The sequence below is a fragment of the Nyctereutes procyonoides genome, unplaced genomic scaffold, assembly GCF_905146905.1.
Source record: "Nyctereutes procyonoides isolate TBG_1078 unplaced genomic scaffold, NYPRO_anot_genome, whole genome shotgun sequence".
NCBI classification, from domain to species: Eukaryota; Metazoa; Chordata; class Mammalia; order Carnivora; family Canidae; genus Nyctereutes; species Nyctereutes procyonoides.
Window position 1 is genome coordinate 5,775,591 of NW_026575151.1, and position 144,179 is coordinate 5,919,769.

A 144,179-nucleotide genomic window follows, 5' to 3' on the forward strand; every position below is an offset into this window, starting at 1 on the left:
ATAGTAGAAGAAACAGGCCTTGCCCTACCTAACACTTGCCCTTCACTCACACTTCCATCCGTTCTCCTGCTCTCCGCTCTAATTCCAAATCAGTGTCCCTACTCAGACCCAAATCTTGTCACTGAAATATCACCATGGCTGTTAAAACTTTTTTTTTTCAGGCCTGTTGATTAAAAAAAAATCCGAGTTGGAATGAATATATTGTCACCAGTAAATTAGCTACTTACTATTCCCTGACCTATTTTTCCTATGACAGCCTCATCTGATTATTCCAAGCAGACAAGTCTATTTTCCTCTTTTGGCAAGCAGACGAGGAGAGTGGGATGGAAGTTATATTAAGAAAAAAGTAAGTGCACCGTAGTGCATACTTGAAAGCCTTTTTGCGATAAAAGGACGGAACTTAGCCCGGGAAAGTCACAGTGTCAAGCTTAAATGCTTTCTCTGCCGGTGTGCTTTGGGGGTGGGGGGCGGGTGGGGGGAGAAACACATAACCTGGAAAGCTGCTTTGGACAATTATATTACCTACAGGGAGTTTTATGACACAATATCAGAGGGGAAGTGCAATGAGGCTATGTCAAACCCTAGACTGCACAAAAAGAAAAAAACAGTGGGACCGTAGAAACAGGGGCAGATAAAGTTGGCAATGAAGGGGGCATTCAGTTTAATCGCTTAACCTTTCCTCTCGACTGCATCTGTAAGTGGAGCAAAATGTCCCCTCCAGTCTCCAGAAGGCACCTGGAGGCAACAGCGGGCAGGAGAGGAAGCTGAGGGCCCCCGGAGACGCAGGACTAGTCAGTAACGGGTGAGGTAAAGTGTATGACCCCTCAAATGATGTAGTTCAGCCTTCCGCCGAGTCCCAAATGGCAGGTGGCAAAGCTTTGACCCCAAAAGAAAACAATTTGCACTGCTTGCAACGGTGGGAGAATTCACCGAAGAACCCTTACTTTTGCTTCCCGCTCCGTAGGCACCGTTGGAGACCGCTGGGAGGAGATGTACGGGAGGGAGGGGAGGGGAAGCTGTGTTTGCTGCAGGCTGTGAATTCTAATTCTGCCTCTGCTGCTGATTTCCCATGGGACCTTGGAAGGAGGCACTTAGTATCTTAAAGCTTCAATTTCCTTCCCAGAGAGGTGGGCCTCAACCTTATCAATAAATGATTATGAAGGGAGCATTTCATTCATGCCCCCAGAACAGCCTAGCACATAGGTTATTCCCAAGAGTAGCAAATTAAAATGTTTCTAAGCACAAGTTGCCTAGAGAAACCAAAATACTAACATGATGGCAAATATACGTCTTACTTAAATCTAATCTTAAAAGAGTGGCATATCCCCCCAAATCATCAAGCATTAACTGAAATACAATATCCAAGCTCTTTGAAGACACATTAAGTGCTATTCGAATACAGAGCCATGTCATTATTATTACTGACCAAAAAAAAATTGCGTTGAATCCTGGAGGGGTATGCTATTCCCATCCTCTACTAACATTACTGTTTATTCCATATTTATATTTTTATTTACTTATATATTTATTCCATACTCCATATTTATTTTCAAGTGACTTTCTTGTGCCTGGCATTAACTAGGCACTAGGAATGTAAGAGTGAACTGTAGCCAGACACAAAAGGACAAGTTTCATATGTTTCCACTTATAAAAGGCATCTAGAATAGGCACTCATAGGCCGAAAGGAGATTACCAAGGGCTGAAGAGAGAGAAAATGGGGAGTTACTCCTCAGCAGTTATAGCTTCTATTTCAGGTGACAAAAAGTTTTGGAAATGGATATTGGTGATGGCTACACATGTTGCAAACATACTTAATACCACTAAATTGTACACTTAAAAATGGCTAACATGGTGGTAACTCAGTGGGTTAAGCGTCCTATTCTTGATTTCTGTTCAGGTCATGATCTCAGGGTAGTGAGATTGAGCCCCTCTTCAGGCTCTGTGCTGGATATGGAGCCTGCTTAAGATTCTCTCTCTCTCTCTCTTTCTCTCCCTCTGCCTCTCCCTCCCCAAACTAAGCCCAACCACCCTCCTCCTCAAGCACACTATCTCTCGAAGAAGAAGAAGAAGAAGAAAAAGGAGGAGGAGGAGGAGGAGGAGGAGAAGGCAGCTAATATGGTAAACTTCACATTATACATATTTTATCACATTTTTTTAAAGAGTTGAAACAAAGAAAAGAAGTGAAATGCATGTTCTTTCTTCCTCTGACAAACACAGGACCCTTCCTTCCTAGTCAGAAAATTCCGCTGTTGTGAATCCTGTTGCTTTCTGCTCCCCAGGAAGTTTTTCAAGGTTCTTTATCATCTTGTGTCCTGACATTAAGAACCTACTCGATTTGGGTTATTTCCAGAATATTGAGTATTATCAGACTTTCATTATCTTGGATGTTCACTGAAGCTCTCTTCTCACAGCTGAGTAAATATTCTTCCAACAGGAAGCCTGACAGATGAATTGTCTTGGCCCCAAAATGTATTTTCACATCAGAACTCAGGCAACTGTGACACTTTCTCCCTCTAAGCTCCTCTTTTGAATAGTTTAGCATGATTCAAGGCTTTTCCACCTTCCCTCACCTTCAGGATATTCTCTTTCAAGAAAATTTGTCATTAATAAAGACCATTCCCTCACAAGAAAGGGAGCAGCGTTGTGGCCTAGGAAAAGAAGGTGGATGGTCTAACTTGGAAAATCAAGCAACACACTCTGGAAAGCTGAATTCTGGTTCTGGTTCTGTTCCTAATTTAACCATAAGACCACAGCCTAACCTTCCAATTCAATTCCTCTCTCTGGAAAAGGAGAGATTAAAACACCTCCTAATATCTTCACTGCAATTTAATGAAATCAAATCCTAAGGGAATACATCATGAAAAAGATTTAAACAGAGTCAAATTATTTTGGTAGTTCATGAATTAAATCACTTTCGCCGGGATCCAAGACTAACCCAATTTACACTGTATCCTACTTACAGTTATTAGTGTTAGAGTCAAGTTATTGAATTTAGAGTTTACTTGGCATAGTATTGGCTGATGCGTGTATTGTCTTTCTTTAAGAATATAATTTAGACTTATTCTTACATGTCAGTTCTGTAATTCACCTTGAATCTCAACTTCACTGGCTCACCAATTTCACTAATTTGTCAATTCTTTAAATACATGCCTTACCCTGGAACAGAGTCATTCAACCTTATTTCTGGAGACATTTTGAACTAGATCATTGAAATCGTTCTTTGTTGTGATGGGCTGTCCTGTGCATCGTGGGATGTTTAAATGCATACCTAGTCTTTACCCACTAGATGTTAGTAGCACCCCTCTCCTAAAGTTGTGACAACCAAAACCATCTCCAGACATTACCAAATGTTCCCCAGGGGACGAATTTGCCACCAAGACTACGACTACTCTTTCCCCTTGAGAACCTCGTCCTAACTAGACCTTGTTTCTAGCCATAGAACTAACACTGAATAACCACTTATGACAACGCCACCATTCATTCCCTTCATAACCTCTAAATGGCCACTGTCTATCTCACCTTCTATCTTTTGGAACACTTTCCCTGCTCTGAGAAATAGGGCAGTGCTTGTCTAAAAGCCTCACCTATGCGTATAGCCCACACATGAGATATTCTGAACAGTATCTAAAAGAGATTCAGCCCCTTCAATCATTCCTGAAAATATTAAGCTAGGAATATTAAAGTTGATTTGGACATAGGATTTATAGATGAGGAATAGATAAAAACCGACTCAAACCTTCACCACAACTCAAAAATGAATCTTAGCAAAATCCTTTTAGGAAACAAAACAAAAAGTTGTGTGACCTTTTCAGAAGTCATCACTCACTTCATATTGTCTTAATCCAATTTCAGTGAGAATTAAATATTGCTTATGTGTCAGACCCTGTATCATAAACGTCTTTAACTTATTTAACAAAAGCATATTCTTTTTGAAATACCATTCCTAACTCTGCGTGGCAAACTTGTCTAATTACAGTCTGACTGGAAACATTTTCCACATGCTTACTTTCTTTCTGACCCCAAGTCCAGCTTCAAAAATATCTGATGTTACTTGAGAGACTACAATGTAATTTAAAATATTGGAAAATTTGAGATTTCAGGAAACTGATGTAAACCATTTAATATTTACTTCTCACTTTCAAATTTCCCAGATCATCTAATGAGCTTTTCAGGGTGTTTCTTCCAATTGATTGCAAAGGTAAATATGGCTTCTATTTGAGGGAGGGCACGAGGAGAAAGGTTTTTCTATAATTCAGAGTGCTTTCCAACTCTGCCACCTGATTAGGCCTCAGAATGGGGAAACACCTATTTTTGGAAAAGTAGATAAATCTCTGAGGTTTAAACACCATAACTACCTGACCTGAGGAAATACAATTGTTTATTATGAAAAAAATTAATTCCATAAATTCTTTTCATCCAGTTCCTAAGTATCTGTTGTGTTTTCCACGGGGAGATGCAAATAGACAAAAGTCCAGGAGTTAAATTTCAATTCTTTGGTCTCGACTACCTATCACAAGGCATTAGCAAGCAGGAGCTGAAACAGTGTGCTTAAGCCCAGACATGTATTGTTAAATGTGACATGCTCAATTTATCATTAGTTATGAAGTGAAAACGGATGAATACACATTCAATTTAGTTCAGCTGCTTTCTTCATTTATCACACTCTTTCATCATCCATCATCTTCCCCCACCCTTTTGATTTGAACAAATAACACATTTTCATAAGTTTAATCTAATTAATCATAATTGTAAGGTAATGTTCCCTTAATGAACCATACATCTGATTTTACTAAGTTTGTTGCAATTTTAATAAAATGCGCTCCAGATAGAATCTACAAATGTTCTCTTTGAAGCCCAACCACCTAATCATTCCTCTGCCAAACCCATGTTTCTCTAACTCTGCATGGATGCACGCGCACGCAGGCACACACATACACACACAAGCACACTCTTCTTTCCAGGGTTGATGAAGATGTAACAATACTGAGAGTCACTGGAGTGTGTTGGTCTTCTACAGAACAACTGTCTCAGTAAATTGGAAAGTGTTCATCGTTTTATGAGGTGAGATAGGAAGTTAGGAAAATTAATTGCAGAGTGGAAAAAATGTAATGAGAGATGGAAAGGATTCCTCTTCCGTTATTGTTATGAACCTGAAGTCAGACGGCAATGGTAACCACAAAAACTAAGACAGAAACATAAAGAAGAAATTGTTATCTGTGGGTGGTAAATGATGCTGCAAATCCCCAAATCCTCTCTTTCTAACATAATTCCAAAGAAAAGCTCACAGGAGAGATGATAGTCTAAAAACTCTTGCAATCACATATCCTCCCACACATTTGAGCAGAGGGCCTAAGAGGAGCCTCCACATATGCACAAGCTTTGGTTTAGGTGACAAAGCATCAGAGAACCCTTAAAGCCAGAAGAAGCACTAAAGCTGTTTTCCTCAAATCCCGTGCTTTAGACACGAGGAGACTGGGGCCACAGAGGTTAAGGGACTTGCTCAAGCTGGTAGAATTAGATGGCAATAGAATCGAGACTGCAACACCAGCTCGCTGCTGGGCATTCCAGCTCCATTTCCCATCTGATCTTGCATTCACCTCCATGTCACAGAAAACTCTCCCTATCTGAGACTGTTTGATCTGAAAAATAACGTGTGTTAGAAAGAAAAGTAGAATCTCTTCAGAGCCTAGACCATGGTAGTAATAGGAAGACATGATCTCATAGCATTTTACAAGCCAAGTGCCGCAATGATACTCTCAGAAAGAGGCCAAAACCTTTCCACTGCGTCTCTCTTGTCCCCTCACAGAAGACAACACTCCAAGTTTCAAGTGAGAGTGTTGCCTCCCCCTACCCCCAGAACATTGGATTTCCTGCCCAGGGGGTGGGGGGGCGGAGGTTGCTTTTCTTTACTGACTATTGGCTCTGTACCGTCCTTCTCCTGGGTATGAGCTCTGCTTCTCTTTCACAATCTCATTAGTGACACTGGCACCATTTGCCCTGGCTTTCTCCCTGTGTTCCTGACATTCTAGCCCAGGATATTTCTTAACTTCTCCATGTGACAGCAAGATGATGACCAAACTAAAGAATCAATTAACATAAATATAAAGAATAGGACCTATTAGTCATTCCCCCGCTTTATGGTTTAAGGGCTGAAACTATCCAATAGCCCTGACATCCACCTTGGCAAAATGCTTCTCTGCCCTAATGCTAATTACAAATTTCATTCGTTATCTGCTTTGGAGCCAATCTCAGCGATCAATGCACAAGAAATGATCACACATTCACAAACAAAAACACACAGACAAGGTTAATTCCTTTTTAAATGAAAAAAAAAAAGTGCTGATACCAGTCCTTTCATACACTGCTACTAAGAGTATAAACTGGCAGTTGGCAGGCAGAGTGAGAAGGGAACACTGTCATACTCATCAAAAGCTTTAGATTTGGGGACGCCTGGGTGGCTCAGTGGGTGAGCGCCTGCCTTTGGCTCAGAGCATGATCCTGGGGTCCTGGGATCCAGTCCCACATCGGGCTTCCCACATGGAGTCTGCTTCTCCCTCTGCCTGTGTCTCCGTGCGTCTCTGTGTCGCTCATGAATAAATAAATAAAATCTTTTTTTTAAAAAAAAGGTTTAAATTTTGGCTGATGCTTTGATAGAAAAAGTTCAGTTCCAGTAATTTCTTCTAAGTAAATAACGTTTCACAGCTTGAAAGTTTGAAACACTATTTTTAAAAAATTAGGGGTGGGGTGCCTGGGTGGCTCTTGGATTAAGCATCTGCCTTTGGTTCTCAGGTGATGATCTCAGGGTCCTGGGATCAAGCCCCAAGTGGGGCTCCTTGCTCAGAAGAAAGCCTGCTTCTCCCTCTCCCTCTACGCCGTCTCGAGATTCCTCTGCCTCTCTCTCGCTCTCACTCTTATTCTCAAATAAATAAATAAAATCTTTTTTTAAAAAATTAGGGGTTGGGGATCCCTGGGTGGCGCAGAGGTTTGGCGCCTGCCTTTGGCCCAGGGCGTGATCCTGGAGACCCAGGATCAAATCCCACGTCGGGCTCCCGGTGCATGGAGCCTGCTTCTCCCTCTGCCTATGTCTCTGCCTCTCTCTCTCTCTCTCTCTCTCTCTCTCTATGACTATCATAAATAAATAAAAATTAAAAAAAAATTAGGGGTTGGGATGCCTGGGTGACTCAGTGTTTAAGTATCTGCCTTTGGCTCTGGGCATGATCCCAGGGTCCCGGGATTGAGTCTCACATCGGGCTCTCCACAGGGAGCCTACTTCTCTCTCTATCTATGTCTCTGCCTCTCTGTGTGTGTGTCTCTCATGAATAAATAAATAAAATATATTTTTTTAAATACAGCAAGTGTTTAAAAAAGGCATTAGGGGATATTTGAAATAACATTGTAAAATAATGTTCAATCCTTAAATATTCACAGAATATATTAGGTTAAAAAAAGGTAAGTTAGAAAACAGTATCCTAGTATTATCTCATTTTTAATTTTATGAATACATTGATTTTATAAATAGATTTGATAAATATACACTAAAATGTAAGCATTAACAATTTCATGTGTAAGAATTATAAAAATTATAATTCATTAATTAACTGTGTAAGTTACAATGCTCTGTTTAATTCTCTCTCTTGTGAATTTCTGAAAGCAGCAGTTGGCCTATCTTGTTTACTGTTATATTCCCACTGCTTTGCATGTAACTAGACAGTCATAATTCTAACAGCTTTCCTGAGAAACAGTGACAACTAATGTCCTAAGAAACTAGAGAAAACTATTCATTCAGAAACTCAATGGAAATTAGATAAGAAACACATACTTGCACATATTTGCAAAGCAGAGATCAGCACCGATAAGCATGCTTTAAGGCTTCTTTCTTTTAATCAATAGTGAATTGAACAGCTACTGGGTATCAAGCATTCTAAAGTTCCTTGAGATGGAGGAAAGAGATGAATACAGTGAAGAATAGAGGGGAAAAGAACTTTCTCTCCTTCAAAAAAATTACAAATTTTATTGGAAAAACAGAGCCTATAAACATGTAATTCCATATAAGACAGAATGAAATGTGATACAACAGAGCTATAAATTAAATGCCATGAGAGAAGAAAAAGGAGGTATTAAATGCAATTTGGTGGTGGGAGGTCAGAGGAGGCTTCAAAGAGGGACTGACACCCTTAAAAGATCCATAGTTGAGTTTTGATAGATGGAGAAGAGAGAGGTCTTTTCTACATTTAACCTTGAATTAGAATAAAACTAATTCCCAATAGCCTGGCATTTAATCACTGCAGAATCAAAAGGCCAAGCAGACTTGCTAAACATTCAGGGACAGATTTTTTTCTAACCCAGAGGGCAGGCGGCAGCAACAACAAATTACAAACTTTGCCCTATAGTTGGATGCCTGTCCAGCCCTCACCTGCCCAGCCTGCAGAGGAGCAGAGACAGATTCTGAGCATTCAATTTATTTTCTTCCAAAGCATTTCTCACCACCTGATTAGCATATCTTTATGTGCTTATTGTCCGTCTCTCAACACTAGAATGAAAGTTCCAAAAAGGCAGGGACTTTGTGTTTTGCTCACCACTGCAACCCCCGACACCTAGAACAAAGCCTAGAATATGGTAGGAATGCATTAAATACTTGTTAAATCAGTTAACACCCTGTGATGTGGTATGGCACATGCAAGGTATGCCACACTCTGGAAGAATACCATTGCCACCACTGAGACAAGGAAACTAAAGAAAACCCATGAAAAACTACTTTTTTTTTTTTTTTGCTCCATTTCCTGTTTCTATACTTGCTAAGACCTACATCCCTGCCTTAACCAAGCCTTATAGAACAGATAATGTATGTCCTCCTTGTAAAGGTCAAGGAGTTTATGATTTTTTTGGAGTCTTCTAGCACAACAGATTAACATCTAAGGAGTGACCTGACAGCATTGTCATGAACATTTTCCAAGACTACTGACTCACCAACATCCCTGGCTCCAGGAAGTAAGTGACTTATGGAGGACAACTGAGCTTTCACCTGTTTTGAGTAGTTCCTGAATGCATAAGAGGACATACCCCAGACCACCATCTTCAATAAAAACCCCAGACCTCAAGCAAAGATGAGGTCTTTATTCATTTACGAGTCTCCTGGAAGTTCTCTCTGTGTCTGTACTCTCTCCATGTCTTCAATAAACGCTGCTCTCACTTCCTCTCACTTGCTTTCTATCCTGCACAAAGCCTAGGACCCTCTTGGCTGGACTTGTAGAACTTGCCTCTGGGTCCTCAGACCCAGACAGCCTGCATCACTACCATACCCAGTTGGTGGGCCCACTAAGACTCTGAATCCAAGATGTATGTCCTCCGTAGTATGTGGATTTGGACTGGTAGATTCAGAACACTTCAAGGAATGGACTACTTTCAGAGGTTCCCAAGTTCATTACCCTAGAAAAGACCTTAGATGGCCTAATTCAAATCCCTCAGAAATCCCATCAAATTCATTCATTTCCTCACTCATTCCTCCATGCTTTCATTTATCAAGCATTTACTAATTCTTGACATGTAAGAAGTATTATTATAATAAATAATTAGTCTTGGTCCCAGGTTTCTAGGAGAGAGCTCTTTAAACCCTCAGAATTTCCTGAATGATATAAGCGTCTTCGTCATTCATGTTGGGTCCTTGGACCACTCCTGCATTTGTACTAAGGAAATGATTCAGGATATGGGCTGGTCATGCCAGAAAAACCAAGCATGTGACTAGAGGGTTAGGTCTTTGAGCTAAGTGAAAATCAGCCCAACTTCCACAGAGGAAAGTAGGGCTGGAGATTGAGTTCAATCACAGGGCCAATAATTCAATCAATGACACTCCAATAAAAATGTCTGATCACTAAAGCTTAGGTGAACTTCCTGGTTAGTGAACACATTAGTGTGCTAAAAGAGTGATGTGTCCTGATTCTACATGTCAAGGATATGAAAGTTCTGTCTTTGGAAACCTCACAGACCCAACACTATCTGTATCCTTTATAATAAAACCATAATCATAAGTATAGCACTTTCCTGAGTTTTGTGAGTCATTATAGTGAATTATCAAAGCTGAAGGGGTCATGGAAACCTCCAAATTATAGCCAGTTGGTCAGAAGTGCATGTGGTCTGGAGACCCCCAAACTTGTGGCTGCCACCTGAAGTATTGTTGGTACAGTATTGTTGGGTACTGTGCCCTTAACCTCCAGAATCTGCACTAACTCTGATGGTTAGCATTAGAACTGCATTGCAGTATTGCAAGTATTATTTTAGCTATCACCAAAATCCATGACCCCAAGGGAAATTTCTAAAGAGCACTCAAAGGTACACTTTGAGAAATAGACTTAAAGAACTTAACATACTCTCCATTTATCACCAGTAAAAACTCAGGATAGAAATAGTCCTTGGTTATCAATTAGTTATATTACAAAGTAGTAGGAAGGCTCCCTCTGGTAGAAGAATGCCTCTGCCCACTGGCACCATCACTAGTAGGGGACAGGGGCACTGGGAAGACACTCCAAGTTTATCCAACATCCCATGATTTGGCTAAAGGCTGCAATTCCAGCATTCTTCTGTGTGTGTGTGTGTGTGTGTGTGTGTGTGTGTGTGTGTGTAGATGGCTCAGTGGGTGGATGTATCCTGCAGAAGAACTGGTGTATTAGAATTCTAGGGGAAATTCTAGAACTGAGGTTTTTACTTTCAAGTACCCTCTTCTAAGTAGAAAAGACAAAAATGATCTCAGAATATTTTACCTCATGAGATATTAAAGGCCAGCATATAGCCTATTAACTGACTCCTGAAGAACCATGTTGGGCATGGTAGGGGCTGCTCCAAGCACAGCAACATGAAGTCCTGTAGGCCTATAGCATGCCTTGGGTTCCAGCTTAGGATCAACTATGAACAGCTGCTCAACTGCATTCTCCAGTGACAAGGATGTCAGCACAATACATTGAGATTCTTAACCTAAACAAAGATATATGTGGTGTTATGGATTATGAGATAAGAAAACAATTCTGAAGTTATTTTCCCATATGAAACATTAGGCAGTTTCCCAAAGTTTAAAAGTCCCACTTTTCTTATCTGTAAAATGAGGATGACAACCCATGCCCAACATGCCTTGAAAGATTGTCGTAAAAGAAATTGAACCTATTTTAAAAGTATGCTCATGGTCAGATGTGGATTGTTATTATAACACATCCTACGGAACTACTGAACTTGAATTTGTTATAGAAAATAGTTATTGCGTATCTTATCTGTTCATGAAGGCTTTCCTATTCCTTGACCAAAATCTATAACCTGTATGAAAGGTCAAAAATAAGACTGAAATTTTACTTTTTGGAGACCTTAGCAAAAAGGAATTTAGTAGATTTTAAAATAGAAACAATTTAGTGAGTCCTTGAATGCTTATCTCCTTTGCTAGGAAGTTTGGATAAAATTTTCAAGAAAACTGGAAACAGGATTAATTACAATGATATACTGTATAATGAATGATTTAGAATTAATCTTATATACTTATATAATGAATGCATCACTATCCAATTTCACACTGATTATCTCTTTCAGTCTTCCAACAATGATATGAGTCTCGTTAGATATGATGCTATAGATCCAGAAAGACTAATAATTTGCCCAAGATCACAGAGCTAGCAAGTACCACCTGAAAATAGCTACTTACACATAAAAATAGCTCATATTTACTGAGTGTTTACCGTGTATCAGACACAACTCTAGGCATTTTCACGCACTTAATTTGTCTAGTCTTCCCCTAAACCCTGTAAGATAGGTCATACTGTTGTCTAAGCAAGGAACTAAGAAAAAGAAACTTCCTCACAGTCACAAAGCTAATAAATGAGAGAACTGGGATTCAAACTCAGAAACCATACACTTACCACTAAGCCCATCAGTAAAATGGTAAGATGAAACCTACGTGGCTGGGTTGCCATAAGGATTTTTTTAAAGTAGTAAATGTAGAAGGGCTGAACTCCCTGCCTGGCATGTGATATTATGATACGTTACTGGGATCTGCTCTTGTGGAACCACATCCTCTGATTCTTGACCAGACTCTTTCCCTGACACTGTGCTACATCTCATCTTGGGGGTAGGTGGGGTTCTAAGGTTCCAAGAAATAGTTATCAACATGGCTGGACAAATTACTAAATTAGAATGTAATGACCTTAAATGAAATCTTAGGCCAAACTTGGCCAAAACTATAAGGCATAAATTTCCATGTGGTCTAGTGCATCTTCACAAACATAACAAGTCAGAGTCAACCTCTGGGGGCAATGTGATGTCTTGTTCCTGGCAATCTGAGATATCTTGTCACCTCAATGTTAAGAGGTGGTCAGCGTTATAAGCTTTATAATTTCTCTTCTCAATAAAATACTCCAAAGTAAAAGCATGTAGGCTTCCTATAGATCTTAGAATGAGAGAAAATAATTTAAATAGTCTAAAATTTATTTGCAAGTGTATCACCTAGAGCAATGTCTAGTATAAGTTGAGTTGAATGAATGAGTGCATGAATGAATGAATCAGACAAAACTACCATTCTTTATAACCCCCTACTGGTATTGCTTCTTGAATGGAAGATGATCAAGATTTTTAAAGGGCAAGACAACTGGGTAGCTCAGTGGTTGAGCATCTACCTTCAGCTCAGGCTGTGATCCCAGGACCCTGGAATCTGTCCTGCTTTAGCTCCCACTGCCCACAGGGAGCCTGCTTCTCCCTCTGCCTGTGTCTCTGCCTCTCTCTCTCTCTCATGAATAAATAAATAAAATCTTTAATATATATGTTTCTTTAAAGGGCAAATTGATTTTTTTAACTCTTTAATATTAAGAAACAGCTTCTAAACGAGCTCAAACAAATGGTTGTCAGTGCAGAATTACTATAAACATATAAACACTTCCAACATTTAAGAAAAATATATTATCCTTATTTTTGGTTCATTCACTGATTTTTTTTTGAAATACTGAAATCTTTATTTCAAATAGTACTCCAAAAATGCTATCATTAATCAGGCGTTTTTCATGTCCAGTAAATGCATAACCAGTGATTCTCTAAACATTCATTGAAATTAACTAATGGAGCAACTTAAAGGAAAATATGGTAGATGAATTTTTGATTCATAGTTTCTTTTTTTTATATATAATAAATTTATTTTTTATTGGTGTTCAATTTGCCAACATACAGAACAACACCCAGTGCTCATCCGGTCAAGTGCCCCCCTCAGTGCCCGTCACCCATTCACCCCCACCCCCCGCCCTCCTCCCCTTCCACCACCCCTAGTTCGTTTCCCAGAGTTAGGAGTCTTTATGTTCTGTCTCCCTTTCTGATATTTCCCACACATTTCTTCTCCCTTCCTTTATATTCCCTTTCACTATTATTTATATTCCCCAAATGAATGAGAACATATAATGTTTGTCCTTCTCCGATTGACTTACTTCACTCAGCATAATACCCTCCAGTTCCATCCACGTTGAAGCAAATGGTGGGTATTTGTCGATTCTAATGGCTGAGGAATATTCCATTGTATACATAGACCACATCTTCCTTATCCATTCATCTTTCGATGGACACCGAGGCTCCTTCCACAGTTTGGCTATTGTGGACATTGCTGCTAGAAACATCGGGGTGCAGGTGTCCCGGCGTTTCATTGCATCTGTATCTTTGGGGTAAATCCCCAACAGTGCAATTGCTGGGTCGTAGGGCAGGTCTATTTTTAACTCTTTGAGGAAGCTCCACACAGTTTTCCAGAGTGGCTGCACCAGTTCACATTCCCACCAACAGTGCAAGAGGGTTCCCTTTTCTCCGCATCCTCTCCAACATTTGTGGTTTCCTGCCTTGTTAATTTTCCCCATTCTCACTGGTGTGAGGTGGTATCTCATTGTGGTTTTGATTTGTATTTCCCTGATGGCAAGTGATGCGGAGCATTTTCTCATGTGCATGTTGGCCATGTCTATGTCTTCCTCTGTGAGATTTCTCTTCATGTCTTTTGCCCATTTCATGATTGGATTGTTTGTTTCTTTGGTGTTGAGTTTAAGAAGTTCTTTATAGATCTTGGAAACTAGCCCTTTATCTGATACGTCATTTGCAAATATCTTCTCCCATTCTGTAGGTTGTCTTTGAGTTTTGTTGACTGTATCCTTTGCTGTACAAAAGCTTCTTATCTTGAAGAAGTCCCAATAGTTCATTTTTGCTTTTGTTTCTTTTGCCTTCGTGGATGTATCTTGCAAGAAGTTACTGTGGCTGTGTGGAATCAGAAAAGACCCCGAACAGCCAGGGGAATTTTAAAAAAGAAAACCATAGCTGGGGGCATCACAATGCCAGATTTCAGGTTGTACTACAAAGCTGTGGTCATCAAGACAGTGTGGTCCTGGCACAAAAACAGACACATAGATCAATGGAACAGAATAGAGAACCCAGACGTGCACCCTGAACTTTATGGTCAACTAATATTCGATAAAGGAGGAAAGACGATCCACTGGAAGAAAGACAGTCTCTTCAATAAATGGTGCTGGGAAAATTGGACATCTACATGCAGAAGAATGAAACTAGACCACTCTCTTGCACCATACACAAAGAAAAACTCAAAATGAATGAAAGATCTAAATGTGAGACAAGATTCCATCAAAATCCTAGAGGAGAACACAGGCATTCACTGATTTTTTAATCAACATTTCATATTACAGAAATATGAGAGTTTTATACAGTATTATGCCTAAATATTATAAGTATTTTTGAGTCTGTAGTAAAACTATAATTTTATTTACTCCTACCTAATCTTGGCATTGTTATTACATAAGTCAATAATTCTTTCTTCCTGAAATCTAGAAATGTAGACATCACCAATTTTAACAATAATTATTTCTGGGTGATGAAATTCATATTATCTATTGCTTTTGTTTTGCATATTTCCTTTTTTTCTGGAATTCATTGATAAACTTTTTTACAAAAACAATAAATCCATTATGTTTAATATCTTCCTAACAAGGCTATCATGTATTCAATCATTCAAAAAAATCACTTCTGAGCACCTACTATGTGCAAGGACCTTTGTTAGACATTCCATATTTAACAAAGATGAATAAGATAAAACCACTGAGCCAGCCAAAGGATAGTAGTAGGAGATAGACTTAGAAGACAATAAGATCAATAATGTGTCCAATTGATGCCCAAGAGAAAAATGTACCAGGCTTTAATGGGGACAAGGATGCAGAAAAAGGAGGTCAACCTATCTGGGAGAAGAGGGTGGGAGAAGCTTCATAGAAGCTATGAACTTTCATAACAGAACAAAACCTACATCTGTCCACCATCTGCATTCTCCCAGTTTTTATAAATTTACCTATTCTGTGAACAGGCTATATTTCATCTGAAGGGTCTATAGAATAACTTGGACCTAAGAATCAGTTAAGATTCCAAATCAGGGGATCCCTGGGTGGCACAGCGGTTTAGTGCCTGCCTTTGGCCCAGGGCGCAATCCTGGAGACCCGGGATCGAATCCCACGTCGGGCTCCCGGTGCATGGAGCCTGCTTCTCCCTCTGCCTCTCTCTCTCTGTGACTATCATAAATAAATAAAAATTAAAAAAAAAAGATTCCAAATCAGTATGACTCCAAGTTGAAGAAAGGACTCAGGAGTGACCAATGGCTTATAATTATATTCTGGGTTCTTCACCATAATCCAAAGTAGCTAGTGAAAGGTATACATGATGAGGCATAGTTACCAAGAAATTGCTATGGGAAAATAAAGGAGTTTTTTTTTTCATTCTCCTAAAATAATTAGCTACCATAGTCAAAAACTGAAGAAGATTAAAATATTTGTCTGCCAGGTGATACAAAGGTGTGCAATGAACAAACAAGCCATGAAGAAGAAAAATAGAGAAACCCACATAGCCAAAAGAGCATGGCTGAAGTGTCATCCTCATCATATAGTTACTCTGTTTATAATTCTTATTCTTAGGAGATACACAAAACTTTCCAGTGCTAGGTAACAAATAGGAGACAAGCTCTGGCTCATCCCAGCCTGAGTCCTCCTCCTCACATCATGGTGGGCCTAACTACAGATTGGTATGGCCAGAGGAAGAAGAGAGAAAGGAAAAATCTAAATCAAGACGCCTCCCTAGCTCTGCCCAGCTCTGGAGTCATAGGCTGCATACCCAGTCCCTATTCCTTTCCCATATCACTTCCCAGAACCAACACCATGTCCCAAGTGGAGGGACAAAGTGCTTAGGAGACTCACTGCATCCGGATTTTTTGCTGAGGTATAAATAAATCTTCAGTTGTTTTATGTTATCTGAAAATTCATCATCAGCTCCTATGTTTGCTGCCTTTTCTTACTGGAAATGAGCAATGAAAGGACTGATAAGTGTCAGAGTCATGGATAAGAGGTTGGTGCTCTCCGTCAATATCCATTCCACCCTCCTCCTGGTATGTCTTCCTGTACTACATAGCCTGAAAAGCTACAAAAGCACAGTTGACAACTGGAGTTCTAGATGCAATTTTGGTTTAACCCATTCAATGAATTCGTGTTCATCTGGAGAGTGGAAGTGATGGAGGCCATGCTACTGCTCTCTCCTAATATTTCCATTCTTTCTGCAGATATGCACATCAAGGAGGTTCAACAAAATGCCCTATACTGTGAAAAATAGATCCAAAATTTTTAATCATAGAAAATTCAGGCTGCTATTATTATGAGATTAACGTAATGACTGGATCAAGCCCACACAGCTAACCGGCAAGGAAGTTCTGAGGTTCCAGTCACACAACTAAAATTGACTCTGTCCAAGCTCAGGCTTGATCTCAACAGTAGCAATTTTTTCTCTATCTTTAATATCAATGATAATTCCAAGACAGTGACAGCAATTCCGGAAATTTCCCAATTAGTTTGTATTCATCTTTGTTAGCTCCATCCAGAGAGATTGGGTTGGGAAGAACACTAAAGATTCAGGGATCCTCCCACCAGCTCAAAATAGAACTGCTTGGATTTTTCTACCTGGCCATACCCTCTTCTCATTCCCACCTGCCCAAGAGAGAATTGAGGACTTTAGCCCACTCTCATTCTCAAATAGGGCTGGGTGGAGGATGGCAGCCAATCATGTTGCATGTATTTACATTATCGTGGGCTGGTGTCATTGGATTTGACTTTTCCATAGCTGTATTAGCAGAGGTCTAGTCACTAGCTTTGTGGGACTTAAGAGGAAAGGCAACCATTTTGCCATGTGAATCATAGCAGACACAACATTGTTCTGGTATATGAGATAATAGTAAGGATGACCCAATTACTGTGCTTCATCACTAGCTGAACATGCAGGAGATCCCATCCTCCCTCACTGAACCAATTTCCTTGCCTCTTCCCTATGCCCTTTAGTGTTCCCACAATTTCACCAACTTTGTTAGGATTCTTACCTGAGGCAAGTAGCAAGCATACTGCTATTTCAACTACCCCTCAAAAAAATTCATGGGAATATTCATGAATGTTTCATTTCTAGGCCTTCAACAGAAGGAGATAGGTTCCTAGACATATTTTCCCCACATAATCAATACAACTCATGGTAAGCAGTTACTCCTGGTTTTATATCTTAGTGAGATACATTACTTTATGTGTATATTACGTTAAACCACAAGAAATTCCTGTTTTTGTAGGGTAAAAATGGTGAAATAATGGTGATTTCAGATGGTTCAACCTAATACCTTAATAGATTCTTGTAGTCTAGGCTGTGGACCATATATAATGTTATCTACATAGTTCCAAATAACTGGAACTTACAGAAGAATTTCTGACAAATATTTCTATATTAGTAAGATGATTCAAAGCAGGTATAGTGTTTTATTTATCCTTGTATCTCTTACAATATTTATCATAATATCTTACATATTGAACCTCTCAATAAATGTCTGGTCAATGTAAGAAGATGGTGGTTATTTATTTATATTTACACCCTGTTCTTCAAAGGACTTAAGGTCTCAATTTAGAGAGTAGAACTTATTCTAATAAGGGCTAATACCCAAAAACTGTACACAATAATTTCAAAAGAAATTTTTGAAGAGGAGAGTTTGACATGGGGCTAAACCATTTAGAAAGATTTTAATCATAATCAGTTCAAAATTCTAAGCTACCCTATCTACACAGAATGGCCTGTCAAACATCTCTACTTAACTTGAGCAGCCCAAACTTTAGAGTAATCAAATTAGGCTGAAATTATTGTCTGTTCCTTTAGGGTTGGGGCCTATCTGGACCAACTCCCAAGCCTGAGAAGTGGAAGATAAAAGTGGAAGGAATCATGCCTGGGATCACCAAATCACCAAGACCTATGTATAAGCAACTATGTGTGTGTATGTGTGCAGATGTAGTACAATAATTTCACCAGAGAGATGAGGATTTTATCCACCCTTGGGTAATTTCAAGAAGCTAGATATATAGTATTAGCATCTGAGCAAAATGTTGCTATTATTCAGAAATTCTTTTAAAAGATTTTATTTATTCATGAGACACACACACAGAGAGAGAGAGAGAGAGAGAGAAGAGAGAGAGGCAGAGACAAAGGCAGAGGGAGAAGCAGGCTCCATGCAGGGAGCCCGATGTGGGACTCCCATCTTGAGACTCCAGGATCATACTCTGGGCCAAAGGCAGGAGCTAAACAGCTGAGCCACCCAGGGATCTCCTTATCCAGAAATTTTGAACATAAAGTCAACTTTTAAAATCTGTTAAAATCTGGCTATTATAATAACATAATGATTCTTCCAAAATTAGAGAAATATTTGGGAATATTGTTAAATTATGTAAAAATGGATATTAGTGGGGAAAAAGTGATTATAACTGCCTGAGGAAGACCTTCCCTAAGTGAGCAGTTCCTTAATGGAAACTTCAGTGAATATTTTTATTATTTCCCTAATTTTATTCTCCTTTGTCATCCTCTCTCCTTCCCCAGATATACCAAACTCCGTAGTGGAGCTTTCTGTTTTAGTCTGGTTCTAGGGATATAGGGCATTTGGCCATAAAACTCCTTGTCTAATCTTGAACAAAGATCTCCAAACTTTGAACAAATACAAAACAGTAAAAAGAAGGAAGAAAGAAAAGAAAAAGAAACCTATTTCTTCATAATATCCAGCTCTTGGAAATACTGAAACTCTAAAATTTTGGTAGTAATGGGATAATAGAATTCCCTGTGGAAGAAATTCTGACTAACTGGGCTAGGTGAGATTTAACTACATTCAAATACAAATACCTACTGGCTGGACAGGTAATGAAAGTGAAGAAGTAAGCTGGGGTTAAGAAAAATGTGATGAGTAGCTAGGTACAAAGTACAAATCATTTTCCTCCTACTTCTATTCTCTATAAGAAACAAATTAGGCAATCTGGAAGAAATGGATGCATTCCTAGAGACTTATCAACTACCAAGACTGAAATGGGAAGAATTAGGAAACCTAAACAGACCTATAACCAGCAAGGGAAATTGAAGCAGTCATCAAAAATCTCCCAACAGGGATCCCTGGGTGGCTCAGCGGTTTAGCGCCTGCCTTTAACCCAGGGCGCGATCCTGGAGACCAGGGATCGAATCCCACGTCGGGCTCCCGGTGCATGGAGCCTGCTTCTCCCTCTGCCTGTGTCTCTGCCTCTCTCTCTCTCTTTGTCTCTCTCATAAATAAATAAATAAAAATCTTTAAAAAAAAAAGAGGAACAGGAAGATATGATGCATGTCTCTTGTTCTCTACATGTATGTATATACACCATTTTCTCCAATCTGCACCAAACTTTCTTCAAAAATTATTATTATTGTTGTTGTGGTGGTGGTGGTTGTTATTGTAATATCCATTTGCCCAGCTTAAGTACCTATATGAAAACATCCCTGCCTTAGAAAAGTCCATTTCCACTGAGCACATTCTCCTGCTAAAAAACAGGCTGAACCCTGATGATTACTAACTAAGAACATAATTAATTATTTCTTCAACTGAATAGTCCTGAATTCTACCACAAATCAATCAGTTCTTCTAGCCTAAGAAGCTCTGACTCTATTTTAGCTCAATGAAAACAAAATCAATGAAGGCCAATTATAGCCCATCTCGTTAGAGTATGCAAATAGTGTGCCATACAAATGCTCAGTCATTGCCTTTAGAGACTCAGAAAAGACTGGGGAGCCAACTGTGGGCTGCTGCTGGCCCCTAGCTGCTTAGGCTACACAATATGGGCCATATTTAGAGTCTGCATATGGGAGGCCAAGCATAAGCTTCCTTCATTCATTCTTTTAACAAATATCTATTTAAAGACTCCTATGCAGAAGGCATCATGTTGGGTCATCACTGGGGGTAAGTCTAAGGGCAGGTACTTGAGGTTCAGGAGTATCTATTTCTAGTCTAAGGATATTCTGCATCTGAAAACTGGATCCTTTATCATTCATAAGTCTGCAGCCTAATGATGTAGTCCCTAGAGATTTCTGAGCAAGGATAACACAAATTGCCAAGCAAGCCTCGGGGGCAGACACAGGGTTGATAAGCATAAAACAATGAGGAGATATAGAATAAAGCTCATCTTCAGGATTCCCTGACATCTACCACAACCCACTCACAAGGCTGAAATTTCCACCACTGCTATCATTCTTTGAGACTAAGTCTTTTCACCTCTAGAAATGTAAAAATACATCTTATCAAATACAAAGGCATCAGAGGGAAAGAATACATCACCAAACTACTGTTTCCCAAACTTCAGGTATTTGCACATCATATCTCCACTTTCTCCATATCAGAGTAATACTTAAAGCATAACAGCTTATTTACCATATTTCATTAAATTTAAAACGTTCTGAGGTTGATCTTCCTTCATTTGACCACAGTAAAAGGTCAAACTGAAGGTTTATACCACTAGGCCATGGACTTCATAAATGGCACCAATTGCATGATGACCCATGAATTTAGAGTCATTAAAATATTGGGAGAAAATGTGAATATTTAGAATCTATGAAATAGAATAATATGTTTTTTCTTGAAGTCAATTCATTTTTTCACTTAAAAAAATTTTTTAAAGCTTTTTTTCCCCACTGTGTTTGAAAACCAGTATAATGGGTATAAACGAAAGAGAACTGCATAAATAAATGCAATGGGAATATTTTTAAAAATAATTCTAGCTAATATGATTAATCAAAGAGTACATTTTTATTTATGCTTCTTTTTGTATGTATACTATACTTCTATACAAAAAGTCTAGGAAATAATTCTAGCTCCCAAGGCTTTGAGCCTACACTTACTTTGTTAAAAAAGGATAGTGACAGCTGTTAAAGGATTAAAAACACACTCGCACCAAAATGAAACTTTCTCCTCCACTGAGTCAGATTTGAAAAGGGAATCATTTCCAGTTACATGATTACATGATTCAAGTCATGTAATGCCACATTCATATACCACCTAAAATGTTCTCCCTCATACTGTTAGTGTGGTGCCGCTCACCAAGAGACAATGAAGAACCATCATTAACTCCTTTAGAAAGAATTTATCAGGGATGCCTGGATGGCTCAGTGGTTGAGCATCTGCCTTCAGCTCAGGGTGTGATCCTAGGGTCCTGGGATCAAGTTCCACATCAGGTTCCCCGCAGGGAGCCTGCCTATGTCTCTGCCTCTCTCTCTCTCTCTCTCTCTCTCTCTGTCTCATGAATAGGTAAATAAAATCTTTAAAAAAAAGAGTTTATCAGAATTAATAAACTGTAAATTAGGAAAGCCAAGAAAAAGATCCTAGGTAATGGGACAGATGAAAGGTACATTTTGACAGTTATGGCAGGGAGGACATCCCAAGACATGAAGAGCCATTACAGAGAAAGCCATTCAAGGGAAAATATCAAAGTGGGCACTGAACTGCCAGTGAGAAGCAACATAAATGCCTGGGCTTCTGGGGAAGAGATATTCTGGGATGTGTCCATGGAAAAAGGAGACAAAGTGTTATTAGGAGGAATAAGAAATTAATCTTGCCAATTTAATAATTTTGGCATCAGTACCAGAATTCCCATTGAAATGGGTCGCTGTTTATCATTTACTGTTGTCAGAACATCACTCCTTCGCTGAATTAAGGCACAGAAGGTTCTATGGCAACACAGGAAAGCAGTATATACCTAAAGACTCTGGATTACTGTGCTGATTTGTGGGAAAACAAGCCCTCCTTTTTGGTATTTAATCACTGTTATTTTAGTTCTATGTTAGTCTAACTCTCTCAATAGCGATATATACCAACTCCCTCATGACCTCCTCTGGAAAATATGAAGAACAATTAGCCGGAAAGGATTATTCAAATAATCCTTCTTCTACACTAACTAGCTGCCTCTTTTCTAAACAAACAACCCACTTCCTTCAACGGAGATACAGCTACTGAGAGACAGATGACTTAAGATGCAAACCCTGGGTTTTCCAAGTCAGTGTGATCTGGAAGTCCACAATCTTACCCAAGATGTGTAGGAGTAGAGAATTTAGCCCTCTACTCCCACCATTGGTCTTTCCCACCTTTCTTATCATTTTGTGCTTCTTTCTTTGAACCAACTCCTTTCTCTTAATGTACAGCATCCAAAATTGATAATTATATTTTAAATAATGATTGGTCAATGCCAAATGTATCCTTGCCCTTTTCATGTCATACTCTTATTAATACATCTCTCAATCATGTTCCCCTTTTAAATAATAGCATTACAAGCTTCTGACTCATATTCATTTATAGTCCACAACACTTCAGCCAATTGTTTTATACCCTTGGATGCAAATCACCTGCGCCTACACATTGAGATACAGATCTCACTTACTTAAATTATCTTCCTCCAAGTCTTCTTTTACAAACCTTTTCATTCTCCTAATGTATGCATTACCTATTTCCAGAGCCCCATTCACTTGATCATGCAGAAATGTTTTTTTTAAAAAAGATATCAAATGTCCTGTGGCCTTCTGATGTCATCATTGAGTCTCTTTCTTTCCTATCTAATTAAAGGACAACACTCTGCTTTACTTTTCTTGCTCCTGGTGGGGTAAAAATGAATGTTCTATTTATTCTTTGGAAGTTGCATCTCATTTCCTGCTTTAGTAATTCTGACCTTACTTTTATGAACCTTTCTACAGGTATTTGTCCTTAAAGGTTCAGCATTCTCTAAAATCTTTTCTATTTCAGAAGCTTATGTAATTCTTCAGTAAGTCAATTAGACTTTTTTCTATCTTTCCAACTTTCTTAGACATGTATGTGAACTTATCCTTCCTCTTGGCCTTGACAAAGTTCTGATCATGTACTTTAAGAAATCTAATCTCATGTTTAAGTAATTAGATGAAAAGAAGGAGCCCAGATAAGGAGAAAGTGTCTTAGCAAAACATATCATATTATGGCTAGAATTTTATTCAACCCTGAAGAATGTATGGTCACTTTTACTCAAAATATCTTCTCTCTTTATAGCCTTCATACTTACCTTTTCTACAATATCTTTGAGAAAGATATTCCATATTATATCCATCCAACACATCCACTCTTTCCTGCTCTTAAAGTCTCCACTTGCACCTGAGCCCATTTCTTCCTATAATGTCCTCAGCACAGTAAGAATGAAAACCTGGTTGCTATCATTCTTACTAAAAGCCCAAATTTTATTTAAGAAAGTTTTGTGACCACTTCTCAACACTTTCACTCCCAGTGCATTAGTCCAAACTACTTAGATAACTCAAAAGTCTGGATTGTTAGCCTACTATCACCTTTACCCCTCTACAGACTATTCTCCATACAGCAGAAGAATGATCTTTTCAAAATATAAATTGTATCATGTTGATCTTTTGCTCTTCATGTTCCATTGGCTTCCCTTCGCACAAAAAATAAAACCCAAACTCCTTATCATGGCCTACAAGACCTTCCATCATCTGGCCATCCTCTTTCCTACTCATCTTCTTTCCTTCCATCATCTGGCCATCCTCTTTCCTGCTCAATAAGGGCTTTTGCACTTATTGTTCCCTGCTGGAACATTCTCCCCCTTCACATCTCTATCTGTTCAAATGTCAGCCCTGATTACATTCACTTTAATCTGTTTTATTGTTCTTCATTCCCATCACCACCACCTGACATCATATTTATGATACAGATGTACATTTGTTTAGTATGTCTCCTTACTAGTATGTAAGTTCTGTGAAGGCAGGGATTTTGTTTGTTTTGTTCTCTGCAATATTTCCAGCAACCAAAACAGTGTGTGGCATAAAGTGAGGACTCAAAAAGAATTTCAGAATGGTTAAACGATAATCTCTGATATTGTCTATGATACATATGGACTGTTTTCATAAGTATTCTTGTAAAGAAAAGGGTAGGGGGGCTAATAATGAAATCAAAAATACTCTTTCCAAATCAGAAAATTCTTATTATGTTTCCAAGTGCTTCAGCACCATTAAAAATTAAGATGTGATCTATCTAGCAATTATTCATTCATGCATTCTATTATTCAGTTAAGACATGGTCAATAAATATTTGTTGTACATTTAATGTGTCCGTAGTATTAGGGAAATAGCATTAATGGCAGTGGGAGGAGAATGACGAGAAGGTTGAAAAACATGGTCCTTGACCTCTCAGAGACCACCAAGATTACAGATTACATTATATTCGTCAATTAGGCTCTAAGCACTACTGCTCGCTTCAGGGTGCTCTTGTTAAAAAAGAGAGTTCATTATGATCCAAGCATCAGGAATGACCAAAGGGTCTGAAGAGAAATGATCTGAACACTTATTTGACCATGGCCATGGAGAAGCAATGGTTTTCCAAGTCTACTAAAAAATAAACAGCTCCCTTAAATTGATCGTTATTAAATATACTTGTCTGTGTGTGAGATTTTAAGATGTTATTTATTTCTTAATGAGATTTTAATGGGTGTGGGCCTTTTAAACAGTTTTCAAGAACAGGGACTGCTATTTCCAGTGATATTTAAATTGCCTTTTCTCTCTAAGTGTTATGTGGTATTAGCAAAGTGCTGGCTTCCAAATAATTCAGATTCTGTGTTAGAGTTCAATGAAATTAGTCAAAAGATCAAGATAAGGTGAATGCCTTCCTGAACTGCAGAAGCCGGAAAGATAATTTCATTTCCCTGACTCGTTTGAACAAGCTTTTGGGGCAAGACCCGGATTCAAACCTGAGCTAAAAGAGGGAGGAAGATAATGGTTCTGCTGGTACACATTTAACAGAAGACCCTGGCTCTGGAGACAACAATAATGGAGTCAGCCTCCTGCCCCCTACAGGCTGGGCCAGCTGTGTGTTTCTGAACCAACAGTACAGGCAATGGTTTCCAGACCCAGGCTCACAGCTGAGGTCATGGGACCCAGGCCTCCTGATTCCCCAGCTTCCTGACTGTGCTGAGGTCATTCTTCCCTAGCCAGGCCAGTTTGGGCAACGGTTCCTGAAGAGCCAACCTGCGCCTGTTCCTGCAGTCCTTGCAACAAACAATTCTGTAAGCACACTTACTGCCTATGTTACATCTCTTCCTGCTTCAAATAGCTGAAGTAGTTTCTTCTATATCCACCCGAGCCCTGACTGACAGATCTCCTGACTATAACTGTTCCCAGATATTACCTCAGGCAAGCCTGGACAGCCTGTTTTTTCCATCTGTCTATAGAAAACATTCTCTGAGTCTTATCTAAACACTACTTTGTGTGGTATTTTAAGGTCTTTTTTCCTTTTATACTACTTTCATGACTCCTAAAAAAGAACATAAAATCCCTTTTATGTCTCCTGGTCCTCCCGCCTCCAATTTTAGTCAGCAGCCATTTCCTGGTCATGGTAAGCTCCTCGAAGTGGATCTGTTAATGTAAGGGTAATAAATACAAGACGTGCCTTGAAAACATTGGAAGGGGGCTGGGACAGGTTGGAAACAAGAAACTCTATTTTTACTTCAGTACAAGTTATTTTGTTTAAAAACTCTTCACCTGAGAGGGGCACTTGTATGGCTCAGTCGGTTAAGTGTCTGATTCTTGATTTCGGCTCAGGTCATGATCTCAGGTTCATGAGATCGAGCCCCGCATCAAAGATTCTCTCTCTCCCTCTGCTGCTTTATCCTCCTCCCTCTCTTAAAACAAAACAATAAAACTCTTTACCTGAGAAACATCAAAATCTAGGATTCCATACTTACGTTGATTGTTTTGTTTTGGTTTTTTTGAAGTATAGTTGACACACAATGTTACATTAGTTTCAGGTGTACAACATAGGAATTGGTCAAATCTATATATTATGTTAAGTAGAGCTACCAGCTGGGATGCCCGGGTGGCTCAGCGGTTGAGCATCTGCCTTCAGCCCAGGGCGAAGTCCTAGAGTCCTGGGATCGAGTCCCACATCAGTCTCCCTGCATGGAGCCTGCTTCTCCCTCTGCCTATGTCTCTGCCTCTCTCTGTGTCGCTCATGAATAAATAAATAAAATCTTAAAAAATAAAAAAGTATAGCTACCACCTATCTCTATACAATACTGTTGCAGTACCATTGACTATATTCCCCATGTTGTAACTTTTATAGGATTCTGTACATAATTTTTAGACAAAACACAGAAATAATGCATTCTAGCCTTCCAAAGCTAAGAAAATGAGGCAATTAGTTATTTTTCATAATGTTTAAATCAAATACCACCTTCCAGCATGAAGCAGAAGCAGAAGAGAAGAAGAAGAAGAAGAAGAAGAAGAACTCCCACTTATATGTTACATCAATGATTATTTCCAGACCTCCCATCACCCCTGAGACATTTTCTTACTAGACATGAAAAAACTAAGGCACAGAGAAAGTAAATAAATTGCCTAAGGTTTTAACTCAGTTTAACTCTAAAAACAATATTCCTTCCAGTACATTCATTCAATCCATCACTGAATAAATCTTTTTTTTGAACACCTCAAAGAGGTTGTGCTTCCCAGGGTGCCACACCTTCCATGAGCTAACATAGGAAATGGAGCTTTCAATAGACTGGATGCAGTTCTACAACATACTTGCTTCTTGAAACAAGATAGCCAGTGTCATTGCTCAAGAAATCTCATGTGAACAACTTTCAAGGCATGAGGAACCATCCCTTTTAAGGATTTGGTTCTTTTTCATTTTCGCTTTTCATGCCTGAGTTTGCAACACAGCACTGCTATTTATGTGCTATGTATCCTTGGGCATGTTATTTAAACTCTTTGAAGGATACCTGGGGAGCTCTGTTGGTAAAGCATCCAAGTCTTGATTTCAGCTCAGGTCATGATCTCAGGGTAGTGGAGTCATGCCCTGTGTCAGGCTCTTCACACAGCATGGAGTCTCCTTGAGATCCTCTTTCCCTCTCCCTCTGCACTTCTCATCCCCTAGCTCTAAATAAATAAAATCTTTAAAAAAGAAAAAAAAAATAAACTCTCTGAGCTTCAGTTTTTTCATCCTTAAAGTGATCATAATAAAACTGCCTATATCACAGGGCTCATTCTAAAAATTAAACATAAGATTGTAAATAGGGCACTCAGAAGAGGGCTGGCAGGTGTTAACACTCAATATAATATATTATATTATATATAATATAACCATATATATATATATGGTTGTTGCTATCATTCCTGCTGTTAGCACCACACGACCTTAAAAGTACACAGAGTATTCACAGTTTACTGAACTATGAGAAAATCTTAGGGTATCTTCTCAGAGTAAGAAGGCCACAGAAACAGATTGGAATTCATTCACTTTAAACTTCTTTTAAAGTTTAGCTTAAAGACATAAGTCAGCTCCTGATTTCCAAATTCAAGAGTTACTATAATTTGTTTTGATAGTCCTCACCAATTTCTATCTCCCAGCATCAGAAGTATTTCAGTGCATTCCATTGGTCTCTCAAAAGTTAAGTCCCTTTATAATAGACTGTGTTATATTACCCAAATTCAAAACTGAAGGATTTATTCTTCCAACTGCTGGCCCTGCTCCCTCCAAACACTCCTCAGGTCCCAGCTCTTGGAAATTGCCCTCTTCTGGCTGAATGCAACTGCCACAACCAAAGTCTTGCCCTCTTCCCAGGGTCAATGTGGGGACATAAAAATCCATGCTGAGAGCCCAAACTGGAGACAAATTCAAAGGGCAATTACAGAGGCAGGGCTTTCCATGGGGTCAGCCACATCACGGGCCAGCTCCTCCCCAGCAGGTGTCAATCCCAAGAGCCTGCCCAATAAACTCCTTGCATGCTACTTACTATCTGATTTAGACTCCAGTTCCCAGAAATCCAACCTACAATATCCATTCTGTAAACTCCAAGTCTGCTACATGTCAAAACTGCTGTCTTTACAGATGCCATTCTCAGCCCAAAACCGAGGGTACCTCTGCAGCTTCTGTATGTCCCCATCAACAGTATATGCCTCAGGAGTTCTGTCCCTCTTAAGGGTGCTCTGTTAAAGGATTTTCAAAGCAGTCTACTTATAAACTGATATCAGGATTTCAGTACCATGACTCTTTCAGCTTCTTCCTTAACAGTTTTTCCCTACCTTTCTTCAGACTAAGGTAGACATGTTCAAATGATGTTCCTCCCAAAGCCTTACTCTGGGCTCATTTAGGGATTGGGCTCCTGAAGCCTGGCTCCTACCTCACTTGGGGTGAGTCCTCTTTATACATATAGATTTCTGTCAGGCTGGCTGGACCCAAGCTACCAACACAGCTAATGCTCATGGGCCTTGTCTGGTCCATAGGATTCACCATTAACTGCAACATGTTGTTTTCTGGTGGTTGGAGAGCATAAATATTCACCTTCTAAGCAGAGAATAGTCCAATTCAGCCCACTCTGTAGCTAAAATTTTAAAAAGACTGAACAATTCCTAGTTCCTTTGAAACCAAAAGAATTGTCTTAGCAGCAAAATTTACCCCTGGGAGGATGCATTCAGCACATTTACTATCTGGTATGTATACAGTTTCCAGCTGTCCAGTAAGGAAGATCAGCCATAAATTTGCTTTGGTGCCCAGGGCAAGTACTTCAAGCATGTCTCTCTTCTTGAGCACAAACCTGGCCTTTAGTTGTGTCTGCTTCCTGCTCTCAGCTCTGTCAGAGCACTGGAGGAGGATTAATCCTCAACTCCAGGATGACTTTCCCTAGTGTAGAAAGTCAGTGGAAGTGCCACATGGAGAGGAAAGCAAAACAAACCGGACGATGTGGGTTTGTGTATATAGGATTGGCTGACCCTTTCGGCTGTGCCCACTGTCGATCACACTTTCATTCTGTGCTGACAGCTGTCCGTGGTGTCTCTTCCCCAGTGGAGTGAGCCGGCCATGCTTTTCAGCTAAGGAGAGCAGATAGCACTTGGAGGGAAGAAGAAACTATATCCCAGAGGAACCCCGGGAAGAAAGTTTTTAGTTCCAAAGATCTTGGATCAATCATTTTTTGACATAGGTCAGATTTTAATCCTAAGGAATTTATCAAATGGATACTTTACATTTTAAATCTGTGTAGCAGCTAGAAAACGGTTTGCATAACTACAGTACACATCAATAAAAGGATGGTTTTAGTTCAGGAGGAAAAAATGATGATTGCATAAACTGAGCAGAGAGAGAACTACCAAGTGTTATTCATCATAGTGAATGAATGAAATGTTTCTCCTATTATTAATAATGATAATATGCACAGCTACTATTTACTAGGTACCAGCTACGTACCAGGAATTGTTAATTGCTTGCATTAGCTCATTTAACCCTGATAACCAAATTACAGTGAAGAAATTGTGGCCCTGTTTACACTTTAGGAAATGGATGTTTGCAGAGGTCACATAGATTGCCCTAGGTTACACAGCTAGAAAACAGTGGGAAAAGTCTAGGTGTAGAGACATAATCAGCTACAAGATAAATTTTAAAAGCAAACAGGATTTAGCCCTGAAGATATTTATTTTCTATTTCTTTTAAAGAACTTCATGATTACATCATAACTACTGAAGATACAATTGGAAGGGTAAAATGATGGCAGAAAGAAGCCAGACCCTCAACATGTACTGTCATCTCTTGGAATACCAATGCAATATGAGCTAAACTGTACCTGTGTAATTTTAGCAGCATACTATGCACATGTTTAAAAAAAATCAATTTTTCTTAAGAGCCAAAGGGTTAAGGAGAGGTCGCAGGCACAATTGGAGAGCCTAAAAGCCAGATATTATTTTTGAGAGACTATAATAGCCTGGTGATCAGTTCAAGAAAATCACAGTCATTCAAGATGATGTCTTACATGTACTGGCTTCTCTGTAAAATGAATTTACCTTTTCATTATTATTTACTGAGTGAGCCAGTATTTCATTTGTATGGATTTTATCCAGCAACTAGGGGGGAAAAAAACACAGAAAATCTAATAAAAAGATGAAGCTTCTGTACAATATTTTGAGTCTGTATCCTGTCTTTTGAGGTCACATTTCTGTCCTTTTTATGATGTTCATTTTTAGAAAATGAAAAAAGTATACATATGGGCATATGCATTTTATGTATTCCAATTGACAGTAAATTCAGCCAGACAAGAATGGAGACATACTTATCAGGAATGACAGCAATACAATAGTGGTAAAAGTAAAATCACAACCTCACAAGCAGGTTCGTCTCATTGGTTTATCATTTGAGTAATAATGCAGCATCCTGTCTGCCTGGGACAGGCATTACATTTCTACCATTTCGGGATGGGTGGCGGGGATATAATATAGTTAAATTTGGTGTGTGGTACCATTCCCTGTGCAGAAAGTTGAACCCTTGAAAATATGTTCATTAGCAAGTCTCCTGTCCTTGAAAGGGACCTTCACTAAACCCCCAATCTTTCCATTTCTCATCATCCATTGGGGGGTAGGAAGCTTCACAGTTAAACATCTTGTTTATAATATCATTGCATTGTGCTGCCATCCAGGTCAGAGTTCACTAAAAAGCCTTTTAAAATTAAAATCTCTTATGCAATATTTCCCAACCTGTGTACCCCCAAGGGGCTACAGAGTTACTGCAGAGCGTCCATGACTCTATTTTGGATTTTCTCAATCAATACATACTAAAAATACAGCTAGCTACTGGAAGCAACCCAAGTGTCCATCAACAAATGAATGGATAAGGAAAATGTGGTATATATATATACAATGGAATATTATTAAGTTTGCTAAAAAAAAATTCTGGGATGCCTGGGTGGCTCAGTGGTTGAGCATCTGCCTTCAGCTCAGGATGTGATTCTGGGTCTAGGGTTCGAGTCATACATCAGGCTCCCCGTGGGGAACCTGCTTCTCCCTCTGCCTATGTCTTTGCCTTCTCTCTGTGTCTCTCATGAATAAATAAAATCCTAAAAAAAAAAACAAAAACAATTCTGACATATGCTGCAACATGCATGGACCTTGAAGACATGCTAAGTGAAATAAACTAGTCACAAAAACACAAACACCATACGATTTCAAAGAGTAGTCAAATTCATAGAGACAAGAAAGAGAGTGGTGATTGATTATCAAGGTCTTGGGGGACATAGGAATGGGAGTTATTGCTTAATGGGTATACAGTTTCTGTTTTACAAGATGAGAAGAGTTCTGGAGATGAACGGTGGTGATGCTTACACAATATTATGAATGTATGAATGTATTTGATACCACTGCACTGTATACTTAAAAATGCTTAAGATGGCAAATTGTATGTAATGTGTATTTTACTGCAAATAAAATATTGAAGAAAAATACATGTATACATGTAGCTACTGTCATATGTGGGTTTTAATCCTTTTAACACAAAAACAGTGTCCTCATACTCAAAAAGGTTGGAAACCACCAGTCTAGTGGGGAAAGTATGAGTTGGAAACAAAAGCTGTATTTTTATCCTATCTCAAGCACTAACTAGCTTTTGGAGCCTGAGCAACTTATGTGTCTTCTCTGTGCCTTCATCTCTTCAGAAAACTGAGGATGGTGAAGAGAAGTTCATTAGAAAGTATAAAAATACCCTTCAAGGCAAATAGTTATGACTTAACCAACTGCCTGCTCCATTGCTAAAAACCATTACCCCAGATACCAAATTAGCAATACTCATTTCTCAAGTACCATAAACACCTGAAATAAAAATTATGAAAACCAATTTCACTGATTAGGGTTATTCATTCCAAGTCTATCCCTAAATGTCAATACTTGACCACATTGTCGTTCTCAACTCTTCAGTTGCTGTGGGAGCACTAGAAAGCTTACCTGTCAGATGACATTGAGTACAGCATCTAAACACATGAGGTGGTATTCCCTTTGAATCAGCAAGCCATTGAGGTGTCTGTATCACCCAGATCTAGAGCCATGGAGGCAGCCCTGAACCTTATGGGTCCATCAAGAAAGAGCCAAAAGTCATTCAGTACCTTCAGCCTGCTAGTGTAAAAGGAAAAGCTGGGCCACATGGGTGGGGGGAGGTGGCGGGAATGGGAGGGGGACAGGTGTTGGCTTGTTTTCTCAACTAGCTATCACGAAATCTCTAGGCTCGTATATGTATTGTTGATTTCCCCTAATTTGAGAACTCAGGTTGAATCCTAAATCTTAGCTCCAGCTAAAAATCAAAATTAAACTAAACTTAACAATAAAATCTGCAGTAATTCTGAACAATGGTGGTCTTTGAAGCAGCATAGTTGTCCACTTTAATTTGAAGATAAGCTTCAGAAATTCAATACTAAAAACCTATTTGAAACCACAGCTCTGTGGCTCATCTTGATAGATATAAAATAACATTACTGCTTGTATGAAATAACATTAAGGAGGAAAAATGGAATATAAAATGGTATTTTTTAGACAAAGTAATAGATTGATTGATTATAACTATGCAGAATGCTTATATGGACATTAGTAAAGACAGATTATTTTGAATAACAAAAATTGTTTAATATTTGTTATTTTTGGTAAAAACGTGTTTATGGGGACGCCTGGGTGGCTCAGCGGTTTAGCGCCGCCTTTGGCTCAGGGTGTGATCCTGGAGACCCGGGATCGAGTCCCACATCAGGCTCCCTGCATGGAGCCTGCTTCTCCCTCTGCCTGTGTCTCTGCCTCTCTCTCTCTGTGTGTGTCTCTCATGAATAAATAAATTTTTAAAAATCTTTAAAAAAAACAAACGTGTTTATGTCTAGAGGAAATTAGAATGGAAAAAGGTATGTGCAGAAAGATTCACTACAACTTCAGTGGAACCAGTTTGAAACAAGTGACCCTGTGATCCTAGCCCATAAAAAGCTCCCTCAGAAACCTGTAACCTTCTCAGGGTCCAGTGTCCATAACTCAGTGGCCATTTCATCGTCTAAATCCAGTGGGTGCCATCCTAATCATACATTCCACCATTGCCTATATTTTTGTCGTTGTTTGCTCTGCCCAGGTCAGAAACTGCACGTTGTTAGAGAACCAAAAGTACAGCTTCACTGGACATGCGTAAAACCCCCCACGTTTGGTCAGATGCTATCATCTATCAGAGCTGGAGGGACACAAAGCCAATCACGAGAGAAGTCTCTGCTGTATGTTAATGCTGACCTTCTCTAGAGCAATGTGCTCTCTTTAGCTTCTACACATGTCTAATCACTAGGGAGTTGTCTAGCTACACGAATTTTTCACATTTGTCAGCTAAATCAGCGCTCCAAATGCACAATGCAGCACTTAGAAACATTATGTGAATTTATTAAATTCTCTGGAGGACTTTGGGTCCATAAAGCAGTAAATTGATTACAGGGAACTGAGGCCATAATATTTTCATCGGCAACAAAAGCAGCCGTGCTCCCATATTGTCCGTGGCATGGGAAGTGGAACTCTTCCACACTTCACTTAAGCCAGTGGGCTGAGCATCAGACAGCAAATGAAGAGAAGGCTCGGGGATGCGCGGACGTAATATGTCATTTAAGCAGTTTCCTTCAGGATGCCAGCTTTCTGGTCCACCAGTTACAAGAAAACATATGAGAAATATAAATGGCCTCTTTCTACTCTGGATTTGCCTATGAATGCCTTCAGAATTAGCTCTTGAGATGATCTGCTCATTGACTTTACTGTGAAATTGCCTATTGACTTTGCTATCAAAATAAGGAGCATTAGTAGCCAGCCAGGAGGAGATGATGGGTCGATGTTGATGACATAATTTTGATACAAAACATCCTTATATGTGGTTTAGTGGCCATGCGACTGACTACCAATACCCTCTCCAAAGAGGGAAGGGACAGTCTTAACATTTTCTAGGATGTCTAATATGCCAAGTTTAGGTGCTATAGTATAGGTACTAGAGTAATAGGTGCTTTTCCCATATGTTATCCTATTTCAAGCATTGCAAAACCTGATGAGCTAGGAATTATAATTCCTGTTTTTGAGTGAGAAAACCAAGCCTTAGAGAGTAATTGAATAAATTGCCCCAAATCACAGAGCTGATAGATGGTTACGTTGGGATCCGAAACCAAGACCGTGTGTTTCCAAAGGCGTCCTTTTTCTCTGACCCCACTTCAAAATATTTGTTACTCATTTCTTCTAAAACTTCCACTCTTGCCGAAGGTTAACTGAGCAGCTCAACAGTTTGTCAAGTTATACATAATAACAGGGTATTAAGAATCACCTTGCAAATTGTTTTTAAATAGACACTGCATGGGGCAACTTTCACCAACTTGAATCTTTCTGGATAATGAAAACAAGGTAAATCTGGGGGCAATCTTGCTTGTGCCTTGGCCCAAAAAGTATCATTTCAGAGCCTTCTCCTGAATATGACATTGACCATTTTACTGTGTCTTTGGACTTTCTGCAAGCATCCTGGAAAAAGAATATGATTATAAAATTCAGGTATGACAAGTGATTTTTTTTTTAACCTCTCACTGGATTTTAAAAAACATCTAAAATGACAATAGTGCTTTCTTCTGCTTGAAGGGTGTTAGCACAAGAGGCATAATCAGAGGGCCAGCATTTCTTATTCCTCCGTAGCCTCCAGAATAGGAGACAAGGTCTCTATAAGAGGTGAGCAGGCACCTGGGATTTAAGGAATCCTAAAGGGAAGAAAAGACGACATTTAGGGAGTATTGACTTCCTTCCTTGCACCACAGCCCTTGGACCAAGAACATGAGCTATGATAGAGAAGAAGCAGGGTCTCCTTAAGGCCTGAAAACAGCTGGGCTCGAGGCTAACATAGAAGGACGGGCTCTGTTTTATTAATTTGTGGATTCCCAGAGCTTGGCAGACTGCCTGGTACATAGTAGACCCCCAATAAGTGTTTATTAAATTCAATTGAAATATTAAGACAGCTCAGCAGTTTGTCAAGTAATATGTATCAAAGTATTAAGAATTACTTTGTGAGTTGTTTTTAAATGTAGTAATTTGCAAGCACAAATATATTTCATACATGGCTATTCCCTAAGCCAAGTTCAGTACTTCCCAGTTCATCTTAAAGCCATATATTCAAGCAACCCTTGACCCTGGAACAAAAACAAGCCACTCTACTCGGATTTTTCCAAGCATATATGCCCATCCAGAACGGTTTTTTCAAAATTGAAATTATTCCGTCCATGCCAGGGCATTTAATCAATTTGGAATTAGCCTTGGTTTTCTGTATTTCTTCTTCCCCGTACAATTGGCTGCCATTATATGAATTGCAAAGACTGTATTTCCTTCTGATTCTTTTGCTTATGATAGGGGGTGGCTGGTTTTTTCCCCTTATTGCTTGTTTGTTGTTAAAAATCCTTTCAACCTTTCAGAAACTAATCTAATTCATTTTGAGATTTACGCTGTGATCTCCATCAGTCTCAAGCCCAAAAGCCTCAATTGCTACATGAAACAGCACCACCTACTGGCATTATTGTTGAATTACATGCTCTTTTTTTTTTTTTTTTTTTTTTTTTTTTTGGCTCAAATCTAAAACGCTGGATTTTCTCCCTTTGGGAAACTTTGACAAGTAACTTCACATAACTTCACAAACAGAACCAATTAGAAAGGCTTCAAGTATAATGAATTTCTTACTCTAACTTATCTTCATGGAAACTACTCCTTGATCACAATATAGTTTTTTTTTAAAAAAGGAAAATATCTCGGGGGCTTGGGTGGCTCAGTCAGTTAAGTTTTTCAGCTCAGGTCATGGCCCCCGGTCCTGGGATCAAGCCCGCATTGGGCTCCCAGCTAGTTGAGGAGCCCGCTTCTCCCTCTCCCTCTCTCTCTCTCTCTCTGCCTGCCGCTCCCCCTGCTTGTGTGCTCTCTCTCTCTCTCTCTCTCTCAAATAAAAAAAAATATTTTTAAAATAAATTAAATAAATAAAAAAGGAAAATATCTCATCTCTACCTTTTTTCTTGGACCATAAGTTGTAAAAGACAAAAGTTTCCTTCAGGTTTGACACCAGTATCAGATGGATTCAAGCCAAGCATTTCATTTTAAATTAGTTCAGCAGTACTATTCCACATGTTGTAAATTTATTCCTTACAAAACAGCAAAACTAGCTTTAGTAATAATCATAGTTGGCTTTTCCACTGTGAACATTTATTTATTCCTAAACAAAACATTCATCCAAAAAATATTTATTGATCACCCAGGCTTGAGGATACCACAGCGAACAACACTGATCTTGCCCCTGCTCACATAGCCTAGAAGAAAAAAGAACCTGTACAATGTCAGAAGTTTTATAGTGGAGGAAATAAGGGGTTGTGGGACCATAGAGTAAGGGCACCTAACACAATCAAGGGAGATTCAAGGACAACTTTACAGCCAATACTGCTGGTACTTCACCCAAATCCCCTCAACCCACACTGAAAGTCCCTGGTAACTTCAGTAGACAGTTCTAGTCACACCAATGGTTTCCTACACAAGCACTTCCTTGCCCCTCAGTAGAGACGCCTGAAATGCATTCCAGTCAGGTGCCTACAAAGTCCCTAGCAGAATATATACAATTAGTATGTCAATTAGTATGTCAACAGGACTGTTAGGACTTCAATAAGTAACATCCATCTTCCTCCACAAATGTTATGAGACGATTAAAAAAAAAATAAGACCAAAGAGTAAGCCAGATGAAAATTGGATATTACATTAATATTGGCAAAAGTGGCCCATATCTTTAGACAAGTGAGTTCCACTATATTCCACCTACGAATCACACTTACCTTCTGAGTCACAAGCACCACTGAAAGAGGGCAAGCCTCAGAGATACAGGGCCTGTCCCTGGTATATTTATGGCAAAGAGAGTCAGAGTAGAATGTAAGTTTCCTGCCGACAGGCTCACTCCCAAAAGAAAAAGAGGAGAGTCTGGGCCATACAGTCATGTTTACTCCTTCTGCATTCACCAAGAAAGATAAGGGACTCCCCCTCCAGAAAGAACCAAAGAAGGGGGGGGACCCAAAGTACTACACTAGGAGAGCTTCCTTCACATAGAATAAAACATCAACGATGGGAAGAAGTGTCCCCAATACCAACAACACTCTATCTAGTCAGCAACACCTTAACATAATTTTGCTAGTCCAGTGATTCCCCGACAACACCATTCAATAGAGTAAATAAAAACAAAATCATTTCATTTCTATATTCTCAATACCCTTTCCAAGTGCTATTGGCCCCAATTAATCAATTCTATGAATAGATGATCATTAAATCAACAGTCTCTATGGCAATAATAAATGAATTTTAACCATGTAGTGCCTGCCTATAGAAGGCATTTAAGAAAAGCTTTGCTTTTTTCTAATTTTTCTTTTAACAGTTTTGTACCTTGATGTGCTAATACCATCAGATATTTATTTAATCCTCACAATAACCTTAGGAACTTAGTCCTGGTATTATTTCCACTAAAGTATCTCCCTTTACCCATAGGAAATACATTCCAAGACTCCTAGAGGATGCCTGAAACTACAGATAGTACTGAACCTTAAATATATCATGGTTTTTTCTATTAATACATACCTATGATAAAGTTTCATTTATAAATTAGGCACAGTAAGAGATTAATGACAATAATTAACAGTAGAGCAATTATAACGATATACTGAAATAAAAGTTATGAATGTGTTCTCTCTCTCAAAATACCTTCTCAGACCCACCCTTCTTCTTGTGCTGATGTGAGATGATAACACACCTATGTGATGAGATGAAGTGAGAGGAATGATGTAGCATCCTGACGCAGAGTTAGCCTAGTCTCCGCCTTCTGATGATTAGTCAGAATCATCTGCTCATCCTCTTAGTGGTGTGTAACCCAAACTGCAGAAGGCAAAACTACAGATGGGGCAAGTGACAGGCACTGTACCCAGATCAGGAAACTGAGATACAGACAGGTTAGAAAATTTGTGGAAGGTCACACAACTAATAGAGAAGTAGAGCCAGGATTCAAACTTTGTTCAATCTTACACGGAAACCTGTGCTTTCAAGCACTACCCTATCGTTCCCCTGTAATCATTAAGCTAAATATATGTCTTAAAATAAGTCAATTTACTTTAAATTAGAAATGCTAACAGGACAATGAGCTCTTCCGAAACTAATTACTAAATAATGTAAATTGATTCCAATATCATTTCATGATTAATTATCCCTCAAGTGCACAAACCAAACTCTGTTCGGAACAAAGACTAAGAAAACTAAAACGGGGAAGAAAATGCATCCATTGTTTTAGGCAAACCATTGCCAAGTGTCTTACAATCTGAAATAATCTTAGTAATATCTCTAACTCTTTGAGGTTCTATTTATCCCCATCCTCTATGTCAATGAGATTCTTTTATTTTGGTAGTTTCAATTTTCCATAAGCACCACTTGTAAAATATATACGATTCTGGAAAATGTTGCAAATAGAACATATATACACAATGCATATTCCAGTTGTAGCCCTTTGTTACTTAGTATTATAATTATTTCTCATTTCTCATGCCTTTAAATTCAGAGAAATCAGGGACGTATTCCTAGCCCCCAAAATGATACCTGACAAATATTAGGAATCAAATCAGCATTTATTTGAATGAATAAATAAATGGATGTCTCTGAAGTGTTTGACTTACAAAAATAAGGTTTTCATGGAATTTTTCTCCTTTGGAAATTTTTAAAGGTATATTAAGTGAACCCAAAGCAGATCAATTCAAGTGAATTGACTTCATGGTCAAGTTGTTGTGTGTGTTTTTTTTTTCTTTTTTTTTTTTTTCAGTGGAAATAGATAGTTGGACCAAGAGACCTAAGACCTAAGAGGAATACAGGTTATCCAGAAATCCTAAACTTGGCGTTCAATTCATCAACTCAATGTATCTTTTGAGTTTTCTCCTCCTGAGGAAGAGGTGAGTTTCTGTTGTTGTATTGTTCTCAGGAAATAAAGTATTTTGGCACTTTTAAAATTGCATGCATGGGGGAAGGGAACGGATATGCGCTGGTGTCCAAGTAGTGGAATGTAGTAGTGGGTTGTGTTACTCTTCCAGTTTAGCTTGTTCAGTTTCCCAGGAAGCATTCCTACATATTCTGTCTCTAAGGTAACATGCTCATGTCATTAAAATCCCTCCTCCTTTGTCCCCCGTGCCCCCCCCCACCACCACAGGGGATGATCGCCAGACTCAAGCTGGCTGTTCATGGTGCCTCATTCCCATCACTGCATGATTGGCATGTGACCCAAATCAGGCCAGAGTCTTTCATTGAGATCCTTCTATTTGTTCCTGAGTCATAATGCAGAAACCGTTTGAAATCTGCACATCTGGCAACAATCTTCTTTGAAGAAAATGGAACCAAACAGAAATAAGAAACAGAGGGGTCAGGTCCTGATGACCTTGGATCCTGATCTAGCCTCCAAGACCTTGGTTCCTACAGCAACTCCTGATGTTCTGTGAGCTCAGAACAGCTCAGTTCTGTGAGCTAACCCCTTTTCTTCCCTAAGCTAGTTTGAAATAAATTTCTATCCCCTGAGGCTGAAAGAGATCTGATTAATATACCAAGGTTTTGCCATAGCCTGGTAATGGAAACTTCCTTTATGACATTGGTTTCCATAGGGAAATTTCTAAGTCCAAAACACCCAAAAGCTTTCACAAACTTTTTTTTTCTATTTTGGAAGCCTTTTAAATTTTTTGTTTATTCCCCCCCCCCCCCCCCGCCACCCATAAACTTTTTAAATACAATCTTTCTGGCAAATTGAGGAGTTGAATTCAATATATTTATAATGCTGACCACAAGATGGCACCTAAAGCATTCTTTCAAAAGCTTAACCAGACACAGGATGATGGCCAAATTGTCATGTCTTATTTATGCCCCACATAGATCCTATTAGGTTGCAATATTGTTCCATTCTAGAGGATTCCATATGCATTCTGGTAGTTAATATGCCTCACAGGCATCTTGCACTTAATGGTCTTCAGCAGACAGTCAAATCACCAAAATGGAGAACAAATGTAAAAAGGTAAGTTTTGGTCATTTCTCTCAGGATAATAGGTCTACCTGTGATGTGTTCAGAAAATTTAGTCATATGACCATGCTGTAGTATGATAGCCGAAATCACCAAACCCTTACTACACACCCGTGACATTAGCCTGATTATCTGTCCCTTTTTGTGGCCACACATGGATTATTTTTAAACTGTTTCCTGTTGAAAACTCAGTCACCAGCATATGTCCCTGTTTATAAACCAGATTTAGTGTCTACGAACTGGTCCAAAACGTCTTCTTAGAATTTGCCTTCACAACCTACACACATAGGGTCAACACAAAAATATACTATAGCTTACAGATTGTATCTTTGGATGATGTTTTAATGTGGGTTCGTTAAAATGGAAGGGCAAAGCCTCTCGGATAAAACACAACAAAGATCCCCACCACCAGAATAAGTGTGTGTGAACTCTCTTTATGGGGAAAAGCCCTTCTCTGCTGCCCCTTCTTTGATAGTAAAACACTGTCCGGATCATAACCTATGATTTTTCTTTTTAGCATTTGGCCCAATTTGTAATTATACACTTCAATTTAACTGTTTGCTTAATATTTTCCTCCCTTTCTCTATGGTTACTATCTCCATGAGTGGAGGAACTGTTTTGTACTACTCTGTACTCAGCACCTATAACAATGACTGGCACTTAATAAATCTTTATTGAATGAATAAACAAATGAGAGCATCACAATTCTAAGCCAACTTCTGAATACAGAGAGTTACTATAAAACAGATGCAATTATTTGTCAGGATAAGATCTGCCTTTCTCCCAGTACACACACACACACACACACACACACACACACACAGATCCATCTCTAAGAACTATATTTTCCTGCTTAGAATGGTAGTGAAAAGAGCTTCAATCTAGAAATCTGAGTCTCTTCTTTTTGATCTTTAACAGCCTAACTCAATTAATATTTATATGTAAAGGGGCTTAGTAAGTTGCTACATGCATAGAGAACATTTTTGCTTATTTTTGTAAGTCAAACACTTCAGAGACATCCATTTATTCATTCATTCAAATAAATGCTGGTTTGATTCCTAATATTTGTCAGGTATCATTTTGGGGGCTAGGAATATGTCCCTGATTTTTCTGAATTTAAAGGCATGAGAAATAATAAATAAACAATAGTTATTGTTTTATTGCTAAGTATTACTTCTGAACTGTCCCCCTGCCCCTGTCATGGCCTTCTCCCCTCTTTCCGCTCCTGCTTCCTCGAATCCAGCAGCCTGATGACTACCAGGTTGGGGCAGGGAGTTGATCATGGAACAAAGAGCCTGGTAACCCAAATCCCAGGAGGAAGCTATGAACTGAAAAGAATTTAATATGTTATACTTTGCTCAGGTGTTGGAAGACTAGCCTCCCAATGAGTTTCCTTGCCATTGCTGAACCATTAAGGAAGTCTTGTAAACAGCACCCCTCTCCTCTGCCTGACCCGAGCCAGGAGTGAGATAAATGGGTCAGCATGCAGAGAAGCAACCTACCAACTCTGATCATAAAGGCTGGGTTGGAGAACAATGCCTGTCCTGAGAGTCTGACAGACTTTCTCAGCCTCACCTTGATCTCCAAAGCTTACCTGAGGGAAAGTGAGCAGACTCACGCATGTAGGTCATTGCCTGGGCAAAGGACCAAGCCTTGTTTTCAGGACTCTTAGAGGGCTACCTGCCACCAATCCAGAAGCATGTCTGTCACACACTTGGCATCTCTATTTACTAACCTCTAACTAGATTTAGTATTTCCTTTGGTTAAAGATATGAACAACAAACCATGTAGTATTAGCAGTATCCATGACTTAACCAATCAATATCACAACTATTTGCACACTTTACAGTTGTTGCAGATATCATGAATTATTACTTGTTACTTGAATTATTACATTGTTACTTTCAAGTTACAGTAGTCATTAGACCTCTTACAGACCTACTGAAGATGTACATATGTTATGAATTTTAAGCCATTGTAATAACTATATTTCAATATGATTGGTTTCCTTTGTTTTTTTTAAAGGTTTTATTTTTATTTATTTATTCATAGACACAGAGAGAGAAAGGCAGAGACACAGGCAGAGGGAGAAGCAGGCTCCATTCAGGGAGCCCGATGTGGGACTCGATCCCGAGTCCCCAGGATCACACCCCAGGCTGCAGGTGGTGCCAAACCGTTGCGCCACCGGGGCTGCCGATTGGTTTCCTTTGTTATCCTACTTATTTTTCTTAAGCATTGAAAAGTATTTTCCTGAGCTTTATCAGACTAACATATGATTCCATGGCATAATAAAAGTTAATCATCCCTCTTCTAAGGGGAGCCAATATAAGACTTTAAGCCAAATGACATGATCAGATTTCTTTCATAAAGAAAACTCTGGGAAACCTTACAGAGTGATCTAGGGTTAAGAGGAATTAACCTGTCACACACAAAGTCCTGTACAATGTGGCATTAAATATCCCTGCCCTGCCCATTGTCCTGCCTTTCTCCCACAGATATATGTGGACACCTGGTCTTCTCGCTATCTCCCAGACATTTCATGATCACTACTTCTCTAAGACTCTGCACATGTTGTTCTCTCTCCTCTGAATGCCTGACATTCTCTCTTCCACATCATGAGCACCTACACATTCTTCACAGCCCAGTTCACATCACCCTGTCTTTGGAGCTCTCCTATCATGTTCCCATAGCTACGGCACCTTGGACATACAGTTGTTGCAGATATCATGAATTATTACTTGTTACTTGAATATGCACATAACAGGTGGCATTCATAGTAATCATGTCTGCCTGTCTCCCAGACGAAACAGTAGCATCTATTGTCCTAGTATCTGCAGTTGGCCGGCCCTTTTGATCCGTCTTGCCACCCTCTGGTTTTGTTGCTTATACAATTCGTTCTCTCTTTGCTTCAAAGACCTTGGTCCCCTCTGCATACAGAAGTGTCTCTCCCCTTCCTTCTGGCTACTGTGCCCATGAAAGTCATCCTAGGTCCTTCTCATCTTCACACCAAGGCCTCTGTAAGTTCCTCGTTGGCTCCCAATGAATTTTATCCTCCCACGGGTACCTGTTCTGTACGATCTCATGTGTGCATGTGGGTAAACAGGGAGAGATTCTTTCCACACATCCCATACCACTGATTCTGCTCTTCTTAAGCTGGGCCATGTTAGCAGGAGGGTTGGGACAGAAGGACAGAAGGACTTCTCTTCAAGGCCTGCTGCTTCCAGACCCCCCCTGGGAAATGAGAGGTAGGTGCTCGATACCCTGATATATTCCAAACTTATTGAAAGTGTCTCACCTTCTGATCCCCCACCTCCTTCACATGGCTCAGTGTAGGAGCATTAACCAGCCTCAAAGCCTCAGTCATATTCCCTCTGAAAATTGGCTTCCCATCAGTGACTTAGGCTTTAATGCCTGTTGGATGGAGAATATCCATCCATTCCAACAGGCATTAAATCTAGATCCATCTCTAGACTACAGTTCGAAAATGAAGTCAGTGCTTAAGGATTCCTTTGCTTTCTCAAAAATCTTACTCTTCAAAGGGAATCCTGGCTCCCAATATAATAGTGAATGCTGCAGTGTTTTTTAATCAATTCAGAAGCTCATTTTTTACATTTTTCAGGGCCAAAGCAATGAATGCTGCCAATAGGCAGAAGGCCAAGGGGACAACAAGAAATTTGCAGGTAGAAAAGCATTTGCAATTTTGTCTTGCCACACTAGTCTGTGTGTTATGTGAGGACTTGGAAATGAACAATAAAGGTAAAGACATGATTTTCTGAGTTAAACTAAGCCAACAGAAATCTTGAGAACTAAATCTAGCATCATTGAAAGTTAGAGTCAGAAAGACTTGGAGAAGTCATTTTTGTCTACCCCCTCTCACTTCAAAGATGAGGCACTGGAGCTTTCTGGAGGACAAACAGGTGGAATGCCATGACTCACCCAAAGACATTTTTTATTTTTAGCTACCATCTAGTGGGTGCATGCTCTGTGCCAAGCAGCTGCCGTCACCATCACTGTCTCATTTACTCCTCCCAGCAGCCCCCAGCATTGCTGTGATTAGGCTCATTTTACAAAAGAGTAACTGGGGCTTAAAGAGGTTAATTAACTTGCCAAATGTCGTAATGCTACTAAACAAAGGGCCAGTTTTCAATCCCAAGATGTCCAATGCTAGAGTTCAGGCTCCTAACCTAGGCCTACTGTGTGTCACACACCGTGCTGAGGGCTGAGAACACACAAGAAAATAAGATACAACACCAGGCCCCGAGGTACTGCATCTGATCATGATGATACATGCTACCATTTCTCTGCTGCTCGAGCCTGCAGTAATATTTCTGTCGGGTTAGAAACTAGGATCTCTCCATTGAAATCTACTCAATAGCAGCTACCCACTCACAGGCAATATGCCAAGATCAAGGACTTAGGGTCTGAAAACTTTGGCTCTAGTCTCAACTCTGCTGCCCATGTGTCAAGTGTAAGTCACGTGCTGGCCTCTGTTTTCTGTCTGTACAAGTATAAGATGTCCATCCTGGCCAGCTCACAGGACTACTGTAAATATCAAACATCATAGACCTGAAAGTCCTCAGCAAAAGGTTAAGAATGATTGTAAACACCCAGCTGAAGTCACATTGTATATTCTCCCACAAAGGTTTCTGAGCATTTTTATAAGCAATTGTAATCTGTTCATGAAAAGTCTAAAAAAGTAAGGCACAACATTGGTTCAGTGATGTAGGGGAAGGATGGGAAAAGAAAGGAACCACAGGTCAATACCATAGCACTAGTCATGTTCTGACTCTGAAGTCAATCAGTGGTTCCACAGGTATTCCATTTATGACGTGCTTCTTAACATATACATGTGGTACAGACATTCATTTTTATATACCAAATACTGAATAATAAATGTTTAGATTTTTTTATTTAAAGATTTTATTTATTTATTCATGAGAGACACACAGAGAGAGCAGAGACACAGACAGAGGGAGAAGCAGGCTCTCCTCAGAGACCAGGATGCGGGACTCGATCCTGGAACTCTAGAATCACGGCCTGAGTCAAAGGCAGACGCTCAACCACTGTGCCACCCAGGCATCCCAATGTTTAGATTTTTTTTTTTACTTTTTTTTTTTTTTTAATGATAGTCACACAGAGAGAGAGAGAGGCAGAGACCCAGGCAGAGGGAGAAGCAGGCTCCATGCACCGGGAGCCTGATGTGGGACTCGATCCCGGGTCTCCAGGATCGCGCCCTGGGCCAAAGGCAGGTGCTAAACCGCTGCGCCACCCAGGGATCCCCCGATGTTTAGATTTTTAACCAAAGAAAGTAAGGTGTTACTGGAAAAAAAAAAAAGACTGAAAAGAGGTTAGAACTATGTGGATTCTCTTCAGAGGAACTTCTGTGTTTGGGGTTCTTTAGTGTGTTTAGTGAGTGGGGAACCTGAGGCCACACAGATTCTATAGGGGGAGGGGAGCAAAAACGACATATCTGACCTACTGACTTCTTTAAACTCAGATCCCACCATATTTCAGCCTGAGAACAGTTCGGTGCTCACCCTTCCCTTTTGAATGGTAGGAGGTTATTTCATCTTCCAAGAAAGAACTCTCATCGAGTCTAGAAAGATAACACATTTGTCATAACTATAAATTTATTTGAAAGAACAACTGGGCTTTACACAGGCCATCTGGAGAAGACAAATGTTTCGTGTAAGCATGTGGGAAATTTCACTGACAACATATGTAGCTAAATGAGCTGTCTTCACCGTTGCCAAAAGATGAAAATTCCATTACACACAAGGAAGGTATTTCAACCATCACCTCAAAATAAATACACATTAATATTTTAATTTAACTAAAACATACGTAAGGTATAGCTATGTTTCTTTTCAAGGTACTGACACCCAAATATGCAACCTCTGCAGAGGGGATTGCATTGGATTCAACCCCACAGGGACAGCCTTGAAATCACTGCACTTACTCTGCTCATGTTTAAAGAAATATGTCTTCCTGCAACCTCCCCGGATTTGCACACCTTCCAAACCTCTGAACACTTGATGTGATGTTACAGAAGAGTTTTAGGCAGAAGATTGAAAGTTCTAGTCCTTACCCTCCACCCCATCACTAATTCACAGAGTGACCTCAAACAGGTCCTGTTGCCACATTTTCATTTTATCCCCTCTAAAATAAATAAGGAACTAATTCCCTCCTTATTTACATATTAGGGCTTTTGTAAAGATACTATGAACACCTTGTGTTAACATAATATTTTACAGTTTAGGGGCCAGGGTGGCTCAGTTAAGCATCTGCCTTTGGCTCAGGTCATGATCCTGGGGTCCTGGGATCGAGTCCCACAGCAGGTGGGACTCGATGAGAGTTCTTTCTAGGAAGATGAAATCTGCTCAGGGGGGAGTCTGCTTCTCCCTCTACATCTCTCCCCTGCTCCTGCTCTCTCTCTCTCAAACACACACACACATTCTCTCTCTCTCTCTCAAATAAATAAATAAAATCTTTAAAAAATATATTTTACAATTTAGTAAGTGTTTCAAATAGATTATTTCATTCAGTCACAACTGTATCTCCATTTTACAGATAAGAACATTGAAACTGTACTTGGGGGAAAGTAGTGCTACAATAAATAAATTGGGAAAAGTCAGGGCTTAACACAGTAAGGTTTATTTTGCATTCACATAACAAGGTGATGCAGGTATTCCTGGCCACTGAGTAACTTTCTTGCCTGAGGTGATTGAAGAGCCCAGGCTCCTTCTGACTGTGGCTTCACCAAGCCCTAGGGCCTCACAGTTATTTGCCTCCAGCTGGCAGGCAAAGAAAGAGTGGAGAAAGCACATCCACTTCTAACAACCTCAGCCTGGCAGTGATCAATGACTTCCATTTGCATTGTATTGGTGCGAACCAGTTTTTGGTTCTACCTATATGCAAGGGGGCCTGAGAAATGTTGTCCCTGCTGACCAGCCACTTCTCAGTGACAGTGTTATTCTGTGGAAGAGAAAGTATAACTTAACAATGAACAGTTAATCGTCTCTGCCATGACTGAGTGGTTACATAATCATCTCAAGGCTGCACAACTAGTAGATAAGTATATTAGCTATTTCTGCATGACACACTACCATAAACTCAGTAGTTTAAAGCAACACAGTTTGTTTTCTGACAGTTACTATGAGTCAAGAGTCTGGACGTGGGTTAGCTGGCCTCACAAGCTACTACAGTCTTACCAGGCTGTGCAGTCAAGGTATGAGCCTAGGCTGAGGTCTCATCGGGAGGCTTAACTAGAGAAGGATCCGCTTTCCCACTCACACGGTTCTTGGCAGCATGTGGTCCCTTATAGCTATAGGATTCATGACAACTTCCTACTTCAAGGTCAGCAATAAAGAGAGAAAGACTCCAGTGAGTAAGCCAGCAAGACCAAGTGATATATAATGTAATGGGATGTAACATCTCATCATCTTTGTTACATTCTACTCATTAGAAGGAAGTCACAAGTCCACGTACACCCAAAAGGAGGAAATTACAAAAGTAGGAACACCAGGAAAAGAATTATGGGTCCACCCTAAAGTCTGTCCATCACAAAAAGAAACTTAAACCCAGATTTTCTGATTACATATCCAATGTTCTTTCCATTTAATCATTTGTTCAACTTTTGATTCCATAGTTTTATCTGTAAAATGGGGATAATATTTGCCTATAACATACACAATTGTTATGATGAACAAACAAAATAGTGGATATGAATGCACTTTATAAGCTGTAAAGTACAATGTGAATTTAATAGGCATTTATGTTATGTTTCTCTTGCCTGTGATGTTTCTTGCCTGTCTAAATCCTATTCTTCCCTCAAGGACCACCTCAATATAACCTCCTCCATGAAGTATGTGTATCAGTTGGGATTAGTTTCAGTTTCATGTACTTAGAGAACAAAATAATGACTCAAATAACATTGGAGGTAGAGCTGATGAGATAGATCCACAAAGTCACTGGGACCTAGACTCCTTTCAGATGCCTGATCTGCCTGCCTGGAGTCTGGTCGTTGTCCTCAAGGTCCAAAATGGCTACCAGAGCTTCACTCATTGCACCCCAAACCAACCAGCTAGAAAGAAAAAATATTTTGTACAGATACCTCCCAGATGTACTTGGATTCATGTTCTTCCGACAAGAAACTAGTCCCATAGCTATGCATGGTTGCAACAGAGCCTACAGAACACAGTTTTCCACTGGATATGCTGATATCTTAAATAAAAGTGGGGTTCATGACTAAGAATGAGGAAGAGAATGAATTTGAAGATAATAAATAGTCTCTGCCACTGGGTGTTTTGGAAACATCAAGTATGCACACATGCCTAGAGGAAAGGGAATAAATAAGAGTTTTAGCAACTTGGAATTATATTGTGGAGAGCCTAGAATTTCAGGCTTAAGATTTGGACTTCATTTGGTATCTAATAAGGAACTATGGCATGATGAAAGGGAGCTTGGAGGAAGCTCAATGTGAGGGTGGCTTCAGACTTGGAGAAGTTTACTTCTAAAACTTCTGTAATCTAGCAAGAGATTGAAAAGGTCTGAATGCTGCTTGAATGATGATGACAAAGAAGAATTAAGAGAGATATTTTAAAGGAACAATTCAATTATGTGTAAAAATCCCAACACTGGGGAATATCCAGAGAACCACAATCCCCCTCACCCTTATTTGAAATCAGAATTCTTAAAACACCAACCACTGGGCAGCTACAGATCTGCCCACAAAGCAGGGACCACATGCAGTCCCTTTATGAGGGATACCTGTAGCAATCTCAGGAGTCAGGGTTCAAAAGCCCGACTCACTGTCAGGACTCTTCCCACCTGTCATGGCCCTTTCCACCTCAAGAGCCTGGAGACACGGAGCCAGAGACCCAAGAGATCTGCAGACAACCTTAGCTCTTGCCCCAGGGCCACAGAAACAGACAGCCAGCCAGGTGAGGCACCCAACATGGAAAGATAACATTCTTGCCCAGTCAGAGGGATGTCAGGAAAGATTCTACTTCAGTGACCATGGAATGAATGGAAGAATGAATGAATGAATGAATGAATGAACGTCCCTAAAGTTTTTGCTCAGAAAGTTGAGCTACTGTACAAATGATTCATTTTCAAAGGATTTTGAACTGTTGCCAGAAGAACCACTTTCTTAATTTCATCCATAAATATGACATGACAATAGCAGAACAAAATCCCCTGAATTGGAATTTATTGGGAAAATTAGAGAAAAGGAAGAAATTTAAAACCTATGGCCATGTAGCAATTTCCCATTATGAAAAAAAAGAAAAAAAGACTGCTGATATGACATTATTTACTTTCTTAATAGAAGATGAAGTTAAATTTCTGGCCTCAGACTTTGGCTTATGTCTATGAATTTTCTTCTAATGATGTAAGCAATTATTTGATGAGACCACTTTAGAAGGAAATGAGGTCAGTACTAGGAAATATATGCTTTTTTCTCCAAAGCAAATCTCATACAAATTCATATATCCACTTGGAAATGCTTTAAAAAAAATTGAACACATAAAAAAAAACTGATTTGGTCATCACTTCAGTGATTACTATGCCTTTGTTAGCTGAATGATTTGTGCTGCCAAGATACATGATTTTGATCCAAAACTACCTCAACAGCATATTAAAAATAGCAAACCAAAAATGAACCGAGCATAGGCAACCAAAGCCAGACAAGTGCTAAAGGAGTCACACTATAAATAGAAGAAAAGAGAAGATAGAAAACAGGTCAAAGAAACAACCAAAATGCTAAGGTTCCCAGTCATGATGAGAAGATGGGTTACTTCTTATATTGTTTGTTTGTTTGTTTGTTTGTTTGTTTTTTCAAATGCTGCCATGGTTTATACATTCGGAGATTGTGAGAGTTGTTTTTCTGTAAAGCAGTTTTCTCTCCTATAGTAGGTGTGTGTCTTCAGAAAAACACATGGTGACCTGCCTTCTCATGCTCCCCCTAAAAGTAGAAGAAAGCATTGTAGGACCTCAAATTCCCAATATTGATAAATCCCTTGGAGAGTCTGTTAAATTATCCCTTTTATGTTCAGCTGTTGGAGTGATGTGTTCGCTGATGAAATTTACCGCCCTACAACTCTGACACAAATAAGTGTCTAGTTTTGAATGTGGGGACTTCTCTCTGACTACAGAGAGTAGAATCAGGTATAGATTAACAATGAGAAATATTCAGGACTTCAAATGCTTTTTCCCCCATCTCACACTAAAACGGTGGACGGAGACTTCTGGAAACTATTCCTCCAGTTCCTAGGAGTTTGCGGTAACTGGGCCTTGCTTCAGACTGCCTGGCTATTTGCCCTAGCACTGAGCAGAGATTCTGTGCTCTACAGCTGCTGGAAGAATCCATACCTCTGCAAGCTCCATTGTCTGCAGAAACAGCCCACACCGGCTTCTCTGCCTCAGATGGGAGTTCTGCACTGAGCAGGAAGCTTCCAGAAGCCCCTAGGCACAATGACCTGTCTCAGTTAGACTCAAGTTTAATTACGTTAAGATTTAATTTAGTTTAGTAATTGATGCTGTCTGAAAAACTACTCTGAGGGAGACATTTAGATGCTGTAAATGCATCTAAACAAGGTCTGTTGTACAGATTTTGTTTTTAAATCATTAAAATTAGGTCCACAATTGAGGGAAGAAAATTCCTTAAAATTGCATGTTCGTCGCATTACAGCTGTGCTTTAATTTTTGTCCGGGGAGCCTTCGGGTTTCATAGGGTGGAAAGCATTGATGAAGGCAAAGGGCAACCAAGTGAATGAGGCTCTGGTCTTTGGAAACCCATCCTTGATTCAATATTATGTTTTATGGACTGTATTGTAGAATTCAAAGGGCGGGGGGGGGGGATTCCTTAGCTAAAAATGGAAAAGTGTGTGTGTATGTGTGATGCGCGCGTGTGTATACACGTGTGTGTATACAGATATGTATTACATGTGTCTATTTATAAAACCATTTGTTTTAGAGTTGTTTCATTTGCAACACACTATCGCTATAAACTTAAGTGACTAAATGCGAACCTACTCTAGCTTAAACGGGGGAGGAGATCTTATCAACTTTTGTATCTGGAAAATCAGTTTTCTAGCTTCAGGCATTGTTAGATGAAAGGTATCAAACTATATCATCTGAATGGATCTCTCTTTTTCTGTCTGCCTTCCTCTGTGTCGACTTCATTCTCGGGAGATACTTTCCATGTGACAGCAAAGATGACCCTCAGGATCTCTAGATCTGGGTAGTTCTTTCCACCTACAATCTCAGAAGAAAAGAACCTGTCTCTCTTTCAAAAAGTGTCTGCTTGACACTCTTGTGTCATACGTCCACCCTCAGACCAGAAGAAATCCTCTAACTCACCAGCCTGGGGGGCACATGCCAACTTCCGTGGCAGGGAAAGTGGCAGGGAAGACTATGGGAAAGAGAAGGATAACCGTTACCCACTGCATCCAAGTAATACCAGACTTCAATTGGGTTCATAGTAATGTTAGGAGTTAGTTGGACAATCGGGTAATCATGACCAGGGTCCCCAACAAGAAAATACGGAGTCAAGACAGATAAAATAAAACCACACTAATATACTGCTTTGCAGCTTAGATAAGACTGCACTAGCATTTTGCTTCTCAGCCTTTGCAGAAATGACTTCTGTAAAATGTCCCAAAACAAGGCAAATAACCACAAAGCATTTGTCACTATCACAGGCAAGGGACAGTTAAGACATAAGTCCCCAGATGTCAGGAAAAAGACCATCAGCATGTTGACATTAACCTAATAGGTAGACAGATACGTGACTGAAGTCCTGACTAGTGTGACTCAGCCCACCCTAGTTGGAGAAGATCGTTCCACAAAGGAGCTCACAAAAACCACTAAACTTAAGAATTCTGAGGGCAACCTTCTTGGGGCCCCTCCCTCTCTGGCTGCTTTATACTATCACTCAATAAACTTTGCTTTGCTGCCCACCACTCTTTGGCCTACCCCTTCATTCTTCAAAGTGTTATGACAAGAACCATGGCCTTTGGAGGCAGAGAAATCCTACAACAGTAATATCACACCTCAGCTTTCAAAATGAAACTTGAAAGCATAAGCCTAAAGCATTTTCATATTCTTTGTTTATTAAAGCCAAATTAAAATCCATCCAGGAAAGTGACCTCGTTACTAGAAGAGTCAATGTCTTAAAACTGTCTTAAATACTTGTCTATGTGTAAAGAAATATGTAAGACTGAAAACAAGGGTTGGAAAAAGATACACTCTGCAACCATGAATCAAAACAAACAAGTAAACATGCTTCTCCTTTCTCTTTTTCTCCTGAACAATTCAGGCCTAAAGCTAGAAGCAGGGCAGAGTCAGGTGGGCCTCAGCAAGGTAGTCGGAAAGCCAGGGTGGACCAGAGCAGGTGTCAGAGTCCATGCAGGGTGATGCAGAGCAGTGAGTGAATGACCTGATAGGATGCCACGAAAAGGCTACAGCATATCACTTCTTGTTACTCCTGCCAAAGATGCATAACATGGATCTAGTCATGAAAAACCCACCCGCATTAGAGGATATACTAAAAATAACCAGCCTGTCGTTTTCCAAGTCGCCAAGGTCATGAAAGTCAGGGAGAGATTGAGAAATGATCACTGATTTACCCACTCTTTTAGCAAACATTAGGCTTACTGTGTAGTGGAGAATGCATAAAATGAATACATAATGTTTGGAAATAAGTGCTAATGGAAAGAGAAAAAAGAAAGAAAGAAAAGCAGGGTCAGAGGATCGGGAGTGGTAAGGACTGCTACACACCCAGTAGGATGGCAATGCCGGGAGGGGATATTTGAGCAGATAAATGAAATAGAAAGGAGCTTTGCAGACTTCTGGGAGAAGAACATCCTAAGCTTAAATAAGAAGTGTCCAGACCCTGAGGCATGAATATTCTTGTTGGCTTCAAAAAAGAACAAAAAGGCCAGAGTGTGGTAAGAAGTTGAACAAAGGAAAGAATCTCAGAAATCGGTCTGAGGGGGTGACCAGTGACCAGATCTTCCATAGCAAGGCCTTGGAGGTCAGAAGAGGATTCTAGATTTTATTCTCAGTGTGATGGGAAACCATCAGAGAGTTTTGAATGTGGGAGTGACATGATTCAGTTACAACTTAAAATGTTCACACTAGTGGCTTTTGACCAAAGAGACAATTTTGGAGCCAAGAACAGAGGCAGGGAGATCAGTTGCAAGATTCTTACTGTGGCCCAGGTGAGGGACAATGTTGGCTTGGGTTCGGGTAGTAGAGGTAGAAAAATGGCTCTGCAAAAACAAAAGGGGGACATTTCAGAGGTAAACAGTTCTGTGATTATAAGCATCTCTCTCCTATTCAGGTTTTTGTTTTGTTTGGGCCAGGGCGGGGGAGGTGTGGTCTATGTACAGAACAAGGAATCCATTCACCTGCGTTTTCCCTAATTTCCCCAGAAAGCACTTATTCATCCTCCACAGCTTGCTCAATGTCTTCCCTCCCACACATCTCCATCCCCAGCATCAATCACTTCTCCAGACTCCCACAGCACATTCCTCCTGGGACAGACAAAAAGACAAAACAAAACAAACCCCATAGGCCTTGTGCTTCCTCTTTTGCTTAGTGGTCCTGTCTCTACTTCGGGGTTCTAAGCTTCTGTAATGCAGATTCCTGTCTTGGACAGTGTAGAGCCTCAGGACTAACAGAATCCGCCATTATCTGCATTTCATCAAATATGTGTCAAATATCTATGCAAAATCACTATTAGAAGCATTTTCCAAAAAGAGGTATTAAACCAAGGAATATATCAGCTGAAGCTATGGTATCTCATTTGTCACTCCTTTGGTGAACTAAATTACTGTAGAACCTACTGGATAAAACAGGGTTTCGAAGCCATTCCCCTGCCTCATCCTGAGCAAAATTCTAGCTCTTCAGGAACAGTTTGAGAACCCGCCTCACAAACAACTAGCAATGAAAATTCCTTCCAGTTAGGTAACTTGGTACTCTTTCACTTGTGCCTGATTTAGCAACAGCTAGACGTCAGGCCTGCTGCATCAAAAGATGGCTGTGATAAACAAGCCTTAACCAAGGTCAAATGCTCAGTCGATTCAGCCATAAGCATTGTAGGTATGTGCTCCACAGAGCTTAGGTTCACTACCTTCTTCCAATCACAGAGCATGATTCCATCGACACTGTGTAACTGTAGTATACTTGCCGTAAACTCTAAGGAATGTTTAGGCGTTTACTATCCCAGGCTTATCTGAAAAAAAGTAAAGGCCACTATGAATTCATTGTGATGGTTTTGTCCATCATTTGTTTCTTGATTTTTTAGAATTTTCCATCTGCTTCAGTAGATTTCTATGAACCCAGCGATTTGTCTTTCTCTGTCATTGCTGTGTCCCCTGGCCCAGAACAGTGATGGACTCTGCAGGCACCAAATATCTGCATTTTACTTTATAAAGCCAGAGAAACGGTAATTGAGAGCTTTCCCAACTCTAACCTATGATTCCCAATTGATTTTTGTAACTGGCAAGGATGTATCTTAACCAAGTCAAGGACAGGATTTTCAAAGCTTTTCCAAAAAAATTAAATTCACTTATTTTCAAAAGAAATACATATCATATTCAACCTTGAGAGGAGACTGACTCTTTGGTCCCACTCTTCCTGACACCTCTCACTCTTTAATCATAGTGTGGGGGTCTCAAAGGGATCTAAAATATTTTAGTTCACCAAGATAGGATACATGCTCTACTTTCAAAGCTATCCTGGGCATCTTTTCCAGATATAGAGCCAAGAGGCCAACAAGTAGCCAAAATTGCTCTATGCTTCCTATTAACAGCAAAGGAGCGCCCATCACAGGGATGTTTGACCCCCATGATGTGCCATAAAAGGCCTTGACAGGACCTCCACCCAGGGTATAACCTGGGCATCAAGAGAATTTGCCACTTATCACAAAGCAGAGAATGCCCCTGAGCCTGCAGCTGCTTTCAGCTGCTTGCATGCCATTAGGTTACTTACTCTCTCCAGACACCAAAGATTGAACAGCTTTTCCAGTGTTGGTCAGTATCTTCCTGTGTACCTTCATCATAGTATTTAATTTACAAATTAAAAGTTATAATTCTGAAGAAAAAAGTTTAGCTCTTTATATTAAAATAATGGCTCAGGGGTGCCTGGGTGGCTCAGTCGATTGTCTGCCTTTGGCTCAGGTTATGATCCCAGGGTCCTGGGATCAAGCCCCACAAAGGGCTCTCTGCTCAGCAGCGAGTCTGCTTCTCCCTCTGCCCCTCCCCCTATTCGTGCTCTGTCTCACTCTCTCTCAAATAAATAAAATCTTTAAAAAAATAAAATAATGGCTCAGAGAAACTTTTTTTTTAGAGTTGTTGCTTTCTTAAGTTTTTATGTCTATGAGCATATAACCCACCCTCTTTTTATCTGATAAAAGAAAATTATTTTGAATGCTTTCTGAAACTAGCAAGAAGGTTATGACTACTCAGGCCAAAGACAGAGACAGATGAGTTAACCAGAGACAGCAGCAGAGCACAGAGGCCCCTGCTGGCTTCCACATTGTGGGCATTGGCTAAAACAAACAAACTGGAGCAGTGGTTTCCATAGCATCAGGGGCCTAAGGAATGAGAGACAAAATTGAAGGCCTGCCCAAGGTGAGACCACTAACCTCCAACCAGAGACCCTTCCCTTGAAGCTTGATCTCAAAGGGGTGCATCCTTTAAGGAAGAAGAAAGTAGAAATCACCCATCCCCCACTCCCAGATGCCAGCCAGGGAGACTGTCTTTGTCAATCCTTAGTGCTAAGTGAAAGGGAAAAATAATTTTCCCTAAAGGATTTTAAACGACTTGGCAATTAACAGGAACGAACTGCTTATAAACACAACAATATGGATGAGTTTCAAAAACATTATACAGAGAATTCAAAAACCACAAAATGGTTCTCATTTGGGTTTACAGGCTAAATTCTGACTGTTTACATGGTTCAATAAACCTCAAGTCAATAATTTAGTTTAAAGTGGTCCCAGATTGATAATACCCTAGAGCAGGGGTAGGCAAACTATTTTGGGTGAAGGACCAGAGAGCAAATATTTTAAGCTTTGTGGGCCATTCAATCACTATTGCAACTACTTGACCCTGCTGTTATAATGCAGAAACAAACACAGACAATGTATAAATAAATAGGTGTGGCTGGCTTACAATAAAATCTTATTTACAAAAACAGGCAGAGGGCAGGATTTAGCCTATAGGCTACAATTGGCTGATTCCTGTTCTAGAGGCCTAATGGAAGATAAAAAAAATCCATAGAAAATGACAAATCATCGTGAAATATCTCTAAACACACAAAGAAATAAAGCTCCATTAATGAGAAACAACGGGCGGGGGGGGGGGACTTATACCCTCAAAAGATGTAAGATTTTGGAATTATTGGAAAAAATATAAAATCAATAAGCATCAGATGCTTTAAAAGTTATTCAAGAGTAAGTACATTTGAAAAAGCCAAATATAACTCATAGAAATGAGAAATTTAAAAATTAAAATAAAAATATCAAGCACTTGGGTGGTTCAGTTGGTTATGTGGAGGCCGAGAAAATTAAGACCATTCCACTTTAGGTTCAGCATTAGCACAAGTACAGCCATCCCAGGCCCCTGTGAATAAGACCTGAAATTTACCTTGCTTCATACAGGAAAAAAAAACAGTTTACAGCTTAACGCCCTAGAAAGCCCCATATTAGAATGAGAACAGAGCTCAAGCAAGTGGCAGAAAGTCCCATATCAGAAAGAGAACAGAACTTGAGAAATTCCTCCACCCCTTCTGGAGGTCCCCTAGACCAGCCCATAAAACTAAGCTGGAACTCATCTCAGGGTCCAAATCCCTGATCCGCTATGTCGGGTATACTTGGACCCAAGCTCAAGCTTGTAAATAAACCCTCCTGTGTTTGCCTTGGTGGTTTCTCGGATACGTAATTTTGGGCACAACAGTTAAGTTTCTGCCTTCCACTCAGGTCATGATCTTAGGGTCCTGGGATGGAGTCCTGCAGCATCAGGATCCCTGCTCAGCAGGGAATCTGCTTCTCCCTCTGCCTCTCCCCCCAGCTCATGCTCTGTCTCTCACTCATTTTACTTTCTCTGTCTCAAATAAATAAATAAAATCTTTTTTTAAAAAAATTTAAAAGTCAGGACGCCTGGGTGGCTCAGCGGTTGAGCATCTGCCTTAGGCCCAGGGCGTGATCCTGGAGTCCCAGGATTGAGTCCCAAATCGGGCTCCCTGCATGGAGCCTGCTTCTCCCTCTGCCTGTGTCTCTGCCTCTCTCTCTCTCTCTCTCTGTGCTCTTGTGTCTGTGTGTCTCTCATGAATAAATAAATTAAAAAAAAAAAGAAGAAGAATTAGATAACTGAGAATCAGAAAATTGTCAAAGGCTGTAAAGCCTGTGAGTGCTAGAGTCACAATTAGAAAACATCTTTGTGACTCTCTATCTCATCAATCTAACCAGTATTCCAAAAAATAACATCAAATACTACTAGCATTAATCCATTAGAAACTAGTATTAAATAAAGCAAGCCCACAGCTTTTTTCAAGATTTTTAGCAGGCCCTAGTTTTCCGAACCAACCCAAAATGCCAGCTTCAACCCACCTCCCATCACATCCTCCTCAGGCCTGGCAGAAAGCCACATCTCAGAGACAACGGCTGAGAGCAACTCTGGCCAAAAGGCAGTCCTCGTGCCCACAGAACATTATCTGTAGTCATGACAAATGAAGAGCTCTTAAGTTAGCAACAGAATGCCCAAAGTGCAACATAAGCATGGAAGGGATGATGGCAAACCACCAACGCAAAGATACATATGCCTTGGAAAGTCTGCTAATCCAGGAAAACTTCCCTCAAGACTGTTTTTTGCACCGGACTATGATCCAGGACTACTTCCCATGCTTTGAGTATATTTACTGCTTCTTACCACAGTTGCTCATCCAATCCTAAGATGTGCCAGGACATTTCAGAAAATCTTGGCATTCCTAGAACCCTGTGTCTGTAAATATGGCCAGGAAGAGTTGGAATTTAGAAAGGCAACCTTGAGGCTCAATGAATGAATCTGTGCAAGGGCTAGATGAAAGGTCTTATCTAATGGGATTTTTCTCCCCAAATTCTGCCAATCCTTGGTATCCCATTATAATTACAGAAGACTCAGAAGTTTAGAAGACTAAACTCTGGACAGAGATTTCTAAAGTCATTGTAAAACAATATTAGGGGGACACCTGGGTGGTTCAGTGTGTGGGACCCAGGAAATCTAACAAAAATCCCCTACCCCTGGACAAGCAGAGCAGGACTAACTCCATTTTGTGCTACACCCGCCATCCCATGTAAAACCCCCCACACGACCTGCCTATTGCTTAAGGCACTCCCTCACCCTAGTTTAGCTATTAAGCACACCCTTATCAGAAACCAGCACACATAGGAATGCGGGACCTCTGACCTTTAACTGCCAAGGAATGAAAACGCCTCTTTTGCCCGCCAAACCTGCGCACCAATTCTAACCAGAATAATGGGCTAGTTCAAATGGTCACTATAAGGTGAATCGTAATTCAGTTGGCCACCTGCGTGTGGACCGACATGACTGTGCAACTTTCTGCGTATGTTACAATCTCATTGGCCACTGGCCCCTATAACACTGCTACGCCTCTTAGTCTTGGAGTCCCTGCTCCACTGTGTCAGGTACACTTGGACCCAAGCTCGAGCTTGTAAATAAACCCTCGTGTGTTTGCGTCCGTGTGGCTCCTCGGTGGTTTCTCGGATTCCCGATCTTGGGCACAATACAGTGGTTAAGGGTATGCTTTTGACTCAGGTCCTGACCCCAGGGTCCTGGGATCAAGTCCCACATTGGGCTCTCTGCAGATAGCCTGCTTCTCACTCTGCCTATGTCTGCCTCTCTTTTTCTGTGTCTCTCATGAATAAATAAATCAAATCTTTAAAAAATAATAATAAAAGAATTAAAACAATATTAGGGAAGGCAAATGCAAAAACAGGAATTCTAGGGAACATATGCTAAATCTGAGCAATATTTGCTTTCTAAAAACAAGTTTGCAGCAGCATGGCAATTCCCCAAACAACTTAAAAGCTAGTTGTATAAATCAAAGACCTACAAAAGTTCTTATTGAGATAGAATTAGATTTTCTAATGAATACGTGATAGCATTATTGTTTTAACAGTGCTCTTAGAAAGATACATCTTATTGGTGTCCAAACAAAACAGCTGTTAATTGTTCTATCAGGTTTTTTGAGAACTGGGCTAATTAATAGAATGGCTTCATTAATTTAAATTATATTGGACATGGAAAGTAAAAGGGAAAAAGGACTGCTCTGAGAAAAAAAAAAACAAGACAAAGAGTCACCCCAACATACATATATGGATTAGGTGATTTTCAGTCAAGATCAAAGGGAAAAACCAGGGCCCCCGGGCTGCCTGTCAGTAGAGCATGTGATTCTTGATCTCAGGGTGGTAGGTTCACCCGCCTTGAGTGTAGAAATTACTTAAAAATAAAAAATAAAAAAAATCAAAGTAAAGAATCAAAGGGTAAGAACAAAGGGGAAAAGGATGGGGGGAGGGTAAGAACAGAAGAGTAGCTGACTAGTAGGGTAACCTGTTTGCAAATGTTCCTTTGGAACCAAACCCATCCAGTTCGATAAGAATATAACTGATAGCGCTATGCTGGACATACCATAGTCAATTAAAAGATAGTTGCTTGAGTTCACCTACAAATTAAGTGAAGTCTATGACTTGCTCAGGGTAGAGTCCCAGGGTCAGAGTCCAGATAGATAATTAGGCTGAAAAAAAGAGAAAGAAAAAAAAAAAAAACAAAAAACAAAACTAGCCGTTCATGTTCTCATTTCCCAGACATTCCAGTCCAATAAAATCTAACTATGCCATTGATATGAAAAACAAACAATCCTTGTTTATAAAAAGAACGAATTTAACTTACCCCAAACTAGAACAGGGGAGAGGAGAGGGAAAATAATGTAACACATATTTAGAAATATAGAATTTATTTATATTCACGGTAAGACAGTTTCACATTTTGTACATGGTTACCAGAAGAGATATAACACTCTCAGAGTTTAATATGGCGTTATATTGCTATCAAACATTGCTTATGCTGTGTGAGTTGGGAAACACTTATTTCTCCCTTTAAAAAATTTAAGGCTCAGTTTCCAAAAGGTAATTTTACCACTTATTTTTCTGTTTAAGAAACTGGGGACATTCTGAAATAAACCTCAAAGGGGTGGAGGGTGAGGGGCAGCACACACACCTGGCTCATTCATACTCCCGCTGAAGACACTGTGATTTTTTTTGTTGTTGTTAAAGGCTCTCCTGTTTGAAAATACGTTTCAGTACAAAATCAAATCAGTAGATAGGAGAGGCACTGGATATAAATCTTTAGTGTACAAACAAGGAAAACTTAAAACTTTATCACCAATTGCCAGCTAGAGTGTTCATTCAAAATTCGCCTACATAAAAGTGCACACACACAGAAACCTGCACTCACTTTTCTTTGGTAAAGTTTACCAAATAGTAGTTCTCTTCTAACACACTAGTAAAAAAAAATATTTATACTTGCTTTCAACTTTCAGATCAAGTGGCCACAAATTCCTTCTTTTCTCCTAAATACCATCCTTCATGTCCCCCGCCCCGACCTTGCGGTAGAGCATAAGTGCAGTGGTAACCTTGAACAGATGCTTAATCCTGCTGTTTAAGTGATTGAAGGGGGAGAGGGAGCAGTGAGAAAGTTAATCATGAAAAGAGCCTGGGGTTTTTTGAGAATTACCATATCAACAAAGTCCTAAACACAGTGAGTTCCAAATGTGTTGTAGAAGAACTTTCCACCCCCTCATAAGTATTTCATTCAATCAACAATGACATCATCATTTTACAAAAGGCAGAATCTGTTTAAACTCAGTAAACTACCTTACAATTCAGGAAGCTAATGCTATAACAACAAAAGCCAAAAAAGGGCCCGTGATGGGTTCTGCCTCTGGCATAAAGAAGTAGAGACGATCCATCCTGTAGAAAAGATCAACAACAAAACAGTTTACAAAACAATAGTCCACTCCCCCACCAAAAAACCCCAACACATTCCATTTTTAGGGCCTAGTTCCTGGAAGCCAGATTTTATCACCAGGGTAGCTTTCAGTCCAATTCAAAGAGATCCATTGCCTACAATCATCTTGCTGTAATTCTTCTGCTGCTCTTCTTTAAAGGTATCCTTCACCTTTGCTCTCTTCAGCCCTCCATCCCTGGGAATAAGAAGGCAAATAAATAAAAGATTTTCCCAACAAGGATTTAAAAGCATTCGCTGTTAACACACCCTGCAGGGGTGCCACAACACTCAACTTGGTCAGCAACTGGGCAAAGAACATTGCATTTAAAAGCAGAAAGACCAAGATTTCTGTCTCTGGTCTACCACTCACCAAATGTGTATTACTTTGGGGAAGGAAGAATCTCTCTGACCCTGATTAAAATATGGAATGAAAAAATCAGGGGCATCTGGATGGCTCAGCTGGTTAAGCAAATGACTCTTTATTTTGGCTCAGGTCATGATGGAACCTGGCTTCAGGCTCTGCACTGGGCATGGAGTCTGCTTGAGATTATCTCTCTCACTCTGCCCCTACCCCCACCCCTCGGCTCATGCTCTCTTTCTCTCAAAAAAAAAAAAAATAAGTTAAATTAATTAATTAGTTAATAAAATAAAATATAGCATAATATCTCCTTCCACTCAGTTTCTTTTTAGAAGTTAGGATTACTATATTCAATGTTCAATATTCAATGGACTTTATATTAAAACTAGAATTGTTTGCCTATCCTTTTCCCCAGGAAAAGCAAAGTATTATTTTCTTTCATCTAATCAACCTATGTCTTACTAGAAAACAATCCAGAACATTTAAAATACATACACACAAGTAATGCTGAGGGTACTGTATATGTATGGGTAAATTACTTAAGGATAGATAGGGTAATCATTATTCAAATTTAATCCTATGTCCACTAAGTTGTATTTTCATTCAAAGCACTATATATTTCAAGTAATTATAATCTTCCATATCCCAAAACAGACTCAGAATTAAAACAAACAACAAAATCGTAAATTGCAATTAACCAGTAGTTAGTGCCTATGTCAGCAGCATTCCTTCATTCAGAGCCTGGGAATCTTTGAACTCTCTCCAGGGTGGTGAAAACACAGAGCTGCCTGGGCTATAAAGACTCTTCATGCCTTTCCTTCTTTGGACAACATGAAGAAATAACAAACTGGAAGCTCTGGGAGGAGACTAGATTCTAAGGAGCCACAATTTCTTTCCTACTCTATCGTTTTTTATTTTAACTCCTAGGAGAGCATGAACAGTGAACTTGCTTACTTTATACTGTGCCTGTTTAATTTTAACCCAGTGAAGCACACATGTTTACCAAGTGCTCTCTGATGATGATGAATGGATCATAGGTTAGCCCGTGAACTCAATGCCATGAAGGCAGACAGAACTTGACCTACAAACAGACGCCTGTCTGAACCACTGCAAAGTTCTGGCCTCTGGAGGCAAGTCCAAGACAGAGCCCATCAGTAAGCTCTCAACTTAAAATAGCCTGTGGTCCACACGTCTTCCAGAGGCTCAGCTGTAGGAAATTTCCTTGAAACAAGGCTATAAATTGTTGTTAGCTCCCCAGCAGTGTCCCCCAAAGCCTCCTTTATCCAAATGAGCTGCCACTAACTCTTCACAGCATTTGTGTGAATTCTGATTAATAAGAACTAAGTGAGAGAGAGGCAGAAGAAAGGCCATTCTTTCCTAAGGTGCAGGGCAAAACTGACAAAAAAAGTTAGCGACACTTGCCCTTGAGCATCCTGATATTATTTTGATGCAGCTCTCCTAAGCACTCAGAAAACGTGGACTGCTCTGAGCACCCCAACTGTGATTTGTCCCCTCCAGAGACTTTAAAGTTTTAACCAATTCCCCTTTGCAATGGCAGAGATCTGAGTTCCTAAGGAGGCCAGCAGCCATATATTAAAGCCTGTTTATGATACAATTGATTTCCCATTTAATCTAGGAAAAAAACAGTGTAGAAACGTTCATTCATACCCAGTGTGTGAATGATAGCTAGACCTGGAAAGAAGACAGTGAGTCCTTTTTTTTTTTTTTAGAAGAGGCTGGGTAATTAAAACTAATCGTTTATTTAAAAAATTGCTTATGGCCCTATAAAAGGGAATTGAAAAATTCTGAGGATCATTTCTTTTTTTAAAGGACTTTATTTATTGATTTATTTATTATTTATTTGAGAGAGAGAAAAGAGCACAAGCAGGCAGAGGCAGGGGGTGAGGGGAGAGCTAAGGGGAAGCAGAGTTCCTGCAGAGCAGGGAGCCCAGTGCCAGGACTCTGGGATCATGATCTGAGCTAATGGGAGGCACTCAACTGCTCAACCGACTGAGCCACCCAGCTGCCCCGTAAGGATCATTTCTGAGATTCTGTTTAAGCCAATAATGATTGGGATCTGTCCTGTGGCTGACTTCTCTGTTAATCTTTCAAGGATTTCTTCCTTTCTTTGGTGTCTGAGGCTACTGATCCAAAGCTCCAAGATTTTCATATGGCTTTGGCTCAGGAGCAGAGCTGAGATATCAGGTGAGAGAAAGCAAGGTAAAGAAATTAAAACAATGAGCAAGAAAGCAGGAGCCAGATCCAGAATGAACTTGGATCACTAGGGCATTTATAAACTGGGACTCGTGTATACCTGTCATATCACGATGCTATGATGTCTATAATTTAGCTTCACATATTTCAAGTTAGGAAGTGTGATACAAATGTTAGTTTTAACCTATCCTGACCTTACTACTGCCCTAAGAGCCAGTCAAGTGGCACTAAGTCAAGAACTCATACTCCAGGGATGGTCAGCCAGGCATTTAATTAGAAGGCCACCATCTAAAGGTGACACTCCAAGGCTTCAGCTGTGTCTGCCTTCCATCAACTTCCCAAACTTTGCTAACTCATATAATTAATTTTAGAAATGGGTTTTCACTAGAGAAATTAGTGGCTTCCTAATTAGCATAACAGATGCCAGAAAACTTTCTTGGGTGAAATTGGTTGTACTCAAGATATATGAATGGATAGGGGCGCCTGGGTGGCTCAGTCAGTTAAGTGTCTGCCTTTGGCTCAGGTCATGCTCCCGGGGTCCTGGAATCGAGTCCTGCATTGGGCTCCCTGCTCTGTGGGGAGTCTGCTTCTCCCTTTGCTCCTCAACCTGCTTGTGTTCTTGCTGTGTCTCTCTCTCTCTCTCTCAAATAAATAAATAAAATTTTTTTTAAAAAAAAGATATATAGATGGATAAAATATTCTAGAGGCATTCTCCATTCTCCACCCTTGCATAAAGGAGTATAAAAAGACAACCAGTCCTTATTCCAGAGGCTTCATTGCTGAGAGGTCCAAGATCCCACTGCAGGTTCAAAAGTTCTTGGTTTAACAGGCTGACAGCCTGACTCAGCCAAATCCTAATCCTAGAACACTGTTATAATTGCCTCCAGTGAACTTTTTATGCAAAGCATTTTCAAACACCAAAAAAAGATAAAAGATAAACAGAGGGACTTTATTAACTTAAAGGATTTGAAGTATGAACTGTTTTATGTAAACTTGCTAGCATAATGTCTGTGTGTGTGAAAACTTAATCTCCCATGATAATGTAGGTACAGTTAACCCTCACTGATAAAGGCTAAATGTTTGTGCATCTCCTCCTCAAATTCATATATTAAAGCCCTAACCCCCAATATGATGGTACCTGGTGATGGGACCTTAGGAAGTAATTAGGTTTCGATGAGGTCATAAGGGTGGTCACTAATCCTCAAGGTAGAATTAGTGCCCCTAAAAGAAGAGACACCTGTGAGCCTGCTCTCTTCTCTCCCTCTCTCTCCATGCTCACACAAAGGCAAGAAGGTGGCCATTTGCCAGCCAAAAGGGATAGAGAGCTCTGACCAGAAACTGACCTTGCTGGTACCCTGATCTCAGACTTCCAGCCTTCAGAACCATGAGCGGATTTCTGTTGTATAAGCCACCCAATCTGTGGTAGTTTGTTATGGTAGCCCAAGCAGACTAAGACACTCCCCTACATTCCACCACCCTCAAACAAACAAAATTTAAATCCAAAGTTTCCATCACTAAAATATCTCACTTATTTCCTTTCACATTTTTAAGTTTTCTTTAATATATTTACAGCTAGGGGCACCTGGGTGGCTCAGTGGTTGAGCATCTGCCTTCCAGCTCAGATGATGATCCCAGGATTCTGGGATAGAGTCCTGCATCGGACCCCCTGCAGGGAGCCTGCTTCTCCCTGTGCCTATGTCTCTGCCTCTCTCTATGTGTCTCTCATAAATAAATTAAATAAAATCTTTAATATATATATATATATATGCTAGCTGTAACTATATGTATATATAGTTACAGCTAGCATAAAATATGAACAAGCCTATAAGTTGCCCCTTGCTCCTAGGCTCCATTCCCCACCAAATATCTTTTCTCATTTTCTTCTTTAGTATCTGAGTTTTAGCTAGATATATGGCTATCCAGAGCAAAGACAGCATTCGCCAGCCTTCTGTGCAGCTGTTATCGCATAACTTGAGGTCTAGCCGGTGGGTAGACATAGAAGTGGCATGTCCAACTTCTACCTTGTGCTCACAAAGAGACAGGTGTGTCCTTGTTTTAATTCTTTCCTGCTGGCCATTTTCTATAGGTGTGGAGCAGCACTGAAGCCACCATCCTGAACCCTCGAGGGGAAGCACACTGAGGACGGAAGCATATGGAATGACCTATTATACCAGCCTTCACCACCCACGTTTAAGGAAGAGGGCTAAACTTCGACCGGATTTAAGCTGTTGTTATTCTATGTAAACCACTGTCGTTTTCAGCTACACCTCTGGTTGACTACCACAATCAATGACATTATTAAAATAGATTTTTGTCACTAAAAAAAAAAAAAAAAAAAAAAAAGATAGTACTTCTGTAAACTGCCTTACCAGGGAAGCTCAGTCAATCCTCCTTGCACAGCAATAGCAGACTTAACCCTGTTGGCAAACTGGACGGCATCTTCTCCTTCCTGGGGAAAAAGGAAATTACAAGTACTTCCTGAGAACAGAGCTTTCAAATAACTCTTAAAAGCTCTCAGAGTCATTTAGATTTGCTTTAGAATGTAAGATTCAGGGGCACCTGGGTGACTCAGTTGGTTAAGCATCCAACTCTTGATTTCAGCTCAGGTCAAGATCTCAGGGCCTTGAGACTGAGCCATACATGGGGCTCTGCACTGGGCATGAAGCCTGCTTACGATTCTCTCTCCCTCTCCCTCTGCTCCCCACAACATGCGCATGCTTTCTTGCTCTTTCTGTCTCTCTCTTAAAAAAAAAAAAGTAAGATTCATATTTTAGCTCAGTTCTATTCTCAATCATAGCAAATATCATTTGTTCTATCAAGAAAATGAAGTGCTGTATTGTTTGATTTTGTATCTTGTGTATATATTTATTATGATCTTTATTAGTCTTATCCAACACATCACATTCCGTAATATCTGTAGATTCACTAAACCAATAGCAATTATAAAAACTATTATGGAAAAGAGTCCCTGAATATAAAATAGCCTGATTTAGGAAAGTTAAATACTTTTTTTTAATGACTCATTTGCTAAAAAAGCAAGTCCAGCTCTAGCTAATGTGAAAAAGGAAGGCACCCAGGATTTCAGGTAAAAGTTTTCTTGCCTTGATCTGACTGGATAAAGCACCAAAGACTAGTTGTTATCTATGGATACCTCTCTGGTCATGGGGGGCATGTACCACACGTCACAGACGATTGCCCAGCTGGTCATCATTCGAAGCAGGTAGCTCACCATGTTGTATTTACTACTGTTCCAAAATGCATCCCCAAACTGAGGATTATACTGAGAAAAAGAAAAGAAAATACATCCCAGTTATGAACTAAGTGGTGGCTTCTTTTATCCATGTCAGTGTTTCCAAGGTGACAAGCTAAACATCTTTATCAGACCCCAAGAGAAAGAGAAACGACTTTGCTTGATAGAAATGAGTTAAAAAAAAAAAAAAAAGTAAACCAGGCCCACTAACTTCTCTGACCTGAGTCCCAGAGTGCTATAGTAAGAGAGTTATCCACATGAGTCTTAAATATCTGTCTCCCTTGAAGGTGAGTGAAAGTAGTCACAGTAACTATTTTGACTATTACTGTGTCCTTGGCACTTAATACAATGCCTGGCAGACAGTCCCCTGGTTCCTATTTGTAAACATATCCAGAGAGAGAGAATGATCAAGCAAATAGGGCAAAATGTAAACAGTCGGTGAATCTGAGTAAAGAGTACACAAATGCCTTGAGGAAGATCCTATTACACAATAGGTCTCTTGAATATGTTGGTTGGCTAAATAACTTTAATATAATGACATCACAATTTTTCCACCAACTAACTGTGTGACTGTAAGGCAAATTACATAACATCTCCAAGATTCAGTTTACAAACTGAGCAAGTTTAACTAAAGTTGTGGTTTCTAAACATTCTGGTTTAGCAACAAATTACAAATCATTTTCTTTAAGTTACATCTAATGCAGAATCCCAGTATGTAAAACAGATTTTAAAAAGGAAAAAAACATATGCCCTGATGCACTATTGGTACGGATATATATCAATACAGTTACTAGAGAAAATAGTATGAGAGAGTCTCCAAAAAAATAAAAAACGGAACTACCCTATGATCCAGCAATCCTGCTTTCAGGAATATACCCAATGGAAATGAAAACAAGATCTTAAATAGATAACTGTACCCTCAAGTTCATTGCAGCATATTATTCACAAGAGCCAAGATTTGGAAACAACCTAAGTGTCTGTCAACAGATGAACAGGCAAAAAGAGATGTGGTATATATTGAGAGTGGAATATTATTTAGCCGTGAGAAAGAAGGAATCCTAACACCTGTGACAACATAGATGGACCTTGAAAGCATTTTGCTAAGTAGCGTAAGTCAGACAGACAAAGATCAGTACTAGATAGTATTACTTATACACAGAATCTAAAAAAAGCTGAACTGATAGAAACAGAGACTAGGATTATGGTTTCCAGGGGCTGAGGAGGAGAGAGGGCACAGTGGAGGAATTGGGGAGATGCTGGTCAAAGACTACAAACTTTCAGTTCTGAGATAAGTAAGTTCTGAGGACCTAATGCACAACATGGTGACTATAGATAGTAATACTGTATTATATACTTGAAAGCTGCTAAAAGAATAGATCTGAAATGTTCTCATCATAAAAAAGAAATAGGAATTGTGTGATGTGATGGAGGTGTTTGCTAAAACTACAGTAGTAATCATTTTGCAATATGTAAGTATATCAAGTCAACATACGGTATATGTTAAATTTACCTGATATATGTCAATTATATTTCAATAAAGCTGGAGCAAGGGGAAGGGTACACAGTGCTGGTTGTATTCTTAAGAGATTTTAAGGTTGAAGTTATACCAAAACAAAGTTACCAAGTCATTGCCCTTTTGGGGGGCCAGGAGATCATTTGTTTTACCTTAATTGCAACTGGATGTATGGTCCCTCCAATTTCAAAGCTTCCCTTTTTAAACATCATGACTGAAGTGTTGTTGATGCAAGTCCCTGAAACAGGGTGGAAAAGAGGTGGTGAATATTTATGAAGGCAGTCTTTTTTTTAAACAGATTTTTAAAAGGAATTATTTTGATATAAAATATTCAAATCATAGCAAAATTATAGTTGAATATCATTTTGTGAAACAGTTCCATCCCTGCTTAAGTAAGTAATTCAAGAGCTCTAAGCAAGTTTGATAACAAACTTTAACTTTGTTACTAAATACTCTAGAAAATATAACTTGAGCACAACAGGTGACAATTTCAATATTTTAAAATAACGACCTTTAAAAATTTATGAGCAATACTTGTCCAAGTTCATTACCCAGAAATGACATTTAAGATCAAAAGTCACCATGACTTCCAAAAAAAAAAAAAAAGGAAGAAAAAGGCACCACGACTTCCATCAAATGTCAAAAGAAAGCAAGGGATTACTGGCTCAAAGAAGAACATCTCTTTCCTACAGGACAGCAGAGATCTGGACTACGAATGCCAATTCTAGAACAATCTAATGCCTCATACACTTGTTATCCACGAAGGCTTGGTAGGCAGTCACCCTTCTTACCTTCAGGAAAGATTAGTATGGGTAGTTTTTTCTTATCAGCAATGTGTTCTTTTAGTCTGTAAAGTAAAATAAAGGGTCAAAATGCTACCTTTATAAAGGTAGAGGTGGGAATCCTCCTTGGTCTTCCTGACACTCTACTAGCACAAATATAATGGTACAGCAATAAGGAGGGGAAAATAAGTAAAGGAAATAAACTCAGGTTGGGCCTTTTCTAAAAAGCATACAGTTATCTGTACTAGTTCAATTTCTCTCATTTCAAAGCAAGCGATTTCAGCCTACTCTGAAGAAAGAATGCTAGGGGCGGCTGGGTGGCTCAGTCGGTTAGGCGTCTGCCTCCGGCTCAAGTCATGATGCCAGGTCCTGGGATGGAGCCCCGCACTGGGCTCTCTCCTCAGCAGGGAGTCGCTTCTCCCTTTGCCCCTGATGCCGCCTGTGCGCTCTCTCTCTCTCTCTCTCTCTCTCTCTCTCTCTCTCTCTCTCTCAAATAAATACATTTTCTAAAAAAGAAAGAAAGAATGCTACGTAGTCATGAGACAAGGTTCTGATGCCCTCACCTCAGGTCTGTGCCCTTCTCCATGGCCCTATATTTTGTCATCTGAAAAATGGGAATACTGACTACTGAACCCGTCTGCCTCACGGCTGTTAAGTATAAAAAAACTCCTTAAATGAGTAGGGTTCAGCTGTCCTGTGACACAGACACCATAAAGCTGAGAATGACAGAAGTTCTTCTGGGCTTAGGTTCCGCCTTCCCTGCAGCCAGCCCTGTATTTCCAACTGCTTACCAGAAGCTGGTAAGGCTCAGATAGAGACCTCACAGCAGCCAGTGTCCCAATGCTAAAAAATCTCAAACTGGGGCACAGTTTTACTAACTTTAAACAGATTTCAACAAGCACTTTTCATTTTACTACTAAAAGCATGGCCTGCCTTCATGTTTCTGAAAACAATAACCAACAGAGGGCCTTCAGTTAACGGACTCAGGCAAAAAGCTGTTTCCCAACAAAGGCTTCTGGTAGCTCATCTCTAACCCAAGCCCCGAGGGTTCCTTCTGTTCCATGAAGAACATTAGCTCTATCTGTCTCTAGATGGATTTAAGTGATAATGGACATCCAGCAAACAATCAGCTATCTATTGACTCAGCAAATAGTTACCAATTATTTAACTTTCTTTTTTTTAAAAAAAGATTGATTTATTTATTTATTCATGACAGACATAGAGAGAGACACAGAGTCAGAGACACAGGCAGAGGGAGAAGCAGGCTCCATGCAGGGAGCCCGACGTGGGACTCGATCCCGGGACTCCAGGATTGCGTCCTGGGCCAAAGGCAGGGGCCAAAATGCTGAGCCACCCAGGGATCCCCTTATTTAACTTTCAAGGTAGTAATTTTTAATTCTGAAAACTCAGTGACTGGATTATCCCTAGGCCACAACAATACAAACACATGGGCCTTCTAAATTCATCATATATCCCACTATGACTACAGAATTAAATTTTTTAAAAAGATGTACCTAAGACAGGTGATTCAGCAGAAAAGGCTAACCACAAATAAAGCTCCATATATGTTAGGTTTAATCCTGAGTACTGCACTGCCCTCTTTGGCAGGAGGGCCAAGATTTATGCTACTAGTAGATTTTATGCTACTCCAAAGGACACTGGGTAATGTCACTGCTTACCTCTTAGTGACCAAGTGTCGATCCTTCATTTCTGAGCGTTCAAACCAGACATGTGGACAAGCCTTGACCATAGCTCTCTGAATAACTCCCATCAACCCACCATGAACCTGGCCAACCTAAAGTATCATGAGAAAAAAAGGAAAAATGTAAAGGCACAGCTAGGCAAAGAGAGCTTTTATTTTATTTATTTATTTATTTATTTATTTATTTATTTATTTATTTATTTATTTATTTTAAGGAACCAGTAAGTTCCTTTTCCCCAACAAGAGAATAGATCGGCCTTCTACTGATTTAAGTTCTTAGTCTAAAGGACATGAAAGGCCAAATATAAGAAAAAGTGTTCTTTAGTAGCATCTTTGGATTTTAAGCTGAAAATATTGCTACACTAGTTATACTCTAGCTTTAAAAAGCAGAAGTATGTCAATTTAGTCAAGATAAGAGAAATGCAAATTAAAACTACACTGAAATTTCTCACTCATCAGACTGAAAAGACTCAAAAGCTTAACAATGCACTCTGAGCCAAGGCTGAAGAAAACAGCACTCAGGAGTTCCTCGGTACCTCTATAGGTTAAGCGTCTGACTCTTGATTTAGGCTCAGGTCACGATCTCAGGGTCATGGGATGGAGCTGGATGGGGAGCCTGCTTAAGATTCTCTCTCTACCCCCCTCTCTGCCCAGCTCCCCCACCCTGCTGACACTCTATCTCTCTCCAAAAAAAAAAAAGGTCGGAAGAAAGAAAATGGCACTCAGACATTGTTTGGGAAGGGGGAGATTATAACACCTGTAGAAGGAAATTTGGCAACATCTATCAAAACTACATAGACATTTATCCTTCAACTCAATAATTCCACTTCTAGGAATTTATCCTGAAAACATACCTCCAACAAAACAAAAATACATATGCACAAGGTTTTAATTATATATTACTTGTAATCTTGAGATATTGGAAACTACCTAAATGCAAACACAAGAAATCAAATGAATAAACTATGCTACATACACACAGTAGAGTGCCAGGCAGCTGGAAAAGGAGTAAAGTTGATCTACTCTGTAAGGAATAACTTCCCAAAGATCCTGGGGTGGGGTTTTTTCCTGGTTTGGGGCTTTAAAAAAAATTTTTTTTTTTTTTAGTATAGTTGACACAACGTTACCCTAGTTTCAGGTGTATAACATTGCAATTGAACATCCCTATACATCAAGCTGTGCTCACAACTCAGGCAATCATAAGTAACAAGGCAAATTGCAAAAGAACAAATATAGTATGCTACCCTTTGTGTAAAACAGAAGGAGTAATATATACATCTATCTATTTCTACAAAAATAAAAAAATCCAAAGCAGTGAAATTGGAAAACTAAAATGTAGGAAGGAATGGAGCAGAATGGAGAGAGGAAGTGACATTATTAAGAATTTACCTTTATTGTTTAGTTTTGATATTTAGAAGCTTCCAATAATAAATCAACAAGGGTGGAACTAGCAAACCGAAAGCAAACGGAAACAAATAAACCCAACTGCATTTCAAGCGAATAAAAGAACAACACTGAAGAAAGGACGGGAAACCCTAAGAAATGTACAAAGATGGTATTTGACCACACACCCTCTATCTCTCTTTGAAGAGAACTGCAAAATACCTGGATTTTTTTTTTATAACAGTCATTTGTGTAGCAAAACAGTGAGGCAATTCTGAAACAATTTTAGATGTATCATAGGATTGAGAAAATAGGTAGATACATTGGGAGCCAGGGTATTCACTATGAAAAAGGGGAGATGCAAATATGGATTGGGGGAAAGCAAGAAAGAACCTTATGTTTCTCCAATAATTAAAACAGAACTACCCTATGACCCAGCAATTCCATCTTTGAGTTATTTATCCAAGGAAAAAAGAAAACACTAACTGAAAAGATGTATGTATCCCCATGCCCACTGCAGCATTATTTACAATAGCCAAGTATGGAAATGACCTAAGTGTCTGTTGATGAGTGAGTGGATAAAGAAAACATGATATACGTGTGTACACACTTTATCAGCCATTAAAAAAGAATGGAATCTTGCCATCACAAACAACATGGTTAGGCCTTGAGACGTTATGCTAATAGGCCAGATAGAGGGAAAACAAATACTATATGATCTCACATGTGGAATCTAAAACAAACAAAAACCACCACCAAAAAACAACAAAAAACCCATACATTGAAGGCAGTTGTGAGGTTGGGAGAGGAGATGCCAAGAAGCGGGCAAAATGGATGAAACGGGTCAAAAGGTACAACTTCTAGTTATATCATGGGAATGCGGTATGCAGTATATGGACTATGGTTAATAATATTGTATTGCACATTTGAAAGTTGCTAGAGAGTAGATCTTAAAAGTTCTCATCACAAGAAAAAAATTTTATGTGTGGTGATGGATGTTAACTAGACTTACTGTGATTTTACAATGTATACAAATACTGAATTTTTGTACACTTAAAACTAATTTCAATTATACCTTAATTTTTAAAAATTTAAAAACAAATGACTTCAGTATTTTCTAAAAACAGTAAACTATGAGGCATCAAATTAATAAAAATACCTAAATACAAATGAAAAAAAGAAAAACCCTATGAACTGCATGAATTGGTATAGACCCAAATTTTGAATATTATATTAATATTAGAAATAAATACTAAATATCAACATATTAACATATAAATAATTTACACACATTTTTATGTAGATAGAAAGACAGCACACAAGAATGCAAATGATAAAACAAATGGAGCAAAACGCTACTAACAGGTAAATATGAATAAAGGGTATATGGATATTTATTATTGCAATCTCTCTATGACCTCGAAAATATTTCTAAAATTTTTTAAAAAGTTCAAGTCTTTGTTTAGGAGGGGAAAAAGACTTTGAAAAGCCACTAAGACGGATTCTTGAATATTCTTCACATATATAGTTTATGTTTAGCCAGAAGAGGTCACATGTGACCTTTGGAGGTCAGCAATAAAGTTTCCTCCCATTTCTGCCCTCTACTGCCTCTGACTTAAATCCAATTGGCTTCCAGTGTCTATCCCACTGGAAACTTAGCAGTAGCTCTGCTTTTCTAAAATGTGGCTAATATTATAATTGCAGTCACACATAATCAAAAAGCATAAAAAATTCCAACAAAATTCTGATGACTCAGTCACCAATGAGTTGTATTTAACTTTTTGTTGACCAGGACACAGAATGAATATGGTCCCAGAGACACAAAATCGTGATTAGCCAAGTTGGTTAAAATGCCCAAATCTTCGCTTTCTCTTCTATAATAAACTATCAGCCTGAATCTCATTGTATTACTGTGAGTTCGCATACAACGGATGTGAAAGTGCTTGTCCACATAATGCAAAGAATTATTACTATGACCAGAATGGTGCTGGGGCCTACCCAAGATTGTTAACAGAAGGGTCCTTGAGTAGGCTTTTAAACAAAATCATGACATGCTTGCATGATGCATATGTATGTCATTGTTTTTCTTTTTTTCTTTCTTTTTTTTTTAAGATTTCATTTATTTATTTATTTATTTATTTATTTATTTATTTATTTATTTATTTATTTATTTGAGACACAGAGAGAGAGGCAGAGGGAGAAGCAGGGTCAATGTGGCACTTGATCCCAGGACCCTGGGATCACAACCTGAGCCAAAGGTAGATGGCTCAACCACTGAGGCACCCAAGTGCCCTGTCCTGTTTTTCTTAAGGCTGCATAACTATTAACTGATGCCTAACCTAAACAAGGTGAAGAACTAGCAATTCCCATAAGTCTTCTCCTAGAAATAGTTAAAGCTTCCTTGGATTCCAAATGGGCTCCATGACTTAGACAAAATAAAGTAGTAAAATGTGGTTGCCCAAGAGTTATATATATCTGAACTCATATTTTAGACAGATTAAATATCTTGCAATAAATTAGGAGTTTTTACAAAGGCCTTCAACCCCCTCAATGATTTTTTTTAATAATAAATTTATATTTTATTGGTGTTCAATTTGCCAACATACAGAATAACACCCAGTGCTCATCCCATCAAGTGTCCCCCTCAGTGCCCGCTATCCAGTCACCCCCACCCCCTGCCCTCCTCCCCATCTACCACTCCTAGTTCGTTTCCCAGAGTTAGGAGTCTTCCATGTCCTGTCTCCCTTTCTGATATTTCCTACCCATTTCTTCTCCCTTCCCCTCTATTCCAATGTGGCATATATGTTTGTCTTTCTTGCTTGATCTTCATTAAAAAGTCTGATTTTTTTTTTTAATTGTATATGGCTCCCTGAAGGAAGACACAACTAATTGGCTGGTAAGGGATTTGCGCAGTTCTAAGGAGGAAGACTTTAACATCTCAAAGTGTTATTGAACACTGCAGGGATTTTAGAAGCAAGACAGAATCAACCTTGTAAAGTCCTATCAAGCTCAAGTATGTCTACATTTCAGTGAGTTAACATTTTTACTACCTTTTTTAAGAAAAGATTGATCCATTAATTTATTTTTACTTTTTTGAAGATTTTTTTTTTAAGTCACCTCTCCCCCCAACATGGGGCTCAAACTCACAATGCCAAGATCAAGAGTTACATGTTCCACTGACTCAGCCAGCTAGGAGCTTACAATTTTTTACAACCTTAAATATAATAGCTATTTTCTTTCTTTTTCTTGCACTATGTAGTGTTCATTTATATAGCTACAGTAGTATAACCCCATAATTTTCTAATATAAAACTCTCTAATTTGTGCCAAAATAAATTAAAAGTTTATTGAATAATCCACAAAACATGCATTTACTTGAACTGTCACTGAGCTGCTCTTACCATAGCATAGCATCCATCCGTTGTCAAGATCAAAACATCTATTGGGGAAGTATGATTGGCAACACAGATGCCTCCCTTCTGGGGTCTGTACTGCCTGCAATCACAATGGTAAATAGTAAACCTGGAAAATTGTTACTAATTTGCAGAACAGCATGTATTCACCCTATTTTGCTTTAAAAAGTACATTTAAAAATCGAGTTTCAAAGTATCTGGTCCCATTTTAAAAAGGTAGGCAGTATGATAGAAGTAGGGTAAGAGTATAGGGGAAGGGGCCAATAACTTGCCCTTTATATCTATTTACATTGTTTTTTGGTAATGGTCATATTTTCCTTTTATAATGAAAAAGGAAATTTAAAAATCTTAGACTGAGTTACAAAGATTCCATAACTTTAATATTATAATATTCAAGTTTCATTTAACTATTTTCCTATTATTTCAATCTTCATAAGCATCCCTTTTTAGTAGTTTCACAGTGACCACAGAGTAAATTTACTATAGTTTCCTCCCTTTTATCCCCTTAAAGCAGAGGTTGGCAAACTTTTCCTATTGAGGGCCAGAAAATAAATATTTTAGATTTTGCAAGCCAGTCAATTCCTATCAAAACTACTGGACTCTGCTATTTTGTCACAAAGGCAGTCACAGACAATATATAAATGCATGAGCATGGCTGTGTTCTAATAAAACTGTATTTACAAAAAAAAGATGGCAGGCTGTATTTGGCCTCTAGACCCATAATTTAGTTTGCCAACCTTTTCCTAGAGTTCAACCAGTATTTGAAACTAATGAAACAAAGTAGTTTTCATTGGCCCAATACAGAGAAGAACCAAATGCATAACAACTTTAGCATCCATTCCTTAAAATCAGAAGCAATTCTATATATACTAGGTTGTGAATTCTTTATGTAATTAAAGCACCTTTTCTGTAGATAGTATTTCTTCTGATTACAGTTCTACCAAAGCATTTCTTCTACTCCTCATCCCAAAACTCACAGTTCAAAGACAAAATCTTGTAATTTTAGAAACTTTTCTTTAAGATTTTATTTATTTATTTATTTATTTATTTATTTACTTACTTATTTATTTATTTATGAGAGACACAGAGAGAGAGAGAGAGAGGCAGAGACACAGGCAGAGGAAGTGGCAAACTCTATGCAGAGAGCCTGACGTGGGACTCGATCCCAAGACCCCGGGGTCATGCCCTGGGCCAAAGGCACGCGCCAAACCGCTGAGCCACCCAGGCGTCCCAAGATTTTATTTATTTATTTATGAGAGACACAAAGAGAGAGGCAGAGATACAGGCAGAGGGAGAAGCAGAGAGCCAGATGCAGGACTCGATCCTAGAACCCCAGGATCACACCCCAAGCTGAAGGCAGACGCTCAACTAGGGAGCCACCCAGGTGTCCCTAATTTTAGAAACTTAAGGGGCATTTTATGTTGGTAACACATGGTAGAGCCACAGGAGATAATGTCTCCCTTCTACAAATGAGACAGAAAGATCCAGTCAACAAAAAAGAGAGGCTTTCTAGAACTTTTAAACCAATGAAGTTAAATGTTAAAAAAATAATAATAAAATTGAGTTAAAAGAAAAGTAATTCAAAAGTTCAAAATTACTTTTATCAGCTAATAACTTCAGTTAGCTACCATTATCCTCTATGGTTGCAGGGAGGGAAGCAAAGTGTGTTCTGTCTGAAGGGTCAGTTACGAAACTTCGAAGCGGCAGGACTGAGATTAGAAACCAGACCTCAGGGCGCCTGGGTGGCTCAGTGATTGAGCATCTGCCTTTGGCTCAGGTCATGATCCCAGGGTCCCGGGGTCCCGGGATCAAGTCCCACATCAGGCTCTGCCACAAACTATCTACGGGACCCTAGACAAATCCCAGAGATTCCCCTCTTCACCTGTAAAACAGGACAACGACACTTCTCTCGTAGGATGACCTATAAGAAGCATATATGACGTGGCCTGCACACCATAAATGCTCAATTACTAAGTGTCATTACACTATTTTTACACTCTTTCTGCAAGTGGATGGCTTTTTGCAAGTTTTTCATACAAAACCATTCTAAGCTTCAGGGATGAACATACTGGCAGTACTCTGACTTCACCTGCTTTCTCCACCCAGTACTGTCAGTTAGAGCCTGGATTTATGCACAGAAAGCCAGGTGGAAGCCAGTGGACACTCACTTGTTATGATAATGAATGGTGCCAGAGAGGGCTCGCACACAGATCCGACAGCATGTCAGGTGGACCAGTTCACTTAGCCAGTTTTTGAGGCTGCAAGAAAGAGAAAAGATTTCATGGTGCGGTTCTGGGCACTCCTAAGAAACAATACAGTAAGAGCTTCCATGTGCTCCTTCACAGCAGCATACTGTGTTCTGAAACACAAGCACAGTTTCAACTCTTAAAGTCTCATTGAGGCATTTAGGACAAAACTTTCATGAAAAATAGATCTCACCCTACAAGACTGTCATGATAAATCCCTGACCAAGATAAGCTGGAGCTTGTTTGGTCTCAGCCTGGTAAGCTTGACCATATAGTAAGACTGTTGCTTTCCATGAGTCCCTCAGTCCATTTCCTTTCTCCTCTTCATTTCCTCTTTGAAAAACGATTTCTCACCATTTATATCAAAGTGTGATGGCAAATCAAATAAAGACTATGAATACAAAGTAAGCAAAATGTTAACAAGTATGTGGAGGCCATAAATTTGAATCAAATATTCTTCTTGTAGACACAGCTAAGGAAAGGGACAATCCTAGTTTTGGCTGAGTAGAAGGAAACATTTCCCACCTGCCATCCGGCAGCTGTCCGACCAGTGTAGTTCCTATAACCAACAAACTGATCCCAATGAAAGCCAAAGTAACCCTGAAAAAGAAAAGAAAACGTAATGCAAAAGTTAATTGCATAGTAAAAGGCAAGATATATCATCTAAAAGTTCAGAAATAATCAAACTATAAGTAAGTCATGGAATGTCTAAATATGGAATATGGTGCTGCCATTAAAAGAATTGGGTAAATCTATAGATTCTGACACAGAAGAATGATCTTTGGTATTCTGTGAGAAAAAAAGCAAAATAAGTTTCAAAATAATATGTAGAGTATGATACCATTTTCAAAATAACAGTAAGTATATATTAGTTGAACATCAAGCATATAACTAGTTTATAGATGCTTAAAGAAGGTCTGGGAATTTATTCACGAAACTACCAAATTCAATCTATGTAATCATCAAAGGATTAAGCGAGCTAGTGAAAAGAATAAATCAAAAGTCTTGCCCTTTTGCTCTTCTGAATTATTTTTAATGAGTATATATTAAATATACTCATATTAGCTTCTTGTATAATATAAGAAACTCCTTTATGTTCTATAAAGGAGTCATGTCAGGTTGAAAACATCTTATTTTCTTCGGTATACATTGGTGGGCATTGTATGATTGTAAATATCTTCTAAAAATTACTTGTTTTTCTGAGTTTTTTAATGATGGGAGAGAGGTACAATTCAAACTTTTCTCGAATGGATTTAAAATTTATAGCAAATAGCAAGAAAGGCTCTTGCATAATAAGAACACCAAGTTATACCACCATATAGAAATCCTTTCTACATGCAAATCTGTTGTCCCCTTAGTATATTCACAGTAACTCACAAGTTAGTAACAAGGTGACTGACAATACCTCTAATCTCCACATAGACACTTTCTCATTTTTGAAAGGTGCTTATAACATTCTTTCTAATCACTTCAAAAAGAATATAGTCATTTTCAGAAATGTAAGTAGAATCACACAGTAAGATAAAATTGAGATTTAAAGTCTTTCAGAATAAATGGGGCTTCCTTCTAAATGCATTGTTAAGGTGTTAAACCTCATTAAAGTCCTTTAAAAAAACTTGTTGAAGTCTTGGTTTAAGACCTTTTGACAGAACAATTTGAAGGCTAGATTTAGTTTTCTTTTGGTGCCATATTTTCATACCAACCACTGATGCAATAGATAAATCATCAATTATGCAAAAGTTTTAAAATAACATTTTGCTACCTTGCCCTACTGGGAATCATTTGTTCCTACACATGAAACCAGAAGGGGTTACATTTGAACATGTTTAACAACTAGGTTCAAAACTCTTGAAAGGTTTTATTTACAAGATTAATAGGCAAAAAATTCTGGTTTCCAGTTTAGTGAGACAACATGAGAATTTTCATAGATGTCACAAGTTCTCAGGCACAATCTGTGTTTTTTAAGAGTTTTACTGAGATACAATTTACCTATCATACAATTTACCCATTTATAAAGTAGTCAATGGTTTTCGGCATATTCACAGAGTTGTGCTACCATCAATACCATTAATTTTAGCACGATCTGCCTTTTGAGTGTTCACTTTGGAGCAACAGCTCATCTTCTAAAGCATTTACACAGTAATTCTTTCACAGTGAAGAGGATGTACTAAGCATAGGAGTCTCAATTCTGACATTTCCTTATTCTTCCTGGGTGCTTACGCTATTGAATTATCCTACATCTGTGGTTTCTTTGTAAGAATCTTCTGTTACTTCTTGAGTCTGTGAGCGTTAGTTTAATCTAAGTAGATAATGGAATCCTAACACCATTTACTGGCCCCCACAGCGGATGAAAGCTAACCAACAAATGAGGGCATCTCAAATACTTGGACCTGCAAAATACTCTAGGTTGAGGTGGCTTTGAATACAGTGCCTGACTCGTGGACAAGTGCACATGTATAATCTCTATAGTCAATCTTATTGAAGGTTCATTTCTTTTTAAGAATAAAAATAGAATAAATGGAAGCCCTAATTACAAATAGACTAGACAAAAAAAAATAAATAGACTAGACATGTTTAATAAATAAAAGCTCAAATATTTCCTTCGTGCATACTAGTGGATACTTTTGCACATGCTCAGAGTACATGAACCCCCAGTTGAGAACACTGGTTTAGGGTTCAAGCAAAAGTATATGCGAAACACTGAATTTCACTTTGATATCACAGTTGAAATGATTCCCAAAAGACATCCCATGCCCCAACTGGCCAATCAGCAATATGGGTCAAAACACACACACACACACACACACACACACACACACACACACAGTTTAGAAATGTGCCTTTGCCTCTACTTAAGCAATCTCTTCACTTGTAATAAACCTAAATGAGGCAAGTATAGGCCACCCTAGGGATGGTTGAACGGTTTCAAGTCATGTGCCAATTTAAGGTGGCTGATAGCAACTGCCCAGAAAGCTCTACTGAGAGGATGCCAAGGTTCTGCCAAGGGAAATAAACAAGATAATCAACGGCAATATTATGACTGATACACATGCCTACTACCTGCCATTACCATGCTAGACATACCTTGCTCCCTCATGCTTCATCCCATTGCCCAGCGTCACCTCTGCTACTCTTATGTTCCCCACTATGTTTCTAATAAACTGTACTTGAAAGTACCTCCTCATTAGGCAGAATCGGAAGAGGACACAGATAGCAAACTTTAAATAAGAAAAGTTAATCATAATGGAACTAGATGGAACAAATTCAGTCCCGTGAATGGCTCCCTGCCATGTTGTAACCATTCTCAGGAATTTTTTCTCTCCTGTGCAACTATGAACTGCTACAGACCAACAAAGAACGGCAGTTACAGCTTGGCTGACACTTTGGTGAATGCAAAACTATAAATCCTCTCTTCTTTTTCCTAACTTACCTTTTCTACCTATCCTCAAATTATCTTTTTTAAAGATGTTATTTATTTATTTGATACAGAGCAAGCGAGCATGGGCAGGGGGAGGGGCAGAGGGAGAGGGAGAAGCACCGACTAGGCAGGGAATCCAATGCAGAGCTCGATCCCAGGACCTGAGTGGAAGGCAGGCACCCAAATGACTAAGCCACCCAGGTGCCTCTATCCCTAAATTATTTATGACTAAAAGAACAACATGGATCCAGATTGATATATATTAGACTCTCAATACACTTCTTCATTTGGGGAAAATATGAAAGAAGAATAGATACTTCATATGTTCCTGTGGAGGTCACATTTGGTGGTATTTTGCAGGTGGTTGGAAAGAGTGAGATTAGTGCCATAATACTCTCATGAGAACATTACATACATGACTTAAAAAGAAACCTGAACCAATTATACCATCAATTACTAGGCAGGAGACATACCTCAGGGGCAGAAGGACACAGTAGCGTACTATGACGCCCAGTACCCACACCATGGTGAGCCGCAGACTGATGTACTGGAAATTTATATTGGTTCTTGTGAGGAGATTCCATGACACTAGCTCCTCTGAGGAGAACCTCTGGGTCACTTCATCTTCTACAATGGCTTCCAAGCCCTTCTTGGAGAAATAAAACACATCAGACAGCTCAAAGTCCCTTCCTCGCAGACCAGAGAGCCCTTTCTCCATGGGTGACTCATCTCTTTGGATAATACCTTAAAAGAAAGCATCAGGACATGAGAAAATGCCATAGGACACAAGAACTGACCAATGGGGCAATTTTGTGCAGAAGACAAGTCAACAAATTTAATGGGTTATATGAAGCCGACTTCAAAAATAAAAGACAAACAATTGCAGTGGGAAAAGAGGTGAAATCACTCAGTCTGCATAAAATGGCTTCTATCCAATGACTTTAATTCATTAGAAAGAAATGCGGTCCTGACCCTTTTCTTGTTGCATTTCCTCTCTACACACCATTAGTGAAAGAGAAGTTACAGAACAAACTCTCTGCAAGTATAGATCTAGACTGTGTGAAAATAAAACCTTCTGTTTTTCCCTGACAAAAACCATAAAGCCAAAAGCAAGCAAAATGGCAAAAGGTATTTACTGCAAATGGCAAAAGGCTGATATTTTTAATATGTAAAAATGATTTAATGAGAAAATCAGTCTCAAGGTCATGAACTGAATTCATAGAAACACTAATAGTTAATATACCAAAACCTTTCACTAGTAATCAAAGAAATGTGAATTTGACAAAGATTGGCCAGTTTACATAATCAAATCAGCAACATTTTTAATGATAAAGTTCAATGACAGAAATAAGTTATTTTCATACTCAATTTGTATGAGTGTGGAACTAAAACTAGTAGTCAAAGTTTGTCAAAATCCCTTTGGCATGAAGAGGCTAAGAACTGGTTTGCTGATGATTCAATAATTCCAATTTTAGGAATCTATCATAAGAAAATAATCAGAAATGTAGGCAAGAGTGTTCACTGTAGCATTTCCCATTATAATGAATCCAGATAACAAGATACAATGCATCTAATAGATACTGTAATTAATAAATACCTTAATGTTAAGTGAAAAAAGGCAGGATTTAAAACTATAGTTTTAACTTTATGAAATATATATACATAGAAAAAATGTCAAGAAGGCCACATTAAGTGGTTATCTCTGGGCAATACAATTAGATGTTCCTCTTTATGCTGTTACTGTCTTTCCCATAAAGAAAACAATTCAAAGATTTTTAACATAGCATAAATTTTATAAATTGAAAAAAATGACCACTGCCACCCAGTTCTGACTACTAAATAAGGATCACAGATGAGAAGATCTTCAAATAAAGAGTAGCTGCATACACAATGGCATAACTATCCAATTGTCCCTCTGGGGTGTGTCGCAAAGGAATTTACTTCCTAAATTAGAAAAGTCTTTTCTTTTGGGAGATTAAGATATTAAATTCCCTGAAAGAAGATCCCCTCTGATTTTTCACTTGCCAGTTTACTTGGAAATCAATGAGAATGGAGAGGGCTATGTTACCCATCCTCTGGAGAACATACATGTACGTGCATCCGTAGAAGTTTTTAAAAGGAATGGCAGCATAATGCACTGGAGTAGAAAATAAAGAGGACCTGGAATTCAAAGTCAAGTTCTGCTTAGGAAAACCACCAGCTGTGGGGCACCAGGGTGGCTCAGTCGGTTAAGTGTCTGCCTTCCGAGCCCCACACTGGGCTCTATGCTCTATGCAATTCTGCTTCTCCCTCTCCCCTCACTTATGCTCCCTTTCTCTCAAATAAATAAATAAAATCTTAAAAAAAAAAAAAGGATAAACGCCAGCTCTATCACTTACCACTAGATAAGCCACCTAACTTGGTGTCCTCCTTTATGAAATAGGAGGTGAAAAAAGTTTTAGTTTATCAGGCTAAAGTTTCATGATTTTACTTTTGGGTTTTGTGGGTAGTTTTTGTTTGTTTGTTTTTACCAACATGCAAATCCAATACCTTATCACCTTAAGAATTAGAGCAATAAAATAAGCTCCTGGGTGATTAGATTATCTTTTCCCATCAGCAAGTCTAAGTGGTTTAACCTTTTCTCACCCTCTCTGAAAAGTATTTGATTCCTATGAGAGGATGAACCAAGACAGTGTCACTACTGAATTACCCTCTTGCTCTGTGGATGCTGCAATATCTCAGAGCAGGTTACTCAATCCAAGTACTTGCCAATACTCAGCAGTGCAAGAGTTTCATTATTTAGCAATGTGTAGGGTTTTGTGGGTTTTTTTAAGTCTAGAAGGGGAGGGAAGAACAAGTTATTCAGCCAATCTCAGAATGAAACACATTGGAGACAGAGGATAGCCCTTCTAAAAGTAACCTTTTGCGGAGGGGTAAGAGATAAGAATGCAAGTTCAAGTTGCCTCATTATTTAACTGAGCCAAAGAGAAGAGATGTGTAAACAGGGGCCAGCCCTCAGCCCCTACCCACTTGATGTGCAATATTCTCTATGCTCCCTGACCTACTTAATTCTGTGTAACTCACCTAAAAAAAATTCGATTTTATATTTTTGTTAAGCCTCTTTCAAAGATATGTGGGTGACTGCAATACACCTAATTGACAAAGGATTAATTTCCAGAATATATTAAGACATACAAAAAAGACAAGAAGAAAAGGTAAATATATATACATATATATGGCAAACAATTCATAAAAAGAGTAAGCTTTAATGATTACACATTTTAAAAGATGTTCAACTTCACCATAAGCAGAAAAACACAAAGAAAAACAATGAAATACTGTCTTATAAAGACTGATACAAATTTTAAATCGAGTAGAATCAAGTGTTGGTGAAAATTTGGACAATTGGAATGTAATTAGTATAACCATACTGGGAAACAATTCGGTACCATCTAGTAAATTTAAAGATATTCATAGCCAGAGACCCAGCAATTCTACTTCCAGGTATACCTCAGGAAGACTTTCATTTAATAATTTCAAATATGCAGAAAAGTCGCAATGATAGTTCACTTTACCCAGATTCATGAATTGCCAACACTTTGTCACATTTGCTTTATTGTTCTATCCCTACATGTATGAAATGTACTTTTTTCTGAACCACTTGAGAATAAATTGCAGACATCATGCCCTTTACCTCTAAATATTTCAGCATTGATTTTCTCAAGACACGATGTTTTATTTATTAAATAATAATAAAATTGTCAAAATCATGGAAGTGAACCTTACTGCAAAACTAGTATCGAATGTACAGACCTTATTCAAATTTTCACAATCATTCTTCATATCATTTTTTCCTTCACATCCTTTTTTTCTGGCCCAGGATCCAACCAAGGATCATTATATTTATACGTCATCTCTATAATCCCCTTATTATATGAAAAAGTTTCTCAGCCTTTCTTTGTTTTTTAAGACATTGGCATTTTTTTTTAATTTTTATTTATTTATGATAGTCACACAGAGAGAGAGAGAGAGAGAGGCAGAGACATAGGCAGAGGGAGAAGCAGGCTCCATGCACCGGGAGCCCGACGTGGGATTCGATCCCAGGTCTCCAGGATCCTGCCCTGGGCCAAAGGCAGGCGCCAAACCGCTGCGCCACCCAGGGATCCAGACATTGGCATTTTTTAAGAGTACAAGCCATCTATTTTATAGGATGGCTCTTAATTTGGATTAATCTGATGTCTCCTCATGATTAGATGCAGGTTGTACACTTTGGGCAGGAATACTACATAAATGATGTATCCTTTTCAGTGCATCACATTGGGAACATGTGATCTGTTTGTTCCATGATTGGTGACATTTAGCTTTGATCGCTTGGTTTAGGGTAGTCAGTTATTACCAAATTTACACTGTAAAGTTACTTTTTTTCTCTTTTTGATTAGTAAGTGGAGAATTATTATCTATAAATATCTATAAAGGAGAGATACTTTGAAACTATAGAAATATCCTGCTCCTCAAACCTTCACCCAGTGGTATTAACAGCTTTTTTTTTTTTTAAGATTTTATTTATTTATTCATGACAGAGAGAGGCAGAGACACAGGCAGGGGGAGAAGCAGGCTCCATGCAGGAAACCCGACGTGGGACTCGATCCCCGGTCTCCAGGATCACGTCCCGGGCCGAAGGCGGTGCTAAACCGCTGAGCCACCCGGGCTGCCCGGTATTAACAGCTTTGATGGTTCTTGCCTGAATAAATAGGCAGTATGTGTCTTTTTTTTTTTTTTAAAGATTTTATGTATGTATGTATGTATGTATTTGAGATAGAGAGAGTAGGAGCAAGGGGGAGCAGCAGAGGCAGAGGAAGAAGCAGGCTCCCCACTCAGCAGAGAATTGGATGTGGGGCTGGATCCCAGGATCCCCAGATCATGACCTGAGCCGAAGGCAGACCCTTAACTGACTGAGCCAACCAGGCCCCTCACGATGTATCTTTTAAAATGGTATTTTCTCACTTCTTCCACATTTATTATTTCCATTTCACCTTTAAAAAAAAAAAGAACTTTTCAATTATACTCTACAGATTCCTATAAAATTGTGCAGAAGTAGACATATATAAAAACATTTTGCCACATTGTTAGCAATAGCAATCTAAAGGTACATTAGAGGGCTCCTGGGTGGCTCAGTTCGTGGAGAGCTTGCCTTTGGCTCAAGTCATGATCTCAGGGCCCTGGGATTGAGCCCTGCGTTGGGCTCCCTGCTCAGTGGGGAGCCTGTTTCTCCCTCTCTCTCTCTGCTGCTCTCTCTTGTGTTCTTTGGCTCTCTCTATCCTTCTGTCAGATAAATAAACAAAATATTTTTTTAAGATTTTATTTATTTATTTATTCATGAGAGACAGACAGAGAGAGAGAGAAGCAGAAACACAGGCAGAGGGAGAAGCAGGCTCCATGCAGGGAGCCTGACATGGGACTCGATCCCGTGTCTCCAGGATCAGGCCCTAGGCTGAAGGCGGCGCTAAACCGCTGAGCCACCCGGGCTCCCCATAAAATCTTTTTTTAAAAAAATAAATAAATAAAGGTGCATTTGATGGATATATAGCAATATATACAAATATCAAAGCTTTATGTTGTAAACTTAAAACTAATATTTTGTATTAATTATATCAGTAAAAACAAATAATAGAGGAAAACTCATATAAATAATAAATAATAAAAGGAAGCTCATATAAAAAAAGGTGGGTACAAACAGTGTATACTGTATAAGAGCTAAAAGAAATTAATTATCAATTAAAAGAATTAATTACCAACTTAGATAATTTAAAACATCAACATGAACAAACAACTCAGAATGATAGGTGGAGGGTGATATTTTTATAGAGTTTAAATAATGCAAAACAGTAAATACCATGTATTGTTTAAAAATACACACATGTATAGGGAGAGTATGAAAATATGCATAAAAATAATAAACATGAAAATCAAAGTAGTAGTATCAGGGGTTGACAGGGTAATGGGATCAGAAAGGCATACACAGTAGAATTTGACTGTTTCTATAAAGTTTTATTTATTAAACTAAGTAGTAGCTACACATGTGTTATAACAACAACAAAAAAGTTACATGGAACTGACAATTGTTCCTAAGATGAAAATCTATATTGTAAAAGAGCAAGTACCAGCTTAGAAGCTCTTTAATAAGGCAAACAAAATCTAAATATGGGTATTATTATAAAATTAGATGTCAAAAGAAGTACTGAATTTATCATATTACTTCCTTCCTAAATTATACTGACTATTGAGGGTCAGAATTACTGATTCAATTTACCCTAAGCATACCTTCTAAAGGAAAAACAAATTTAATTCAGTCAACATACAGGGCACACTATGTATCAGGCATCAAAGTACAGATTAGAAGGAAAAAGAGGAAATACTTCTTTTGGCACCAAGAAATGTTCATAAGTAGACTAAAGTCTTCCAAATCTAGATATAGACATATCAGATTTAACTAGCACAGACACCATTTTGATATTAGTTTTCATCGTCATTATGGAAACCTAGTTTTATTTTTTATTTTTTTATTTTTTTAAATTTTTATTTATTTATGATAGGCACACAGTGAGAGAGAGAGGCAGAGACACAGGCAGAGGGAGAAGCAGGCTCCATGCACCAGGAGCCCGACGTGGGATTCGATCCCGGGTCTCCAGGATCGCGCCCTGGGCCAAAGGCAGGCGCCAAACCGCTGCGCCACCCAGGGATCCCCCCCTAGTTTTATAACTAACAAGTCAGTACTGTTCCTTTAGAGCAACCTACATTTCTTAAATTGATAAAACCCTGACTTCCTTTTGTTTCATAAGTCAGCTTCAAAATAGTAAAGCCATAAACATTTGAACTTTGTCCTCATACCAAATGCTCTGACAAACCTGACAAGGCCAATGCTTGGATGAAGATAAAATGGGAAAAACTATCTCTTTCTAATATGAGAGATTAATTGCACAAGCTGCCCTGTGCCCTATGCCGTTAGCAAGGCATGGTACATAAATAATACCAGCTATGAAAAGCCTGTTAAAAGAAATGGACCTGAAGTTAAAACCATTTCAATTATAATTAACTCTAAATTAGCTAAGTGAACTCTTGGAATGACTGCCCATTTATAAATCACAGTAGTTTTGCCATCCTCCAGATGTAAAGCATGTTTTCTAGGTCAGCAGTTAGGGAAAATTAGAGTCCACTATAGACCAAAGTGTACACAATAGGCTTTATAAAGAGGAGCTGATCCTTAATCTGCCAATGGGCTATAATCCAAAAGTTAGAAGCTCAGAGTTCAAACACACTCTCTCTTGGAAACTCTGGGTGATAATTCTTTTAGAATTATCTGTTTCAGCTAGAATCCTATCCAGTCATAAGCCCAACTAACCCAAAAACATAGGTGATCTTACAGTAGTAGCACACGAAATAGAAATCTCCATTAGCACTGTTTCTACCAGAAATTTTTAAATTAAATCTGGTTTGGAATTAACAAATATACACTTCTTTGCCCTGTAGTGACTTAGAGGAGATACAGGAACTTTCAGGGGGTACTGGTAACATTCTATTTCTTGATCTAAATGAGAGATACATGAGTTAAGTTCACTTCGGGAAAATCATTAAGTTGTACATTTTTAATTTTACACTCTTGCCTGTGTGTGTTACATTTCAATTTTTAAAAAATTTTACTTGTGATCTGTTGTCCAACATTGTCTATAGTTAACATTGTATTAACCACTTAAAAATTTGTTAAAAGGATAAATCTCATGCTCAGTTTTCTTACCACAATTAAAAAAAAAAAAGAATCAGAGGCAGTATCTGTGAATCCCATTTCAGTGATTAATCCACTACAAGATTAAATTAATCCTACCTTCATTATCAAAAAAAAAAGAAGTGCATATCCCCTTAAACAAGTGGGCTGGGAGGAGTTTACCTGTCTGGGCACCAACCACTGGAAGCGAAGTTCTTTTCCTCGTATGAGGAGCTCCTCTGAGGGGCTCTCGTCCTTGGCAAAAAAGCCAGGCCTACATGCTACCCCTACCATGCCCCAATATCCTTCTTGGCCCATCAATGTGATTAAAGAGGCCAAGGCCAAGTAGTTGTAAATATTAACTGCACTTGGTTGAGGTGGGAGTGGGGTGAACCACTGATGCCGGTTTTAAAGAACAGAAATATTCATGTCAAGTTTGTGGGAAACAAGACCCATATTCAAGCAATCACTTAGATGTAATTAAAGACTGAAAGGTCTTTACTGTTCTCACAACTAAGGGCATAGGGCAGATCCCTGAGACCACCAGCCTCTGTCCTCATTCTTCTCCATCAGTCATCACACATATTAATACACAGTCACCTAACTGCACAGGCTTCCAGTCCTCAGTTTATCACCTTTTTTTTTTTCCACAAAAATTTAGCTGTAACACCACAAGGCTAAGCTCTAGATATACTATGTGAAAAAAGTTTCCTGGGCCATTAGTCAAGTCATAATTTCTAGCACATAAATTAGCTGATCTGACTATGCTTATTTCACAGCGGTTTTCTGTGTGTGTGTTCCTGATTAACACTACTTTCCTTCCTAAGTACTTTTTAAAAATCCGATTTATTGTTATTAGTTAAATGTAACAATGATGTCAGGGTTATGTTTTTTAAAAAGTCAGTTTTTTGAGATGTATACACTGAGGCACTTGATGGTAAAATGTCATACTATCAAGGATTAGTCTTTCAAAGCTTCTGTAAAAAGACACACATTAAGGTGAGAATATGGTGTTTCTGATCACTCATCTCTAATCTCTCATTTACTACATTGCTCACATACTGCATCTGTAATTAAAATTTTAATTAGAAACTACTTCCACAGGGCAGCCCGGGTGGCTCAGCGGTTTGGGGCTGCCTTTGATCCAGAGTGTGATCCCGGAGACCCCGGATAGGGTCCCACGTTGGGCTCCCTGCGTGGATCCTGCTTCTCCCTCTGCCTGTGTTTCTGCCTCTCTCTGTGTGTGTCTCTCATGAGTAAATAAATAAAATCTTAAAAAAAAAAAAAAAAAAACTACTTCCACAAAGGAAAAACTGAAAAAAAAAAAGAGATGATGTAAATTCTTGTTGAATTCGGGTGAAGGGTATAAAGAGATTAATTGTACTATTTACATCTTTAAAATGAATGCTGTATTTTTTTAAAAATCTATTTTAGAAACTTATTTGAAAAGTAGGGATGCCTGGGTAGCTCAGTGGTTGAGGATCTGCTGTCGGCTCAGGGGGAGGTCCCAGAGTCTGGGGATTGAGTCCCACATCAGGCTCCCCTAGAGGATCCTGCTTCTCCCTCTGCTTATGTTTCTGCTTCTCTTTCTGTGTGTCTCATGAATAAATAATTTTTTAAAAAAAAGAAAAGTAAATTTAAGGGCACCTGGGTGACTCAATCAGTTAAACATCTGCCTTCAGCTTAGGTCATGATCCCAAGGTCCTGGGGATCAAGCCCCACCTTGGGCTCCTTGCTTAGTGAGGAGTCTGCTTCTCCCTCCCCCTGCTCTTGTGCTCTCGCTCACTCATTTTCTTTCTCTCTCTCAAACAAATAAAATCTTAAAAAAAAAAAGTTGATTTAACTGGAAGTCAATTTCCTCATCTAAATAAAAAATATTCATTCATTTAGTGGGTCAGTCAGCCACTATAGAGAGAGGGCCAGACACTAAATATAAAGGAGAAGGAAAAGGAGCTGAACTGACTCAACAGCTCTTAAGCACGGCTGCACATCAAAAGTATCTTCGGAACCTACGAAAAATACAGATGTCAGGGTCCAATCCCAGAACCACTAAGCTAAAATGTCAACTACATTTTTAAAAATATACACGAATGGATAAAAAAAACTATAAGGAAATACATCAAAATATTAGTTCTTAAGCATAGGGTAGTTTCAAGAAGATAAGCACAATGCTTTTTCCCTGTAGTTATACACATAATTTCAAAAACACTTTTAACCTAAAGACACTCAGAAAAAAAAAAATAGGTCTTTTCTGTGTAACAAGATTTCATGGGGTGAGTTTTAATGTTCTTATTTATACATGTAGAATGTCTAATTTTTCAGTCAAGTACATGTATTATTTTACATAGTAAAAGAAAAGCACTTAAGGTGCCATTTTTTAAAAACCTTAATGAGATACTACTACATATCCACCAAAATGACCATAATGGGAAAGGCCCAAAATGCCAAATGTTGAAGAAACTATGGAGCAGCTGGATGGAACTCACACATCACTCTGAGTGTACAACCATCCTGGAATACCAGTCAGCAGTTTCTAACACAGGTAAGTAGACACTCACTTACCCTATGACCTTCAATTCCTCTTGAGGTATGTACTCTAGCAAAATAAGCAAATAGGTTCACAAAAATGTTCAGAGCAGCTTTATTCCTAATGGCTAAAACTGAAAACAACCCAAATGTCAATCAACATAATAACAAATAAGGACTCCTGGGTGGCTCAGTGGTTAAGCATCTGCCTTTGGCTCAGGTAGTGATCCCAGGGTCCTGGGATCAAGTCCTGCATTGGGCTCCTCACAGGGAGCCTGCTTCTCCCTCTGCCTATGTCTCTGCCTTTCTCTCTGTGTCTCTCATGAAAAAATAAATAAAATCATTTAAAAAACATAACTGTGAATAAACAAATTATGTATTTGAATAAGGAAATTCCAAAGCAATTAAGCAATTAAAAAAATTCACTGAGTCATGCAACAACATGGAAAAATCTCATAAATACAATACTTTGTAGAAAAATAGGTACAAAAGAGCACATACTATATGATTCCATTCATGTTAGTTTCAAAAATAGGAAAAACTAATGGATGACAGAAATCAGAAAAGAGGTTACAATAGGGATTGAGGGGTGAGCACTACATACGGGCAGGGGCTTGAGAGAGCTTTTGAGATGTGGGGTATGCTTTATAGAGGGACTCTCACAGGTTCTTCGATAGGTCTATAAATACCCAAAAATTCATCTAGCGGAACACTTGATATTTGTGCCTTTTAATATATGTTAATTGTGCCTCTGTTGTTTAAAAATTTAAGAGTTTCCACAATTTGTAGCTATAATCCCAGTTAGAGGCTCTAGGAAATCATACCTTTTTCCATAAATATTTTTAAATTTCCCATTCTAAACTAGAAGACAACAGACATTTATTGAATGTCTTCTGATGGCAGACTATGGCTGAACCTTTGACACCTACACTTACACAATCCCCATAATCCTATGATGTTTATCACCCATATTTTACAGATGATGAAACCAAGGCTTGGTAAGGGTGAGGTACTTGCCTGGGGCCACAAGACAACAAGGAAGAGAACCAGGATTTGAAACCAACTCTGTGACTCCAAAACTAATTGCTTCCTCAGATCCTAAAGCTTCAGTTTGCACATCCTCTGTCCAACACCTGCCTTTTTGACAAGCCCCAAATATGTAAGACCTTTCCCATCGACTCCATGCCACCCCCAGTTCACTTTGCTAGGTAGAAAGCCCTGAGTAACAATCCTTACTAGTGTCTCTCCTGCCTTTGAGGGAAGGAATGGAATTTTGATGCAGGCCTCCATTAATCTGGATATGCAGTTGTCGCTAATTGACTCACACTTATTCATCCTTCCCAGATAATTGTAAAGCAAGCCACCTTTAAAAAAAAAAAAAAAAAAAAAAAAAAAAACTAGGGCAGGAATCTTTTAGAGCCAGGAACACATCTGATGAGGTCTCTGTGCCTTCCCATGATAAGCCGAACAAAAAACAGCCCCTGGGCAGTGGCCCACTTGATGCTCCTCCCCCAGTTCTGTAGTTCAGCCAGGTCCAAGTTGTTGGAGGAGCCTGTCCTATCCGATTAGACTCTGTGACTTCTATAACTCTCTAACAGTCCCAATAGCCAGTTATACCCTCACCCATGACTCTAGGTTTGACTTCAAGGTCGCTGAGCCAAAGATAGATTGACCAAGAAGCCAATAAGGTTCATCTTCAATCTCCTCACCTGCACGGCTCTTTTTAAGGTCCCACACCTAATTTTGTACATTCTTTAGGTATTACCTAAAGAGGATCTCCAAATTGTATAAGCTTCAGGTGCCCACGAAACTTGCCTGTGCCCTGACCTCTTAGTCGTATTGTCATTTTGTTGCTACAAGCAGCAAGATCTGTGGTAAACCATTCACCTTGCAAAGTAAATTGATTTAGAAGGAGAAATACTTAAGATGAGAGAACTCAGTTATTACTAATAAATATTAGAACATCGAGAATTCAGACACACATTAACACCTTTCTGCGTACTTCCACCTATTATTGATAACGTATTATCTATGATGATTAAATCAGCAATATACTTCTTAGAGGGGTTGCTGTTGGCTAGGTCGTCATTTGGTTGTTGTTTTAAGGTCTGAAGTTTCTCTTATTTTGAAAGTGGAGACATTGAAGAGAAAAACGAACCAAAAAAATGCGAATACAAGCAAAATGAAAAAAATAAAAATACCTCACTACATAAAAATTTCTTATGTGTCCCTGTAGCAGCAAAACTGTTTTAGAAAAACTTTAGATTATTATATGCCATGTAACAGGTCCAGACAAAGAAAAGGGAGCAATATCAGCACATCTATCATGACCTGAGCATATCTGAAATGTGCTCAAAATAAATGCTGTCTTAGCATTTCCTTTGGTTTCCTAAGAGGTACTCCATCATGATGGCCTCATTTCGAAAAAAAGCATTCATTATGAAACTACTCATGCTCTCCCCTGGTAATGTTTCCCCAGTTGGCACATTTAAGAGTGACATTCAACTTTTTATTTCATTTTAATTTTTTTCATAAAAAGGATAAAGTTTATTTTAAGCACCTATATATCCCACCAATTAATCCAATTAAGAAAAGTAAAATAGGGGCAGAGGAGAAACCCACATGTAATGTAAAATAATAATTTACAAAGGAGAATAACATAAACAGAAAATTATGAAAATCATAAGAAACAACTTTGCACAAAGTTCTACACAAATGACTTTAATAAAAACCTGGGCAAAATGAATAGTTTTCTAAACAATAACAACAACAACAAAACCCAAACCCTTGCTAATACACCAAGAGATGAATGCTCTAAAAAGAATCATTTGTACAAATGAAATAATGTGTGGGGAGTAAAAAAACTTTACCTACCCCCCCAATAAGCACCAGACCCATACTGTTTTACTAGAAATTCTACCAAATATTTAAATCTAAGAAGGAAGGGAGGAAGGGAGGAAGGGAAGGAGGAAGTAAGTAGGTAGCTAATACACTAATCTCTAGGATCAATTGCAAGAAGCCTAACCTCAACTTTGGCAGTTTTCAGCACCACATTATGACCAGGTAATGTTTAGTGCATAAATGCAAAGGTGACTCAAATATGAAGCTATTAATGAAATTCACCATAACACACCTAAGGAGAAAAAATATATTCATCGCCAAAGATGCTGCAGAAAGCAGCATGAAAATTTCTACTTTCATTCTTGATTTAAAATAACAAGAATCAACAAGTACTTAACCTAAGATGGAGAGCCAGATCAAAACCAGCATGGTGTTTACTGGGAAGACACTGAAGGCACTACAGCCTCTCCCCAACCAGAATGTCAACTAGCATCACTGCTATTCTGCACTGGACCAGAGTAGCACCCAACACAATTAGACAAGTGAAAGAAATAAAGTATAAACTGGAAAAGAAATAAAACATAAAGTTGGCTAAGAAGTGATTAAACCATCAATATTTGAAGTTAAAATAATTACTTCCCTGGGGGAAAAAAAAGAAATAAGAAATCTGAAAACTTACATACACTATGAAAATTCTTACTTTTATAACCTTTGTCCTTACTAAAATCAAAAACTCTCCAGCATTGAATAACACACTGGACCAGATGGCCTTAACAGACATAGAACATTTCATCCTAAATCAGCAGAATACACATTCTTTTCAAATGCACATGGAACATTCTCCAGAACAATCACATACCGGGTCACAAATCAGGTCTCAACAAGTACCAAAAGACTGAGATCATACCTTGCATATTTTCTAACCACAGCACTATGAAACTAGAAGTCAATGCAAGAAAAAATTTGGAAAGACCCTAAATACATGGAGGTTAAAGAACATCCTACTAAAGAATGAATGGGTCAACCAGAAAATTAAAGAAGAAATTAAAAATTCATGGAAGCAAATGAAAATGAAAACATGACAGTTCAGAACCATTGGGATGCAGCAAAGGTGGTCCTAAGAGGGAAGTATATAGCAATTCAGGCATTCCTCAAGAAGCAAGAAAAATCTCAAATACACAACCTTATCTTACACATATAGGAGCTAGAAAAAGAACAACAAATGAAGTCTAAAGCCAACAGAAGTAGGGAAGTAATAAAGATTAAAGCATAAAAAGCAATAGAACAGATCGATGAAACCAGGAGCTGGTTCTTTGAAAAAATTAATAAAATTGATAAACCCCTAGCCAGACTAATCAAAAAGAAAAAAGATCCAAATAAATAAAACCACAAACAAGAGAGAGAAATAACAACAGATACCACAGAAATACAAAAATGAACTATTGAGACTTCATCAAGATAAAAAGCCTCTGCACAGCAAAAGAAACAATCAACAAAACTAAAAGGTAGCCTCAGGAATGGGAGAAGATATTTGCAAATGACATATCTGGTAAAGGATTAATCTCCAAAATCTATAAAAAAGTTATCAAACTCAGCACCCAAAAAACAAATAATCCAGTTAAAAAATGGGCAGAAGACACAAATATTTTTCCAAAGACATCCAGATGGCCAACAGACACATGAAAAGATGCTCAACATCACTCATCATCAGGCAAATACAAATCAAAACCACAATGAGATATCACCTCACTCCTATCAGAATGGCTAAAGTTAACAACACAACAAACAACAAATGTTGGTGAGCATATGGAGAAAGGGGAACCGTTTTGCACTTGGTTGCAATGCAAACTGTACAACTACTCCGGAAAACAGTATGGAGTTTCCTCAAAAAGTTAAAAATAGACCTACCCTATGATCCAGATATTTACCCAAATGATATAAAAATACAGATTCGAATGGGTACATGCACCCCAATGTTTATAGCAGCATTATCAATAATTGCCAAACTATGGAAAGACCCAAAATTGAAAGTACAGAAACAGATCCAAACACAGGAAATTAAGGATGCACTACAAATCAGTTGCATAGAGCTGAACTTTTTAACTCAGCTTTTCCACAGCTGGATAGTCATCTGGACAAAGACACCAGAATAAAAGAAACAAAGATTTAAATATTTTTTTAAAACATAAAACTAATCAAAGAGAACATTGGAGAATTCCCTAAAACTTGGCAGAAGAAGAATCTAACTATTAAAAACCTCAAAATCCAAACACTATAAAAAGAAAATATTCATAAATTTGATGACATAAAAATGAAAAATATCTGCATAGTAAAAAGTATGATAAGCAAAGAAAAAAATACAAATCACAAACTGAAAGAAATATTTTTATCTCCTCACAGACAAAAGTTTATCACCTTAAATATATGAGAGGGTCCTAGAAGTCAAAGTGAAACAGAAATCTAGGAGAAACATGGGGCTCATGGGTGGCTCAATCAGTTAAGCGTCAGAACTGACTAGAGGCTTGACCCAGGTGGGACTCCATCTCTGGGATCATGACCTGAGCCGCAGACAGATGCTTAAGTGATTGGGCTCTACTTACCAAAGCACATATTTTTAAATAACTATGATTTTTGTACCATGTGAGTGTATTACACAAAAAATGAAAATATTTTTTAAAGATGTATAAATCCAAATTCAAAACATTCACACAAGAACTTGCATACACATATCACATGTGTTCATCTGCTAACTATCTCAGAATCACATCAGCCTGATGGCTCAGCATGTCCTCCAAATTGTACAGATAAAGTGAAACTTGACTATGACCACTTTCCAAATAACCAGCGTCACCCTTACATTTCAAAACTTACCTAAAAAGACTTCATTTCTAGGCTGGCTTTAGAAGTTCCTGATAATCCCTGACCTCACATGTGTATACACTCATGGAAAAGCACAGTTTATAGGTAAGGCATTAAAAGGTTTTATTTCTGAAAAGGAGTTGGTGAACATCTATCATTCTTAGGAGAAAAATATAGCACAAAGGAGTATCAGTGGGCAAAGGAACAAGGAGAGAGAAAATATAAAGTTAGAATTCACCATTCACTTAGTTTCCATTCCTCTGCTCTCTTCTTCCCTGGTTGATCCTGTTTCATTCATTTATGTTTACTTATCCCTTTTCTATGAATTTTTCTCTAGAATTTGCAAATGTTTTTCACTCTGTAAGTTCACTAAGTCCACCATTTCAGCGTTTGCCCTCTCTAAATAACTCCCAAACGTGAACCTATAGCCTGATTTCTTCCCCAAGGCTCACACTATATGGCTGCCAAGACATTCCATCTCTCCACCAACCCACTGCTCTGGTTCAAGGCCCCATGACCTGGAGAAAGATTTATCAAGCAAATGGATGTCAAAACAAAGCATAGATAGCAATATTTATATCAGATGAAATAGATTTTAAAAGAAAGGCTGTAACAAGAGACAAAGAAGGACACTACTGGATAATAAATGAGACAATCCAACAAGAGGATGAAGAATTGTGAATATTTATGCACTCAACATGGAAGCACCCAAATACATAAAACAGTTCATAAAAAACATAACAAAAAAGAACTAATCAGTTATACAATAATAGTAGGGGACTTTAATACTCCACTTATGTCAATGGTCAGATCATCCAAATAGAAAATCAACAAGGAAAAAAGTGGCTTTGAATGACACATTTGGATGGATTTAACAGATATATTCAGAACATTCCATCCTAATACAGCAGAATGCATATTCTTTTCAAGTGTACTTGGAACATTCTACAGAATACATCACATATTATGCCATAAAACAAGCCTCAATAAATGTAAAAAGATCAAAGTCATATGATGCATCCTTTCTGACCACAAAGCTATGAAACCAGGAGTCAACCACAAGAAAAAAATCTGGAAAGACCACAAATACATGGAGGTTAAATAACATGCTACTAAACAATTAATGGGTCAACAGGAAATTTAAAAAGGAAATAAAAAAGTACATGGAAACAAATGAAAATGAAAACACAATGGTTCAAAACCTTTAGAATACAGCAAAGTGGTTCTAAGAGGGAAGTATATAGCAATAAAAGCCTCCCTCAAGAAGCAAGAAAAATCTCAATCTAACCTTGTACCTAAAGGAGCTAGAAAAAGAACAAACAAAACCCAAAACCAGCAGAAGGAAGAAAATAATAAAGATTATTTTCATTTAAACAAAATGAAAGGGAAACTTAAAAAAAAAAACAGTAGAACAGATTAATGAAACCAGGAGCTGTTTCTTTCAAAGGATCAACAAAATTGATAAATGTCTAGGGGCGCCTGTGTGGCTGAGTAGGTTAAGTGTCCAATTCTTGATTTCGGCTCAGGTCATGATCTGCACTAGATGTGGAGCCTGCTTAAGATTCTCTCTCTTCTTCTCCCTTTGCCCCAGCCTCACTCATGCTTGCTCTTTCTCTCTCTACTCAAAAATAAATAAATAAATGTTTTTTAAAATTGATAAGCTTCTAGCCAAATTCATCCAAAAAAAAAAAGACTCAAAGTCACAAATGAAAGAGGAAAAATAAAACCAACACCACAGAAAAATACAAAAGATGGCAAGACAATATTATGAAGAATTATATGCCAACAAATAGGACAACCTAGAAGAAATAGATAAATTCCTAGAAACATATAAACTACTAAAAGTGAAACAGGAAGAAATAGAAAGCTTGAACAGATTACCAACAATGAAATTGAACCAGTATTCAAAAATCTCCCAATAAATAATAAAAAAAAAAATCTCCCAATAAATAGAAGTTGAGGACCAGACAGCTTCATAGGTGAATTCTACCAAACATTTAAAGAAGAGTTAATACCTATTCCCTATTCTTCTCAAACTATTCCAAAACATAGAAGAGGAAGAAAAAATACTGAATTCATTCTATGAGGCCAACATCAGCCTGTTACCAAAACCAGAGAAAGTCACCACAAAAATAGAGAACTACAGGCCAGTATCTCTGATGAACATAGATACAAAAATCCTCAAGAAAACAGTAGCAAACCGAATCCAATAATACATTTTTTAAAAAATCATTCACCAGGATCAAGTAGGATTTATGCCTGGGATGCAAGGGTGGTTCAATATTTGCAAATCACAGTCCCATCACTTTCTAGGAGGGCTTGCCATCTACTATCTCTCCTTTCTCCATTTTCCTCTCCCTCTTCCCATCTAATCCCACTTTTCAAAGCTACCATTCATCTTTCCAAAACTTTGAGATCCTCTCATCTAAGGAAATAATGTCTTAGCCTAGCAGTTAAGGCATTTTAGGACTTAAACCTAAATATTTATCCAATCTTAACTCTACTTCCAACTCATTTTCACCCATTCTAGCTCCAGCCAAACTAAATTGATCCTTGGGCCCCTAATGTTTCCTCTCTTACCTTCCTGCTTTCGCTTACAGTTTCTTCCACCTAATACCCCTATTCCTAAAATCATTCAAAACTCTTCACATCAGCAGAAACCCATTTTCTCCATGTTTTTGTTTTCTTTGAGCCCATGAACCACCAACTCCATCCATTACATGATGCATACATTGTGTTAACTGATTATAAGCAAAGACCCAAAAAAGACCCAAGTTACATCAAACTGATGAAACGTTATATCTAAATTTCTAAAACAAATTTGTACTAAAGGACATAAGGCATGGCTTATCCTATGGGAGTAAGGGTACAATGGCAAGACAATGGCTTCTCTTAAGAAAAAAAAGGATGTTAGTTCTTTTTGCTGATTACAAAATGACTGTCTTTCCCTCTCCTTGCATATATACCCCAGTACGCAAGCTTCTCTACTGACTAGCAATCTTAGGCATGTGCTCGTTGTATAGAATGTCAGATGAGCACCAAAGGCTGAACACCATCACACGCTGGGATTTCATAACGCCTGCTGGCATCACATACCTGAGATCTGTTGCAAATAGGTCACGTGCATTAGCCAGTGACTGGCAAGTAAAGTCACCAACATGAACATATGAGTCATTGAAAATGAGGATGTTCATTTATCTGAGTAGATTTGTATCAACGTCATTGCAGAGGCAGAAGAGGAAGTGATATATATGTGATATACACTAACAGATACCAACTTAAACAAAAAGCTTACCACGCTTGGGAAAAAGGAATATACACTTAGTCTTTGCAAAGACTTTATATCCACTACCTAGTCTACCAAGCAGTTGAGAATGTTATCACCTACTCATAGCCAAAACTCATACTCCCTGTCCAGTCTTAATCTCCTTTTTTCTTATTTTTTGAATGGAATGAAAGAATGGAATTTTTTGAATGGAATCGAAAGAAATGGCCTCTGGAATTCATTATCAATTTCCTCTCTGTGTGAGCCAAGAGAATTTACAAAGGAACACCAGAAATCACAATGCTGTTTTCTCTAATAACGTGAAGAAGAGTGTCCCTTGGTGTGTATATGCACAGTCTCCAAAGTACTTTAGCTTTTTGTGAAGGCCAAAGTCAATGTTCCTTCAAGTTACTGTCCTCTGTATACAGTGCATTTTTCTAGATATTCAAAGGTAAAAGGGCCAATTATCCTACCCACAAGGTTTGTCCATGGTGTCTCTCCTACCTGCTTGGGCTTTTAGGTCCACTCCATTTCCCAGGTGAAATGAGCAAGTGCAGGCTACCCAGTACGCAACACCAGAGAAGCACAGAGGCAAGCCCATCAATTCCAGAAACAGGCAAGACAGGGTGAAGGCTCTGGGACCCTAACAGAAAAGCAGACCATGCCCCACTCTTTTCCTTTGTTCCACCCAGGGTCCCCAGAAGTTACAGGAGACGTAAGGGCTCTGTGGGTTTTACTCTCTAAGGAACATTCAAAAAACGAAATAGGACTCCAGGGAATGAATGTCCTTCCCTAGCCAACCTGAGCTTTGAGAGAAACAGCACTCTGAGGAAGTGATGTAGGAAAACCAGGCATCTGACCTAGAAAAGTCAGTGAAGGAGGTGCAGGGAAGACCTTTCAAAACACTTGAGGTTGGGGCACCTGGGTGGCTCAGTGGTTGAGCATTTGCCTTTGGCTCAGGTCGTGACTCTGGCATCCTGGGATCGAGTCTGCCTATGTCTCTGCCTCTCTCCATGTGTCTCTCCCTCTCTCCATGTGTCTCTCATTAATGCATAAATAAAATCTTTAAAACAAAACAAAACACTGACGCTGGCACACAAAGAGAAGGTCCCTAAGAGTTTTGTGCATCCCCAGGGCATCCAAACATCAATAGTTTCCTCCTACTCCAATCCAAGAAAAGGACTCTTTCTAATCACAAGTCCAACAGGCTGTCTCCCTTCCCTGAGCCCCAAGAGCTAATCCTCAACAAACACAGAACCACCACTATCTGCTCCTCATCTCCCCAGGTGTCTTGGCACCAAGCATGCTTTGGAACCCTGGCCCCTCACTTTTTCTTCATTCACAAACTTATGCTGCCCCAGGAGCTTCAGCAAGAAAACAGAGAAAATTGGGAAATGCCATTATACAACCTCCTAGAGAGGAGAAAAGGTGAAGAGGGCTTCAAGAGTTGCTGCTACTTGCTGACAGAATAAAAAAGTGATGAAGAGCTTTTTTGCTTTCTCTGCTTATGGAGCCAATGACCCACAAACAGATACCAATATTACAGAGACAAATACTACATGAAGACATTAAAAATCTTTTAATCTAAAACTTTTACGGAATTTATTACAACCAAGATGACAAGGCCCTGCTAAAAACTGAAAAAAAAAAAAAAAAAAAAAAAAAAGCTGTGTTATATAATTCGGACCTTTCCCCAGATTCTCAACTGTCCTCCATTTCTAAAACTTCTCTGTGTAATCTACCTAGTAGTCCAGGTTTACAATCATTTTTTGCTAAGAAGCTCTTTCTTACATGCAACACTTTAAGCCAGCCTTTTTGTTCCATCTTGTAGAGATACAGAGGGAAAGAGAGATGGCTTCTTCCTTCTAATAATTAACCAACTGTCATATGAATCATCTCACACTTTTTTTTCTTTTTTCAAATTCAATCATCAACCTCCACAGGTCTGGGTGGCCACCATAGTCATCCTTTTTGAGGGCTTCAGAATTTCCTCTTTATGATCCCTAATATAAACAGGAAATCTGAGATTCTCTGTCTTCACATCACATCTAAACCACTTTGCATTCGAGTCCTTCACAACCTTATGTCACCCTCTTAGCCAATCATACTTCTATGTCTGTTGCCTTCTATGAACTAAGCTCACTCCCACTGCTATCCAAGCTATTCCCTCATTCCTTGAGTTTAGAAAGCCCTGTCACCTCAGTTAATCCCAAACCACCTCTACATGACTGGTTCAACACTAACACGTCCACCAAAGCACCCTCTTTGACGTCCCCCATCCAAAATAATCTCTTTTTGTGTTATGGTTATGGATTTTCCTCCTCAAGTTAATTATATTTATTTTTGTGAAGTTCAATACCATCAGCACTAGCTGGCTTCTGATTGTCATATAGATATGCGGAGATTGGTGATATCTCCTAAAGTAGGCTAAGGGTTGCCTGGGGGCATAGTTCAGAATATAACCTAGGTGCGTGGAAAATGCTTGGTAAGTGTCATTCATGCAGAGACCAGGGTTAGTGATGCAGAGCAGCTTGTCACTGTGTAGTTAAACATGCTGGTTCTGCCACAAACTGCGGCATCATTTTAGGTTCTGTGTTTTCCCTGGCTTTCCCCGCCTGATGATCTAAAACTCTGCCTTCTGAGGTGGCAAGCCTTTTCCTACCACGTAACCAAGGCTGGCTTTTCTATCCATTTCAGAGCATCCTCCTTGAGTAAAGGATCTTGAATGTCACTTCTCTCTCTGATGGTTCATTCATCAAAACAATCAAGATTACCTTAAATTCTATTCCAATTCCCAGGTTATTAAAAACCCAGCTAAGACCATTCATTCAGTGATACTACACTTCCAATTGCATCAGTCATCAGTACAATCTCAAACAATACAACCAAATCTATGCCAAAATCCAATTACTCAAAAGATTCTCCTCGTTTTAGTTAGTGATCCTTTGGCACACAGTGTGAGAAACTCTATTCTCCTGATCAAGAGTGGTGACAAGATTTCAAAGCAGTAGTGAGAAGCTGTCTGCAGGTTTGTGTTAAGGATGCTACATTGTGGTTGGGAGGCAAGGACTCATCAACCAGTGATGGCTGCCAGGGTTGTGGGAGGGGTAACAGAGTGGACACTTGCCCACCTGCTATTTGGAATAGGATACAGTCAAGCCTTACTGAAATAAAGCTACATTCTATTTTCCTGTTTTCTATATGGTTAATATACCTGTAATAGAGTAATTTGCCCCTTTTTAAATTTTGAGTAATTTTCTGTTAGTGTCTCTCAGTTATCAAGACTAGAAGTACTGAACTAGCAGCCCTGGAGGTGCACTTGTTCTCCTGAGAAAAGCAGATGAGAAAATCAACTCCCCCTTTAATCATTAAATATTCCCCAAAAACTTACAAAATAAGCAATGCTGATTATAGTAGAGGAAGATTTTAATCCCGGATATAAATACTAATCATAAAATTAACCATGTGTTTATACCTATTTTGAAGCATAAACGGAGCGGAAGTATGGACAGTGTCATCAGTTGTCAGTCAACACTGCAGAGAAACTAATAGGATTTGGAATTAACAGGCAGCATTTCATTTTAACATCCCATTCACCACACTGTGGACCCATTTCTTGGCTGACAGCCCACATTAACTTTGTTGAACCAGACATGCCTGATTTGATTAAACAAGAAACCCCACAACAGAGAAGCATCAAATTAACTATAAATGTCAACCTTAATGTTTGGCATTGATATTTAATATCTTTTAGTATCATCCTAAATATTAAATATTCTCAATAGATTCATTTCTTGAAAAGTTGCATTGATGATTTGAGATAGAGATGTTACAAGTTTCCTAGTATGTGACAAAGCCAACATTCAGCAGAGGAGTTTCCATTTGTGGAAGAGTTACCTCAACCTTCAAAGGGAGAATTGAGAAGGCACAGATTGACCATAGGAGCAGGTAAGGTATAGTATAGGAAGGGGGTGGCAACAAGGGATTTGGAATAGGAAAGACAAATTGTATTGGGATTTCTTTTCAGTCTGCCTTCCACTTCATATTGAATCTGAAGCAAGTTACCTGACCTCCTTCACCTATAGCTTTCTCATCAGTTATGTGAGAATTCACAAGACCTTCCTCATGTAAATAAATTTTGCACAATGGAGCCATTGTTTAACAGGTGGCAGTGATTATTGTTATTATTGATAGGTTTTTGTCTATAAGGTAGAAACAAAATGGAGAAGCTTTGTACTTTTGACTGGGGCTTTCTCTGAGGGGTAGAATAGCTAGAGGGGTGTGTTAGGTGAGGAGACTGGTTTGGGGAACACTTCTAAAATTACAAAGTGGGGAACCTGGGTGGCTCAGTCAGTTAAGCGCCTGCCTTCAGCTCCTGGGATGGAGCCCTGCATCGGATTCCCTGGTTCCTCAGGGAGTCTGCTTCTCCCTCTCCCTCTGCTGCTCCCCCTGCTTGTTCTCTCTTTCTCGCTCTCTCTATATCAAATAAATAAATAAAATCTTTTAAAAAAATGAAATGACTAGATGGATTTTGGATTTGATGGGTATCTGCTGAAACGTCTATTCCTCCCAATGGCGGGTACAGAAAACTTTTCTAAAAGAGAATGTATTCTCAAGTTGACTATCCTATCACCTGGTCCAGTTATCTTCTCACTCTCAAAGAATCCCTGAGTCTCTGTTTTCATCTGGCTTTTTCAACCTCCACAATTCTGTGATGCCAGTACTCTCCTAATGTGCTGAGGAGTTTAAGACTAAGAGAGCTAAAGCACCATCAAGATCTCCAACAACTACATAGTACTGGGGACAGAATGATCTAAAACCTGCTTTTATCACTTACATTTGAAAGCAAAATGAATTTCTTGGAAAATGGGGATAAGGGACACGTCATGTCACCTATTTTGTTGCTGCTACGTGACAAGAAAAATGATCTGAAAGATAACAGTATGTTTTATGAGCCCCCTAACTGCTTTCTTAAGATGGGAGCCTTCCTTTCTGTGATTTAGGGCTTACATCACTCTCCTTCTACCATCACTTCACAACGCAGCAAATACCATTAGTCTGATCTGACCTTTTACCTTCTTCCCTGCCAGAACCACTCCTTCCTGCTTACTCATTGCTGGCCAGAATTAAATGCTGAGTCATCTCCTTTCAGAGGTTAGAGTACATAGTTCTACACGAGTCTCCAGTCCAGTCTAAAGTAAAGCTCCCTCCAAAACAGTATATTTTCCTCAGATTATGAGGCAAAGTCTGAAGGAAGATTCCCTTGTCTCACTCCTCCTTTTCTTAAAGAATATGCCTTCTCTCCCACCATACAGAGTCGTCTACTAACTGTTGTTCACAAGCCTCACCTCATATTCCATCCTTCCCCACACCAGCACCAAAGACTGAAAATCAAATTCTACTCCTCCAAGGGCCTATTTATTAGAAAACTACAAAAAATTATGCTACCAATATTGGGTACCAAAAGATTAACACGTTATTCTCTAAGAGTGGTGGTTCACAAAGGAGTGGACAGAAGTGAGGAGAAGAGAAAAAATTTTGCCCCCAGGGAACATTTGGCAATGTGTGGAGACACCATTGGTTGTCATATTAAGAGTGTGCTACTATCATCTAGTGGGATATTGCTAAACATCTTACAACATATAGGACCACTCTCCATGACAAAAAAAAAAAAAGATTATTCTACCCAAAATGTCAGTAGCACTGAAATTGAGAATCCTGCCTCTAAGAGGTAATAGACTTAGATTAATAACTCTTTTGTTCCATAAGTTTAAGTTTCAATTCCAGGCACTGGTCAGACTCAACAGAGATGTGTTTTGGAGCAGGTAACCATCAATCACACTCCTGAGACAAGTACGTATTTTCTATTCATATAAAACAAGTTCTATGCATCAGACTAAAGACTCTAGCTGGGCAATTCTTTATATTTCATTTAGTTGGAGGGTTCTTTTTTTATGCTTAAAATATACGTTTAACCCAAAAACTGAGTTCAACAAAGAAAAAAGATAACCATTGTCATATTTACTATAGATACTCTTTAAAGAAAAAATTAGAGGAACACCTAGGCGGTTCAGTGGTTGAGTGTCTAGACACCTTTGGTACAGGTTGTGATCCCAACGTCCTGGGATCGAGTCCTGCATCAGGCTCCCCACAGGGAGCATGCCTCTCCCTCTGCCTATGTTTATGCCTCTCTCTGTGTGTCTCTCATGAAAAAATAAATAAAATCTTTAAAAAAAGAGAAAAAAATTAGAGATACAGTTAAAGGCCATCTTCCCATCCTTTCTCCTCCTTCCTAGAAGATAACCACTAACCTGTGGTATATATCATTTCCACATATGTTTTATGCTTGTCTACATAATTACATAGTTCTGTTTATAGTAGTAATTTTTTTAAGATCTTATTTATTTATTCATGAGAGACACGAGAGAGAGAAAGAGAGAGAGAGAGGCAGAGACATAAGCAGAGGGAGAAGCAGGCTCCATGCAAGGAGCCCGATATGGGACTCAATCCTGGGACTCCAGGATCATGCCCTGGGCTGAAGGCAGGCACTAAACTGCTGAGCCAACCAGGGATCCCTTAGTAGTAATTTTAAATAAATGTTGTTATACGATACATTACCTTTTCACTCAACATTAAGATTTGTGTACTTTGTTCTCTTCATGTAAATCCAGTTAATTCATTTGAACCAGTTCACATATTTATTTTCCTCCTGACGAGTGACTGCATTGTCTGCACATTTTCACTATTTATCCACTTGTAGCGTGTCTCCTAATACATACATGCTGAGAGTTTGGTTGGATAGGTTTGATATCTTACTTAGAAGTGGAATTGAGGGGCTATGAACTAAATTTTATATAATATGAAAAGTTCATGTAATGAATATCATAATATTAGAAATACAGATTACTAATCTTATGGTTTAAAAACAAACAAAAGCAAAAGAATCAAAATTTTGTCTGGCACAGAGCTATATTAAGCTGTGAAGATAAAAATGTATGGTATGCTAGTGAATTTTCAGAATCACCTGCCATTAAGCAATTTTTGTTCCAGGAACAAAACCAGTACTCCATGTGTCCAATAAAGCAGTATCAAAAAGTAAATAAACATATCTGTGAGCCATGACTGAATCTTGATTCAAACAAATCAATTACAAAACCTTTTTAAACTGTTAGGGGAATTTACATATGGACTGTATATTAGATGATATTAAAAAAAATTAAGTTTGAGTATAGTACTGTGGTTATTTTTTTAAATCCTTTTCTTTAAAAAATGCATGAAAAGATATGAAATCTTATATTGCATCAACTATTTCAGCAAAAAATAAGAAGGCACAGATGAATCAAGTGTGGCAAAATCTTATCGCCCATATCAGGCTCATTATACTACTTCTCTAATTTGTGTATGTTTGAAAATTGTCATCATCATCATCACCACCATCAAGCACAAGATTTACAATCAGAAGCAGACTAATAAAAGCAAGTAGACATTTGGCAATGATAAGGAAACTCTCACTCTATAATCCTTCCATATCCCATAACTGGATTATTTTTCTCTCTGCAAGCAGCTAGACAAGTTCCAACATTTTATCAGCAAAATAACCCCATTAGATTCATTATACTCCATATCCATGTGGATAGCCGATACTGACTTGTATTCAGGGAGTTTACACCAAGACAATAAGTCATCTTAGTTGATTTAGGCAGACTATCAAATAACCTCTCCCCAACCCTGGCCTGCCCAGTGGGGTGCCTGGGTGCCTTAGTCCGTTAAGTATCTGCCTTATGGCTGCCTGAAGCTCAGATCATGATGCCCTGCATTGGGCTCCTGCTCAGTGGGGAGTCTGCTTCTCCCTCTGCCTCTCCCCTTGCTCTCTTTCTTTCTCAAATAAATAAATAAAAATCTTTTTTAAAAAAACCAGCCTGCCTCGAACAAAACAAGTATAGAAAATGATATGCAAACTTCTGTCACAAAATACTACCCCACATTTTATATAAATGCAAGAGATTTAATATTGATGCAACCAATGTTGTACCAGTATCAACATGGTCACTCAAGTCTCACAATGAATTTCAAAAGTAAAATCAGAAGGAAATGTTAAGCAGCCTAAATTCTCTCTGAATAGGTATGACATCAGAAGTTTCACTGTAGTATTTTATCCTTTGTGTGTGTTTGGGTGGAGGAAGAGCTGGGGGCTAGGGGCAACACATACAGTGCAGAAGAGAAGTTTAGCAGGGGAGAGGTGAGGGGCACTTAATTAACCATAGGCCACATGACCCCAAATCCCTATGTGCAGTGCCTACTGAAGTGTGGCAAAGGGGAGGACCTGAGGAGGTGGTATGCATTGCCCATGCAGATAATGCTGTGTCAGGCAAGCAGCACATTCTAGAGGACAGTGCCAAAATGAATGAGCCATGGTTTCTATTTATTTGTATTGTTTGTGACACCTCCAGGACAAGGGCAAAGTTGGGCCTTTCTTCCTGCCTGTTGACTTTTGATTGGTAATCATTCACAATGTCCTAGTAATATAATGCAATTTCTAGTGGAATTAATCTCAAGTTATGAAAATGGCATAATGAATTATATTCATTATGAATACAATCCTAATTACAAACTAACTGAAGTTTATCGCACAATAAATCCTCGAAATCAGTCAGGTACCCAAGGAAGAGGTTCACGGCTCTTAATGGTCTCTTGCACTGTTGACAACAGAGTAGGATAAAAGTTGATAAAATCTTAATCAGACCATGTTCCTGGGTGTGAAGAGGTGCACTTGTCCAATGGCTGGAGTGGTGAACCCATCAGCCTTCAGGAAACAAAAACTAGGAAAGAGAGTAACTCTATGTTGAATGTTGAGTATAATAACATAGTTACTTGAAGAAGGGGAGAAAGATTTGTCTTCAATGATTTAGTGACAATGAGGAAACGTCCTCAAAAATTGGAAGAAGGTGAAATAACAGAGCTTCTTAAAGAGATCTTGCTTGGGGCACCAGAGTGGCTCAGTGTTTGAGCATCCGCCTTTGGCTCAGGTCATGATCCCAGGGTCCTGAGATAGAACCACATCAGGCTCCCCTCAGAGAGCCCCTTTACCTATGTCCCTGCCTCTCTCTTAGTGTGTTTATCATGAAATAAATAAATAAAACCTTAAAGAGAGAGAGAGATCTTGTTTGTGATCATATCTGAACCTCAGTCAATAAATGAGATGGTTTATTAAAGACAGGAGAGAACGATTTAACCACAAAGATAATATCTCCCGAGGTTCGGCTTTCATTTGGCTTATTAATGAAAGCACAGGAGAAATATAATGCAAGAGGGATTGAACTGGCAAAAGAGAGACTCAAAAGTGTTTCCAAAAATATGCTTCATCAAGGAAAAGCAGCAGAAGAAATTTTTGGTGCGGAAAATAGACATAACTATTTCCCCTGTTTAGCCAATCTCTCCCTCTCCATTTCCTGAACCTATCATCAGCGCTATACCACTCAGACATACCCAGATCACACCCGTACCCCCAGGGCCCTTGGCCTGCCTGTGACCCTTGCCTCAACTTTGATGGGCTCAGTGCTAACTGGAGCCGTTGTTGGCTGTGGCATAGAGACCTGAGGTTCTGGAGGCAGATGATTGCAGTGGCTGCGCACATACCCTCAGTGTGTTTCGGTGTCTCATCACCCTTGGCCAGTCTGTGTAGGAGGAAGATCCTCCTTCTCCGCTGACTCCAAACACCAGGATGTACCAACAGGGCACACACCCGTCCCAGGGCTACCCAAGCAGGATGGAAATCAGGATGGGAGTGGAGGTGCATACCACACACAGTTGTGGGATTAACAGAGATGAAAGCAGCAAATATCAGATACTAAATTAGATCTCACGCTGTCCTTTGCTTATGCACCTACTCTAGCATTCATCACAGTGACCTGTCCGATACCTGTTGCCTCACAGGAACCATATCTTAATCTTCCCTGGATCCCTCAACAACTTTACAGGTAGCAAATGCTCAGTAATTACAACAGTCATTGCCAATCTTATGGCTAAAAGGAAAGACAGTGGGATATCTGGATGTCTCAGTGGTTGAGCACCTGCCTTTGGCTCAGGTCGTGATCCCGGAGTCCTGGGATCGAGTCCTGCATCGGGCTCCCCGCAAGGAGCCTGCTTCTCCCTCTGTCTATGTCTCTGTCTCTCTCTGTGTGTCTCTCGTGAATAAATAAAATCATAAATAAATAAATAAATAAATAAATAAATAAATAAATAAATAGACAGCTACTCTGAATGAAAGAAGACAAACTTGGTAGGCTTTAGCCTTATTCTAAACCATCATGATTTATATTTTTCTCCTCTTGTTCATTTCCACTCTTTCCCGGAGGTACCATGGAAAAGACAAATGCATGGCCAAAAAAAAAAAAAAAAAACCAACAAGTGACAATATTCACTTCAGTATAGACTAAAAAATCTAAACTAGTGCTAAGGACACCCTCACATAGTGATTATTAATCCCTAACCTACCAAATTGAAACATTTTGTGTCCCAAGACATGCACTGCCACCACCCCAAACTACAAGGCTCCATAGAATTTTACTCAAGATCAGTGACAGTCCCAGAGTCTAAGTACAACAGAAAACCAGGAATAAAGTTTGTTGTCTCCTTATATCATAAGGATACACATTTTAAGATGTACCCAGAAAATTAAAAAACAGTAGATCTGCTCTGTCGAAGAGAAGGTATCTGACAATAAAAATAGGATTGTGGATAGCCAGAAATCTCCAATCTTGGTAAAATGTTACTGGTGATAACACTTGATGTTTAAGGATATACCATAAAGATCTACGTATTGTTTCAATCTTTTGGATGTAACAATCCAACTACACAAAATGAGCAGATGTTTTCACTCAAATACTTTTATTTCCAGAATGCACCGTGGGATACAATCTCTATAATTCCTCTTCCACAAGCCTCCAGAAGATTAATTCCTCTTAGTGAAATGCTTGACATTTTGATTATTTTTAATCTTAAATTCGATAAGCACAAAATTGTACATTATTTTTAAAAAACACACAATGACTTAGTCTTTTCATTAAGTCAAGCGACTTATTAACTCCCTAATTTCATAGGGAGTAAATTCCATAGAATTCTATAGAATTCTACTCTCTTATGAAGCCAGCATCTTAAACAATTCTTAAAATTCTTACCCCAAGTCAAAGAGTTTATTGGAACAGTAAAGCACTAACAGACACAGGCACTAGTGAGCTCAGTTGACTTAACTCACTTCTAACAAAAATTAACAGGCATCTTTACTGCACAACTTTTCTGAGCCTTTGTTACTGTATAATACTACTTTCCAAAAGCAAGGTGTGGCATGTGATGATTCCCATGCTCTTTCATACAGGAGTTATTACTTATTTCATGTATTACCAATCAGCCTTTAGTAGGAAAGGGTTACTTTGAGGAACATCTTTCAGACCTGCAAATTAGAACAAGGTACTAATAAAATCTCAAAAATAGGTTTAACTCCAAGGTAGTCCAATTAGCATTATTTTCTCAAACCATTAACTACATCTTTAAAACTAGAGGCAACCACTTTTAAATGTATGCCTTTGGAAACACCCTGTAAGAACGCATGGATAAGCTAGCACATTATTACCACCTCTCCAGTGAAAACTCATTCAAAACTCGGGCAGCTGCTATTTTGCATAAAGAACAAAATTATGAATGATCCAATGCCTATAGAATGCACTGCTTCTGCATATTTCAAGTTCAAACTGGGTAGATGTAGATTTATCCAATTTGGGTATCTTAACCATCATAAATGAAAAAGAAGACTTACCAACAGAAGCGGAGTTTTTAAGAACCGACTCCTTTGGGACTCCTTTTTCAATTCGTATTGTGGCCCACTGTTCAAAAACAAGTAGTGTTGTTAAAGTAAACTGTTCCACAGACATGATGTAAAAATACTCAAACCTTACTTATACAAAAGTGAAATTAAACATTAAACCCTGGCATTCTCCAAATTAAAGAGATGCTCCTAGTAAATCTTTGAGATAGCAGTATTCATTCCAAGGCTCAAATACACTCTTAACATTAGTCACTGATCGCGCCCTAATAAATGAGGACAAGAGAGCATTCACCTTTTTTAAACCCTTCATGTTCACCTGGTAGCCCCATAAAAGACTCCTTGAAAAGGTCATGAAGCAGGTCATGCAAAAGCACAGGTTATGGCATCAAGACTGAGTCACTTACTTAAGCCTTCCAGGCCTCAGTTTCCTTATCTGTAAAATGAGGATAATAGTTCATGTCCCCTAGGGTCACTATGAGGATTAAATGAGATCAACATATATAAAGACCTAAACACAGAACCCGAAGAATAACTATTGTTTTCATAACAGATTAGGCATTCAGGGGCCAGATACACTCAAGAAGACCTAATTGCCTGCATCAGAAATAGGCTTGCAGAAGGAGGCAGTCTACACTGTTGAAATCGCTACCTAAGGAAACCACTGGCCACCTGGTCACTTGCCTCTATTGAGATGCAGAGGGAAAATACTATGATTATGAGAAACCACAGGTTTGCGAGAATTTAAGAACAGGAAAAATCAATTCCCATTCTTGTTTATAAAGGACATAGGAGCATAAAGAAATATACCAAGATGTAATTTGTTATTTTCTTCTTTATATTTTCTTCATGCATTTCCAAAATTATTTACCATTAAAAATCAGAATTCAAAAAACCACAAGTGAACTTTGTTGACAGCACCCCGGAAAAATCCCAATGACTATTTTTCCAATTTAGAAAAGGAAAAATGAAAATATTATTTATATGATTACAATCCCAGAAGCTAACATTGTCTAAACTGACTGATTGGGGATCCTTGGGTGGCTCAGGGTTTAGCGCCTGTCTTTGGCCCAGGGCGTGATCCTCAAGTCCCAGGATCGAGTCCCACATCAGGCTCCCTGCATGGAGCCTGCTTCTCCCTCTGCCTGTGTCTCTACCTCTCTCTCTCTCTCTCTCTCTCTCTCTGTCTCTCATGAATAAATAAATAAAATCTTTAAAAAAATAAAATAAAATAAACTGACTGATTGGAGAAGTGGGATACTAGAGAAAAAAGGCATTGTGATTATTATAATTATGATTTAAGCACCCTTGAAGAAGCAAAAAAAATGTATCGAAAATGTAGTGGCCAAAAACAGGTATTGCTAGGCTCACAAGGAATTAAAACAATTTTTAAAAATTCAAATAAGTAAGACAATGAAGGATACAGACTAAATGACCTGAAACCTATACCTGAAGGTCAAGGATCAGGGCATGATCTGACTACATCAGGACCCCTGCACAACATCCCAAAGAGCCAAGTAGGAACATGCTGTTTGTGCTTAGAGAACAGCCTATAAATAGAGACTTAATCTTCCTGGCTCCAAGAGGCAAGTAACAAATGATAATAAGATTCAATCTTAATCTGATTGAGGCTTTTTCCTTCCTTACTGATTTAATGCAGGAATTCTCAAACTCTAGACATACCTCTCATCTCTTCTCAATAGAAGTCAAGGCTTATTTACATAGTTTTTCACTTTAAAGCTTTAGTACCTTATTATCATTAGACCAAAGATATAATTAAGATAAAATTTTTTGAATAACTGAACATTTGCTATCTTAGAGTTCACTTCTTTTCTTGTGGCCATGTGACCTTATATTTTATATAAATGGCAATTACCTGAGATTAGGACAATTATCCCATGCTCATACGATGGAAAATATTGATATTTTGAGGCTGCTATGGGCTGAATTGGGTTTCCCCCAAAATTCATATGTTGAAGCCCTAGCTCCCCAGTATTTCGGAATATGACCGTATTTGGAGATAGGGCCTTTTTTTTAAAGGGTGACAAAGTTAAAATGAGGCTTTTAGAGTGGGCTCTAATCCAATATGACTTCTAAGAAGAGGAAATTTAACACAGAGAAACACCAGGTATTTGCACAAAGAGGAAAGACCAGATGAGGACACGACAAGGAAGCAGCCATCTGCAAGCCAAGGAGAGAGGCCTCAGAAGAAACCAAACCTGCCAACACTTTTCATTTGAGACTTCTCACCTCCAGAGCTGTGAGAAAATAAATTTCTGTTGTCTAAGCCACCCAGTCTGTGGCATTTTGTTATGGCAGCCCTACCAAGCTAATACAAGGGCATGCTCATATGGCACGATATGCTACAAAGAGCTCCATGTTCTGTCACCAGACGAGTGTCAGAATGCATAACCTCCTGAAATGGTAACTCCAGAGATCTGTCCTACAAAATGCAGTGACAGTGTTCAAGACTAGCAAAGTTTCAGGTTGGAGGAGAAGTCATTTAATGCCAAAGGAAATTTGAACTAGGAAACCATTTTCTTCTGTGGGTTTAACTCTCCAGGGAAAGTGAAAAGCACCTATGCTTTGAAGCCAGATGCATATGCATATGAATTGCAGCTCCTCACTTCTGGCTGAGCTCATCTGAGACAAAGGATGCTTCACCCCTTGGGATCTCAGTTTCATCATCGCTAAACCAAGGACAATACCAAGATAAAAGAAGATAATCTATCCAATGACTGCCACACAATAGGTTACAAAGTAGAAAATATTGGCTTCCTCCTCCCTCACACCCCACTATTTATTTAGCTTCCAAAATGATCACTTTTTTCCAGGCCACCAGTGAAACTTCCAATAAATAGCTATTTCTCTTCTACCACACCAGCTGATTAGGGAACCCCCAAGACAGAGATGGGGAATATCTCTTCAGAAGTTCTAAACCTCTTCTAGAGGTTATCTCAGAAAACATCTGCCTCCAGGAACCACAAAAAATGCAGTTCTGTCCACAAGATGATCTTGAAGTATGACAGTGGCTTCTAACAATCCCCATTGTTACTCTCATCTCACTTCCCCTACAAAGAAAAATTGAAAGATACTTCCCATCAGGTTCTCACTCTATTTTAAAAATCCTCTTGAGAAGCAAAAAGCAGCTGTTTCTAATTCACAAAAAAAGGGGGGTTAAGTCTGAGTTTCAAGTATCTTCCTTTGTATTCATTTATTTATTCTTTAAATGGGCTGCACACCCAGTGTGGAGCCCAAATCGTGGCTTGAAATCATGACCCTGAGATCAAGACCGGAGCTGAGATCAAGACCTGAGCTGGGATCAAGATTCAAAGGCTTAACTAACTGAGCCACCTAGGTGTCCCTCAGTCTGAGTTTTAAAGCTTAGATAAAAGCTTACAAAAATTGACACGGTCACCTAGACAATTACAACATTCAGTTTTATGCTAAAAAGACATTTAAAATTAACTAAAAAGAGAAAAGGAAAGGATGAAAAAGTATAAAATTATATAAAAATTCAAATATTAGATTAATCCAAATAAAAGCAGGCCACCATCAGTAGCATAATAAAACAGTTTCTTAAAAAAAAAAAAAAAAGTTTCTTGACAGACCTGTCATGTTGGCAGAATAAGAAGTCCTCAGGTTCTAGATTCAAATTAAAAATCCCAATTTTACCACTAACAGCTGTAAGCCACTATCTGGGCAGATTACCTCTCTCAATCTCCATTCCCCAACCACCAGTGGGAATGAGATAGCCTCTGTCAGAGAGTTGTGCAATTAAGCACTCTCCCTGGGTAGCTTCTCTTTATTATTACTTTCTGTTATAAACAGCCATGGCCTTCTAGCACATTTATTGTATTTCCAATACCAGAAATAATACCTGAAGACTATCTTAACAGAGATGTTATAACCATTGGCTATAATATGACACTTAGTGATGTGCCTTTTAAATAAGATGAAAAACTAATCGGTGGATGGAGAAAAGTGCAAAGGGAAATAATAATAGTTGAAATAAAAGACAAGATCGGGTGCCTGGGTGGCTCAGTCTGTTAAGCATCTGCCTTCAGCTCAGGTCGTGATCCTGGGGTCCTGGGATCACGTCCCCAAGTCAGGCTCCCTGCTCAGTGGGGGAGCCTGCTTCTCTTCCTCTGCCCTCCCCATGCTTGCACTCTCCCTCTCTCTCAAATAAATAAATAAAAATCTTTAATAAATTAAATTAAAGACAAGAACTGTCTGCTCTGAGTATGTGTGTATGTATGCTAACTCATTAAAGATCTGAAGGTAGGTTAAATCATAGCCACATAGGAGCAAAAGCAAAACAACAAAAAACAAGACCAAAGAGTGTTCCAATTCGAGCTCCACTGAGACTGGAGCACCTCCGATGTATTAGTGCTTTCATTGACCTCTCATTGACCTGTGCAATAAGTCTCTGAGGCATACTCCTCTTTACCCATGTCAAAACTTAAGTGACCTGCTCAAGGTCACAGGGCTAGAAATTCAGAGGAAACTGTCCATGCTCCCAGCTTATTTCTCGAGAGCTAAGGGAAAAATTAGTCCATTAACATTCATGATCTGTCCATTGCCTTTATTATCTGGTTAGATTAGATAATTTACGTACCACTGCCAGACCTTCTCCACCAACCCCATATTCTCTTCCCATTCTTCATCTCCTTGTCTCTAATCACGAGCCTTAGGCCAACACATAGCAATCCTTCACCACCCTCACCCCCATCAACTTCTGCGCGGTTGAAAACGGCATTTTAAAATCTTAAATCCATGCTCCTATACATACATACACTCCGATACATACACTTCAATACCCAAACACAGTACCCTCTACTTATCCCCTCACCGAAGTGTTAGTTACTTTTCATACTTTGAATTCCTAAAACTTTCCCAATATAAAGTTGTAATAATGCTGCATATACTCCTCAGAAATGATGATACCCCCTGGAAAATCACCAGTTTAGAGAAAGAAACAACCAAATCCATTGAGAACTAAGTGCTAAGGAATGATGAGTAACAGAAGAACTGGGCCTTGCGTAGAATCGACAAAAAGGCAGAATATTTGTCCAGAACTAAAGATGTCCTAACACTAAATAAACAGCACGATTTTAAGGGAATTGTCCCTATAGGCAGAAAAAGCAATCCACTCTACTACCTACCGCCTAACAGAAATATCTGTGAAACATCTAAAGCTCTTCTAGCTGAAGGATAAGAAACCCTAGGTCACCATTTCCCTCTCCTGCGCCTAAAGCAGACATCACTATGGGATCACAGCTCCCTCCTAAGGAGCCCAGCTGCTCCCAAACTACAAGTAAGAGTTGGCCCACAAAATGAATCCCAATTCTAATTGCATATATGCCAAGTATCACTCTGACCCCATTACTTACTCTAAGCTAAGAGGGTAGTTCTTTACTTAGGCTGCCAAGCTAAGAGGCCTGTCTCCCACTAACAGGCAGCGCATCTCTAAAAGTCTCTGCAATGCTAGCGGGACAAAAATGAATACTTCAGGCCCTATCTAACTGAAGACCAGATCCTGAACTGGATATATTATACCTTCCAAGTATGGTGATTATTTGCCAGGCTGACAGCAAGAAGCTGGTCTCTCTCCTTAACATCTCTTTGGTTGCACCTTGAATTATTGAAGCAAGACGGGAGTCAGCCACCGGAAGTCAGTGTGTACAAACTACCTTCACTCCAATCTCACATAGGGTATAAATTCCAAAAGACACAGCTGTCCAGGAGAACAACTCAATCGTTTCAGAATTCTGAGAAAGAGTTCTGAACCCCAGCCAAAGAGGATCATCTGCTATGGGGAGGGTATTTGAAGAAGACCTAGCCGTAAGAAGCAGCCTAAAATATCCACAGCACGGAATGGCCAAGTTCACCATGTGAAGTCAGCCCAAAAAGTTCAAAACTGTACAATATCTCCGGGCAGAAACAACAGAACTTTGAACACATGACAGCTGAAGATGAAGAAACAAATATAACTTCAAAAACTAGACAGAAAAATAGCCACAAAAAGAAAGTACAACAAAAATCTGGGGCAAAACAGGAGATTAGCAAATAGAAGAGAGTTGCAAGAGGTCAGTAGGTGAGAGATTAGCAGGTAATCTCCACGTGGGAGATTAGCAGTTTGAGATGTGTATCTGGGACCCACCCCCCTCCCTGAGGGAGAAGAAATCCAAGTCCCAGGGGTAGACCAAAGATAAGGGCAGAAAAATGTGAACCCATACTAGAAGATCCTATAAGAAGTCAGAGAAACCTGGGTGTTAGAGTCTAAGTAATAATAATATTATTCATTTAATTAATAGCCGCAAACACTGATATAGCACCTACCACCTACAGGCACCCTTTTAAAATGCTTGAGATGTTAACTCATGTAAACAACCCTATGGGAACTGGTGTTATATTGTTATTCCTATTTTATAAAGTGAGGAAAATGAAGCATAAGAAGTAGGAGACTTAAAAAAAAAAAAAGAAGAAGAAGAAGAAGAAGTAGGTGACTTCCCTAAGCTCACACAGTGAGAAGCAGAGCTGATTTCAGAACCAAATCGAAGCACATCTGTATCCAGACTCTGTACTCCTAGTCACTAGACCATAGTTCCTCTCCTCAAGTAAGACTCCTGTCTCCATTTAACTCAAGCAAACCACTGATCTTCTCCAAGTCTCTGTATCCTTGCCTGGCAAAAGAGGATAACGCTGTCCCTCCCTTACCTTCTCAGGCTTTGGGGAGCATCTGCTGAAAGAGCAAAAGGGAAAGCCCTCTGTAATTTAATTAGGCTTTGTATAAGAGTGAGCTGCTGTTGTGCCCCACCAGGCTCACTTCCATCTAACGCCTTTCTTTGCAGAATTTGGAAGCAGGAGTGTAGGGAGAACAGAGGTCAAAGAATATACATTTCAATGACATTTCAAGTGCTTTGGACTAGATAAAATTTCCATGACTCCATTAAAATATAATCGGATCTCTGTCTACCGCCCAGCAATTGGGTTTCTTATCTTGAGCATAAAGTAGAACATGATGCCTTTCTGGACAGGACCTCTTAGTACACGAAAGGACCTCTGAAACCTGCGGCTATAAAAACTAAGGAGAGTGAAGGGAGGGACAGCTGCACTACATGATGGATATAAAGAAATCTATAATATAAAAGACGTATGTGTTATTCTAATCAGTAATAATAATTATGATGATCAATGATAATAATAATAATAATAATAATAATAATAATAATAATAATAAAGCTGTGGGTGGGGGTGGCTCTGCATTCAAGTAGAGGAACAACAAGGTCCCTTGGTCTCAGCCCGGGTCTCTCCACCTGCGGGAGTAGCCAAGAGGCGGTCTCCGCGCCACCGCGGGGGCTAAACTGAAACGCACCCGCTTGGAGAGGAGAGCGCTGACCTTCCAAGCTGGTCCCCTCGCCTCGCCTCGGCTCTCAACAGTTCCACTCGCGGCCACCACTGCCCTGGGTTCTCTCTCCCTAAAGCCCTCAGAGGTGCTGGGGCGCCGCATCCCACCTGGCACTCACCTCTAAAGTTCTCACCAAGATCTTCATGTAGATCTCGGAGATGCCCAGAGACACCCCGAAGGCCGAGGGCAGGAGGATGAGGCCGAGCACCAGCGTCAGCCAGGTGGAAAGGATCTTCCCGGCCAGCTCTGCGCCCTCCATGGCTGGGCGCAGCCTCTCGGGGCGGGAGGGGTCCGCGGGCGGGGTCCGGGCGCGACAGCTGTCCCTGCGCCCCGCAGCCGGTCGGGCAGCAGCTCCGGGAGCAGAGGCGCGGAGCCGGGCTCCGGGGAGTCCGCGCCGCCGCCGCTCGCCACTCACCTCTGCAGGGAAGAAGAAAGGGAGGAAAAAACTTTCGGGACGGTGGCAATTTCCTTCCTTCCTTCCTTCCCCTTCGGGCTCCTCCCGGCCCGGCCGGTTAACCCCTTCGCCGCTGGAGGCCCAAGCCAGCGCCGAAGCCCCGCAGCGGGCGCAGACCTAGCCGCGCCCGTGGGACGACAGGAGCTGGGGGGGGGGGGGGGGGAGGTGACACCGCGGCCGGGAACGCGCCCCACCCTAGTGCCTAACTTCCTCTGGGTGGCGATTGCGACGACCCAACGGCTGACTCACGGCGGCCCTCCCGGAGCGCGGAGCCCCGCGGGCGCACCGCACACTGCACCCCCGCCGCGGGCGGAACCGGCGCCAGGCCGCGCACTGGGCCCTATTCCCGCGCCCTGCCCTCGCCCCACCTCCCCCGCCACCCAACCCCGAGCGTCCAGGCTGGCCCCGCGCTGCCCGCGCCGCAGCCCCGCCGGCCCCTGCTTCCCCGGGCCCCGCCTCCCCAACACGCCCAACCGAGGCCCTGCGGGGAGCAGAGCTTTCTGCAAAAGGTTCGCACCCCCAAAGCGAACTGTTGACGTGTCCGGGACGTTTGAGAAGGTCACGTTTGTGGGGGTGTCAAGCAACCTCTCCCGAAGGGCTTTCAGGCAGAGGGAAAGGCCCAGAGCGCCGCTGAGCTGCCGTTTGCGCCGCTTCCAGGTCCCCCACGCGGTCGGCTCAGGCGGTCTCCGGCTGCTCGGGAGCGGGGAGCGGGGAGCGGGGAGCGGGCTCCCGAGCGCCTACCCCACCTGCACTGGAGTCCTCGGCTGTGACTCGCTCTCTTCCTGGGGAAAGATTCCAGCCACGGTTCGCCCTGCCGTTCACCCAACACCCTCCGCGCACAGAAGCTGCCGAGAAATGCCAGGCGGGCTCCAGTCTTCACCCGGCGCCGCGCTCCTGCCGGGCGTGCAGCACCGCTCCCCGCACCCGCCTGCCACCCCCACCCCCCACCCCACCCCCACCCCACCCCCGGCCCCGCTGCCTTGCCAGCTCTTCCTAGAAAATGAAGGGCAAAACCCTCTCTGCCTATTTGCTTCGCTGCAGTTCGCGTCTCTGGGAGACCTGCTCTGTTCTAGAATGAACCTAAGAAGGGATGTCGAGACCCTAGGAGCTGGAAACAGGCTGCCCAGAGCTTCCAAAATCATTACAGAATGAGAGCAAAATCTCACACGCACAGCTCTGCTTCGGGTGTTATTTCAAGCTGGAAAAACTGGGAGGGCCAGCAAAATGAATTGAAGCAGTGTTGAGAGCAAACACTACGTAGAAAGCTGCCCATGCCCAGGGTGTGGAGGAAACGGGGCGCAGGAAGGAGGAGAGAAGCCCCAGGGCAAAGAATGTAAATGTTTGTGCTCCGCACTCTTGCCCGGTGTGTATCACAAACCTCCGCAGCCGCCAGGAAAGAAAATAATTATGACTTGGTCATAAGAACCAGGTCATGGATGAAGACGGTTTCAGGGCTTTGGTTGCTCTGTGCCTCTCTCTGCCAGTTTACAAAAAGAAGGAAGACGCAATTGCCAAAATCTGTCCAAAGTCCTTGCTGAAAATAAACACATTCAGCATAAAACCTCAAAGATTATATTGAATCATTTAACACTACGGACAAAATTCTTACTGTCCTTATCTTTCCTCAAAGGAAGGTGACTGAGGAAAGCTAAATGATTGTACCAAAGTTTACCCAACAAACCCCCAGTGCAGGCCACTCAGTTATAAGGATGGTTTTTTCTACCCAGCCAGACACAGGTGCTGGGTGCCCACAATTCCTAGTAATTTCTGATGCTCATGACCGAACTCCATGAACTGGTTTTGGTTTGCTGTTTGTTTTTGTTTGTTTGTTTGTTTTTTCACTATTGTGGAAGAATTATTGTTCCACACTAGAAAGGTAGAATGGTAATAACCAGGAATTTGTGGTCTTAGGTTCACTGCAGCATGGAAAACTAAAAGTCTGAGCTTTCCCATCAGTAAAATGAATTCCTTTTGCAGTCGGATGTGGTTGTGAGTTTGAAACTCCTTTGTTAACAACAAAGCTCTGCACAGAGATCAGAAGGCAAGTTGGTGCAAGTGCAAAAGCTCTCCCTCCTTTTCTTGCCTAAAATGCAGAAGAGCCAAGATAGGCGCACCTTTGCAGATGATGAGGGTGAGGGAGGGAAGGAGTGAAAGGGTGGATGATCCCAATGTTCCCTGCACTCACATCACCTCTCCCCCTCCTGCAGCCCTTGAGGTTCTTTCAATTAAACCCAAGTAGGATCCTTAGGTTTCCTTTCATGCAGTTAAGATTCCCTTCACTTACTCCGCTAGCTTCCTAGGGCTGCCCTACAAATGACCACAGACTTAGTGACTTAAAACAACAAATATTTATTTTCTCAATTCTTGGAGCCAGAAGTCTGAAGTTGAGGTGTCTGCAGGGCCAAGCTCCTTCCAAAAGCTCCAGGAGGGGGCCAGGGCAGGGAACAAGCTCTCCTTGCTTCCTCTCACTCCTAGTGGCTCCCGGTGGCTCCCAGCATTCCCTGGCTGGTGGCAGCATCACTCCACTCATTGTCTCAGCCTTCCTCCGTCTCTTCTTCTCTTCCCTCCTCTGATAAAGACACTCGTCATCCCAGACTTAGGACCCACACTCATCGGGGTGATCTCATCTCAAAATCCTTCACTTAACTATCCTAAATCTGTAAAGACCTTTTTTCCAAATAAAGTCACATTCACAGGTTAGGATTTGGGTATGGCTTTTGGAAGGCTGCAATTTAATTCACTACACTGATCACCTCTGTTAACTGGGATAATAACCCACTTGGTGAGATGATTATTGGGATTCTGAGATTATATTTTACAAATTTAGCCGATGGCAAAGTGCTCAATAATGATGTTGTTCAGGACAATCCTGTTTTTCACCTTTTCTCCTACTGCCTATTTCAATAATGCTTCCTTTCACTGTCGAAAATATCCTGGTTTGAACGGTAAATCACATGATTGTCTTCTATGTATATAATTTATGAGTCTAAAATATTACATTTTTTGACAAAAATCACTGTAAACTGCTTACTATCAGAAATCTTTTCATTCATCTGTAACTCCCTGCCCATTATTCACTCCTCCACCTGCACAGAATTTTACTTCACTCCACACTGTTATTCAAGGTCAGCAATGTGACCCTAATGGTCACAAAGTAAAGTCCAAATATCTTAGGCTAGTTCTTGAAGCACTCCAACTTTAAGTCCCATCACCTTCCAACAAAGCCTTTCTCATCTTTTTCCAGTTCCCGCAGTTTCTTCTTCTCTGAGGTCTTTGATCATATCACAGTTCCCCCTCCACACATTCCCCTCAACATCCCCTCCAACACCCCACATCCCTCTCCTGATCTCTCATCCAAAAATCTCTCACTCCACAGGGTAGGGATCCAACATGAGGATCCTGCCAGTTGCTGAGTATGTCTATTGCGATTATGCATTTCAGAACTGGGGAAATAGCCACAGGATGGATTTGATAATTTATTGGGGTCACCACTCAATGGACCTGAGCTAAAACTCCATCATTCACCTGACCTCCATATGCTCCTATTTTTACTGATAAACCGAAGTGATATTTTGGGTCTTTAGAAGTCAGTGTCAGTGCAGAAATAGCCTCCAGTATTCCCTGAAAGTCTGATTATTTCCCTTTCTTCAATGCACAGTCACTCTGATAAATGGCCTTAAGTCTCTTGGTGGAAGACCAAAAGATTAACAGTATAATACTTGAGGAAGTCTCAAGGGGACCCAGCCTCCCCTTCTTTTAAGTGGTCCTGGGTCTGTAAACTGTTTCAAGTTTGGAAATTGATTGAAGGACCAAGACTATCTGTGTTGTGATTCAAAATAGATTTCTGTTGACTAAACCTAGAAGTCTTCCATTTATATATGTAAGAATTTAGTACACAGCCCGTCTATTTCTTTTGATCAACTGGTCAATGCCAGAAGTTTCTTGGAGTCAAACTATTCTGGTTACTATTCTCACTCTGCTCTCCATTACAGTCATCATACTCACCTTGTCTGTGGCAGTTAAGTGCAGCCACTCAGCCCCTTCCTACAGTCCCATTATTCCCATTAACATTTAAGGACCCCAATTCAATGGTAGCAGTTCCCACTGTGAATTCTGACCTTCACAGAAAAGCAACCGTAGAGCTCTTCAAGGATGACAGAGCTCCCTTTCACAAATTTCTTTCTCACAGATGAAGTAAGAGGTATGTCTTTGGATCTTCCTAAAATAAGTGATCAGGCCTTACATGATAAATCCACTTCAACATTCCAATCTCTCTAAGCCTTTGGATACTTTCCTCTACCGTATACCAAGGTAGTGTTGCCTTCTCAACTTCTTTCATGTAGACCACCTTTGGTTTCAGACCACAAATCGTACCATTAGAGTCCTTTGTAACCCCTGGAGCTGAACACCAAATCTGGAATCTCAATAGATTTCACCTGATCCAATGCTATATTCCTTCCACCATGCTCTCACACCTTTAATATCCATTTCCACAGAAATCCTGCAGATTTCTGCCTGTATGAATTTTTTAAATCATGCAGTTCTTCTGGAGTATAGTGCACCTCCCCATGGGTTATACTTTGTATTTCACCTTTCAGGGCCTGCTTGAGTTTAGTTACAGGTCCAGAAGCTATGAGTGGTGGAGGCAAGTCCAGAAAAGAATCATCATAGTCTTTCAAGCAAGGGCCTCAGGGGAGGCCATTACAAGTTCTTCAGGCAAAGGAGGGCTAAGTTCTTCAGGCAGAGACAGAAAGCTGCTTCCACTGGCAAAGATGACTCAGCAGAATTTAAGGGTTCGATAACCCCTTGTTCTGTCAAGATTTACTCAGATTCCTCTTGTCAGTTTTCAGGATCCAGTTTCTTTCCAATCAACACCATCACTTTAGTGTTGTAATCCAGTCACTCCCAGGGTGAGACTCTAGGTATGCTTTTCAGAAATATTGGCCCATGACTACAGAAGATTAGGGTTTCTTTCAGGATATATACAGAAGCTTTCAGATCATTCATTTGGAGTGCAACCTAAGAATTTGTAACCTTGAGTTCATCTTTTTTTTTTTTCCCTACTAATGGAGTGTAGTTAGGAACAAATAGCCAATTTCATTATATTCCCTTGTTTAACTAAAATGATCTAAAGTAGCAAATATATGGTCAACTAGAATCTTGCCTTCTATTAATATTGATTAGGAATATCCAATGGCCATATTTCACATGCCTCTTACCAAATCATGCTGTGGACTACTAGTGCCGTCCTTATCACTGAAAATAGAGGCATTGTCACATTTAAATCGAATCAGATTAAAAAGACAACTCCGGAAAACTCATCCTTTAGATTCTGAATGCATAAGTCTTGGGAATAAGAGGCACAACATAGGAATATAGTCATTGATATTTTAATAACCTTGTATGGTGACAGATGATATCTATACTTGTGGTGAACATAACATAATGTATAAACTTGTCAAATCACTATGTTGTACATCTGAAACTAATTTGACATTGTGTGTCAACTCTACTCAAATAAAAAAAAAATTTAGGGGATCCCTGGGTGGCTCAGTGATTTAGCGCCTGCCTTTGGCCTGGGACATGATCCTGGAGTCCCGGGATCGAGCCCCACATCGGGTTCCCTGCATGGAGCCTGCTTCTCCTTCTGCCTGTGTCTCTGCTTCTGTGTGTGTGTGTGTGTGTGTGTGTGTGTGTGTGTGTGTGTGTCTCATGAATAAATACATTTTTAAAAAATCTAAAAAAAAATTTTAAATACCATCAATCACACATGTGTGAGAATGAGGGCAAAAAGAGAAAATTACATCTAACTATTAAAATATTAAAAATAAAGTATTACTATAAGAATATTTGTGACTTCATGAACCTTCAAAATGTCTCAGGGACCTCCAAGAGTCCCTGGCTGTATTTTGAAAACCACTGACCTAAATAAAAGCATTTCGCCAACAAAAAAATAATAGTGCATGGAGGCACATTATTTATGATGGAATTGTCTAATACCTCATGCCTCATACCTCATTTTTAACTTATATGAATTAAATTGTATGACTAAAAAATGAAAAGAGCAAAAATGAAATAGTGGTCATTCCACTCAGGTAGCATTTTGAGATGAGGAACATAAATCTTCTCTTCCTTGTCAAGGTGTCAGTTTCTGGGGTAAGAAGGGGTTTCTCAAAGTGTGAACATTTCCCTTTCCAGATGTGAATCTAGCATTAAAAGCTAGAGTACATATTTTCAAACTGCTTAACCCTAAAAGCCAAGCATTTACTTCAGTTGTGCCCAGTCCAAGGAGCAATGAATCTATCCCGATATTGGAAGGAAAACTGGCATGGTAAGAGATAGTCTATTGGCTTCCATAATGGAGCATGCCTAGGGAGCTCTTCAAGGATGATTTTGACACATTGTTTCTTTATCGATAGGCTAACTATCGATAAAGAAACTAACTTTTGGATCCAGAATGTGATCCATAGGGGTGCCTGGATGATGCAATTGGTGGTGCTTCAGACTCTTGGTTTCAGCTCAGACCAATATCTGGAGGTCATGAGATTGAGCTCCACTTCAGGCTCCACAGAGTCTGCCTGGAATTCCCTCTGTCCCTGCTGCTCATTTTCTATAGATAGATAGATGATAGATAGATAGATAGATAGATAGATAGATAGATAGATCTTTTTAAAAAATATGACCTCACAGATTCTAATCTACGGTCTGACTGGGAAGCACTATCATAGGTCCTGATAGCTGAACCTACTCTATCTGGTCTCCAAATGTAGGAGTGAGAGCTAGTAGTTAAAAAATTTTTCATGCCATAGCAAACTGTTATGACATAGTGATATACTCAATGCACATTTTCTAAATTGGAACAGAATGTCCCAAAAGAGCAAGAATGCAGGTTCAAGGAGTATGTACAGGGAGAAGGGAAGCCTCTGACCAGAAAGCCCAAGCTCGCGTGTCCCCAGTCCATTTATTCACTAATTTTATGTAAATGAGCAGTCAGAAACTAGAGGGTCTTTATAAGGACCCATCCAATGTTGTTTAGAAAATTTGAATTGACTGCACACATTTTAAAATCTTCACACTAAAATTAAAATTTTCAGACTATCTTACAATCAGACAACACTGAGTTTGCTTCCTATAGGATAAACCTCTCCATCTTCATCCCTCTCGTGGTCTTTAGTCATCACTATGGCACTGATGTGTTTGTTTGTTTGTTTTCTTTCTTTTTTTATTGGCAATTATTTTTTTAAGATTTTATTTACTTATTCATGAGACAGAGAGAGAGAGGGAGAGAGAGAGAGAGAGAGAGAGAGAGAGGCAGAGATACAGGCAGAGGGAGAAGAAGGCTCCCAACGTGGGACTCGATCCCTGTTCTCCAGGATCACGCCCTGGGCTGAAGGCGGCATTAAACCACTGAGCCACCCAGGCTGCCCAAATATTTTGTATTTAAATTTGATTAATCAACATATGATGTATTATTAGTTTGAGAGGTAGAGGTCAGTGATTCATCAACCTCCTATAACACCCAGTGCTCATTACATCACATGCCCACCTTAATGCCCATCTCCCAGCTACCCCATCCTTCCACTGCCTTCCCCGGCAGCAACTCTCAGTTTGTTTCCTATGCTTAAGAGTCTCTTATGGTTTGTCTCCCTCTCTGATTTCATCTCATTTTATTTTTTCTTCCCTTCCCTTATGATCCTCTGTTTGTTTCTTAAATTCCACATATGACTGAGGTCGTATAACTGTCTTCCTTTGATTGGCTTATATCCTTAGCATAATATCCATCCACGTCATTGCAAATAGCAAGATTTCCCTTCCATCCACGTCATTGCAAATAGCAAGATTTCCCTTCTTGATGGCTGATGTGGGAGACTATAGATATAGATATAGATATATATAGAAGATGTGGGATATATGTATATATATATGTATGTATATATATGTATATATATCCCACATCTTCTTTATCCATTCATCTGTCAATGAACATCTAGGCTCTTTTCATACTTTGGCTATTGTGGAAATTGCTGCTATAAATATTGGATCACTACATTTTATCTTGGGGTAAACACCCAGTGCAATTGCTGGGTTGTAGGGTAGGTCTATTTTCAACTTTTTTTAAAAAAATTGTATTTATTTATTTATTTATTTATTTATTTATTTAACCAAGAGAGAACACAATTGGGGGAGTGGCAAAAGAGAGAGAGAAGCAGGCTCCCTACAGAGCAGGGAGTCCAAAGTGGGGCTCAATCCCAGGACCGTGGGACCATGACCTGAGCCAAAGACAGATGCTTAACTAACTGACTCACCCAGGTGCCCCTATTTTCAACTTTTTGAGGAACCTCCATACTGTTTTCCAGAGTGCCTACACCAGCTTGCATTCCCACCAAGAGTGTAAGGAGGGTTCCCTTTCTCTGCATCCTTGCCAACATCTGTCATTTCCTGACTTGTTCATGTTAGCCATTCTGACTGGGATGAGGTGGTAGCTCATCGCGATTTTGAATTGCATTCCCCTGATGCCAAGTGACGTGGAGCATTTTTTCATGTCTCTGTTGGCCATTTGTATGACTTCCTTGAAGAAAGGTCTGTTCACGGCTTCTGCCCATTTCTGGATTGGGTTATTTGTCCTTAGGGTGTCGAGTTTGTTAAGTTCTTTATAGATCTTGGATACTAGCCATTTATCTGATAAGACATTTGAAAATATCTCCCACTCTGTTGATTGTCTTTTGGTTTTGTCGACTGTTTCCCTTGCTGTGCAAAATGAAGTCCCGGTAGTTCATTTTTGCCTCTGTTTCCCTTGCCTTTGAGATGTGTCTAGTAAGAAGTTGCTGTGGCCAAGGACACAAAGGCTGTGATGGATTTTGATGGATTCCTGTCTCACATTTAGGTCTTTCATCCAGGAACCAGATGTCTGTGTGTGGTATAAGAAAATGGTCCAGTTTCATTCTCTGCATGTGTCTGTCCAAATGTACCAACGCCATTGGTTGAGGAGACTGTTTTTCTCCATTGGATATTCTTTCCTGCTTTGTCTAAGATTAGTGGACCGGGACATCTTGGTGGCTCAGCAGTTCAACATCTGCCTTCAGCTCAGGGTGTGATCCCGGGGTCCTGGGATCAAGTCCCCTATCGGGCTCCCTGCAGGAGGAGGAGGAGGAGGAGGAGGAGGAAGAAGAAGAAGAAGAAGAAGAAGAAGAAGAAGAAGAAGAAGAAGAAGAAGAAGAAGAATGTGATGATGACTAGTGGACCAGAGTCAAGGGGTCCATTTCTGGGTTCTCCATTCTGTTCCATTGATCTATGTGTCTATTTTTGTGCCAGTCCCATACTGTCTTGATGATTATTGCTTTGCAATAGAGGTTTAAGTCCAGGGTTGTGATGCCACCAGTTTTGGTTTCCTTTTGCAAGATACCTTCGGCTATTTGGCATTTTTTCTGGTTCATTACAGATCTTAGGAATTATTTGTTCCAGCTCTGTGAAAAAAAGTTGATGATATTTTGATAAGCATTGTATTGAATGTATAGATTGCTCTCGGTAGCATAGATATTTTCATAATATTTGTTCATCCAATTCATGAGCGTGAACTTTTTTCCCATTTCTTTGTGTCTTCCTCAATTTCTTTAGTTCTTATAGTGTTCTACAGTTTTCTGAGTACAGATCCTTTGCCTCTTTGGTTAGGTTTATTCCTAGGTATCTCATGGTTTTGGGTGCAACTGTAAATGGAACTGACTCCTTAATTTCTCTTTCTTCTGCCTCTTTGTTAGTGTGCAGAAATGCACCTGATTTCTGTGCGTTGATCTTATATCCTGCCACTTTGCTGAATTCCTGTATGAGTTCTAGTAATTTGGGGGTGGAGTCTTTGGGTTTTCTATATGCAGTATCATGTCATCTGGGAAGAGGGAGAGTTTGACTTTTTCTTTGCCAATTCAGACGCCTGTTATTTCTTTTTGTTGCCTGATCGCTGAAGCTAGGACTTCTAATAAATACTGTGTTGATGGGCAGCCCCGGTGGCTCAGCGGTTTGGTGCCGCCTTCGGCCCAATGTGTGATCCCAGAGACCCGGGATCAAGTCCCACGTCAGGCTCCTTGCATGGAGTCTGCTTCTCCCTCTGCCTGTGTCTCTGCCTCTCTCTCTCTCTCTCTCTCTCTCTCTCTCTCTCTCTCTGTCATGAATAAATAAATAAATAAATCTTAAAAAAAATACTGTGTTGAACAGCAGTGGTGATAGTGGACATCCTTGCCATGTTCCCAAGCTGAGAGCTTTTCCCCCAAGGTCAGGAACATTGAGAATGATACTCACTGTGGGCTTTTTGTAGATGGCTTTTGTGTGCTATCTACACTGTGAAGAGTTTTCATCAAGAAGGGATGCCATACTTGACAAAGCATACCATTTGACAAAATGCATTTCCTGCATCTATTGAGAGGATCATACGTTTCTTGCCCTTTCTTTTATTTATTTATTTATTATTTATTTATTCATGAGAGACGGGGGGGGGGGGCGGGAAGAGACACAGGCAGAGGGAGAAGCAGGCTCCATGCAGGGAGCCCGACGTTGGACTCGGTCCCCGGTCTCCAGGATCACGCCCTGGGCTGAAGGCGGCGCTAAACCGCAGAGCCACCCTGGCTGCCCGCCCTTTCTTTTATTAATGTAATGTATCACATGGATTGATTTGGAGATGTTGAGCCACCCTTGCAGCCCAGGCATAAATCTCACTTGGTTGTGGTGAATAATCCTTTGAATGTACTGTTGGATCCTATTGGCTAGTATCCTGGAGAGAATCTTTGCATCCATGTTCATCAGGGGTATTGGTCTGTAATTCTCCTTTTAGGTGGGGTCTTTGTCTGGTTTGGGGGTCAAGGTAATGCTTCCTCATAGAAAGGGTTTGGAAGTTTTCCTTCCATTTCTATTTTTTGAAGCAGCTTCAGAAGAATAGGTATTCATTCTTGTTTAAATATTTGGCAGATGGGGATCCCTGGGTGGCTCAGCAGTTTAGCACCTGCCTTTCGCCCCAGGGCATGATCCTGGAATCCTGGGATCGAGTCCTGCATCGGGCTCCCTGCTTGGAGCCTGCTTCTCCCTCTGCCTGTGTCTCTGCATCTCTCTCTCTCTCTCTCTCTCTCTCTCTCTATCTATCTATCTGTGTGTGTGTGTGTCTGATGAATAAATAAATAAAATCTATAAAAAAAAATGTTTGGCAGAATTCTCCTGGGAAGCCATGAGGCTCTGGGCTCTTCTTTGTTGGGAGATTTTTTTTTTTAATTTTTATTTATGATAGTCACACACAGAGAGATGCACCGGGAGCCCGACGTGGATTCGATGCCGGGTCTCCAGGATCGCGCCCTGGGCCAAAGGTAGGCGCTAAACCGCTGCCCCACCTAGGGATCCCTGTTGGGAGATTTTTGATGACTGCTTCAATTTCCCTTGCTGGTTATGGGTCTGGTTAGGTTTCCTAATTCTTCCCATTTCAGTCTTGGTAGTTGATAAGTCTCTAGGAATGCATCCATTTCTTCCAGATTGCCTAATTTGTTTCTTATAGAGAATAGAAGTAGGAGGAAAATGATTTGTACTTTGTACCTAGCTACTCATCACATTTTTCTTAACCCCAGCCTACTTCTTCACTTTCATTACCCGTCCAGCCAGTAGGTATTTGTATTTGAATGTAGTTAAATCTCACCTAGCCAGTAGTCAGAATTTCTTCCACAGGGAATTCTATTATCCCATTACTACCAAAATTTTAGAGTTTCAGTATCCAAGAGCTGGATATTATGAAGAAATAAGTTTCTTTTTCTTTTCTTTCTTCTTTCTTTTTACTGTTTTGTTTATTTGTTCAAAGTTTGGAGATCTTTGTTCAAGATTAGACAAGGAGTTTTATGGCCAAATGCCCTATATCCCTAGAACCAGACTAAAACAGAAAGCTCCACTACAGAGTTTGGTATATCTGGGGAAGGAGAGTGGATGACAAAGGAGAATAAAATTAGGGAAATAATTAAAATATTCACTGAAGTTTCCATTAAGGAACTGCTCACTTAGGGAAGGTCTTCCTCAGGCAGTTATAATCACTTTTTCCCCAGTAATATCCATTTTTACATAATTTAACAATATTTCCAAATATTTCTCTAATTTTGGAAGAATCATTATGTTATTATAATAGCCAGATTTTAACAGATTTTAAAAGTTGACTTTATGATTTTAAAGTCAACAGATTTTAAAAGTTGACTTTATGTTCAAACTTTCTGGATAAGGAGATCCCTGGGTGGCTCAGCTGTTTAGCTCCTGCCTTTGGCCCAGAGTATGATCCTGGAGTCTCAAGATGGGAGTCCCACATCGGGCTCCCTGCATGGAGCCTGCTTCTCCCTCTGCCTTTGTCTCCGCCTCTCTCTCTTTCTCTCTCTCTCTTTCTCTCTCTCTCTTTCTCTCTCTCTCTCTCTGTGTGTGTCTTATGAATAAATAAAATCTTTTAAAAAAATTTCTGAATAATAGCAACATTTTGCTCAGATGCTAATACTATATATCTAGCTTCCTGAAATTACCCAAGGGTGCATAAAATCCTCATCTCTCTGGTGAAATTATTGTACTACATCTGCACACATACATACACATAGTTGCTTATACATAGGTCTTGGTGATTTGGTGATCCCAGGCATGATTTCATGATTTATTATTCTCTCATGATCAATCTGCACTGAAATTCATTAACAATTGGAAAATTTGTCCCAGGATTTGTCCCAGGATTAATCATGGAGTCTTTCATTCTGCAAGTTCATAAGTTAAAAACGTTTTCAAATCACAAGAGTTGCCTTTAATTAATGGATTGCTGTCACCACCCTATAATACATAGTGCTAAAGTTCACTTCTGCATTTTGAGCAGAAAGCAACTAGCTGACAACAATTAAAAAGAAAACTTGCTGACTAATTAGTAGCTTCAATGTACTCTGTACTCTGTTAAAAATAAAATCTTGTCAACTACCATGATGACTGTTATAATGCACCACTGTTATTTATAATGCTTCACCCATTACTCTTTGTCTCTTCCTCGTGTCTCCCCCCTGAAGTTGGAGGAAAAACACTCGCCTCATCAAACCAGTTTAAAATAGGCAATGATGCCAAGCACATTCCAGCGTGACTTCTATGCTTCAGTAATTTTCACCACTCTTTTTGTTATTCTAACAAACAAAAACTTTATTGGTTTACTTACTTTAAATCCATCAGGTATTATTTTCACTAGAAAATGACTAACAATATTTTGGGTGGGACTTCAACATAAATGCAAATAAAATTGGTTAACCCAACTTTGTTCATGAATAAATGGTCAGGTGAAGGCAATCATCTCCTCACTGCTTCTTAAAATGGAGTTCCTGGAACTCTAAGAAACACAGACATAATCGTGGGGTCCCATAAGTCCTCTGTGAGTAAGTAGTGGTCATCTACTCTTTCTATTCAATATTTCTTAAATTAGAGCATATAAACATCTCAGGGATCTGAGAATTCGCTGGTTTGAGCATCCTAGGAAGTTGGTGATAGGATGCTGAATCTAGTGAACTGGAGGAAATGTTCTTTGAAACCAGGAAAATCCCAGCCTAGGAGTCTGCTATTAAAGACCTTACAAACCAGATGGTTCATCAACACCTATGTGTTGAATGAGTTAAGGAACACATCAGCTTGCTCACTGTTGACTAAAGTCTCAGCCTCAAACTTTCCAATTGACCTTCCTTCACAAAAGTGTATCAGGGGCATATTCTTTGCAACTTCTATCTGGAATGTACTGTGACCCAGTCTCCCCAGCACTCCTAAAACCAAAGCAAATGACTCCACAACAGAGATTCTGCAAGTTTGTCTAGGAATGTGCTACTCTAATGAGGCAGTTTCTTCTTATAAAATTCCTATGGGGTTAGAGAAAGTGAGACAGAATATCAAAAATCCAGACCCACCACTACCTCAGTGTGATCATCTCCATTTGAGATCCTTAAAATGGCCCTTGGTTTTAAGATGTAAAACTGTAAAACTTGGTTGAGTCAAGCTTTTATGGCCAGTTCATAACATCAAATTCACAGGAGACAGAGCCATGCATCAGATGGTTAGTGCTATGTATATTTTTCTAGTAGCCAGAACATCTTCAAAATAAAATGCCTCCTCCTTCGTTGTGTTAAAGGGTTGAAAGGCCAAATTCAAAATCAAAAGAAATGAAAGCAAGACAACTGTAGAGTGCTGAGGGTTCTTTCATCCATGGCCAAGAGAAATCTGGGGCAGAACTGCTGCTATGTGGCTAAAAGATGAGTTACCACCTTCCAGTGCTTCTCCCAGCCAAGTTATGCTATAAGCACTCAAATCAGCATCTCTGGTTTCTCTCTTTCCTGATTCTACCTGGATTCTCATCTTCCTTTCTTAAATAGGTTTCTCCATAATCAGTGAAGTCATGGTTCCTTTCCTGTTAGTCATATTCTGGTCATTCTTCTGGGAAATCTACTCTAGCCACCTTCATGGGTCCTCCTCACATCTCTTCTGCAGCATATTTACCAGGTTTTCCTGATGTTCCCCCCGCCCTACAAATGACTCATGCATAGTTTTATCCATCCTTTAAATCACTTTTTGAAAAAAAGTGAGAATGGGGGCATCTGGGTGGCTCAATCAGTTAAGTATCCTACTCTTGATTTCGGCTCAAGTCATGATCTCGGGGTTGTGAGATTAAGCCCTACATCTGGTTCTATGCTGGACACGGAGCCTGCTTAAGATTCTCTCTCTCCCTCTCCCTCTGCCGCTTCTCTCTCTCTCTCTTTCCCTCCTCATCTCTCTCTCACCCTCTATGTCTCTCTCTGCCTTTCAAAAAAAAAAAAAAAGAGAGAGAGAGAGTAAAGTAAGAATAAGTAATCACTTCAGAAATAAAAAGTGATGAAGACTAAATGTATGTTACATACATTCATATAAATGTATAAGAATTAAATGTGTACATTATTTTTATTGTCAAAAGATGTTCTTATTTACAAATTCCGGTGATCCGAGGATATCTTGTTCCATTCCCTTTAAATTGATTTTTTAAGTAACTCCTAATGAAAAGGTCTAGTCATCCAATAAGCAAATACAGACAGCATACTATTTATAAGGCAGATATTATGATAAATATTAGAAGTTTGAAGAAAATTAAAATGGCCCAGTACATGAGAAGAAACGGGCTAAGAAGGTCTATAAATACATAATAACCTAGAATGAATCCACTTTTGTCCCTTTTAATCCATTTTCCACTATGCTATTGGAGCAGTCATTTGGAAAGAAAGCACCAGCATATTTTAGCTTATTTGGTCTTACAGCCATGTGTAAGATCAACAATCCAGCATAGACTGGGTTATGCCAAACCCCATCCTATTCCTCATTATTGTCTCTTCTAGTAGAAGATAAAGACTCTGGGTCCTTGGCACTGATACAAAAGATCTGGATCTCCTCCAAGCAATTCTTGAATAAACCCACATCTGCCTCCCCAAGGTTAAGCCTCCTTTACTGTACCATGAAGTGTAAGTATAAAGTCAAGAAATGTTTCCCACCACAGAAGCAACTGAGTCCCGGTGTAATAAGGACTCAACTGAAAATTAATAAAGGAAACCTCGCTAAAATGGAGCCAGAAGCCAGAAGGGGGAGCTCTCATGCCTTGACACTCAACATCAATTACAGCAAGAATTCCAATTATAGACTCCAACAGAACTGTCAGCAGGAAAACGTCAGCAGTTATAGGTCCCGACAGGAAAAGATATACATTGCATCTCCTACATAAGAAATCAACTAAACTAGGCACTCAGCCAGATAAGAAACCATCATCATCCCGAACTCTTGCTTTTATTTAATGGACTTTCATTCAAAACAACCCCTCCTAACATTCTTCTCCATGAAATAGCATTCTTCTCCTCTGTTTGTCGGACTTGCCTATGGATTTGCTGTAGCTTGTTTGTCACAAATTCCAATCCTCTGCTATTCTGAAATAAACCCATTTTTTGCTGGTACAATAGCTGTTTTATTTTTAAGGTCAACAAGCTATATACAATTATTTACATTTCAAACATGGCACTAAGACTTATTTCTAAAACATCCACATTCCTGTTTTTCTTTCAGGTTTCCCTAGAAACAAAGTATAAGTATTTCTTTATATTTGTATAATTAAAGAGTCTGTTTACAATTGACTCAAAATAAGATTTTAAAACATATTTTAGTTCCCTCTATCTCAGCTCAAGTAACCCTCCCTCTAGTTTTAGTCAAAACTTCCACACCTGATGTTCCTTTTTGGCTTGACACTGGTTCTTTCCCCACCTCTTTTCCTCCCTAGTTATTTAGTCCTTAAGAAGACTTTCCTTGATCCCAACACAGCGGGGGGTGGGGGTAGGGGTTAGGTACCTTAATTATTCTATCTTCCTACAAAGTGTTTATCAGAATTGTGTAATTACATTATCATATGAGAGATTATGTCTTTAACATTTTTGTTTCCAATTAGATTATAAATTCATTTAGGGCAGACACTAACCTGATTTAAAGTAGATATTCACTAGTTGTGAATTCATTAATACAAGGAAAATATGAAGCAAGATTCCTATATTCCAAGAATTTAGAATACGTATATGAAGCTCACATTCTAGCAACATAATTGATGCTGATTAGAAAAATTCTATAGGAGTAAAAATACCTTTCTACAGTAGAGGAGGGTTTAAGGAGAAACTGGAACTCTAACAGGTGTGATATAGATGTATAGAAAAGAGAGAAGACATGAAAGAGATTGTTATGGTCTGAATATTCATGTCTCCCCACCTACCCTCCAGAATTCATATTATTAAATCCTAACCCCCAAGTAATGGTTTTAAGAGATGAGGCCTTTGCACACTGATTAAGTAATGACAGCAAAGCCCTCGAGACTGGGCTTAGCACCCTTACAAAAGAGACCCCAGAAAGCCAATTGCCATTGGGTTATTGTGAGAAAGAGCCCTCATCAAACACTGAATCGGCCAGCACCAGGATCTTGGACTTTTCAGCCTCCAGAACTGGGAGAAATAAATGTTTACTGTGGATAAGCCATTTGGTTTATGGTGTTTTTGTAGAGCAGTCCAAAGAGACTAAGACAGGAATAAAAGAGAGTAAAGTTCAGGGAGGAGTAGGAGACCGCAGTTTGTCTGGTCCCAGAAATTCAACTAGATAGCTACCAGATCATTCTGAACACCTGCAAACTCAACCAGGGTGCTAAGAAAAGAATAGCTACAACTCTACACATAGAAAACAGACCACTTTCAGCAAGGTAGGAGGTGTGGAGAAGTGAATCTGAGGCGATATATTGGAAGATAGACTGCCGGCAGAGGAGCTTCCAGCCCCTGGCACTGAAAAGTGATAGAGCAGCAGAGTACAAAATCAGAACTTTTAGAAGTCTGCTCCTGTGAGGGATGTCCCTGCCTGAAAGGTGCACAGGTGCCCAAGCAGAGCAGAATCCTAGGTAGGACAGTGTGGTCTCAGGATCCTCGGGGTCACAAGAAGCGGGGGGTACCTGAGTGTGGCAGAGTACATTGGAGCCGGGAAACTGCCTGCAATCAGGAAGCCCACGAGTGGGCTCTCAGCTCAGAGTTGCCATAAATCTTGAACCACGGCAGGTCGGCGCAACCACTCTGCAAGCAGGGGCCTAGCAAGCGGCAGAACCTTCGAGGCCTTCCCCCTTCCAACTCACAGGAGGAATGGCAGAGAGCATGCTACAGGAGTCTGCAGGGTTTGGACACCTGAAAGGGGATGGCATCCTTGAGATAGAAACAGTATTAGGCTGGGTAGACAAGAGTAACTGAGTGCTTTTCCCTGAGGGTGCGCTGAGGGATGCGGCCCCCAGCTTTCAGCGCCTGGGCTGGAGATTAGGAGGCCATCCTTTTCACTCTCATCCCCTAAAGTGGGGCAGAAAGTCTTCAGGGAACCAAAATCATATAAATAATCTGGAGCAGATTTCTGAGCCTGGCCCCCTGGCAAGGGCAGTGCAATTCCGCCCAGGGCAAAGACACCTAAGAATCAATGCAACAGGCCCCTTCCCTGAGATTAGCAAGAAGAGCTGCTAAAACCAAGTTTACTGATCATAGAGAACTGCAAAACTCCAGCACTAGGGAAAAATAATATAAAGGATACATGAGGGTTTTTTCCCCATGATTCTGTAGTCTTTCCATTTAAATTTCATTCTCTTTTCTTTTCAACCAATTTCTTATTTTTTCAACTCTTTCTTTAAATCTTTTTCGATTTTAATTTTTGCAGTTATATTCTATCCTTTCATTGTATTTAATTTTTATTTTGTACATATATAAGTTTTTCTTTGTTTACAATTTTGAAATCTAGTTTTCTAGCAAAGAGACCAAAATACATATAGGATCCAGTGGATTGCTATTTTCTGTCCACCAGTCTGATTACATTCTCTCTCTTTCAGTTTGAGGTCTCTTCTGATCTGTTTAGTGTATATTTCTCTGGAGCCATTGTTGCTATTTTAGTATTTTGTTCTCTTTCGTCTATTCTTCTCTGGACAGAATAATAAGACAGAAAAACTCACAAAAAAGAGAACAAGAATCAGTACTGACTGCCAGAGACCTAACCAATATGGACATAAGTAAGATGTCAGAACTAGAGTTCAGAATAACAATTATAAAGATATTGGCTGGGCTTGAAAAAAGTATAGAAGACACTAGAGAATCCCTTTCTGGAGAAATAAAAGAGCTAAAATCTAATCAAGTTGAAATTAAAAAGACTATTAATAAGATACAATAAAAATGGAGACTTAACAGCTAGGACAAATGAGGCAGAAAGAATTAGTGATATAGAAAAAATGATAGAGAATAAAGAAGCTGAGAAAAAAGAGATAAACAACTACTGGATTACTAGGGGAGAATTCAAGAGATAAGTGATACCATAAAGTAAAACAATATTAGAATAATTAGGATCCCAGAAAAAGGAGGGGGGATCAGAAGGTATATCGGAGCAAATGATAGGGGAGAACTTCCCTAATCTGAGGAAGGAAACAGGCATTCAAGTCAGGAGGCACAAGAGCTCCTCTCAAAATCAAAAAGATAGGTCAATACCCCAATATATAATAATGAAACTTGCAAATCTCAGAGATAATGAGAAAATCCTCAAAGCAGCTTGGCAAAAGAGGTTCACAACCTACAAGGGTAGAAACATTAGATGGGCAGCAGACCTATCCACAGAGACCTGGCCGGCCAGAAAAGACTGGCATCATATATTAAGGGTGATAAATGAGAAAAATATGCAAACAAGAATACTTTATCCAGCTAAGATGTCATTCAAAACATAAAGGGAGATAAAAAGTTTCCAGGACAAACAGAAACTAAAAGAATTTGTGATCACTAAACCAGTTCTGCAAGAAATATTAGAAAGGATACTTTAAGTGAAGCAAGAGACCAAAAGTAACATAGATCAAAAAGGAACAGAGACAATCAATATACAGAAACAGTTACTTTACAGGTAATACAATGAGACTAAATTCATATCTTTCAGTAATTACTTTAAATGTAAATGGACTAAATGCTCCAATCAAGAGACACAGGGTATCAGATTGGAAAAAAAGGGCAAGACCCATCAATATGCTGTCTGCAAGACACTCATTTTAGACCCAAAGACACCTCCAGATTTAAAGTGAGGGGGTGGAAAGTCATTTATCATGCTAATGGACATCAAAAGAAAGCTGAGGCTGCAATCCTTATATTAGATAAATTAGATTCTAAACCAAAGACGGTAATAAGAAATGAGGGAGGATCCTATATCATAATTAAAGGGTCTATCCAACAAGATCTAACAATTGTAAATATTTATGTCCCTAGCATGGAAGCAGCCAATTATATAAACCAAATAATAACAAAATTAAAGAAACACACTGACAATAACACAATAATAGTAGGGGACTTTTTTTTTTTTAAGATTTATTTATTTATTTATTTATTTATGATAGACACAGAGGAGAGAGAGAGAGAGGCAGAGGGAGAAGCAGGCTCCATGCCAGGAGCCCGATGCGGGACTCGATCCCGGGACTCCAGGATCGCACCCTGGACCAAAGGCAGGTGCCAAACCGCTGACCCACCCAGGGATCCCCAATAGTACGGGACTTTAATATCCCATTCACTTCAATGGACACATCATCTAAGCAGAAGATCAACAAGAAAATAGGATTTTTGAATGACACACTGGACCAGATGAACTTCACAGATATATTCAGAGCATTCCATCCTAAAGCAACAGAATACACATTTTCCTCGAGTGTACATGGAACATTCTCCAGAATAGATCATGTACTGAGTCACAAATCAGGTCTCAACTCTTACCAAAAGATTGGGATAATTCCCTGCATATTTTCAGACCACAGTGCTTTGAAACTGGAATTTGATCACGAGGAAATTTGGAAATAACACAAATACATGGAGGTTAAAGAGAATCCTACTACACAATGAAGGGGTCAACCAAAAAACTAAACAAGAATTTTTTTAAATTCATGGAAACAAGTGAAAATGAAACAAAACTGTTCAAAACCTTTGGGATGAAGCAAAAGTGACCCTAACAGGGAAATATATAGCAATACAAGCCTTTCTCAAGAAACAAGAAAGGTCTCAAACACACAAACTAGACTTATACCTAAAGGAGTTGGAGTAAAGTAGCAAATAAAGCCTAGGCTTAGCAGGAAAACAGAGTAATAAGGATTAGTGAAGAAATCAATGAAATAAAAACCAAAAGAACAGTAGAACAGATCAACGAAACTAGCAGCTGGTTCCTTGAAAGAACTAATAAGATTGATAAACCACTGTCCAGACTTATCAAAAAGGAAAGAGAAAGGACCCAAACAAAATTATGAATGAAAGAGGGAAAATCACAACCAACACCAGAAAATACAATTATAAGAACATATTATGAGCAAATATATGCCAACAAATTAGGCAATCTAGAAAAATGGATGCATTCCTAGAGACTTATTAACTGCCAAGACTGAAATGGGAAGAATTAGGAAACCTAACCAGACCCATAACCAGCAAGGGAAATTGAAGCAGTGATCAAAAATCTCCCAACAAACAAGAGACCAGGGCCTCATGGCTTCCCAGGAGAATTCTGCCAAACATTTTTTTTTAAAGATTTTATTTAGTTATTCATCGGACACACACACACACTAACACACACACACACACAGAGAGAGAGAGAGAGAGAGAGAGAGAGAGAGAGATGCAGAGACACAGGCAGAAGGAGAAACAGGCTCCAAGCAGGGAGCCCGATGTGGGACTCAATCCGGGATCCCAGGATCATGCCCTGGGGCGAAAGGCAGGTGCTAAACTGCTGAGCCACCCAGGGATCCCCATCTGCCAAACATTTAAACAAGAATGAATACCTATTCTTCTGAAGCTGCTTCAAAAAATAGAAATGGAAGGAAAACTTCCAAACCCTTTCTATGAGGAAGCATTACCTTGACCCCCAAACCAGACAAAGACCCCACCTAAAAGGAGAATTACAGACCAATACCCCTGATGAACCTGGATGCAAAGATTCTCTCCAGGATACTAGCCAATAGGATCCAACAGTACATTCAAAGGATTATTCACCACAACCAAGTGGGATTTATGCCTGGGCTGCAAGGGTGGTTCAACATCTCCAAATCAATCCATGTGATATATTACATTAATAAAAGAAAGGGCGGGCAGCCAGGGTGGCTCTGCAGTTTAGCGCCGCCTTCAGCCCAGGGCGTGATCCTGGACACCGGGGACCGAGTCCAACGTCGGGCTCCCTGCATGGAGCCTGCTTCTCCCTCTGCCTGTGTCTCTTCCCCCCCCACCCCCGTGTCTCTCATGAATAAATAAATTCTAAATAAATAAATAAATAAATAAATAAATAAATAAATAATAAAAGAAAGGGCAAGAAACATATGATCCTCTCAATAGATGCAGGAAAAGCATTTTCTCAAATGGTATGCTTTGTCAAGTATGCCATCCCTTCTTGATGAAAACTCTTCACAGTGTAGATAGCACACAAAAGCCATCTACAAAAAGCCCACAGTGAGTATCATTCTCAATGTTCCTGACCTTGGGGGAAAAGCTCTCAGCTTGGGAACATGGCAAGGATGTCCACTATCACCACTGCTGTTCAACACAGTATTTTTTTTTAAGATTTATTTATTTATTTATTTATTTATTTATTTATTTATTTATGACAGAGAGAGAGAAAGAGAGAGAGAGAGAGAGAGAGAGAGAGGCAGAGACACAGGCAGAGGGAGAAGCAGACTCCATGCAAGGAGCCTGACGTGGGACTTGATCCCGGGTCTCTGGGATCACACACTGGGCCGAAGGCGGCACCAAACCGCTGAGCCACCGGGGCTGCCCATCAACACAGTATTTATTAGAAGTCCTAGCTTCAGCGATCAGGCAACAAAAAGAAATAACAGGCGTCTGAATTGGCAAAGAAAAAGTCAAACTCTCCCTCTTCCCAGATGACATGATACTGCATATAGAAAACCCAAAGACTCCACCCCCAAATTGCTAGAACTCATACAGGAATTCAGCAAAGTGGCAGGATATAAGATCAACGCACAGAAATCAGGTGCATTTCTGCACACTAACAAAGAGGCAGAAGAAAGAGAAATTAAGGAGTCAGTTCCATTTACAGTTGCACCCAAAACCGTGAGATACCTAGGAATAAACCTAACCAAAGAGGCAAAGGATCTGTACTCAGAAAACTGTAGAACACTATAAGAACTAAAGAAATTGAGGAAGACACAAAGAAATGGGAAAAAAGTTCACGCTCATGAATTGGATGAACAAATATTATGAAAATATCTATGCTACCGAGAGCAATCTATACATTCAATACAATGCTTATCAAAATATCATCAACTTTTTTCACAGAGCTGGAACAAATAATCCTAAAATCTGTAATGAACCAGAAAAAATGCCAAATAGCCAAAGGTATGTTGCAAAAGGAAACCAAAACTGGTGGCATGACAACCCTGGACTTCAACCTCTATTGCAAAGCAATAATCATCAAGACAGTATGGGACTGGCACAAAAATAGACACATAGATCAATGGAACAGAATGGAGAACCCAGAAATGGACCCCTTGACTCTGGTCCACTAGTCATCATCACATTCTTCTTCTTCTTCTTCTTCTTCTTCTTCTTCTTCTTCTTCTTCTTCTTCTTCCTCCTCCTCCTCCTCCTCCTCCTCCTCCTCCTCCTGCAGGGAGCCCGATGGGGGACTTGATCCCAGGACCCCGGGATCACACCCTGAGCTGAAGGCAGATGTTGAACTGCTGAGCCACCAAGATGTCCCGGTCCACTAATCTTAGACAAAGCAGGAAAGAATATCCAATGGAGAAAAACAGTCTCCTCAACCAATGGCGTTGGTACATTTGGACAGACACATGCAGAGAATGAAACTGGACCATTTTCTTATACCACACACAGACATTGACTCAAACTGGATGAAAGACCTAAATGTGAGACAGGAATCCATCAAAATCCATCACAGCCTTTGTGTCCTTGGCCACAGCAACTTCTTACTAGACACATCTCAAAGGCAAGGGAAACAGAGGCAAAAATGAACTACCGGGACTTCATTTTGCACAGCAAGGGAAACAGTCGACAAAACCAAAAGACAATCAACAGAGTGGGAGATATTTTCAAATGTCTTATGAGATAAATGGCTAGTATCCAAGATCT

General features: G+C 39.6%; 1 protein-coding gene across 6 annotated transcripts; it reads right to left on the bottom strand.

Annotated features, from left to right (window-relative positions):
• Positions 1 to 60,242: 60,242 nt before the first annotated feature.
• Positions 60,243 to 121,379, bottom strand: GPAT3 (glycerol-3-phosphate acyltransferase 3). 6 transcript variants are annotated; one of them, XM_055313182.1, is made up of 13 exons: positions 121,248 to 121,379; positions 120,166 to 120,464; positions 112,631 to 112,697; positions 82,063 to 82,333; positions 78,697 to 78,771; positions 78,094 to 78,183; positions 75,914 to 76,007; positions 71,108 to 71,223; positions 69,438 to 69,493; positions 68,799 to 68,884; positions 67,035 to 67,163; positions 66,253 to 66,332; positions 60,243 to 61,507 (listed from the first exon to the last, which is right to left on the bottom strand). In XM_055313182.1, exons 2-13 carry the CDS (start codon positions 120,304 to 120,306, stop codon positions 61,411 to 61,413), a joined length of 1,302 nt encoding a protein of 433 aa, XP_055169157.1. In that variant the 5' UTR covers positions 120,307 to 120,464; positions 121,248 to 121,379; the 3' UTR covers positions 60,243 to 61,410. The 6 variants fall into 6 exon arrangements, with proteins under 6 accessions (XP_055169157.1, XP_055169158.1, XP_055169156.1 ...); XM_055313183.1 differs by lacking the exon at positions 121,248 to 121,379 and adding an exon at positions 121,019 to 121,144; XM_055313181.1 differs by lacking the exon at positions 121,248 to 121,379 and adding an exon at positions 120,696 to 120,822.
• Positions 121,380 to 144,179: the final 22,800 nt, after the last annotated feature.

Coding starts and splice junctions, on each gene's coding strand:
- GPAT3 (XM_055313182.1), bottom strand. CDS start 120,306: ATGGAGGGCGCAGAGCTGGCCGGGAAGATCCTTTCCACCTGGCTGACG. Junction 78,772..82,062: donor TGTGTCCTTCTGCCCCTGAG/GTATGTCTCCTG, acceptor TTTCTTTTTCAG/GGTTACTTTGGCTTTCATTG. Junction 68,885..69,437: donor CATACTAATCTTTCCTGAAG/GTAAGAAGGGTG, acceptor ACCCTGTTTCAG/GGACTTGCATCAACAACACT.